Source organism: Cervus canadensis, chromosome 2 (genome assembly GCF_019320065.1).
Source record: "Cervus canadensis isolate Bull #8, Minnesota chromosome 2, ASM1932006v1, whole genome shotgun sequence".
Classification (NCBI taxonomy): Eukaryota; Metazoa; Chordata; class Mammalia; order Artiodactyla; family Cervidae; genus Cervus; species Cervus canadensis.
Genome location: NC_057387.1, coordinates 26255364 through 26384639, shown reverse-complemented (window position 1 = coordinate 26384639; position 129276 = coordinate 26255364). Strand labels below are relative to the sequence as shown.

Here is a 129276-nt window from a genome sequence, read left to right as displayed (position 1 = left end):
TAGATCTACATAATAGCTCATCGAGTTGTTATTAATCTAATTGAAAACAGATTAATAGGTAATTGCATTGACAGTTTTAAAAATGGACTGTTATATACATTTTTTAAGGTATAGTATGAAAATGATTCGGGAATGCAATGGAAAGCAGAAGTAAATGGGCCCAAAGAACTTACTTGGACAGAATTTATATCAACTTAAGCTGTGAGCTCATTGTGTCACTTTTATTATGTGACCCTCGCCCATCCCTAAGCAATGACTTTGGAGCTTCAGAGTAGAAGATGCTTCCTATTGAGTGGGCTCTGCTGAGATAGTATGATAAGATAGGATCCAACCTAGGAAATGATCCACTTAGCTTATCTGAAAAGTTAACTCCCAGGACTCAAGGTCTTTGAGTGTGAATGCTCCAGTGAAGCTCTGGGATTTTCCCTGTACTTGTGGAACTGATTAGACCACAGGGAGTCTCCAGGAAAGCCTGCAGTGATACACATGTCATCACAAGGCAAGGGATGGCTGGAGTCCTAGGTGCTGGATTTCATAAACTGCATTGGCCTTGGAGAGAAGGACCCTTGGCATTACTCTGGTCAGCTAGTGGTGGCAGGGGAAAGGGGTGCTGGGGTGGGGGTGTGAAGTCGTTCAGTCTTGTCCGACTCTTTGCCACCGCATGGACTGTAGCCTACCAGGCTCCTCTGTCCTTGGGATTTTCCAGGCAAGAGTACTGGAATAGGTTGCCATTTCCTTCTCCAGGGGATCTTCCCAACCCAGGGATCAAACCCAGGTCTCCCGCATTGTGGGCAGACGCTTTATCATCTGAGCCACCAGGGGTGGGGGTGTATTTATATACAGTTTAGGTTTTGTTTGTACAGCATACTGTGTCTTGTTATGACACGTCCTTGTCCTGCTTTACTTTTTGAGTTTTTTTACACAACATGCAGAGGCACTGATGTGGTCATGTCATTGTCACATGTCAAGAATGTAGACAGTGTTTCAGTACCAAAGTATAAGAAAAAGCAAACTCAAACTGTGAATTTTTTTAATAGGTGATATATTTGGATTCTTCTCAACTTTGAAACTATTTAGCACAGTTCCATTGCGTTATGTAAGAAGATGCTTTATCCAACAAGACTGGCTGAGCATTGAAAAGCTTTATGTCCCAGCTGACTTAACCAGCCATATTCAGCCAGAAGGGCCGTGCTCTGGCTCTGGGTATTTGGAGCCCATGACTAACCTTGTGCAGCCACTAGATTTTATCATGTTTTTAGAGAGACCTAGAGGGCACCCTGAAATATATCGGTAAGGGTTTTGATTCTCCTTGTGGTAGAAGACACCCCCACCCCCAACAGGAGGTTTTCTTTGAGTGGGCATCCATTCCCACCCACTGCATAATTCAGCAGAAACTAGAGTTGGGAGTATAGCTGTTGGAACTGACACTCTTCTCTCTACCTATAAGGAACTGGTTGGCAGCTAAGCCCTTAGGCAGCTTTGTGTAGAGATACACTGTAAACCCTTCATTGTTCTGTGGGGTCAGTGAGAACCTCTCCGTTAAACCTATTGAAATTAATCTGAATGATGTGATGGTCTGATTTAGGTATAATTAAGTTAGTGGGGGGCGAATCCAGCTGTACTAATTATTACCTGTAAACTGGAAACTGTTCACATCCTCTCATCAGCATGTGAGGTCTAAGGTGGGAATTCAGGATGAAAAGTACAATTTTAAGCTTCATAGGAAAGCATCTGGGTGTGTAAGGTGTTATTTCTGACCAGAGCCCTAATTCTGCAATATGACCAAAACCAAGGGACATAAATAACAATCAGGCTCTGAGGGAATAATAGGCAAGCTTTAGACAATCTGTTCATTTCTACATCAAAATTGGAGTGAATGTATGTATTCTACTTAAAAGTTAATAGAAGTGACTTCTACTTTCTGGGCTATCCCAGAATTGTCTTAAAATTGTTGTTTTGTTTTAATTTGAAACCCCATTTCAAATCATGCCAATGTTAGTTCAAAACCTCCAAAGAGATTGCTCTTAGAATTGGTGATTTGCTAAAATGGCAAATCCTTTCATTCGTATTAAAAAGAAAATATCCAAAAAGAGGGAGGGAGCCCTTTTGCCTCCAGAGAAACAGCCTTGGCATTTTCCATCTACATTATTAATGTAGAAATAATGTTCCTATGATGACATATTTTCAAAGAAACACTTTCTTATTTACTGCATGGTGTCAAATGTTGCTAAATGTTTTCTTTCATTATGATGTCACTGCTGAAAGTTATTTGCACTATAATAAAGGAATTTTCTACCCCTCCAAAAAAAAGGATGGGCCATGCAAACAGCTGTCATGGGAACCAGAAACTGGGAAACTGAGAGACTGAGCAATGCAGTCACAGAGCTGAAGGGAAAGGGAGGCTCTGATATCAAACTGATTTTAAAAATCCCACTAAAGCTAATGCTAAAAGGAGGTAAAGTCTGTGCTCTATAAAACAGAGGACATGAAAATTGGCTGGTGGAGAGAAGTAGATGGAGTATGGACAGAAAGACACAGAGATACTCAGAGACACAGAAGAAGAAAGTGGAAGGGCTGAGGGATGGAGGGGAGGAAAGCAGAGATGCTAAGAGAGACCCAGCCTTCGGATTTCCTGGGTTTTCTGAATTTCCCAGGAAACTTTGGTGAGTCTCTATTCCATACAACTACAAGATCCTGTTTGAAAACTCTTTCTCGTCAATCTTTAAAAAGGAAACTTTTGGGGGCTTCCCTGGTGGCTGAGTGACAAAGAATTTGCCTGCCAGGGCACTAACACAGGTTTGATCTCTGATCTGGGAACATCCCACATGCCACAGAGCAACTAAGGCCGTGGGCCATGAATACTGAGCCTGTGCTCTAAAGTCAGCAAGCTGCAACGACTGAGACCTGCATGCCCTAGAGCCCATGCTCCGCAACAAGAGAAGCCATCGCAATGTGAAGCCCATGCACTGCAACTAAGAAAAGCCTCCACTCACTGCAACTGGAGAAAAACCCATGCAGCAACGAATACCCAACACAGGCAAAAATAAATAAATTTTTTTTTTTAAAAAAGGAAATTTGTGAGTGAATTAGTCCTTCATCGTTTTAGTTTTAGGGGCTTCCCTGATAGCTCAGCTGGTAAAGAATCTACCTGCAATGTAGGAGACCGGGTTCAGTTCCTGGGTTGGGAAGATCCCCTGGAGAAGGGAATGGCTACCCACTCCAGTATCCCAGCCTGGAGAAATCCATGGACTGTATAGTCCATGAGTCGCTTATCCCGTTCTTCCTCTTGTGACCTAACTAATCCAAAGCCTAGAACCAAGAGAAAAGTGAAACGGGAAGCAAGACGTCAGGGTATTTCATAGACAGAAGACTCAGACTCTGAATGGTGGAACCTGATTACATTGTGCTGAGACTTGGGTTTTTATAACTGCTCTGCTCCCCTCTGTGGATAAAGGCAGAATTGAGAGTATTTTTCATCCTATAAACTGTAAAAGCAGAAGCAAAATGCAATTCTTTTTTTCCTCCTTCCATTTCAGGACTATGAACCAAACACATCAATCCACTTCGTTACAAAAGATCTTTTTTTTTTTTCTTTCTGATTTAACAATTTGCTCTACTTGCGTCTAAGGTATTCTAAACACCTGGACTCTTCTAAAATGCCAGGCAGGCGGTTCTAGTAGGAGAAGCCACAGTGAGCAGTCACTTCGCTATACGTGGTCTAAAAGACTGCCTCGTTTCTCCTTCACACTGATTTGCTTCAGACCAAAGCCATGTCAGTTAACAATGCCTGAGGGGCCCCTCTTCCTTTTTGAGCCCACAGCAATAGTCCGCTGAAACAGCCCAGCTGATAGAAGCACTAAGGATAGTTTCATGTTAGGCTGTTTGGCCATCAAACCTCTGTCAAACAATCCACAGAGAAGGGTCTCCCAGGCTCCCCGCTGAGTTCTTTCACCTCCTACATGTTGTAGTTCTACTTTGCTTGGCAGAGCAGGAGTTAGTAAAGAAGGCCCGTGGTGCAGTGCTGCTCCTGGACTCTAGACTCGAACTACTGGGCTTCCAATCTTGCCTGTGCCACTTAAAAATAGATAGCGCTCTCTGAACCTCAGTCTCCTCATCTGTGAGATGTGGATGATGAGATTTGTTTCCACTGTGGGACTGAGGGATTTAACATCTATAAAAGGTTCAGGATAGTCCCAGATACATGATGCACCATGTGCTTGCTAAATCGTTAAACAGACATGCTCCAAGGAAAGGAGATGACTCCTCCCTGACACAACAGCCAGGCTAGTGAAAACAGAGCTTGGCTTGAGAAGAATTGGATTGTGTTTCAGGTTTTAAAGTGATTTTTTTCCCCTCGCAGGAAATTTCCATTTGCTAATTCATCTCTATTAGATCACTGAACATTTTTAAAGTAAGACAGTGTTTCAAATTACAGGCAACTTGTTTTTAGGGGAAAAAAAGGAAATTAAACACAGAAATGCACCATTTAAAGAGAGGATAATTAACTGGCAATTTAGAGCGTGGAAATCAGCAACAGGGAAAAAGAATGGAGGACTCTGAGGTGGTTCTGCCAAAAGACCTGGGCTGCAAGCTTTTAACTGCTTGACCCTTGGCAAGACCCTTCCCCTTGCTTAACTTCAGTGTCTACATAATGGGGATACTTATCCCCGGCTGACAGGGTGGTCGTGAGGATGAAGTAAGAAACACAGCCTAGTGCAGGATATAGCGTGTGGCACATAATGACTGAAGCAGTGCTTGAACTTGAAAATAGTTTCCACTGAGCTCAGACACACAGCCCTTCAATGCTGGGCTCAGGACTTAATAACCTCTTCTTCAGGCAAAATTCAAACCAGGACACCAGACCTACAAAGGAAGAAACTCACTGGCAGGTGAGAAAGGAGATAGGGCTGAAAGAGATGATAAATACATAAAGAAGGAGAAAATAGAACATTTTATAAAAATAAGACAAAATGCCGAAGTTTAGTAGCCTGAGGTCTTTTACTGTACATAAAAATAGCTCTCCAGACCTAAGTTGCCTCTGAGGGATTCACTGTCTCATAGTCTCGTGTAATGATTAACATTGACATGTCTAAAGCCCCTTGGCAACACACAAAGAAACACAAAGAATATCTCTGAAATATCCTGTTAGGACTGCACGTGCCTGAACCCCAGGGGAAAGGGACGTGGAGGAGGGAATCGCTGTATTGTCTCAGGTAATTTGAAAATGAACCGCAAGACTAGGAAAGAGCCTGCCTGAGGTTCCAGCTCCTCATGACAGGACCTTAAAAGATTTGAAAAGCCTGGGAGGAAACCCTTTCGCTAACTGCATAAGGGAAGAATCATTCTGAGCTTAGTTAAGATATGCTCCCATCTCCTGTACAGGAAACAGTCAAAGAGGGAAAGAAGACCCTTGAGAGAACAGGCTGTCTGGGAAGGTGGGAATGGTCCCACCCCAGGGCAGGTCTCCAGTAGAGATGCACGGGACTGAAGGCAGGCAGCCCCTGGTCACAGGTGGCTCCGTACTTGGCTGCTGGAGCCAGGTGTCTGGGTTCCAACCCAGGTCACCCTCTTATTGCTTGCATGACCTCCTGCTTAATCTGACTTAAGCTGCTCTTTGTGAAATAAATATCTGACAGTACTGTTGTGAGAACAATTATGTGAAAGCACTTGAAAGACTGCCTGGCACACTGCAACAATTTAGCCAGTGTTAGCTACTATCAACGGAGAAGGCAATGGCACCCCACGCCAGCACTCTTGCCTGGAAAATCCCATGGACGGAGGAGCCTGGTAGGCTGCAGTCCATGGGGTTGCTAAGAGTCAGACACGACTGAGAAACTTGATTTTCACTTTTCACTTTCATGCATTGGAGAAGGAAATGACAACCCAGTCCAGTGTTCTTGCCTGGAGAATCCCAGGGACGGGAGAGCCTGGTGGGCTGCCTTCTATGGGGTTGCACAGAGTCGGACACGACTGAAGCTACTTAGCAGCAGCAGCAGCTACTGTCAAATGTAACTGGTATATGTTTTACTTTTCTGTACTTCTAACAATGAATGATTGGGTTGCCTCAGCTCCTCTTATCAAAAACAATGTTGTGATGAACACCTTCAGAGGTCTGCTCAATATACATTTATTGAATGCCTAAGGTATGATAGGCAATGCTTTTCTTTGGTCCTATGTAAACTAAACTCTGGGAAACTAACTCTTCTTATAGCCAGGAAGGAGTTACTTACCTAAATTCACTGAACGTTGGTCACCTGCTCACAAGTTCACACTGCCAGCACATGAGGGCTCTTGTGTTTTCTTTGTCAACATCCAGTGTCATCAGACTTTGAAAATTTTTGCCAACCTGATTGGCAAAAACAGTATTTTAATTTTCAATTCTGAAGAGAGTGAGATTGAGCACATACTTATTAGCTAATCCTATATCTTTTCTGAGAATTACCTATAGGTACATTTTGACTATTTTTGTATTGGGCATCCTATCTTCTTGTGGTTGATTTGAAGTTGTTTCTTATATATTTTAGAGATGTAGCATTTATTAATGTTGGATATTGGAAATATCTTCTCTCAATTCATCACCTTTTTATTACCTATGTTTAGATTTTCTTTATTGAACAGAAATCCTGTGGTATACTCAGCCCACTTCCTGACTAGACTGATTAACCCTCCATATCTATTGGCCTATTGACACAAATACTACCTATTCCAGTCTCACCTGTTTTTCTACACACAATGTCCAACATCCGATAAAAATGATAGGATATACATCAGAGAAAGACAAATACTGTATGATATCACTGATATGTGAAGTTTAACAAGTACAACAAACTAGTGAAAACAACAGAAACAAACCAGACTCATGGAGAATAAACTAATCATTGGGGTGAGAGGCAAATGGGGGAGGGGGTTTGAGATACAAACTATTGAATATGAGGTAGGCTCAAGGATGTATTGTTCAACATAGAGGGTGTATATTTGGTAATATTTTGTAATAACTGTAAATGGAATACAGTTATTCCATTTTGTAATAAGTGGAAAGTAACTTTAAAATGTCATATTCACATTAAAAAACTTTTTTTAAGTCGTAGAACTAAAAAGAAAAAATTATAGGGCATACAAAAATTAAGGGGGAGAAAAAACAGTGTCAAGACATAAGCAATCAAAGAATCTGACCCAGATATTCAAATTATCAGAAAGGGACTTTAAATAACTATCATTCATATGCTAAAGGATCTAATAAAAAAAAAAAAAAGAGGACAAGAAGCATGAGAGAATTTCAGCAGAGATTCTGAATCTCTGAATCAGAGACTGTAATAATGAGTCAAAAAGTTATACATTCTATTTTTATTCTCCTAGTTGTTTCACCAAATTATTAAGTATTTTTTCCTCTTAGTAACATGAAAGTCAGACATTATTTATTATGTCAATGGTCACTACCCTGAAATATTCAGATTCAGACCAGGTATTTTAATATGTACTGAGCTTCAGTTTTACTGCAATTTTTCCATAACTCCCATTTCCCTTCATTCATTGGTTCACAGTTTGATGTACTAGACTAGTTCTTTTAATATCCTAGCCACAAGGTAGGGATTGTGTATGTGTTCAGTCACTCGGTCATGTCTGACTCTTTGTACCCTATGGACTGTAGCCAACCAGGCTCCTCTGTCCTTGGGATTCTCCTGACAAGAATACTGGAATGGGTTACCATTTCCTCATCCTGGGGATTTTCCTGGCCCAGGAACCCTCGTCTCTTGCATCTCCTGCTTTGCAGGCGAAGTCTTTACCACTGAGCCTTTACCACTGGGAAAGGCCATGATAGGGATTATTTAGGGTTAAAAAGAGTTTTTTTCTGAAAGAAATGGACAGTGTTGCACATCAACCAGTTTTGCTCCATCACATTCCATCATTGGAAATAAAGAAAATTGGACCTGTGGAGACAGGACATTGAGATGCCTTCCTCTGGGCTACTTATCCATCAAGCACTGAAAGGATTCTACCTTCAGCTTCTGAGTTTTTTCTGGACTTTCAGAAGTGCTTGAGACCTGAAAAAAAAAAAATTCTCTCTCAAATACCAAAGGAAAATTGTGTGCTTGATATGCTATGAAGTAGGGTAGTGGGGCTCCAAAGGAAAAGTACTTAGAACATGTGCAAGTCCTAAGTCAGTCTTGAACCTCTTGGAAACGGACTTCCACCTACTTTGGTTTTAGTTTACAGCTTGTTGATTGAGACCACTGGCTGATAGAGCACAATGGAGAATAACAGAGAATTAGAATATTTAATGCTGAAAACTACAGAGGAGACCATCTATTCAGATTTTCAGATTTGCCTCAGATGCAAAAGAAAGGTTGAGAGAGTAGGGCTCTGATTCACCCTGATTTTGAACCTCCGTCTCCTACAACTCCCTGCCCTGACAGCCATCAGAGAAGCTCCACTTGGATCTGTTCAATGTACCAGGATTTGTAAAGTTTTGTTTGGAAAATGAGTTCACTGCTTAGTGTTAGAAAACCACTGATCTATTCTGACTCCCCCAGTTTACTAATGAGTGCTCCGAGACTCAGAGAATTTAAGTGTTTTCCAAGGTCTCCCAATAGTTAAGAAAGAGAAATGTCCAATCTCAACTCAGGGCTTTTTCTTTAAGCAGAGATTGAAGTGAGAAATGGAGTATTTCCTGCCATATCAGTAAGCAAGGATGCCATAGTCATCAGTGATTCCAGCCCTCCAAATGTGAATTTCTGAGCACTGAGGGCACCTGGGATGGAGAACAATACCTGCCATCTGGCAGCCACAAGGCTGCAGCCACTCCCTGTGGTAAACGCTGAGGAACTCAGGATGTGAAAAAATGTGAGATACTGGCCCCAGGCAGCTGAGATGCATATGAAAGGAATGATTACAGTGAGCCCAGACTCTTGCATCTTCCCGTACAAAGAAACTCAGGAGCTGAAACTCCAATACTTTGGCCACCTGATGCAAAGAACTGACTCATTGGAAAAGACCCTGATGCTGGGAAAGATTGAAGGCAGGAGAAGGGGACAACAGAGTATGACATGGTTGGATGGCATCACTGACTCGATGGACATGAGTCTGAGCAAGCTCTGGGAGCTGGTGATGGACAGGGAATCCTGGAGTGCTGCAGTCCATAGGCACACAAGGAGTCAGACTTGACTGAGTGACTGAACTGGATTCACAGGAAAGTGCTAAATTCCTTAACTTGAGATATCTGGATTTCTTCAGCTGACAATAATCTTTTGATGTTCAGACTACCTGCCCTTTGTTGTAAGACTTCTATAAAACCTAGCTCCTTCCCTCGGCTCCTTGGAGCAGTTCTCTAAAGGCGACTTGAGATGCTGTCTCCCAGGCTAAGTCCTAAAAGTTTCCACTGAGCAAAACTCTCAACTTTCAGGTTGCAACTGTTTTTTAAGTTGATAGAGGAATCCCAGATGTAACAAGTTTATTTCACAGTCTGGTCCTGACCTTGTGCTGAGAAGGTGTTACTGCCATCCTGGGAAGCACGAACGGTTTGCTAGAGCAGCTGTGATATGGCTCCATCACCATTTCCCATGTGCGTCTTTCAGACCAAGGTCACATTCTAAGTCTTGGAGGAGATATTTTGAAGGGCTCAGAGAGCATCTGTGAAGCTAACCAGGGAAATAAAAATCATTTTATCTCATTTTTACTACTTTTGAAAGGCACCTCCAGTGAAACCAAACTTAAATAAATATTTATCTGATCAAAGGTTTGTTTTAGACAGGACAAAAAAGAAAACTTCCAGAGATTTCTGTTAGGCAAAGTCCTGAGCAACATAGGGGTTATCCTATGGTTTATCCTCCGACTTTCATTAAGAAGTTCTTGATTCCCACTGGGGAAGAAAAAAAACACACAATTTTTTTTCTAATCTCTAGAAACAAAGGTTTGTTTTTTAAAAATAAAGATTTACAGCTAATAAGAAAACCAATAAGCAAAACTACAACAAAATCAGAGATGTATATAAAGGAGTAAAAGAGCACGTCATTGATGGCAAAGAGCCACTATTGACTTGTTTTATTGTTCAGTTGCTAAGTCGTGTCTGGCTCTTTGCCACTACATGGACTGTGACCTGCCAGGCTCCTCTGTCCATGGGATTTTCCAGGCAAGAATACTGGAGTGGGTTTCCATTTCCTTCTCCAGGGGATCTTCCAGACCCAGGGATCAAACTCATGTCTCCTGCATTGGTAGGTGGATTCTTCAGCAATGAGCCACCTGGGAAACCCAAAGTTTTGTTAGTCATCCAGAAAGACTATCTAACCCACATAGTAGCTGCTGAGCATATTGACTACTGAACACTTGAAACGGGGCTGGTTCAAACTGAGCTGCTTCAGAGGTGTGAAATATACACCAGAATCAAGACCTAATATGAAAACAAAAAAGTTAAAAGAATGTAAAATTTTGTAATAATTATTTATTTTATTGATTGGTATTAAAATGATATTTTGGTATGTTGGGTTAAGCAAACTGCATCATTAAAATTAATTTCACTTACTTTGTGCTGTTTTTAACATAGCTGCTAGAAAAATGTCAACTACATATTTAAATAGAATGTATTATATTTCTATTTGGACAGCACTGGGCTGGAAGTAACTAATTCATGTCCATGGCAACTGAGCTGAGAAGTTGCGTTCTTTCTAGGAATAGCTTACTGATCTAGGTCTGAAACTAAGGGCCTCCATCAGAGAGTAACTCCAGGCTCTGCATGCAGGCGCTCAAATTATGTGCCTTCAGGGAGCTATAATTAAAACTATTTCCATTAGAAACTTGACTTAACCTGGGGATATGTGGTTGAACAGGTATTCAGGGTTATGAGATAGTGGTCTAAAGGGTAAATTCCACTTAAGTTGCTTTTTAAGCACCACAACGGTGAAGTCAAAACAGAATAGCAAAAACGTCCCTACCATAAATTTCTCCATTTTAAATAGGTGGGACTAGATCTGTTAAGAGCAGAAACATTAAAACCTATGTTGCTCAGGACTTTGCCTAACAGAAATCTCTGGAAGTTTTCTTTTTTGTCCTGTCTAAAACAAACCTTTAATCAGATAAATATTTATTTAAGTGTAGTTTCACTGGAGGTGCCTTTCAAAAGAAATACCTGACAGAAAACAAAGCTGAAGTGTTTTGTTGGTTTCAGATATACTTCCTCTTTCTTATAAAAACAAAGTTTTGGTCTATGAGAAATGAAGAAAAGAACAATTATGAAGAGCCTGAGTTATAAAAATAAAGCAACTCAAACAAACAAATAAAGCACTTGTTTTTTTAAAGAGATAACATGATAAAAAATTCAAATTTGAAGTGGACCCAGGAGAGACTGGGCTTCCCAGGAGGCACTAGTAGTAAACAACCTGCCTGCCAATGCAGGAGATGTAAGAGATGCGAGTTTGATTCCTGGGTCGGGAAGATGCCCAGGAGGAGGGCATGACAACCCACTGCAGTGTTCTTGCCTGGAGAATCCCATGGACGGAGGAGCCTGGCAGGCCACAGTCCATAGGGTCACAAAGAGTCAGACACAACTAAAGCGACTGCGCACAAGCACACGTGATAGACTGAGTAATGGCCCTCAGAGATACAAGCATCCTATTCCCTGGAAGCTGGAAACACGGCCTTATATTGCGAGAGGGACTTTGCAGGTGTGAGTAAGTAAGGCTCCTGAGCTAGGGAGATGATTCTAGATTATTCAGACAGCACCTAATGTAGTCACAAGTGTCCTTATAAGAGATAAACAGGGAGATCTGATCACAAAAGAGAAAGTAATCTGACCACAGAAGCAGAGACCACAGTGATGTCAGCAGGGGACAGATGACCTAGGGATTCAAGGGTAATGGCAGACATAACTGGTCCCTTTTCTCCTGGTGAACAGCCAGGAAGTATCAGGAGATAGAAAGCCTCTAGCTAAGACATATGCCAGTGATGGAAACCTTACCAGTAGAGATACATTCCGTTAGGTTTGGAAATTTTGTCTGAAATCTTCCATCCTCCAGGAAGCATTTTTAAACCATTATCAATGAATTCTTCAGTTGTTTTTGTTGTTGTTCCATCACTAAGTTGTGTCTGAGCCTTTGCGACCCCATAGACTGCATCATGCCAGGCTTCCTTGTCCTTCATGATCTCCCAGAGTTTACTCAAATTCTTGTGCATTGAGTTGGTGGTGGGAATAAGTTTTCTGGACTTGTTTCTTTCATTCATTTCTTTCATTGCCTTCTTGTGCCAGACAGTTCTGCTTAGCGTGCTACGTGTGTGTGGAGGAAGGGGGAGAGCCTATCCCTGCTCTCTTGGAGCACAGTAGTGGTAAAGTGCTGTGAGGGAAAATCACAGGGAGCAAACAAGAGTGGTTCATAGGATTCCCCAGAATGATCTGGGCAAAAGAAGAAGGCTTTAGGGAGGAGGTGGCACTTAGGCAGGAAACTGAAGGAGAAATAGGAGTTGGCCAGTTAGTGTGTATATAGGGAGGAACTGAAGAGGTGTATTCCAGGTCTGTCTAGAGTCCTATGGAATTAGCATGCTAGAGGAACTACTAGAAGTTCAGTGCACAGAGGTTGAAAACGAGGATTGGTAACTTCCCTGGTAGTCCAGTGGCTAAGACTCTGAGCTCTGAATGCAGGGTCTTAGGTTTGATCCCTGGTCAGGGAACTAGGTCCCATAGTGTTATAACAAAGGGTTCACAGGTGCAATTAAAGATCCTGTATGCTGCAACTAAGACCTGGGAGCAGATATATATATATATATATATATATATATATATATATAAACATTTTTTTTTTTAAGTGAGGCTAAAGGAGAGAGGATCACATGGGTAGTCATCTTGGAGGCCCTGGTAAATGAATTTGGACTCTACCCTAAAAACAAAGAGAAGCTGTTAATGGGTCATAAGCAGAGGAGTCATAGGCTCAAGTTTGCATTTCAAAAAAATCATCCACGTTTTGGTGTAGAGAGAGGGATTGGAAGTAAATAAGAGTGAAAATGACAGAACACTCAGAAGGTGATTACTGGCCTTTAGGCAAGAAATGATAGTGGCTTGGATGAGGATGAAAATTTCATAATTGCAGAGCCTACTTAATCTTTGCATTTACACTTATTTATAATTTACATTAAATATCAAGTCTTTATCAATGAAGTTAGCCAGATACTGAGTAGAACTTTTATTCCTTTGCAAAGAAGTAGCATAATATTTTTATATAAGTGAAGTTAATTTCAGTTTCAAGCTGCATTCTTGTAGAATTTGTAAGTTTTACTTCAGTCGCTTTAGGGGGTCTTGCCATCTCTTCTTTGGTATGGATCTGAACATGGGGGGATGGTATGCTGAAATCTTGCACAGGTGAACAATCTTGTCCCCTTGACGGTGTTCTGCTCTGAGACCCACCGACACATCCTTGGTCTCATCTGACCTATGGTCAGAGGTTCACCCAGGCTTCTGCTGCACCCTCATGTCCGTATCACTTTGCAATGCTGTGTTGGTTTCTGCTATACAACATGAATCAGCCATAAGCACACTTATTTCCCTTCCTCTCGGGCCTCCCTCCCATCTTTGTCCCATACTGATACCTCCTTATGTCCACTGATTCTTACATGTGTCTAAACTATTCTCCAAGGGAAAATGTTCTGTTTCTTCCCAAACAATCTGGCTGTGGACCATACTCGGAGGCCATCTCGGCCCTGCTACATCAACATGCCACGTATCTCTCTTCTGCTCTAGAGTCATGCTTAGTGTCCAGGACCGATCGTTTCTGGTTAGCTATTGGGAACAGATTCGAAAGATATTTAGAAGGAAAAATGTTTGTACTTAATGATTTATATACGTTGAGAAAGAGGCTTCAAGAATGACTCCTAGATTTTTTTTTTTGCACGAGAAACCAGATGGTGCCTTTCAATGAGGCAGGAACCTTGGGAGAGAAGCAGGTGCAGAGCAATGGGCTGGAATCACACGGTCACTTTAGAACATGATATGTTTGAAATATTCAAGATAAGAAGTGATTGGTAGTGAGGAGTCTGGGAGTCTGGAGCTTGAAAAAATTCTGGGGTTGAGAAAATACACAGTTGACTCAGTGGTAAAGAATCCACCTGCCAATGCAGGAGACCTGGGTTCGATCCCTGGGTCAGGAAGACGCCCTGAAGAAGGGAATGGCAATTCACTCCAGTATTCTTGCCTGGAGAAGCCCATGGACAGAGAAGCCTGGTGGGCTACAGTCTGTGGGGTTGCAAAGAGTTGGATATGACTGAGTGACTGAGCCAGCCGGTCACTTGCTGGCAGGGCCAGAAGAAAGCTCCAGGACTAAATCCATCCTTACCTTCTATATCCAGCTTCAAATAAAACATATCCATCAGCACATCTTCTCTATGTGCAAATCACTTCACTGAACAGAAAACTTCTCTGCTTAAGCGATGTCTCATTATCAGCTTGTATTTTGATATCCAACAAACTAAAAACTAAAGTTTTCAGTCTGGTGCAATAACTTTCCATTATATGTTATTTCAAGAGACACCCGTCTCCTTTCGACAGAGTGTGTTTTTATATCACAAACATACACACAGCTGAAAAGAGCAATGATAAAAAATAAAAACTTAGGGACTTCCCTGGTGGTCCAGTGGTTAAGACTCTGCACTTATAATTCAGGAGGCACAGGTTTGATCCGTGGTCAGGGAACTAAGATCCCATATGCTGCACAACACAGCTTTTTTAATTAAAAAGCAACCCCCCCCCAAAAAAACCCCAAAAACATAAACACAAAACAACTCAGGTATTTTTTATCAAATATCTTTATTGTTCATTATATTATTTTATACCATAAAGACATGTTGCTCCTAAAATCTCTTCTTTCACTTACTTTAGTTCATCATTTAATCCTCAATGGCCATAACTCATGCCTCCACCCTGGGAAGAAGATAGTGAGGAGAAGGCAAGCTGGTCACTGGGATGCTGTAAATGGCAATGACACATCATTAGGAACACAGTCATGTAAAGACCAGGCAGAGAATACATCATTAAGAACCCAGACAGAAGATCATCATCTTTCATCATCACGTGAAATTAAAAAGTACCTCCAAAGGAACTGTTTACTGCTTTGTCTGCAAAAAGTGCTCCAGATAGTAAACCAAAGAGACAAAACATCCTTTAGCGGATTGTTAGAGCACTTAAGGAGGTGTAAATTGTAATTAGCCATATGCTAGACTTTCACAGCCCAATAAGAGAGATGCCTGATGGTGTAAGATCTCTGTGGCCCAGTTTTTCAGGTTAAAAGCAAAGTGGCTGTTGAGTAAGGAATAATCCACTAAGGAAAGTTACGGCGCTATTCCATTCTCTGGCTTCAAACACAACAGATGAGAACTCCTTTTGCACATGTTAGAGATTGCAATCACGTTGCTGAGTTATTATCTATGCCCAACTAGAGTGTCTGGCCTCGGAGACAGGGAGGGAGGGCCCTATTCAGTTAAAGCCCCAACCTTAAAATCATGGATCCGGGGACACATTTATTCTGTTTACAAAGGAATCAGAGTGCAAATGTGTTAACAAAGATAATATTGTTCTGTATTAACATTTCCAGGTAAGAAAAAAGTGGTTCTGAGACGGGACCTGTACCAGAGAACAGCTTCTGTGAATAAAAACAAACAAACAAAAAAACCAAAAAAAATAACCCACTAACTTTGGAGAACTTTGTTTCTTGTCCTGCTGTGCCAACTACGTGACTTTCAGTGCGTCCCTGAACCATCTTAAACCTATTATCTAACCTCCCACAGCCCTAATTTAACATTTTTATAACATGGGGAGTGGGCTCAGTGATTTCTAAAAAATGACTTTCAAAATCTGTGTGTGTGTGAGTATACCTTCTCCAGTACTCTCATTTTCCTGAGAAAAACCATTAATTTCATTGGGTTTGTACAAGGTCCTATGACTAAAAAAAAGGTAAAGGGAAAAGAAAAAAACAATGCTATTTGCAGCTACATGGATTGGCTCAGAGATTATCATACTAAGTAAAGTGAGTCAGAGAGAAAAAGACAAACACTGTGTGATATTGCTTATATGTGGAATCTAAAATATGACATAAATGAACGTATTTACAGAACGGAAACAGACTCACAGACATAGAGAACAAATGTATGGTTACCAAAGTGGAAAAGGTGCTGGGGAAAGATCAATTAGGAATTTGAGATTAATAGATATACACCACTAAATAGAAAACAGATAAACAACAAAGACTACTGTATAGCACAGGGAACTATATTTAATATCATATAACAGCCTATAATGGAAAAGAATCTGAAAAAGAATATATATATATGAGTCATTTTGCTGTACACCTCAAACTAACATAAAATTGTAAATAAATTATAATTCAATTTGAAAGTTTATTAAAAAAAGAAAGGTGAAGGGGGTTTCCTTAGTTGAAGAATCCACCTGCCAATGCAGAAGACACAGGTTTGATCCCTGATCCAGGAAGAGCCCACATGCTGCAGAGCAACTAAGCCCATTCGCCACAACTACTGAGCCTGTGCTCTACAACCCACGTGCCACAACCACAAAGCCTGCATGCTACAACTCCTGAAGCCTGTGTGCCTAGAGACTGTGCTCTGCAACGAGAGAAGCCAGGGCAATGAGAAACTCATGCACCGCAACTAGAGAGTAGCCCCTTCTCTCCACAACTAGGTAAAGCCTGTGCAGCAACAAAGACCCAGCTCAGCCAAACAAATAAAAAAATTTTCTTTTTTTTTAAAGGTGAAGGAAGAATCCCAGGGCTAGTGAGAGGGGCAAATAAAACTGACAATACTCAAAATCTTGTGCCGGAACAGATAATTAACAGGAGGATTTGATTTGCTCTGTTTGGCTGAGAATAATATACTCATCTCATTCAAATGAAAACTGATGAAGACTTATTCATATAATTTAAGATGCAATATGATCTCCTGGCTCAAATAGCTAGATGCCAGTAATTTAAGGATTCACTTAGTTCTGAAAATCATGTGAATTTATGCACTAATGTAACTTTCTAAGTGACTTTCACTACTGTAGGGAGATAATAAGATTTGGCTAATTCTTCTTAAGGCAGATAAACATAGGGAGAAGAGCCTTTAGACTGAAGAAGACATAATGAATGCCATCATTCTCTATAATCTATTTGGTTCACATTGTTATCTTTTGATTTGGAGTCCATCTCATGATCAGATAGTAAAGAAAGCAAGGATTCAATTTCCATAGACTACAATTCCTCCTCCTTACTCTCACCTCAACCATCCCATCCAGTACAGCAACCAAGAATAAAGTCTTCACCAGAAGGCAAGGGCCACTAGGGAGAGGGAGAGGCTTTGTTGGTTTCACACTGTATTCCTCACACCTTGAACAATGTGCCCAATACAGAGTGGTTGTTCAGAACGCATTAGTTGAATGAATTCTCATGCTTAACAATTTTCAGAATGGTTTCAGGATTGGTGACTTCTTTCTGAGACTGAGTAGATCCAGTGGATCAAACTTGATTCTCTGAAATCTACTTTGGCTTCCTACTTTTTGAAGACAACGTAAATTTCTGGTTTTAATTTAGAAAGCCCCGATGGGGGTTCAGACTGTTAATCTGCAGGTTACCATCATGTTTTTGTGATATTCAATCAACTCTAGTGTTTCAGGCAATTCCAATAGCATCCAGACTTCAATCCTGGGGAACTTTGGGGCAACTGGCAAATTTTTCTCCCTCCTACTGAATCATAGCCTCAGCTGATCGATCCCCAGGAGTATGGCAAATTCATCATTTCAGTCTGTATTGCCTTGCTGTAGAACTCGCCTATGTAAGTAGCAGAGCGACAATAACAGCAACAACAACCCCTGACATTTTCATTAGAGTTGGGCACTCAGGAATGAATCTGTTGAATTAAATGAATGTCCTATTATCTAAGCTCAGTGCCTCTTGGGACAGCATGTAAAATTAGACTCTTAGCAAGCAAAACACTCTACGATCTAAATTCAAACATAATTAATGGCTAATTTCCCTCATATTTCATCTTTCTCTGCTGTAACCTCCTGAATTTTAGTCCTAATTCTATTCATATTCTTTTATTGCTAAGGTTTGAGACATGGAAATGGCCAACCCCTCCATATTAAATTTAGATCTATTTTACTATACGCTTTCCCCCACTTATGGATGATTTTTGAATGATAGCTGTTGGTTTGGGAGGCCAGATGACAGAGACACGTCCATCTCACTGCTAATTCCGTTTTCTTTTTGCTTTTCCTCGCTTTGTCTTCTTGCTCCTTCCTCCTAGACAACTGCCCTCAAAATCTGGATTCCTTGTGATCTGGTCACTCCCATCACATTCGCTGTGTTTATACCAACTTAATGTTGACAGAGGTATTTGCCCTTTGGCTATCTTTATTAAGGAATGTTGCTGTGCAATACTAACATAGTTATCCAGCATGAAGGTCTATGTAAAAGGAAAAATGTTCTTCAGATTTTAAAAAAAGACTCATTCTGGGTACATTTAGGCTGGTAAACATTAGGCTGGCAACACTGATACCAAGGATTTGAAGCAACACTTAACACACCTGAAGCCTACTATCTTGCAAAGCAAATTTTAGTAGTCTTCTGGGACATCAAATTACCAAAGAAGCAAAAGCCATGACAAAAGCCATGGTTAAGTGTAAGAAAAGAAAGAAGATAATAATATCTGGGTATATTTGCTTCAAGGCTTTCTATAATTTACCAGATAAGTTACCTTTCTTCCTCACATCCCAACAAGTGTATATTTGATAGACACAGTATTTTAAACATTATTTTAATTTTTTATTATTCAAAAAACCCCAGATGTTCATTACTTCTGAGTTATAAAAGGAAATGCAGGTACTATATAAAATTATGGTAGAAAAGAACTTGAGAAAAAGAAAAATGAGTAAAGAATGGTCAGATGGGGAAAATACGCTCTCAAAATGGAACTCTTTGCTAAGAGCCACAGATGCAATACCTTGAGCCTCAGGAGAGCCTTAATTAGGCCAGCTCTTCCTTCAGCGCATGCTCAGAAGCTCTGGCACAGACTGTAAATTAGGGCAAGGAAATCCAGCAGGGGCCTTGGTGGGTTAACGCGGGGGAAGGGCAGGATCTTAAAGGGGCAATGGCCATTTAAACGAGCAATGCCTCTTGGCCCCACCATTTGCCTGAGGCCCTTAGACCTATCACCTCCGTCCAACTCCACCTTCTGTTTCCCCTACCTCAGTTAATAATACTACCTCCATTTTCCCAGTTATTGACTTCAAAAACATAAGAATCATTGATGATTCCTCTCTCACGAGTCTGCAAAATGAATATCAATTTTTGCAGATTTTACCTTAAGTTTGACTTCACTTCTCAATCACTATTATCACTGGGTCCTGCCTGGGCCTTTACTGCATGCGTGCTAAATGGCTTCAGTCGTGTCTGACTCATTGTGAGCCCACGGACTGTAGCCCGCCAGGCTCCTCTGTCCATGTGATTCTCCAGGCAAGACTACTGGAGTGGGTTGCCATGCCCTCCTCCAGGAGATCGTCCCAATCCAGCAATCGAACCCACATCTCCTGTGTCTCCTGCACTGCAGGAGGATTCTTTACCGCTGAGCCACCAGGCAAGTCCCTGGGCCATCACTACAGTAATGGTGTTCTGTGTTCCCCACTGGTGTTCTGTGCATTTTCCACTGCTGCCAATCATCTTTTAAAAGTCACACCACTCAACCTTAAAGAACACTTCAGTGGTGCCCATCACCTGTAGGAAAAAGTTAAAGCTCCTTAGCACTGCATACCTGGTCTCTATCAACCCACAGACCTCATTTCTGATGCTCCCTAGGTTGTATCTTCTTTCCTCACAATAACCAATTGCTTTTAGCATATATGTTCCAGTATAATGTGAATTAACACTGAATATATAGAAAAGTTTCTGACTCATTTAAAATATATAAAATTTAATTAAGATGAAATAACCCAATTTTTACTTAACAATTTAATTTAGCTATGTATCATAAATATTGCTTTATAATTTTTCATTTTCACACATCATAATCTCAAAGGAAAATTTCAAAAGTTAAAAATATGACTCTTGTACCTTCATAGAATGAACCCTTGTCAATGATTTTATTTTAATTGTTGAAAGAACAGGTAGGATGGTAAAGCTGGTTCCAAGAGCATTTGACAAACTGGTCATTTCTAGGGGAAAAAAAAAAATATCGCTAGGTTAGATATAAAACAAGTTAATGTTTTACATGGCAATGAAATAATAGATTATTATCTTTCCTATTAAACATAGTTATTTACATCTCTACCAAACAAAAATCTACAAATTTACATGTAACTGCACAGTATCTTGGAGAAGGAGATGGCAACCCACTCCAGTATTCTTGCCTGGTAAATCCCATGGACAGAGGAGCCTGGTGGGCTACAGTCCATGAGGTTACATAGAGTCAAATTCATAGCAAATAGCCAGGTCAAATACAGGTAAATTTTCCTACTGAATTAAATACTTAAATAATTCCGGGGGTGGGCTTGTCAAATAATGCTTCATTACTGCACTGAAGGGACATGCAGTTCTCTTCTTGCTTTCTTATTATTTCTGAATGCAGGATAATTTTCCTTAACAATAGCTTTTTTTAATTAAAATACAAACACTTCACATTAGTCTTCTTTATCAGTGTTTTGGCACCACAATAGTTACTTCTTGAGTCACCTAACAAAGTTTTCCAGAACATAACATTTTATGTCTCCTATGTTTTCTCAAATAAACCATTCTTGGAATCTCGGGTAGTTTAAAAAGAGAACAGATATATTAAACAACTATCGACATGGTAGAACAGTATTTCAGTCCTGTAGATGTTAAAATGTTGAGTAACTACGAAAATAATAACAATAACAGTGCAATCTGTAGCTCCCAAAAGTAGCAGAAAGAGAGAAGGATCATATAAAAATGTCTTTAAGACTCCAATAGATGGCCAGGAAGCAAAAAGAAAGAAGATGGTAAACATTAAACAGGAAATACTAGAAATGAGTCCAAATGTATCATTCACAATAAATATACATAGACTTTTAACTTACCTGTTAAAAGACAAAGATTACAAAATTGTATAAACAAATTGAAAAAGCTTTCCTTTCATAAACATGTCTAGAATATAAAACTGCAAATATGAAATAAATAAAAGGATTACAAGGTAAATAACAACAAAACCCTGATACAGCAATATTAACACTAAACAAAAAAGACAAAAAGCATTAAAAGTAAAAAGAGGTATTTTATTATGATTTAATAGGAATAATTCAATTGGTACTTTTATAAACTTTCACAAATAAAAAGACAACTTGATAAAAACTCAAAAATGATAATGTCTAGGTCACAAGAAAATTCAATTTCCAAGATTTCAGATCATCTTCATGGTTAAAAAAGAGCAACAACCTTTAACTGGAAACTAAAGAGGTATGAACTAACAAACAGCTCATTGGTTAGAGAGGACATTACAATGTCACGGAATATTTAAAACTAAAGACAATGAAAGCACCACATGACAAAGTTGTGGGATAGAGCAAAGTAGTACTGAGAGAGAAATGCTTAAGTCTTATGTATAATTATTCCTATAAAAGGAAAATTGAAGGCAAAAAGCTAAACTTTCAAGTCACATGGGTAGTAAAAGAATTATAGACTAGCAAAAATAAGTAACAAAAATAATTCATATAACCAATAAAACAGAAAACACATAAATTTTTAAAAATCACAAAATAAAAACTGGTTCTTCAGAAAATAATAAAGTAGACAAACTTCTAGCAAGACCCATAAGAAAAGGACAATAAAAACGACTAATAAAAAAACAGGGCATAAATACAGCTAGAGCATAATTAAAAACCCTATGAAAACAAGATGAACAAGTTTATTCCCAAAACAATAGAAAAGTAGATAAAACAGTAACACTTCTAGAAAAAACTAAAAGTGATTCAAAAACAAAAGTCCAAAACATATGTGACAAAAATCTCCTTATATCTTTATCCATCTCTGTAATAAAGAGGCTCCCCCTGCAAAACAAGCCAAGCCTAGATGGCTTGAAGAGTTTTACCAAACAGTTGCAACTCATTTTACTAGGCTACGATAATCTTCCAGCCAAACCTAGACAAGAACTGTAACAAGAAAATGATAGGCCTATCTCACTCTCTTATGTGTAAAATTCTAGATAAAGCATTAGCTAGTCACCTTTTCTGTTCAATATCGTATTGGGCGGCATGGCCTGCAGAGTGGAATACTATGCAGTTGTTAAAACCAACCTAGGGTGGTGGCGAAATGAGGGGACTTAAGCCAGGTGGCCAGTGTCTCCAGGTCCTGCTGCATTTTTCTCCATTGCCAGCCTTTCAAATCGCTGTTTATCCTTCAAACATTTTAGCAGCCATCACGTCCTGTCCCACAAATGAAGCTTTCATATTTTTAACCTCGTGCCTTTTTACATAACCAAGTTTATCTCAGGGTTTTGCAAGAATTTGGTTACCTGTGGCCTGACCACATAGCTAGCAGGGAGCAGGAGGAAAGAAATGTTAAACAGCATTCTTCTCCGAAGGATCTAGAACCCACTTCCACTTCCTGTATTTAAACGATTTGTACAAAAGGACAAATTTTACCAGCGGTCACCGGGTCTCCCAACTGTCATTGCGCCCCAGAGCCCCCAAGCGGGGGGCGGGCAGGCCGTGGCTTAGACGAGGAGGCCGCCCTTCGCCTTATTTCTCCATCAGAGAGGATGTCTACACCGGAACCCACTTCCTCTTTCCTCTCGTTTTAAGCCTCTTTAACCTCCGTTTTAACCCACCCTCTCAGAAGGAAATTAACAGATAGCTCCGAGGCCCGGGGAACCGGCGTCCCGCTCCAGACTCGCGAGCTAACGCGGCCCTCGGCCCCGCCCGCGCCAACGCGCCGCCCGCCCCGCCCTGCCCGCGCTCTCACGCCGCTCCTCGGGGCTCGCTGGCTGGGCCGAGCGGGTGCCTAGCGCACCGGGCCGGCCGGGGAGGGCCACGCCGGAGCCGGGCTGGCGGAGGGCGGGCCGGGGCCGCTGCCAGGATCCAGCTGGGTGCTGGGCCAGGGCCAAACGCTCGGCCCGCCATGGAGGTGGAGGAGGCGTTCCAGGCGGTGGGCGAGATGGGCATCTACCAGATGTACCTGTGCTTCCTGCTGGCCGTGCTGCTGCAGGTGAGTCTCCCGCAGCTCCCACCGCTCCCTCTTCCTGACCACCCAGCTTGGGGCGAGGCGTACCCCCCCGTCCCCGGATCCCCAAAGCCCGGCCCAGATGCCAAGGCTCTGCAAACCCCCAGGTGTGGCGAGCCTCCCCCGCCTCCACCTCCACCCCGCGCCAGGGCGGCGTTGGGCTAGACGCCACGCTTTGGCCTGCGCCCGGGAAAGCCAAGGTCGCTGGCCGGCCTGTCAAGCTTTGTCCCCGCCCAAGCCTCGGATCCTGGCCCCGTAGGCGCCCTGCTCCCCTCACCTGGAGCAGAGAAGGAATGTGTGGGGGAATGAATGCTTAATCTGGCGAGCTGGTTAGTAAGAGATGCAAAATACCCTTGTTAGCTGGAATACGCTGTGGTTACGGAAAGGGAATTTCTAACCTGTGGCGCTGTCCCCTTGAAATCTTGAACAGAGAGGGTGCCCTGATCACCCGCTGACCAAGGCCCATCCTCTAGCTTCTGGTGTCGACTTACTATCTTTTCCTAGATTTGAGCGGGCTTCCTGTTCCAGGGGCTTTCAATGCATTGGGTTTCTTTCTTTCTTTCTGGTTTAAGTTCTGCTGGGTCATTCTGCCCAGAGCCACTTTGGGCTTGACACTATTTTAAGTCCATAGTACCATCTACAAAGGGTGGTGTAAAAGGGAATCAGTTCTTCATGGTACAGATTTCTCCCAGACTGCCTGCACACCCCAGCCTAGAAATGTGAGTTCTGTATGCTCAAGGTCACTACAAATACACTTTGCCATGCATGAGTTACTCTTCTTTGCTTTCTTAAATGGCCCTTTTGACATTAATCACCACTTTTATTCTAGTGGCATTTTATTCATAGATCCTTTTTAGTATCTACTATGAGTTGGCCATTTTAGTTTTTCCTTCATTCAGCATATATTTAGTGAGTGCCTACTGTGTGCCTAGCAGGGGCTGCAATGTTTTATAAATTGAAGTCTCTTTCCTGTGAAGTTTGCATTCTTGTGGCAGTGGGGTGAAGCAGTGTGTGCTAAGTTGCTTCAGTCACGGCCCACTCTTTGCGACCCCATGAACTGTAGCCCGCCAGACACCTCTGTCCATGAGATTTTCCTGGCAAGAAGACTGGAGTGGGTTCCCATGCCCTCCTCCAGGGCATCTTCCCCACCCAGAGATTGAACCCTCTTCTTTCATGTCTCCCACAGAAGGCAGGCAGTTAAATAATTATAATTAACCTGTGATGGTTAATGGAATTAGTTATTCTGAGGTAAGGACAGGGTGGTCATGGATATAAGTACCAGTCCACCAGTTGCTTAAACCTTGCATAAGTCAACTGCTCAACAGGAAGATTGGGAGGGTTAGAGGTGAGGATTGACGAAGTGATTCTCTTTTCCATTAAAATGTTTGAAAGTTCAGTTGATTTCATCATCAGGCAGTAGAACCATCTAAATGATGCACTCATAAATTAAATCAGTTCTTTCTCTAGCAAAACAAGTTCTCAGTTCACAAATATGCAATTTTCTGAAGTTCCTTTAAGTGTGTTGTTTTAGCTTTAAATGCAGTTTACTGTGGAGAAAAAGTGTTTGTGCCAAATCATAAAAGAGTATTTAATGCCAAAAACAGAATTGTAAGCATGATGCCTGATGGGTGCTTACTGGGTTGACCAAAAAGCTTGTTCAGGTTTTTCTTAGCAACTTGTGGAAAAATCCAGTATAATATTTTCTCTTTGAGAAAATTCTTTTCCTATTCTAATCAGGAATTTCAGGAACATGACCTCCTCTCTGAGTAACCTTACCTCCCCATCCCTGCACTCTACCTCCTGTGTATTATCTTCTCACCTGACTAGCCAGGTATTCACTGACCTTGAATAACTTGTCTTGAGTGGAGTGTGACACTAAAAACGCCACTATTTTGTGTTCAGGACCTGTTAAATTTCCACCACTTACCTTTTTTGGGGGGATTCCCTGGTGGCTCAGACGGTAAAGAGTCTGCCTGCAATGCAGGAGACCTGGGTTCGATCCCTGGGTCTGGAAGATCCCCTGGAGAAGGAAATGGCAACCCACTCCAGTATTCTTGCCTGTAAAAACCCATAGACAGATGCACCTTGTAGGCTACAGTCCATGGGGGTTGCAGAGTCAGACATGACTGAGCAACTTCACTTTAACCTTTTTTTTAGTGGTTGACCCAGGTGGTTAGAGTTTGGTACCAGAGTGATCTAAGCCCATGACTGTTCATTGAACCCTACTTGTTGTGTGGTCAGCATTCATCATAGAAGAACTAGCTCTTAGAGTGTTAGACATGAGTACCTGTTTATCTTGTGGGTATGGGCTGGGAAGGTACCCTGTAGCTGTGCTGATCCCAAAGGACATTAGATGCCCATCCAAGCAAAAGTGAACTCTTCACAGCTGTTACCTGTTTGTGAGGACTTAACTACCCCATAGAGCTATATCATCCAAATGGTCCTAGGGTCACTCATAGCTATCCTGGATATGAGAGTGGAGCTTCCCAGAGCCCATTCTACCAAGTCTAGTTGGTAGGCTTGATGATTTGGGCTAGGGGAGCTGGCCTGCAGAGTGTGAGAACTGGAGAGCCCCATAACACAGTTGTAATGCGATGCTTTCATCATTCATGTGGGGGTCGCTGTCGCTACCAGAGGGAAAAGTAGCCATTTTTAGAGTTGATTGACTTTAATGGAAGGAGGCTGATGGCTTGTCTGCTTTTAAAACTGAAGCCCTTGTCTTCCAGTGCTCAGTGAGGGTACAGACCAATGGTTTAGCAGCCCTGCCCGAGACGGGGAGTCCTGCACATGAAGACTGCATATTGTGGACTGCCAGGGAGAGGGACTGGGGTGGGGTTGGGGAGAGGGCCACTGCCTCAGCAGGAGTCTTTTCTGTGTCTGTGGTTTGGTGATGACCAGCTCCATCCAAGAAACCCCAAGCTAGAGGGACAAAGATGGAAACCTTGCAGATCCCTTTGCATTTTCTTCTTTCTAGGATCATTTTTTTTTTTTTTTAAATGAACTCCCTGTACTTCAAACACATCCAAGTTAAAACTGAGAGGACAAAACCAAATTATAAACCACCTCTAAAGGTCTTTAGGTTAACTGTTTTCTTAGATTGTAGATACCATCATGTAATTCCTCAAACATTTTCTCAATATCCAATTTCCTTTGGCTGGGAGACCTACCTTCACTGGCTTTGCAAACACAATCTCTGGAATCCCCATAGTGGTCAACTATCCAATACATAGAGAATAAAAGCAGATTTTGTAGATTTCTTATCATCATGATGGGATCACATGCCCTGTCACAATAAGGATACTTGGTTTTAGTGTCTCCTGCATTGCAGATGGAATCTTTACCCTCTGAGCCATCGGGGAAGCCCACTTTTTCATAAGCAGAAATCTAGAGGAGAAAAATTGCTTTTTGTGAAATTAGTTGTGTTATAAACAAGCAATGAGATTTCTACTTTTTTAGCTAGAAAAATTCTTACCCACCCCCGAAATATACAAATCCTCCTTTGTGTGCGCTCAGTCGTGTCCAACTCCTTGTGACCCCATGGACTGTAACCCACCAGGCTCCTCTGTCCATGGGATTTTCCTGGCAAGAATACTGGAGTGGGTTGCTATTTCCTACTCCAGGGGCTCTTCCCAATCCAAGCTGCGTCTCTTACATCTCCTGTATTGGCAGCTGGATTCTTTACCACTGTGCCATGTAGGAAGCCTCGCCTTCCTTTGGGTAGGCGGTAAATATTTGTAATATTAAAATGAGTAATTCTATTTACTTTATTACCATTTCTATTTTCTAATCATGATTCAAAGTTGATGTTGTCATCACTGTTTTGTGTTTGTGTGTGCTTATTTGCCAGACCATTTAGAGGAAAGTTGGAATACAAATCTTTGCTTCTTGATCCTTTTGGACATAAAGTAGAAAAGGACCCTACTTCTTTGTTCTGAGTCAGAGATTTCAGCTCCCTCGTTTTGCTCAGGATTATGAATCATAGGTTGTGGTATAATTTGCACAGAATTTAAAACACCCATTAATCAACAGGAACATGTAACCTGTAATAAGCCTTCGTTTCACCTGCAGAATTGAGATGCTGCTGTGAACCTCAGCTTGAGATACAGTACTCTGGTGTTTTGGAGTGCATTATTTTTATATAAACTCTTGATAACCTCAACGATACTTTTCAGCTCCTAAAGCTGCCAGTATTTTCATATCATTCATGCAATAAATATCTTTTCATGGTGCTTTAGAAAGTGGAATGACTGAACAGATATTTTGCAGAAGAGGAAACTATAATAGTCAACACATAAAAAGATGTCTACCTTCATTGGTCATCTAGGACAGGCATATTAAAATAACTATAAAATATGATTTCACATTTATCAGGTTAGCAAATATTTAATAATCTAACAATGCAAGTGTGATGAAAATGAGAAGTAGAAAGTATCCCACTTAGAGAACAATTTGGCTCTGCTTAGTAAAATTACAACCAGCGTTGGACTCCTTGGTATATGTGTGATAATATCTCTTGAGCTTGTGCATTAGCAGATATGTGTAGGATGTTTATTGCAGCACTGTTTGTAATGATAAAAACTAGTAACCACCTAAGTGATTGGTGGCTCAGAGGGTAAAGCATCTGCCTGCAATGCGGGAGACCTGGGTTCAATCCCTTGGTCGGGAAGATCCCCTGGAGAAGGAAATGGCAACCCACTCCAGTATTCTTGCCTGGAGAATCCCATGGATGTAGGAGTCTGGTAGGCTATAGTCCATGGGGTCTCAAAGAGTTGGACACGACTGAGCGACTTCAAAAGGAACTGGATAATTAAAATGTGATTTAAATTTGATAGAATATAACAGGTAAAATGAACACACTAGGTCTACACATGGCCACATGGATGAATCTTTTATTTATTTGTTTTTTTGGATGAATCTTTTAAAGCACAATGTGAAATGAAAAAAAAAAACCAGTGTGATGTATACAATGTGAAACATACTCTCATAACAAATTTTTAAAAATTAGGAAACAATACTCTATGTGGCTTATGAATGTATATGAACAATGTAGAAGCATAAACATGAAGTAGAAAGATCAACACACAATTCCTTCCCTCTTGGGAAGGAAGGGAGGGGATGTGAGAAGGGATGGATACAAAGGAGATTTCCTCTGTATCTGTAATATTGTATTATTAGAATCTAAGACAAATATGATAAATTGCCACTAGTTAATTGTGGTGGTGGGTTCATGAATCATTTTTATTTGTTCCACTTTTCTGTGTCAAAAATTTTTTTAAAAAATTAAAATGGTAAAAGAAGATCTGCATATCTAGGAGAGGATGTTGCAATATGAGAATAACAATTCACTCTTTTATTGCTCTTCCTTTAACCCATTATGACTGTGAGTTGTGGTCATTTACTACTCAGGAGTGGGGCTTCCCCTGTGGCTCAGTGGTAAAAGAGTCTGCCTGCAGTGCAGGAGACCCGAGTTTGATCCCTGAGTCAAGAAGATCCTTTGGAGGAGGGCATGGCAACCCACTCTAGTATTCTTACCTAGAGAATCCCATGGACAGAGGAACCTGGTGGGCTGCAGTCTGTGGGGTCACAAAATAGTCTGATGTGACTAAAGCAACTGAGCAAAAAGTAAATACTCAGGAGGAAGAGTGGGTTTTGTTCAGGATGCTTTATTGAACTTTTGTGTAGAACATCATCCCATCTCATGGCTCCTACCTGCTAGTATTATCTTTATGTCCCTTCTCCCCAGGAGATTCATAGGAAGACTGCCTTTCCATGAGGTGTCACTGAGGTGGATAGCTTATGGTTCTAACCTCTCAACCATAAGTGAGTGATACAGTCCACGTCATAAACCTTAGGGAAGACCTTATTGGATTGCAATCACTAAAGACCATCCCTTAGGGCCCAAGGAATTCTCACCACCCCCTGGTGTTCAGCCATGATGAGAACCTGTGGCATTAGAGCTTTTGTCAGGACTCCTAAGACATGGGACCATCTACCAGAGATCTCTGCTAGTCTGAGCCAGTTTTATGCCACACTTACCCTCAAATTTAGTTCTGTCTGCCTTGAGACAATGGCTGAGAGCTTGGATGATAATCTAAGGAACTTTGCCTGGTGTTCCTTCCATCAGTTTAGGTGAATGGGTGATGGTAGGTCAAGGAGACCATAGTTACTCTTGTCCCCAGTATGAGTTCATGAAAACTTGTCTACAGACAGACACTGCCCCCTGGTGTAAAGCAGAGGAAGCTGCCGATTATCAGACCCTCCTGTTTCCATTTGGGGAGGATGTGGAGATACCAGGAGGCCTCCAGAAAGCGTGAAAGTGAAGGTCGCTCAACTGTGTCCACTCTTTGCTACCCCATGGACTATAAAGTCCATGGAATTCTCCAGACCAGAATACTGGAGTGGGCAACCTTTCCTTTCTCCAGGGTATCTTCCCAATCCAGGGATTGAAACCAGGTCTCCTGCATTGCAGGCGGATTCTTTACCAGCTGAGACACAAGGGAAACCCAAGAAGACTGGAGTGGGTAGCCTATCCCTTCTCCAGGGGAACTTCCCAAGGGAGCTCCTTAGAGCCTGGAGCATCTCAAGAGCTAGGATGCGCCTTGGGAAGCAACTGACATCATTGTAGCACCCAAGCCACCAGCAGCTTGCTGGCCAGGGCTACTTGCAGCTGATTGATAGACGCCCTGAGAGAAGGTGTTACACTCTAAGACAGCACAGAAAAGTCATTTAAACTATGAAGCCAGGCAGTGTGAATATGACAGTATAAACACTAGACTTAAAGGCTGTGACACTGCCGAGAGGTGGCTGAGCCAACTCATGCCGTTGACCCCTCAGCTCTCCTTGTGCTCTTGGAAATGGCTGGGTCATGAAAGTTTAATTCATTTGTTTTGCAAGGTCAGAACCTCTTAAAATTGCCCTCTGCCCATCAATTAGTTGGCTTTGTGTTAGTGTTGACTTTGGGATTGTCAGAACACTGGCTTGATTCATCCCCACAGCTAGAGGCTGCCTTAGAAGAAGTGAAGTGAAGTGAAGTAGCTTAGTCGTGTCCGACTCTTTGCGACCCCGTGGACTGTAGCCCACCAGGCTCCTCCGCCCATGGGACTCTCCAGGCAAGAATACCTGAGTGGGTTGCCATTTCCTTCTCCAGCCTTAGAAGAAGGAGCCATCAAATCCAAAGACACACACAGCTTAGAAATCTCCTTTCTTGTTTCCTTGACCAAACACTTAGCAGAACCTAACGTCTGCACTAACGGGAATTGTATGGTGCTCAACAAATAGTATATGGTGGCTGTAGAAAAAAGAGAAAATGTAGGAAAAAAATTACCAGAACTTCTGCCACCCAGAAGTAAAATATCCTTACCCTTTGGCATATAGATGAGCTTCCTGACTTTGTATTATATAAACATGTACATTTGTCTTTTGTGCAAAAAATTTTATCTGGACCTGATTTTGTCTCTCAATAATGTTGTGAATGTCTTACTGCACTCACAGATGAACAACCCCGTATTTTTTAATGGCTGCAGCATGGTGTCCCAATGTGTGGCCATGTCATAATTTGCTTATTCAGTTCTCTTTTGTTGCAAATGTAGATTGGTTGGTTTCCTTTTTCAGTGTTCTGAAACTCATGACTTTTGGGTCATCCTTTGACTCAGGCCTTCACTTCTTCCAGTCAGTTTTACCACTCTTTTTAAGCCCAAATTTCTGATGATTTGGTTCCTCTCATTTCCCCCAGATGTTCTTTGTCTCAGCTTGATGGATGAGATGGAGGTTACGGGTGTAAACTTCCTAAACATCCTTTCCTTTAACTTCAGAATTAATTTTTTATTCTTGTCTATGTTTCTCCACAGTGTCCAAGAGGGAAACATACCTCTGCCTTCTTTTCAGGGATATCCTCTCACTTCTGTTCTTGATTCTATATTACTCTACATCAGTTATTTTTTTTAGCATAGAATTATGTAGACTTTATTTTTTAGAGAAGTGTTAGGTTCACAGCAAAGTTGAGCAGAAGGTACAAAGGTTTCCCCTGTATCTCCAGGCAAGAATACTGGAGTGGGTTGCCATAGACATTCCCTTCTCTAGGGGTCTTCCCATCCGAGGGATTGAACTCAGGTCTCCTGCACTGCAGGCGGATTCCTTACAGTCTGAGCCACAAGGGAAGACCTGAATGTATACAGCCTTCTCCGTTATCAGCATCCCCCATCAGAGTGGTACATTTGTTACAACTGCTGAAACTAAACTGATACATCCTCACCCAGTATTTCCAGTTTACTTTAGGTTTCCCCCTTGGTGTTGTACATTTTATGAGCTTGGACAAATTTATAACGACATGTATCTACTATTATAGTATCATATTTAGTCTTTCTACTACCTTAAAAATCCTTTGTGCTCTGCCTATTTCTCCTTCCTAAGCCCTGGCAACCACTGTATCATTTATTTCTGATCTTCCAGCTTTCTGCCTTCTCTGACATCCCAAGGAATGGACTGCATGGTAGATTTAGGTGGTATATGGAAATATTATTAAATAGCATTAATGCATAAAATAAGAGGGTTACTCCCTTTTGAATCCTTGAATCCTTTTGTTTATTTAAGAATAAAGTGGTAGCACTTCTCAAAACATTAGCAAATACCTCTTTTAACAAAGGGACTGAACCAGAATTAAGAAATGTTCAGACTTTGTATAAAAACATTACCTAGTTAGGATTGTAGAGCATTATTCTGTTTTTATTGCATTTATTATTCATTTTCTTTTTTTGTTTTTGGCTATGCCATGTGGCTTGCAGGATCTCAGTTTCCCATCAGGTATTGAACCCAGGCCACAGCAGTGAAAGCCTAGGATCTTAGCCACTAGGCAACCTGGGAACTCTCCTATTACTCATTTTTTGTAAAAAAAAAAAAAAAAAATTTAAAAATTATGAAACATTTCAAATGGAATACAGAGAATAATATCACGAACACACGTATACTTACTTCCAGGTTTAGTAAATGCCTGTATTTTGCCATGTTTGTCTAAGGTTGTGTTGGTCATAGTTCAACCAGAGAAACAGGAAACAGGACTCCTAAATAGGGATATATGTTTGTATATATGCGTGTATCTGTGTTGTATATATGTATACGGTTATATATGTATCGGTGAATAATTCGTTCTGAGGATTTGACCGTATACCATTGTGGGAGCTGATTTGGCAGTCTCTGTAAGGCTGTTGTCTCTGTGTTTGAAGCTGGAGCTTGAAGTCTGCAGGGAAGGCAGCCTGGAGCCCATCAGAATTGATTGGAATCAGTGTCATTCTCACGGCCTGCAACCTTGATGAAGCAAATGCTATCATGGAACGAAACACACGTCTGGCCCAGGAATCAGAGCAGCTGAAGGAGGGTCCAGGGGAGTATAGATCAGAAGCAGGTCCAGATGAGGCAAAGACGTGACAGTGGATGTGAGGCACAAAAGCACTGACCCCAACCTTCTGAGCATGAAAACCAACGGCCGCTCCTTTGCCTTCACCCCTCCCTGGCAACACTTGCCCCCAAATATCTCTTGTGTCCTACCTTAAATAAAAATATACTAGCTAACACTTACATTGTAACAGGGTGTTTATAGTTACGTCTGGATGGTTATATTTGTATTGATATGCAATTTTATTTCTCTGTGAGTTTACTTAAGTTAAAAAATTTGAGTCACTTTAAAAACAGACCCTTAAGTAAATAATAAAAAACAGAAATGGTCAGGTAGCACTCTTGCAGCTGGGGTTCCTCAGATGACTGAAGTTTGGCAAAAGCTGAGCCTGCCCTGTACTACTTCTTCAAAGAACACTAAGAATATGTTCTTTATTTTCCTGGCTCTGATTGGACTTCTTCTTTGGCTTAAGGATTATTTTCCTGGTTTCTAAAAAGTAATTTTATTTTTCATTTTGGCTGTGCTGGGTCCTCACTGCTGCTCGGGCTCTTCTCTAGTTTCGGCACATGGGCTTATGAGTTGTCGCTCCCAGGCTCTGGAGCGCAGGCTCAGGAGCTGTGGCCCTTGGTCTCAGCTGCTCTGAGGCATGTCGGATCTTCCGGGATCAAGGATAGAACCTGTGTCTCCTGCATTGGCAGGTGGATTCTCTACCACTGAGCCACCAGGGAATCCTTCTTCCTTGATTTTTTTTTTTTTTTACCATCTTAACCATTTTAATTTAGTTTTTGTTTATTTATTTTTTGGCTGTGCTGTTTGGTTTGTGGGATCTTAGTTGCCTGACCAGGAATTGAACCTGTGCCCTCAGGAGTGAGAGCACAGAGTCCTAACTACTGGATTGCCAGGGAATTCCCATCTTAACCATTTTTAAATGTACAGTTAAGTATATTTGCATTGTTGAACAAGAGGTATCTGTTGCTGCTGCTGCTAAGTCGCTTCAGTCGTGTCCGACTCTGTGCGACCCCATAGACGGCAGCCCACCAGGCTCCCCCATCCCTGGGATTCTCCAGGCAAGAACACTGGAGTGGGTTGCCATTTCCTTCTCCAATGCATGAAAGTGAAAAGTGAAAGGGAAGCCTCTCGGTCGTGTCTGACTTGCAGCGACCCCAGGGACTGCAGCCTACCAGGCTCCTCTGTCCATGGGATTTTCCAGGCAAGAGTACTGGAGTGGGTTGCCATTGCCTTCTCCCTCTTCCTTGATTTTTGTTTTGACTAAACCCCTCCCAGTCTTTCCCTGCCTAGCTCGGATGTCACATTTGCAACCTTTCTCTTATTCCCTGAGTTAGAATTCACATCTGCTTTCTTTGTGCTCTCATTAATTTCATTTCTACTCTAGCTAATAGAGCATTTGCTAGATGTGCCTTGTATTTATATTTTTGGGCATGTTTGTTGTCCTCACCTGAATGTATGTGCTCAGAAGAAAACAACTGTTTCTTATTCATCATTGTGATCACCCAAGGCTCATGGTACACTGTGTTGTGAAGTGTTGGTGCTCACTAACATTCTTTTAAAAAGTAAACTAAAGTAACAGAAGGGAGTTGGTCAGGTGGTGGCATTTCCATTTAATTTGGGAGATTGAGAGTGAAGCAGATGCATATCAAATATGTGTCCAAAATCTTAATTAGTGGCTGGTCTCAGAATTACTGGTTTTTAACCCACTGTCATTTTCTATGCCACATTATGCAAGGATTTCATTAGCAAAATATATCTTAGACTGTTACACACACAGTAGTGTGTTGGTTTTTGTTTTCTTTTTTTTGTGTGTGTTGGTTTTCTTAAAAGGATATAGAAGTACAAGTCAGGGTTCCTTTTCTTCAGAAGATGATCAATCATTAGCAAAGGGAAAGGTAACTAACTATACTGTTTTTAAATAATGATGCAAAATAATATTTTCCCAGTAACTAATAGAGCCATTGAATGCTTTAGACATTAAAAAAAGAAGGGGACATATGTATACCTGTGACTAATTCACATTGATGTTTGGCAGAAAACAACACAATTCTATAAAGCAATTATCCTTCAATTAAAAAATAAATTAATTAAAAAAAAGACATCAGTGTGGTCCAGAGTGATTTGTTGAAACTTCAGGAGACTGAGCTCAAGCTAAACTTTGAAGGTTGGGTTTAGAGAGAAGCAGGAAGGTCATTACAGGTGGGAAGACATAGCTTTGGAGAAAGTATAGAAGAGGGCATACCCTAGACCCTAGACCCCTAGACCACCTACACAAGGTGTGGCCCAAGCCATCAACACTGATGTCACCAGAGCTTGTTAGAAAAACAGAATCTCAGGTTCTTTCCTGGCCTACAGAATCAGTCTCTGCAAGGTAGAGTTTGGGAGGCTCTGATAGGTGCTATTTGGATGGAGCTATATGATTTACTCTACATTGTTGGCTAAAGAAATATCCCCTTTGACCTTCAGAATAGGCTAGCTAGATATGAATGAGTTAGATAAAGATGTACTGCCAGTGTCCAGTCTTACCAGAAGGAAACATGAAGTTTAGAAAGGTTTTGATTTGCTGGAAATTTACGAGAGCTGCAGTTCAGACTCAAGTGTACAGATTCCATATACTTTTCACAGCACACCGTGAAAAGTCCTGTTTGGGGAATTCAACAGGCTAGTTCAGAAAGCTCGAATGTGGGCAAGGTAGCAATTGTGCAAAGTGGTGGAGATCTGGATGCTCGGACATCTATTATTTATCCATTAATATGATTTAACCAGAAGAGTTTCATGAAGACTGTGTCAAGGAGACCAATCTGATGGCATTATGTAGATAAGCGTTGGGGAAGAAATGGGACTTAGAGACACCAGTTATTTAGAGCATAATTAAAATTTGTAAACACAAAAAATAGTGTCAGTGGGACTTCCCTAGTGGTGTAGTGGTTAAGAATCTGCCTGCCATTGTAGGGGACACAGGTTCCACCCCTGGCCCGGGAGGACCCCATATTCCTCAGGGCAGCTAAACAGGTGCACCACGACTCCTGAGCCCGCGCTCTAGGGCCCACACTCTGCAGCAAGAGAAGCCCCCGTAATGAGAAGCACTCATGCAGCAATGAAGACCCAGTGCTGCCAAAAAATAAAATAAACATTTTAAAAAATAGTATTAGGAAATTCCCTGGTGGTCCATTGTTTATGACTCTCTGCTTCCAGTGCAGGGGGTACTGTTTTGATCCTTGGTTGGGGAACTAAGATCCCACAAAGCTGTGTGATGTGACCAAAAAAAGTATTATCAGTAAGCCACCCCACAGATGTTTATTGAACACCTACTTTGTGCTGGGCCATGGGCATTTAGTGCTGCCTTCGTGATGTGGTCATGCTCGTATAATGCTTTTGGTGGAGTCAATTAGATAACTGAGTACTAAGTGCATAAAATATTAACAGTGATGACCACCATGAAGTCACCTTTGTTTCCCCTCTCCCAACTTTTTCTCTGAAAAAAGTTCTGGCCTCAAAGTTGGGTGGCTCCCAGTCTCATCATGGTTTTGCCATTAGTGTGTTACATAATCGTCCTGTGGCTCATCTTTCCTACTTAGAACATAAACATCACATTTACCATGACATCACAGCACAAGATATTGTGATGAGATAATTTATGGGAGACATTTTTTGTTTCCTGAGCATGATAAAAGCTTATAATGCTGTTAGTATAAAATTACTTCTAAAACGTTCACTTTTTGAAACTTTTAAAATTTCAATCCCCCAGTGCATCTTAGTCACTTTTCTAATTATAATTATACTGAGAGGGAAACAACAATCCTGCCATCTGTGGCACTTGTTTTCCTTCCCTGGAGGTAGCACTAGTGAGGATAATGATTTATTTGAGATGTTGTTAGTCCCACTCCGAGGGAGAGTGGATGGTGGTTTTTCATCATGGCCTTAAGGCCCATCTGTAGATGGGTGTGATTCTCTAGACAAGGCTATATGGTGAATGTGCACCGTGTCACAGCAGAGGGAAGACAGGAGAGTGTTTGTCCCCTGGGGAAGAAGCAGGATGAGAGCTCTGGGACACTGTCACAGCTGAAGAAGGCAAACCGAGGAAAACCACTCTGTGTTCTTGTGTAGGTGGCACATCCCTCTGAATAGCTAAGGGCTAAACCATCGTTGACTTCATAGGACCATGTGTCCCATGTCTGTGGCTCTCGTGTAAAGGACCTAACAGTAATCTACATGCAGAGTTTAGGCATCTCCACTTTTACCTAACCCTTGTATCCCTGTCACCTTTCATAGTTAGCATGCGTCATGCAGTGTCGTAGCTGCCAGGCTACTCGGTCTCTTTTACTCAGCAAAGCCAGGTGGCCATCTGTGTCAAAGACAGAAAGGCTGATACCGTGTTATACATAAGTATAACGCAGTGAAGCAAATGATACGGGTTCTAAGAAGGGCCTAGATGCATCTTTAGCGGGTGAGCAGAAGCAGGAGGGGGCTTCTGGAGGAACTGGAGCGGAGAGAAGGTGGTAGGAGGTGGGGTGGAGGAAGTGGCACCGGAGGAAGAGCTGCGTGTTTCTGACCCTCTGGTGACACAGAGCCGTGGCCCTGTGTGTTCCCTGAGGGGGGGTGTGTGTGCGCGTGTGGGGGTGACGAAAACATTGTGGAGAGGTAGAAGGAGGGCAGAGAGAGTGAGAAAGGGGGAAGTATTTCATCAACCTGCAGAATGATAAGAATGATACAGATAATACCAGTTAACCAGGTTTTACTGCCCCCTGTGTTACATCCCTGTGTCACGTATCCGCTCCACCTCTTTTGTTTTTTAAGTCTTTTCTGCACATTGTAGTTTCTTCCAGGAATGATAGCCTCCACAGTGAAATGTGCCTCAGATTAGAGGACCCTTTGGAGGATTTCCTCCTTTACCTGGAACATTACTTACCCTAGAATAATCTGGATAAAAATAAGATGCATTAATGTATTTTCAACAAGCACTTAGAATGGTGCCTGTTATATAGTTAGAGAAGTGCTTGCTGCTATTATTAGTGTTCCCATTCTGGTCATTCATTCATCCATTGACTTGTTGAATGTGTGATATCATCTATTTGGGCCCTTAGTTTCTTGCTTCAGGAGCCTGAAGGTGAATCTGATGTAGACCCTGCCCTCAGAGAGTGTATTTCAATAGAAGAAACTAAAGCAAATACATAAATATATAGTGCAGTGAAGAAAATGATATGGGTTCTAAGAAAGGTCTCGATCGAGTTTTCAGGGTGAGTGGAAACAGGAGAAGGCTTCTAGGGGATTGGAGGGAAGGTGGTAGGAGGTGGGGTGGAGGAGGGGTATCTGAGTTACATCTCAGAGGTGGGGAAAGATTCAGACATTGACAGCAGGAGAAACTGCTTTCCAGGAAAAGTCATTGGTACAAATCAAAGCAGAAAAGAGCATATTTAGAGAGAAAATACCATTAGTTAGCTTTGCTGGATTGGAGGCTGTGCATTACCAGAACATGTGTTTTGCCTCATCTCCTGAGTTCCCTTTGCTGTATTTTTTTCATTTCTTTACCCATGAATTAAGTTTCAGCAGGTTGTAATCAGGAAGGGCAGTTACTAAAACGGGTGCAAGTGGCTTTGTAATTATAGCTGCTGCTAAATGCGTAATCTGTCTGTTCTTGCAATTATTAAGGTTTTCATTTTTGTAAGCTGATTGCCTCCTGTTCTGAAAACTTCCTTAATAATATGCAAATAGGGGCCAAGAAGCAATATAAGTCTAGAAACGTGTTTTCCTCTGCATTTACAGTAAGTCACACACAGGCTGACCTGTGGCGGCTTTGTGCATCTCCAGAGGCCCACAGCCATTGGACTCACGATAGGTTGGGACTGCTTGCACCCTCGTAGCCTTGGCAGGCAGGGGAGAAATCACATCTTGGGTTTTAGCTTTCTGTTATGACACACACACTGTCATGACTTCTTTTCTCTTTCCTTGACAGTAATTCCATCATCTGCTTGTGATAAATTACTCTGCCTTTGGTGCTTCAGCTTATCCACTTAACAGCTGAATATGCCCCTCCAGAATGGTGTGGAAGGAGCTGGGAGTTCCCTGGCAGTGGAGATAAATCTGTGAGCAAGTCTCTCCACCTTTGTATGCCTCGGTCAACTCATCCATCCAGTTAGGGGTTACTGTGTGCTATACAGAAATCACACGCTTTTGTTTTTTAAACACTTAATCTGTTTAAAGGTATTTTAAGACTTTAAGTTCTAAGTTAATAGCAGTAATTTTTTAGCTTAAACTTTTTTTTAAGTAGTGATAATTACTACTTATTCTAGTAGTATTCTACTAGAATAAGATTGTTTCACAGTGGAACAGACTTCCTGTATTTTCCTAATAAAATTTAAACTTGAAACAATCATCACAAGAGTAATATAAAATGGATCTATAGTAAGTCAGGTAGAGAAGGAGAAATATAAGACAATCCTTATATGCAGAATTTGAAAAGAAATGATACAAATGAGCTTATTTACAAAACAGAAAGAGACTCATAGAGAATGAACTTATGGTTGCCAGGGGGAAGGACTGGGGGGAAGGAACAGGGAGTTTGGGATGGACATGTACATGCTGCGATATTTAAAATGGGTAACTAACAAGGTCCTACTGTATAGCACAGGAACTCTGCTCCATGTTATGTGGTCTCCTGGATAGGGGGACGTTTGGGGGATAATGGATAGATGAATATGTATGACTGCGTCTCATCCCTGTCCACCTGAAACTATTACAAGACTGTTCATCAGTTATACTCCAATATAAAATAAAAAGTTGTTAAATGGAAAAAAAAAATGGATCTATAGCATAAAAAGGTTGCACAGGGCTAAACAGCTTACAGACCCAATATGGCTTTCTGAATACCCATAAAGCCCAAAACATTCAGTGACAAATCTCATATATGCTCAGTAAATAATCATTGATTGAAGGAATGAAATATTTTTTCTTTAGAGGGAAGCTATGTTTAGATTAAACAACAATTACAGCTAAAAGCCTGGGTGAGTACCTAGGATTTTGAGTTGTTTACATCTTGTAAGTTGTGTAGGATACTTTAGTACCTACTCAAGTGCATATAATGCGTCCCTGCTTTAATCGAGCATGTGTCCTTCTCCCCCATGTGTGTGTATGTGTATACACACACACACAGACAATGGCTTATGGTGAACGGTGATCAGTGCTGCCAGATTCGTGGTCTCCCACGGAGAAGATTTAACGCCGGGACCAAAGGCAGTCTCAATCACTCAGAGCTTTGTGCAGATTTTATTAAAGTAACAGGGATAGAGAAAGATTCCAGTAAGAGGCCCTGGAAGTGGGCAGGACAGGACCCGCCTCACTAGTTTAAGCGGAGCCTTCTGTACTTTTCTGGTAGCTGCTGAGAATAGGAAAAAAGTACCTTAAGGCTGTGAAAATTTTGCCCAGACCTTCTCTCATAGCGTATATCCAAAGCTCAAAAAAGGGCATGTCCTTGAACAAGAGATACTGCTGCCCATGAGGCCTACTTGTCTAAGGCAAAAGAATGTTTGCGTCCTCCTTAAAGGGGCCTTAGACTTGGACTTCTTATCAACCTGCCTGAGTTAACTCTCTCATGTATATATATACATGGCCTGGAGCCACTGTGTGGTCTTTTTGATTTGTATATATGTACACACACGTACAGTTTTTGGAAACATTAACTATGCCACAACATGTTTTCTTGTTTAGATCATGAATCCAAGACCAGGACACTCCTGTGCCCTGGTAACTGCTTATCTGAACTAATGTGTGCTGTTGAGGAGAAAATAACTAGAATGTTAGTCTAAGTCAGAGCAGGTAATATCCCTCCTCCCCTCCTCCCTGTGAGTGTGGAACCATCCTATGCTGTGTCCTCACATCTGATGTATCTCAAATGCAGGAAAAAACCCTTGGAGGAGGTACAGGGTGCTTTACAGATGGAATAGCTGACGGTTTCGTTTGTAGTAGATCAGGAAGTTTCCTTCCATTTTCTCCTTTCTTTCTAAAGTGTCTCATTTCTGTAGCTCCTATAGACACAGAAGCAAGACTGCTCATTCAAGGTTTGTAAGCTTGCTAATTGCATTTTCAGCCTAGATGGTTCTGTGTGTTTCCTCTTTCAGCTCTACGTGGCCACGGAAGCCATCCTCATTGCGCTGGTCGGGGCCACACCGTCGTACCACTGGGACCTGGCGGAGCTCCTGCCCAACCAGAGTCACAGCAACCAGTCGGCTGGTGAAGACCAGGCCCTTGGGGCCTGGCTCCTGACGGCCAACGGCAGCGAGATGCACAAGCATGTGCACTTCAGTAGCAGCTTTACCTCCATCGCCTCCGAGGTAACTGCAGGAGGTGGGAACAGGCCCTTGTGACCACTGGATGGTCCACCAGGAGCCACTGTGTGGTCTGGTTGATTTAAATTTTAGCCCATCTTCAACTCGCTTTCTAGTGAATTGGAGAGTTAAAGAACATCCTTTGAAAACACGTTCTTCTTCCTTCTTACTACAAATGGGGAAAGTGTGAGTCCTAACCAAACTAGTTAGATTAAGTAAGACATGAACAGAAGGGGCCTACCAGGTGGCACTGCTGGTGGTGAAGAACCCAGCTGCCAATGCAGGAGACATAAGAGATGTGGGTTTGATCCCCTGGAGGAGGGCATGGCAGCCCACCCCGGTGTGCTTGCCTGGAGAATCCCCATGGACAGAGGAGCCTGGCAGGCTACAGTCCATAGGGTCACAAAGAGTCGGATATGACTGAAGTGACTGAATACACACGCATGAACTCTAGAAGAACCCCATTTTGACTAGCGTGTCTTTTAAAAAAAAGTGAATTAAAACTTTCATTTCTTTTTCTTACATCAACAAAAATCAACAGAGTAAAGAGAGAAGTGTAATGATTCACCTTCAATATCAACAGTTCATGTTTAAGTGCAGTCCTGTGTGTGCAACACCTGGGGCTCCTTGACTGTACAACAAACAAAAATAGATATGGTACCACCCAGTGTGGGCAGGAAGCCTTATCTTCAAGGGGATTTTGATAGCGAGGAGGTTCTGGTAACAAAAGCGCCGTCTGGGCCAGCCTGAGGTAAATAAGCTGAGTCTACATAGTTGGGTGAGGGCTTCCCTGGTGGTGCTAAGTGGTAAAGAATCACCCAGCCAATGCAGGAGATGCAAGAGATATGGAGAAGGAAATGACAGCCCACTCTAGTATTCTTGCATGGAGAATCCCCATGGACAGAGGAGCCTGGTGGGCTACAGTCCATGAGGCGCGAAGAGTCGGACATGCCTGAGCAACTGAGCCCACAGTCTGGTGCAGAGAAACTTTGGAATAAGAGGCGCAGGGCCAGGACACAGCTGGTTGTTAAAATGTTGAAATCCTCAGTGTCCTTTGCCTGGTCCCACAAGCTATCCATTTGCCTACTGACACTCTGGCCCAGTGGGGTGTTCATGACAACAGTCCAGCACCCCTTATCCCAAAACCTCCAGTGGTTCTCCCACCACACACAGTGAAACCTTATATGTTGCATTCAGGGCCTTTAACCTCCCCAGCTTAATGCTGAGTATACTTTCCGGCCGCATTCTGTATTTCCCTCCGCCTCCCCTGCTTGTCACACATGCCCCAAGCTCTCAGACTGCACCTCTTACCTCGGTTAGGACAACCCCACCATTCACGGGCTCCTCTGCCCGGTGACATCTTGACTTACCCTCTCCCGCTCACATGCCATCACCTTCCCTGGTGAGTCTTTTCTGACCAACTGCTCAGAAGTAAATGCATTTTTGTTTCTGTTCCAGTAACATTTTGTTTGCACTTACATGACACACTCTAGTTTATGGTTCAACTCTATATTTTTAAGTCCTCTGAGCTCAGAAGCCTTATTTTGGTCACCTTTGTGTCTCCATGGCTTACTCGCCACCACAGCAATGACTGCCATCACCACGCATATCACCGCTACTCACCTATAACAATAGCAAGTAGCCTTGTGCAGTGACAACAATGGGCCAGGCATTGTAACATTTTACAGCCCTTGTTTCATCTAACTCTCAGTTTATGAAGTAAGCATTATTTCCCCCATTTTATAGGTGAAGAAATTGAGACATCTTGAGGTCAGCTAGTAAGGGGAGAGCTAGGATTTCAACCCAAATTTGTCTTAACCCAGAAGCCTATGCTCTTAATATTGTGCTTTTTAGGGGCCTGTCCAATCTAAATCACTGCAGATGGTGACTGCAGCCATGAAATTAAAAGACGCTTTCTCCTTGGAAGAAAAGTTATGACCAACCTCGACAGCATATTAAAAAGCAGAGACATTACTTTGCCAATAAAGATCCAGCTAGTCAAAGCTACGGTTTTTCCAGTAGTCATGTATGGATGTGAGAGTTGGACTATAAAGAAAGCTGAGTGCTGAAGAACCGATGCTTTTGAATTGTGGTGTTGAAGCAGACTCTTGAGAGTCCCTTGGACTGCAAGGAGATCCAACCAGTCCATCGTAAAGGAAATCAGTCCTGAATATTCATTGGAAGGACTGATACTGAAGCTGAAAATCCAGTACTTTGGCCACCTGATGTGAAGAGCTGACTCATTGGAAAAGACCCTGATGCTGGGCAAGATTGAAGGTGGGAGGAGAGGGGGATGACAGAGGATGAGATGGTTGGATGGCATCACTGATCCGATGGACATGGGTTTGAGCAAGCTCCGGGAGTTGGTGATGGACAGGGAAGCCTGGTGTGCTGTGGTTCATGGGATCGCAAAGAGCCAGACACGACTGAGTGACTAAACTGACTGATTCAATCTAAATTAGTATCCACATCTTACTTCTTTTTGATTGGTTAACAAAAGCTGAAGGACTTTAAAATTATTTTATGTGGAAATAATTTCAAAATGACAGAAATTGCAAGAATAGTTTAAAGACTACTCTTATATCCTTTAGTTTCCTCTGTTGTTAGTTGGTGTTGATAGCACCAATTTTACCTCATTGGTGCTATCTGCTTTTCTTAATTTTTAAAAGCTACTTGAAAGCTGCATGCATTGGTGTTTTTTTACAACCAAATGCTTCAGTATGTGGGCTTCCCAGGTGGCTCAGTGATGAAGAATCTGTCAGCCAGTGCAGGAGACACAGGTTCAATCCCTGGAGAGGGAAATGACAACCCCCTCCAGTATTCTTGCCTGGAAAATCCCTTGGACAGAGGAGCCTGGTGGGCTTCAGTCCACGGGGTCATACAGGAGTCGGATATCGGATACAACTTAGCAATTAAACAACAACAACTTCAGTGTGTATTTCCTAAAAATAAGGACATTCTCTTTCAAAGCCGTAGTACACTTATCAACTTCAAGAAGTTTAACATAGACGCTGATGTTTTATCAAATCTACTATCTAGACGCTGATGTTTTATCAAATCTGCTATCCATCCCCAGTTTTCCCATTTGACCCAGTAATATCCTTGATAGTACTAGTTTTCCCCTCTTCCACTGAATTCAGTTTAGGATCACATACTACATTTAGTTGTCATAGCTGTTTAGTATCTTTTTATCTTTAGCCCTTCTTTCAGTTTTATGATATTGATACTTTTGAAGAATACATGATACCTTCCTTTTAAATAGAGTGTTCTTCATTTTCAAACTGTCTGATGATTCCTCATTCAGGGTATGCATCCACAGTTAGAAAAGCACATAAGTAATGTTGTGTCCACAGGGGATCACGTATAGAGATACACAATATTCATCTGCCCTTTTGGGGTGATGTTTGACCATCCATGCCAGATATTACCTGATTTCTCCCCTGTACAGTTACTGTTTTTTTGTTTTGTTTTGTTTTTAATTTCAAGAAGTAAGCAATCTATGGGGAGTTGAGTCACTAAGATTACGCTAATTTACTATTGTGTATCAGAACCCCCTCCATCCAATTTAGCCTCCGTTGATCGAGCTTCATAAACCAAGCTAGACTGTGATGGTTACAAAATTAACTCTAGTGCTTCTTCCATCTTTGCCACTTGTTTTTTTTTTTTTTTTTAATTGAGGTACAGTTGACATTTAACATTATATTAGTTTCAAGTGTACAACATAATGATTCACTATTTCTATCATTGTGAGATCACCATAAATCTAGTTAACATTCCTCACCATACATGGTTACAGAAAAATTTTTTTTTTCTTGTGATGAGAACTTTTAAGATCTATTCTCTTTGGAACTTTCAAATGCACAATAGGGTATTAACTGTGATCACCATGCTATATGTAACATCATTGTGACATAATTATTTTATAATCAGAAGCTTATACCTTTTGACCCCTTGTCTCATTTCATGTGTCCCCTCACCTCCCACCTCTGGCAACCACCAGTCTCTTCTCTGTATCTAGGAGCTTGGGTTTGTTTCTTGTTTTTCATCTTTTTGGATTCTACTGTAAATAAGAGCCATTCTCTTCTTCCTTGTCCATCTGTCTGCTTGTCTATCTCCATTTTTCTCTCTTTCTCTCTATCATTAGTATATACTAATGGCTTCCTGAAAGAAAGGGAAAGTGATAGTCACTCAGTCATGTCTAACTCTTTGCAATCCCATGGAGTCTTTTCAACTATTTATAATTTATTATAGCCTTCAATTATTTTGGTGCTCAAATTATTCCCAGTTTACCAGTAGGAACCTCTTTGAGTTGGCTCTTTAGTAATTACAATTTTTGTTTTGAGATAATTGTAGATTTACATGAAGTTGCAGTAAATAATAGGGAGAAATTCCATGAATGCTTTACCCAGTTTTTCTCAATGGTAGCATCTTTTAAAATCATAATATAATATCACAACCAGGATAATGATGTTGATATGGCTAAGACACAGAACATGTCTATCACCGCAAGAGTCTGTTGCCGTGTATATTTATATATAGACATACCCACTTTCCGCCTTCCCAAACGCTATCCAATTTCCCTGGTAACCACTGATCTATTCTCCTATACTTTAATGTCCTCATTTCAAGAATATTATAAAAATGCAATCATGCATGTGGCCTTTCAGGATTGGCTGTTTTTCACTCAGCTTACTTCTCTGCAGACTCACTAGGTTTAGTTATATTACTTTAGTTATGTGATAAGTCTTTTATGCAGATAGATTGGTTTCTCTCACTTTATTCTTTTTCAAGATTGCTTTAGCTATTTTAGTTCCTTTGGCTTTCCATGTAAATTGTAGGATAACTTTTTTTCTGTACCTGCAGAAAATCTTGCAATTTTGATAGGAGCTGCATTAAACCTATATATCAGTTTGAGGAGAAATGGCATCTTTACTCTGTTACATCTTCCAATACATGAACACTGTATGTATTATTTAGGGATTCTTTGATTTCAGTGTTTCGTAGACTTTAGCTTTTAAGTCCTGTACATGTTTTGTTAGATTTATCCTAAATGCTTCTTTTTTTGTTGTTGAGCGATTGTAAGTGGTATTGTATATTAAATTTTGGTGTTCGTATGTTCATTGCTGGTTTGTAGAAATACAGTTGATTTTTGCATGTTTAATCTATGTAGTTATGAACTCATTAATTCTAGGAATATTTTGAAGATTCTTTGGAAATTTCTAGATAATTTTATAAAAAATAAGGACAGTTTTATTTTTCCCTTTGTAGGCGGCATGGCTTTTGTGTTTTGTTTTGTTGCTTTATTGCTCTGCCAGAACTTCTAGCACTCTGTTGGAAATATGGCATCCGTGCATTGTTCCCAGTCTTTCAGGGAGGCTGCAGCCTTTTATCATTAAGTTTAATGTTAGCTGTTCATGTTTGTAGATATTTTTTTATTATGTTGAAACCCCTTCATTCCAATATTATATTAGTTTTTATCATGAACATGTATTGAATTTTGTCAAATATACCACTTTGTAATATTCTACATAAGTTGTGGTGATCATGTGGTTTTCCTTCTTCACCTTGTAACGTGGTGGGTTGCACTGTTTGATTTTCAAATACTGAACCAGCCTTACATCTCTGCGTGGTAGGTACTTCTTTTTGTGTATTGCTGAATTTTAACTGCTAGTAATTTGTTAAGGATTTTTGCTTCTGTATTCATTAGGGATATTGGTCTCTAGCTTTCTCTTGTTTTATACTTTGTCTGGTGTTGCTATCAGGATAATACAAGCTTCATAAAATGAATTGAAACACATTCTCTCCTTGTTTGTTTTCTGGAAGTGAGTGTGTAGAATTAGTGGTAGTCCTTAAAGCATTCGGAAGAATTCTTCAGTGAAATTATCTGGGTATTTAGTTTTTTTTGGGGGGAGTTTTAAAATTATGAATTCAGTTTTCTCAAAAGATATAAGACTAATTAAATGATCTACATTGTATTGTGAGTTGGGGCAGTCTGTGATTTTCAGAGAATTGATCCATTTCATCTAAGTTTTCAAATTTATGTGTATTGTATTACTTTATTATCCTTTTGATGTCTGCAGAGTCTGAAATGATATCCTCTTTTGTTATAGTATTGGTAACAAAATACCAGTACTGGTGATTTCTGTCCTTTCTTAATTACTTGTCATGATAGGATTTTGTCAATTTTATTGATCTTTTTAAAGAACCAACATTTTGTTTTATTGATTATTTTTTTCTGTTTTCACTTTTATTAATGTATATTCTTTTGTTTGCTTTGAGTTTCTCTTTTTTCGGTTCTAAAGGTTGTAGTCTATTGATGAGAGTCTTCCTCTTTGCAAATATAGGCAATTAGTAAAGGAAATTTCCCTCTCAGGTCTGCTTTAGCTACGCCCCACAAATTTTGATATTGTATTTTCATTTTTATTTAGATCAATGTGTTTTTTTTTTTCTTCTTGAGATTTCTTCTTTGACCCAATGATTATTTAGAAGTATGCTCTTTAGTTTCCTAAATGTTTGGAGATTTTTTTGTTAGCTTTCTTTTTTTGATTTCTAGTTTGATTCCTTTATAGTCAGAGGACACTCTCTGGATAATTTCTGTTCTTTTAAATTTGTTGAGTTTTCTTTTATAGCCTGGGATTTGGTCTCTCTCTGGTGTATGTTCCATTGGCACATGAACCAAATGTATATTCTGCTGCTTTGGGGTGGAGTACTTTATAAATATTATTGAGATCCCGTTGGTTGATGGTATTGTTGAGTTCTTATGTATCCCTGCTGATTTTCTGTTCTGTTTTTCTATAAACTGTCAAGAGAGGAGTGTTTATGTCTTCAATTATAATTATGGATGTGCTGAGTTCTCCTTTTACTACTCTCAGTTTTTGCTTCATATATTTTATAGTTCTGTTGTTTGTTGTATGTATGTGGATTTATGATTGCTATGTCTTCTTGAATCCTGACCTGAACGATTGACCTTTTTATTATTTTATAATTCCCCTGATCATTTTCTTGTTCTGAAATGTGGTTTATTTGATATTATTATAGCCACTCCTGCTTTCTTTGATTAGTTTTGGTATGATATATATTTTTTCCTCCTTTTACTTTCAATTTGCCTATATCATGATATATAAAATTGGTTTCTTATAGATAGCATATAACTGGATCAAGTTTTAAAATCCAGGCTGTCAATCTCTGTCTTTATTTGTGTATTTAAATAATTTACATTTAACGCAATTCTTTGTATGTTAGGGCTTACCTCTTTCACTTTATTATTATTTTGTTCTCTGAGTTTTTGTTTATTTTTCTCTTTTATTTTCCCTGCCTTCTGGTAGATTACTTGAACATTTTTTAGAATTCTGGCGACTTATCTATAGTGTTTTTTACTGTATCTCTTTGGCTAGCTATTTTAGTGATTGCTGTTTGCATTACATTGTGTGTGTGTGTGTGTGTATGTGTGTGTGTATAAAAAATTATCACAGTCTACTAATGTCAAATCACCAGTATGAGTAACAAACAGAAACTTCACCTCATCTTATGTCCCTTTTCCCTCCCGTTTATAATTGTCTTAAATATTTTTCTATATATTTTTAGAACCATATTATAGTTTATAATTTTTGCTTCAACCATGAAACATAATTTAGAAAACTCAAGATGAGAAGAAAAGTCTGTTATATTTATCCCCATTTTTTGTTACGTTTTTCTTTCTTCCTGATGTTTCAGAATCCCTTCTTTTCTGTTTTTTTTTTTTCCTTTCTAGAAAATTTCCATTAGCCATTGTTTTAGTGTAGTTCTGATGGTGACAGATTTTTTTTTTTTTTTAGTTTTTCTTTATCCAATACTATCTTTTTAAAAAAATTTATTATTTTTAATTGAAGGATGATTGCTTTACAATATTGTGTTGGTTTCTGCCGTACATCAACATGAGTCAGCCATAGGTATACATCTGTACGCACCCCCCCGCCCCCCGCCACCTTTGAACCTCCTTCCCATTCCCACCCACTCCTACCCCTCTATGTTGTCACAGAGCCCTGGTTTGAGTTCCCTGAGTCATATAACAAATTCCTACTGGCTATCTATTTTATGTATGTTAGTGTAAATGTTTCCATTCTACTCTTATTCAAGACTATCTTGATTTCTTCTTCATATCGTATTTTCACTGATTAGAAAACTCTTGGTTTAGAATCTTTTTCTTTGGCATTTAAAATTTCCTGTTCCACTTCCTTCTAGCCTTTATGGTTTGTGATGAAAAATATGGTATTATTTGAATTATTTTTTTCACTCCTGTATTCAGTTCAGTTCAGTTGTTCAGTCGTGTCTGGCTCTTTGCAACCCCATGGACCACAGCACGCCAGGCCACCCTGTCCATCACCAACTCCCAGAGTTTACCCAAACTCATGTCCATTGAGTTGGTGATGCCATCCAACCATCTCATCCTCTATTGTCCCCTTCTCCTCCTGCCTTCACTCTTTCCCAGCATCAGTCTTTTCAAATGAGTCAGCTCTTCTCATCAGGTGGCCAAAGTATTGGAGTTTCAGCTTCAGCATCAGTCCTTCCAATGAACACCCAGGACTTGCAGTCCAAGGGACTCTCAAGAGTCTGGGTTTATCTTGCATCTTCCTACTCTAACTGTGGGACTAGGCATTTCTCTAAAAAGCTCTGGTTCTATTTATTGCCCCCATAGGATTTTGAAATGGGTGAAAGCCATAAGTCTGCTCTCCAGCAAATCCATTAACCACATTATAGTGAAAGTAGATTTCAGACCAGATTCCACCACAAGTATAAGTGAACTTATTAACTTATTAACTCAATTCTTATTCTCAGAGAAGTTCAAAATAATCTTTCAGGCTTTAGAAGTCTAAACTCTGGTTTTATAAGTGTTCTGTACATTGCTTACATGGCAGGTCACTACAGGCAAACCCCCATTTTCTATAGTCAGGGTACAGATACCTACCTTCCCACAGCTTCAAACACAGAGAACTTTCCAGAGTTCATATTGGCTCAAGACCAAAGAGGGCTTTTAACCTAGGGCATCTCCTCTATAGAGTACAAAACATACTGGGTTATCTGAAAAATTTATGGAAGCTGTGAGTATCTTTCAAATATGTTGAGCTAATCTGTGTATCTTGACTGTCTAATTTCACTAGGGATGGCCCATTTTTTTATATTCATCATTGCTAGTCAGCAGGCCACTATTTTAATCAAGAATAAGCAAAGCATCCTTTGTTGATAGAGACAATGATGGAGAATGGGCTTTCAGAAGAGAAGGCCAGCTGACCACCACTGGACAATGCAACCTTGATGAGAATGCTTGTGGTACCAGGGCGAAGGCTTGACCTAAGTAATACTGATGCATAACGTCCCACTGGATGTGCTTAATACTTTAAAGTGAATTAGATAACACAGTGACGCCATGCTTCAGCATCGTAGACACACAACAAATTTCAGTGGGATTGAATTAAATTAATACTTCGGAAATCTTTAATAGGAGCCCTTTTAGATATCACTTGAGGGACACCACTCTTAGCAAATGTCATTGAGCAACCACTGCATGCCTGATGCCAGAGGAAGCCTTGATACAAAGAAGGAGAGTACTGTTAGACCTGTCCTCTGAGACAGCAGCAGTGGGCACTTGGTCAACAGCTGGTCCCCTGTGGCTGGCACCTTGGTTCTTGGGAAGCTCGCCTATAGCACAGCTTGACTAGAGACTGAATAAGAAGGGAAGGGACCCCAGAGGGCTGCTATTCCCAAAATAGAGAGTTGGTAGATGCAGGAGAAATGGAATTAAATATCTTCCCTAGCAAGTGCTGAAGGTCTTTAGAGCAGCTTGGAGAAAGAGGAGATAAAGAGCTGACTGAGATGGCCCTTTACCTCACCTTCCGGTGATAGTAGCCTCAGATCCCTCTTCTTATCACTGCTTGTGTCTGTGAGTCACTCTCTCTCCTGCCATCTGTCTTTGTCACACTGTAACTCTGTCTGCTTCCTGCTTCCCTTCCTTCCCTTCTCCTTTTCTTTCTCCTGTGTCCTGTATCCCTCTGTCTCTGTCATTTGGTCTTTCTGAGTCTCTATCCCCGCCTTTCCCATCTCAGTTTCTGTCTCTCTGTATTTATACCATTTCTTCATCTCTGCGTCTGTCTGCGTCTCTGTCTCACGGGCTGTCTCTAACTTGTCTTTCAGTCTCTTTCTCTGCTGTCTCTGTGTGTATCTCCATGTGTCTTCCCCTTTTTCTCTCTTTCTTCCCTGCCCTCTCTCCCTCTCCCTGGTTACTCACCTGTCCTCTTTCCCATTCCCACCTGTGTAACTACACTGAGATGTACATACTTGCATATACCATTATCCATCCTGATTATACATATATCATTGTAGATTTATAGACACACAATACTTTCCCCCATGGTATAGAGGCATATATTTGTTCCCATGCTCTTGCCAAGCCGTCAGAAGCTCAGAACAGCTCTCCACCTCAGAAATGTGTCTCAAGGACAAACATCCCCTGTGCAGAAAGTCACCTTCAGCCTCCACCTGGTGGTCCAGAACTACTGGGGGGTGGGGCAGGAGATCTAGGCAGCTGCGCAGCTTGTTGATACCAATATACCGCTCCGTGTGATTCCCAGGGGGTGTTCCGTGGAGACAGTGGGGTCATGGTTTAGGATGAGTTCTCTGAGAGCATCTCAGATGCTCAACCTATGCTCCTAGCCTGTGTGAGTTTGTGATGCTCTCAAGGGTGGCTGTGGCCTGCCCGCCCTGCTGATGGAGGGCCACACGTGGCATCTCTGGCTGCACAGTGAGACAGAAGTCCACGCTCCCCACAGGCTCCTCAGCTGCAGCAAGACTGTTCATGCTTTGCAGGGAGTTTGTGGGTGAGATGACGAGTCTTACAAGGTTTAGTCGGTAGAGGGGAGTCACGAGGCAGATGACCCCGACTGCTTCCCGGCGGGTCCTCAGAGAGGCTCTCCCCCAGGAGCCTTCCCTGTGTGCTGCCTGCTTACTCCTGCCAGCAGCCCCACGCTGTGTGCATTCAACAACTGACTTGAAGAGAGTTTTTTAAATTAGCCCTTTTTAATAAGCCATTGATCTGGGACTCAGTGAGCCAGCCCATGTTCTTCCCATTGTACCAGTGGTCTTCAGACTCCTTTTTTTTTTTTTCTTACAAAACAGAAGGCTTTTGTTTTGAATGGCATCTCGGTTGACATTTCAATATTGAAAAGAGCCGGGTGCTGTGCTGTTGCATTGCAGAGGAGCAGAGTCCAGGGCCCAACGCTCTGCCGCCGCCAGCCAGCCCCGCCAGTGCCACAGCAGTGGGAACAGGGCAGGAGCTTGGCTCTGTCTGGGAGGAGGCGTGGGAGTGTGGGTGTGTGGGGCGGGAGAGAGAAGATGCGTGGGGGGACCGTGGGTGCACACGTGTTGGACTGAAAGCAACATAGATTCTCATCTTCCCCAGCTGCCAGTCGCCTGCTTGAAATTGCTTCTGACAGAGTAAATTCTAGGGGAGAGAGCAAACAATTGTAATGTTTGTATTGTGGCTGGCAAATTAAAAATGTAAGAGTGCACAGGTTCAGAGTAGCAGGACGACTTGGTGTCACAGTGGCGAGTGGAGGTGTGTGGCCGCTGATTTCCGTGGTCTTTCTCCAGTGGCATGTGACAGAGGCAGGGAGTCAGCCCACTTCGGAATCTGTCCTGGTCCGTCTTCTCTAAAGTGATGTGGCTATCAGGATATTTGTATCTAGTTCATGAGGAGCCTGGCAAGTGGTCCCACACAAACAAATCACACAAGTACTACAGAAGTAGTAATGATTCCATTCAGCCTTCATAATTGTCCAGCCCCAATAAACTTACAGGTGTCCTGATCTAACAAAAAATCACGAAGAATCAACTGAAATGAGCAATAACTCCCGTGCCGCTCCGCCGTTCACCTGCATACTCAGAACTCAGCGCCTGCTGCCCTGGTGTTCACAGGGTCACCCCATCTCTTTGCATGTGTCCATAGAGTACCAAGATGGGGCATGTCTGCTGTGTATTTTTAGTGCAGAATCTCCTATTTTCCCTGAAGTCATTTATTTCGAGGTCCAAAGAAAATGTCCCCCATGCACCCTCATCTCCAGCATTCAGAGTGTGTGAGTTCCATGTGGGTTCACAGGCTCCACTTCTGCCTTGGGCCCCGGAGCCCAGGTCGGGGGATGTTCCAAGTTTTGGAACAGGAGCAGGTGGTATGGGTGGCGTCCAGTTTTGTTGCTGCCTCTACCAGCGTGACGAGAGTTAGCGGAGCAACAGCAGCAGGGGCAGAATGATGAGATGATGATCAGGGGGCAGTGGTGCCAGGAGGGATGGTGGTGGTGGCCACTCTTCAGCCAGTATCCTTTAGAAACTGCTGCTCTGCACTCACTCCGAGGTTCATCCACAGTTACAGTGGTGGAGTGCAACCCCAGCCAAGCGTTCCACATAAAGGCTTAAGATTCCTTTTTTTTCTTGACTGCCGCTTGGCATGTGGGATCTTAGTCCCCCTCTTTAACTCTTTAGTTACTTTAGTTTTGATTACTACTCTGGTTTTTCAGTTATTCTTCCCAAACTCCAAAGTGATAATAGTAAAAGCAGCACCCAAACTTTGCCAGTAAGTCGGTAAATATCCTTGGTATACAGTCTGTGTTTGTAGACAATATATAGTACATATTGAAATTATTTGATATAAAATGAGAGTTAAAAAAGCAAGTAGAGGGACTTCTCTGGTGGCTAAGTCCAGTGGCTAAGACTCTGGGCTTCCAATGCAGGGTCCCCCGCAGTTCAATCCCTGGTCCTAGACCCCACATGCCGCAGCTAACGATCCTGTATGCTGCAACAAAGATCAAACATCCCGTGTGCCTCAACTGATACCTAGCTCAGCCAAATAAATAAATAAATGTAAAAAAGCAAGTATAAAGTCTTTTTGTCTTCTCATGTAAAATACTTGAAAATAAATATCAAGGCAGAGTCTGCAGAACTCGAGTTTAAGGAGATTGTCTTAAAAACACGCACTTGAAGACTCCTACCCTTATTACATTCAGGTCAGGCTTTGCAGAAGTTATTCATGGAGGGTTTTGAGGAAGGGTGAATAAAAGGTTATGTAGATGTGATTAACTTGGTATTAATGCAAAAAAAAAACCCCTCTAATCTAGGAGTCTTGACTACTTTAAAATGAGCTAATAGCCATTGGGGTGAATTTATGTAGCAAATTGCTGTCTGCTGTATTCAAATTATTCCCCGAGCTCTGACTCATTCAGAAAGCACCAAATATCACGGAGACACACAATTATCATGCTTAATTAATGTTTGCCACCAAAAAGAGTAAGGTTGGAATCTTTAATATCATTGTGGATATTGAAGAACTGAAATTGACTGATTATTATCTGGAGATTAATATATTTTCCCCAAGCCATACCCTGGGGTCAAAAGACAGAGTGTTAAAACTTATTGGAAAAATTCACTGCAATAATTGCTTTAGGGGCTAATTTTTTTTTAATGTCTTGCTTCCTTACGCCTGTACTACTGATTGTTATCGGCTACACACTTCACCCATTAAGTGGTAATTCAGAGTGACAACTACATTGAAATGAAGCAAGTTAGTTAATCACCATGAAACTGTTCCTGAACTACCCTGTCCAAGCACTCCCTAATCACAGGAGGCCCCTGAGGACCTGACTTTCTACTGAAGGGAGATTTTCCTGTGTACAAAGCCGTAAGTATTATATTTTTGTGGGATATACAGGACGGCGGAGGGCTGAAGTTTGGTTGGAATTGTTACCAGAACCGTTCAGAATTTTTCTCAGCATAGTACCCAGCACACCAGTTGTGCCGAGCCCTGGGGACGTGCTGTAGTGGTGTAGGGGAAGCCACTGTCTGATTCAGCCCCAGAGCCTGGAGGTACTGACAAGTGAGGAGCCAGTCTGGGTGGGGCTATGGTGCTGGTAATCTGACTTCTTTGTTGCTGTTGTTCAGTTGCTAGGCTGTGTCCAACTCTTTATGACCCCATGGACTGCTCCACACCAGACTTCCCTGTCCTTCACTATCTCCCAGAGTTTGCTCAAACTCATGTCCATTGAGTCAGCAATGCCATCCAATCATCTCATCCTCTGTTGCTCCCTTCTCCTCCTGCCTTCAGTCTTTCCCAGCATCAGAGTCTTTTCCAGTGAGTCAGCTCTTTGCATCAGGTGGCCAAAGTGTTGGAGCTTCAGCTTCAGCATCAGTCCTTCCAATGAATATTCAGGGTTGATTCCCTTTAGAATTGACTGGTTTGATCTCCTTGTAGGGACTCTGAAGAGTCTTCTCCAGCACCACAGTTCAACAAATCAGTTCCTCGGTGCTCTTCTTTATGATCCATCTCTCACATCCATACATGACTACTGGAAGAAACATAGCTTTGATTCTATGGACCTTTGTCAGCGAAGTGATGTCTCTGCTTTTTAATACGATGTCTTTTCACCAAAGCAGGACTTTGGGTGACAGGAGCTTAATCAGTAACACATGCCCAGTCTTGTTTGGCCACCCAGTCAGCCCATGGAAGCTGCTTTAGTCTTAGTTTTTCTTTATGGTCAGGCAGGCTGTGTCCCCAAGTAGCCATGGGTTCATTTTCCTTTCTGGGGAAGGCTACATTGGATTAGTGATCTCCTCTAGGCCAGTGAGTGAGTGTGCCTTTTGAAAGGGACACAGCAGGTGGGGGGCTTGAGTGCCTCTCTCTGTCCTGCTGAGGCCCCTGCCTGGCGTGTGGGCTCGTTGACATTCTGTGTATTATATTCGGCACTGTCCTTACGGCTGTGTGATCCTTGTGCTTCTCTCAGGGGGTATCTGTGGACAAGGGAAGGTGCTTTCAGGGCCATACTGCTTCAGTCACTGGGGCATTGGGAAGTAGATGTTTCAGTGGCAGATTTTGCCTTGACAGCTTTTTCAGCCAGGTTTCCAGTACGCTACCATACTTACATTTCTTCTTAGCTTTCTTTCTCATTGATGTAGGACTAAGCTGGAACCAGAATGTTCCATGTGTTAAACTGGTGCTAGGAGAAAAGAAAACCCCTCAAATCCCAAATCTCTCTCATACATCAAATCTTTTCTCATACAAGAAAGCCATTCAGTGGCTCCAAGGAAATGATGACAAGCTAGGTGGTTCCCTGCCTGTCCATCAACTTACAACTTGATGCTTGAAGTCATGACTTTGAGATAGTGTATATGAAGATGGCTGTAAGACTATAACATTTCATGAGATAGTGTATATAAACTCCTATTATATAGATAATTCATCAGATACTTAATTTGTGCTGGTACTGTCAGTTAAGCACTTGGGATATAAATATGCGCTTAGGAGACTCACAGCATCATAGGGGAGAGACAAGTAAGCCAGTAACTCACCATACATCCATCACATGCTAAGTTGCTTCAGTCATGTATGACTCTTTGCGACCCTATGGAACAGAAGCAAAAATAGGAAAGAGATGGCAGAAGGACTAGAGTGGTCATCCCTGCTCCTACAAGTCAGGCAGGACTTCCCAGGAGAGGAGGAGAGATGAATAGGAGCCCACCAGGGGACCAGGTGGGGTTGGGGGTGGGTATGCCAGGCTGGGGCACAGCCCGCCCTAACCCGCCCTAAGGGTAGTCAGTTTCTCTAAGGTGGCAGGCTTCTCGGCAACAGTGGAGTGAGTAATGTTTGTTTTCCTTTGGGGAGCTCACCTGCAAGGCTCGGTCCTACATTATTCATGTGTGGCTAATGCAGAGTCATTCACCCACCGATGGCAAAAGCAAGGAGGACCAGAAGGTCACAGCCTCCTCGGGGAGGTACATGACCCACGCTCCAGAAAGCTTAGGAGAAAGGGCTTTTGTTTACCGTGCACCACCCCTTCCATTAGAGTGGTCTGTGGCTACAGCACGTTTCTCAACCCTTGTTTCATGAAATGTCACCATTCATGAGTGGGGAGAAGGGGGCAGCTCAGGTCACAGGAGGAAACTGAAGCAGAGGCGGACAGACTCGTGACGTTGACAGCCAATGAGAAGTCGCTCAGAGCAGGGGCTGGTTGTGTGTCTGAAGATCCTTCTTGCTCTAAAGAAGTCTTCCTAATATGTGTAACCAATTTAAGAAATATCTCTTATAATCGCATTCTAGGCCAGTGAGGAAGGTTAAGGCAGCACAGCCCTATTCACAGGAAGGAAGACAAGAAAGCAACCTGGGGATGGTTTGTTTGTATCCATGTGGCTATACCAGGGTGTCAGACAGTGTGTAAAGGATAAAAGTTCAGTTAAAAGTTAGAAATTTTATTAAGTATCTGTATTTAAAACATGCACTATAGAACGAGCTAAATCTACTCTTAAAAAAATAAATGAATAAACAAAACCAACTTGGAAGTTGACTTTCAAATGAATTATTCCTATCTCCTCACCCCCAGCCTTCTTCTCATTTCCCAAGTAGCCAGGCCACAGAACCTCCACTCCAAATCTGACATGCCATCTTCCTTTTCTACCTTTTCCCTCTCCTTTCTGCCAACCCCTGGTGCTGTTACCCTAAGCCACAAGGACCTGCTTATTTCTAGTATTCCTTCTAATGATCAGTTAATTTTTTCCCATAGTTTCCTGAATGGAACACATGCTAAAAAATAGCCTTCACCCAGCATGTTGTAGTCTCTGTGCTTGTCGTTTAACACACTCAAATATACCGTTTTATCACTAGTTAGCTCCAGAATTCTAAAACTTTTAAATAATTTGAGCATATAATGCTCAAGGAAGATTTTGAGGCAGATGTCTTGGCATTAGGACCGTAATCCACTGCCCTCTCTAATGAGATTGTGTCTGAGCTGCAGTTGGGTCATCTATAAATTGGAAATAGCCAATACCTATTTTGAAAGGTGGTTATTTGAGATTAGAGGAGAATATTATATAAAAGTTGGATGGTTACTCATTATCTGGTTCTAAGCAGCATACCTCCATTTGATACATCTTTTTTTAATTGAGCTATAATTGACATTCAACACCATAGTAGTTTCAAGTGTACAACGTAATAATTCAATATTTGTGCAATAATATTGTGAAAATACAACCACAGTAAGTCTAGCTTGCATCCCTCACCATATATAGTTATAAAAATTTTTTTTCTTGTGGTGAGAATTTTTAAGATCTAGTCTCAGCAACTTTCAAACGTGCTGTCTAGCATTAACTATAGACATCATGCTATATATTACAATCCCATGACTTATCTATATTATAACTGGAAGTTTGAGCTTTTTGACTCCCTTCACCCATTTACCCCCCCTCCTCTGCCCTCTCTGCAACCACTAATTTGATCTCTGTATCTATGAGCTTTTTTTATTTTTTAGAGTCTGCATATAAATGAGATCATGCAATATTTGTCTGTCTGTCTTTCTCTGTCTGACTTACTTCACTTAGCATAACACCTTCAGGTCCCATCCATGTTGTTGCAAATAGCAGAATTTCCTTCTTTCTCATAACTTAAATAATATTCACACACACACACACATATATAAGATTTCCTTTATCTGTTCATCTATTGATGAATTTTAGGTTGTTTCTGTATGTTAGCTATTATAAATAATGCTACAGTGAATTTGGGGGTGCATGTGTCGTTTCTAGTTGGTGGTGGTTTAGTCACTAAGTCGTGTCTGACTCTTGTGACCCCATGGACCGTAGCCTGCCAGGCTCCCCTGTCCATGGGATTTCTCGTTAGCGTTTTCATTTTCTTCAGAAAGATACTTAGAATTACTGGGTCATATAGTAGTTCTGATTTTAATTCTTTGAAGAACCACCACACTGTTCTCCCCAGTGACTGTACCAGTTATATTCCCACCAAGAGTGCATAAGGTTTCCCTTCTCTTCACATCCTCACCAACACTTGTTTCCTGATAACAACCATTCCAGCAGGTATGAGATGATAGCTCATTGCGGCTTTGATTTGCATTTCTAGCACCTTTTAATATACCTATTGGCTATCTGTCTGTCTTCTTTGGAAATTTGGCAGATTGTCTGCCCAATTTTTAATTGGATTGTTTGGGGGTTTTGCTATTAGTTTGTATGAGTTATTTATATATTCTGGATATTAACCCTTTATCAAATATATGCTTTGCAAATAATTTCTCCTGTCTAGTGCATTCCTTTTTCATTTTGTTGATTGTTTCCTTTGCTATGCAGAAATTTTTTGACTTGATATAGTCCAACTTATTTATTTTTACTTTGGTTACTTTTTTTTGGTGTCAAATCCAAAAAATTATCACCAAGACCAATGTCCAGGAGCTTAACAACACTGTTTTCTTCTAAGAGTTCTATGGTTTCAGGTCTTATGTTCAAGTCTTTAATCTGTTTTGATTTTTTAAAAGATCTTTGTATATGTTGTAAGATAGAGGTCCAGTTTCATTCTTTTGTATCTGGTTTTCTCAACAACATTTATTGAAGAGCCTGTCCTTTCCCCATCATGCATTCTTGGTTCCTTTCGTAAATTACCTGACCATATACATGTGGATTTATTTCTGGGCTGTCATTCTGTTCTGTTGATCTGTATGTCTGTGACATAGCTTTGATATATATTTTTATTACTCAGGTATTAATTTTGTTTTTAGGATTATATAAGCATGCAATCCATTTTAAAGCAATTATTTTTTCAAATTATATTGCTGCCATGTCAAAAAAAAACGATTGATTTGATTTGTAATGGTCCCTTAAGACATAAGGTTTGATGATATCAAGGGAATTTCTTAAAACATATTTTGTTACCACCTTTAAAACTTATCTCTAGTTCCTTTCAATTTGAGGTTGGTCTCATCCATACTAATGGTATCAGATAATACTTGTTCATGGATGAGTCAGCCTAAGTATTTCCAGCTTGAATCTGTTCTCTTCTCTGAGGTCTCCACCTTGTCCAGACTGGCCTGGACCACTGCAATGACCTTGACAGGTCTTTCCATACCCATGCTTACTATCACTCTTCCATTCTTTGGATTGCAGCTAAATCAACTTTAAAAAAAAATTATTTTCTTGAAGTATAGTTTATTTACAAAGTTGTGTTAATTTCAGCTGTACAGCAAAAGTGATTCAATATGAAGGAGAACATGCATATTCTCCTTTATATTCTCTTCCATTATGGTTTTTCAGAGGATACTGAATATAGTTCCCTGTGCCATATATAGTAGGACCTTGCTATTTATCCATTCTGTATGTAAATAGTAGTTCAACTTTTCTTGACATACAGCAATACTTTATCCCTTTTTGAAAGGTGCCATTCTCAGTGTCTAATCAGTGAGAATCCTAATATTAAACAGAAACCTCCCAGCCGCTTCCTTAATACCCAGTCAGTGGTTCTGTCTCAGCTCTTCACTTCTGTGTACCTGCCTCTTTACCCTCTTTGAGAGCTTGGAGGCCTCGCCTGCCACCTGGCCCTGCACTCAATCTCTTATTTACCGTATTTTTGTTCCTTTCAAGATGCCTGCTTTTGGGGTCTGTTCCCAGGTGTGTCCAGTTTTCTCTCAGGTCTGCCCTCTCTAGAAGAGTGAATGATCGTACCAGTGCTGTTAATGCCAGGCCCCTTAAATCCTTTCTGAAAATGCAGTGTTATTAGCTTAAGAACACAGTATTATTAACTTAAGAACTCAATACAGTGATTGTGGTAAGCATATGAATAGAAATACAGATGTTGGTTATGAAATGAAAATAGATAGGTCAAACTGATGAACTGAAAATATGTTAATTTTACATTCTTTTCTGTATGAGAAAAGTAGATTTCCTGCCTTTTCAATTTGCAAGTGATTTTTCAATTTGAAATGAATTAGTATAGAAAGGAATATTCTGTAGCTTTAGAATTTGGCTTGTCATTAAAAATGAGAGGAGAGTCATCACTTATAATCTCTAGCCAATTAAGGGTTTGAGTGACTTATAAATTTATGACTTTTAAAATTTAAAGCCTCATAAAGAACACATTTTTCAAGACTGTCACAGTCATCATATTTAGGTTTCTTAGCATTTAATTTCTGATACCCTGGTTTGGGTTTTGCCTTGGTGCTAAGTATTGGCCAAAGGGCAAGAAAATTATTTAGTAATTTAGTCTAACTTGGTGGGTAATTTAGTCTAACTTGGTGGGTGACCTCTTTCTAAAACTGTAAGGGCTTCTTTTGTGGCTCAGTGGTAAAGAATCCACCTGCCAGTGTAGGAAACACGGGTTCCATCCCTGATCTGGGAAGATCCTGCATGCCATAGAGCGGCTAAGCCCATCTGCCACAGTCCTGAGCCCGTGCCCTAGAGCCCAGGAGCCACAACTCCCGGGGCACCGCCGCAGCTGCTGAAGCCCGGGCATGCCGGAGCCGCTGCTCCACTGGGGCAGCCAGCACAGTGAGAAACCCGAGCATCGCAACTGAAAAGCGCCCCCGCCCTCCACAGCTGGAGAGAGACGGCACGGCAGCAAAGACCCGGCACAGCCAAAAGCAAGTAAATAAACAAAACTGTGAAAATAGGTCATCTCCTGATAAATTTTCTCAAATACTGTGGGGATCACTCTCCCAGTGTATTGTGTCTGCGCTTTGACAAAATAAAACTCTTTAGATTATATAGTAGGTATGTGATAAGCATGTAAACTATATTTGGAAAGTTTTTAATATTGAAAACAGGACAAAACATTCAAACCAAAATTGCATAAGTTCAGGGGACAGGGAATGTGGAAAACTGACTTGTAAACACATTTTCCTAAGCACTTGACTTGGTATTCCTGAGTCAGCCATCCCTAGTTCCCCTAGATTTGTCAGTGGGGTCTCCCAGGTTCCAGTTGTCACATTCTCTAATTTGCTTTTTAAAAATCTGGCAGTGCTTTTCAATTTTTCTATCAGTTCTTAACTGTTTTCCAGAGATGTAGGAAGATGCATTAGCCCAGCTGGCACTGACCTGAAGAAAAATTACAAGAAATTACTTTGACACTTAGAACTAGCAGCCTGAGAATTAGAATTTGAAATTTGCTGGTGAAACATCCCTTGGGCCATGTCTTCCTAAAACTGCCATCCAATCTGATAGCTGTCCAGTGGCTGGAAGGTTAGTATTACAGCCTTTTTGATGAGTTTGAGAAGTTCTGCAAATGTGGTTCACAGGATAGTTGGTGATGGAGCAGCCATGTTGGTCTCTCCTTACTGATTAAACGCAAAACTGATCAATGCAAGTCTGAACCTCTTGGCCATGTAAACAGAACAGCAGAATTGAAGTGCAGGATAATCAAAGCTAAACTTGCAGGCCAGATTTTAAAGGCGTGAGAGCACCAAAACAAACATCGAGCATATGAAAGACATAAAAGCATGTGTTTGAACTCCGGGGTGTTAACAAGACCTGATTGCACTTGTTTTCTATTGTCCATTGTAAGAGAAGGGATATAGCCCTGTGACAGATACAGCCCTTTCTTCTCTAATAAACCAACCTGATATTTAATATTCGATTCATTTTTCAACCTGAAAATTGTCCCCCTATGCATTCCTTGTAAGTTGAGAACTATCCATACATTGAAAATAAATTAATTTTTCACAAAACAGAATTTCTCCTTCAAATTCCAAAACTTGTAATCTATTTTATGTGAAGTTTAAAATGTACTTACTCATTCCTTACAGATCCTTAAATCAGTTTCTTAGCATCACTTAATTTTTTTGACCACTCAGGCCATGCTTCCTGAAGTATCTGGTTAACTGGAGGTCTTGAAGAGGTTGAATAATATTTGGAGTAGGAGCCCTGGAGGAAGTGGGTGGGAGTCTGGGGAAAGGTGGTCTGAGAGTGGAATGTGCATAATCAAGATTTTAGAGGTGATGCTGTAGTTGAGGATGACATGGTCCAGAGGAGGGGGTTAGGGTATTCTTAACCTATTCTTGCCTGTGAGAATCATCTGGAGAACTTAAAAACATGCGGTGCCTGGGCTCTACTGCAGTGTGGTCAGGGATTCAGCCTTTGACTTTACCATCACTCACATGCGACCCTCTTCATCATGGACTCAGGTAGAGCCCCAGCTTTCCTTTCTTTTTCTTCTTTTTTAACATAGACACATTACCTTTTCTATCTTTAATTTTTTAATTATAGTTGATTTACACTGTTGTGTTAGTTTCAGGAATATACCGCACAGTGATTCAGTTTTATATATACACATATATATATGGGCTTTCTAGGTGGTGCTAGTGGTAAAGAACCCCCTGCCAATGTAGGAGGCGTAAGAGACATGGATTTGATCTCCGGGTGAGGAAGAACATTTTTAGATTACTTTCCCTTATAGTTATAACAAAATAACTATCATATATATAAGCATCCCCTGTGTCATACAGCGGATCCTTGGTTATCTGTTCCATATACAGTAGTGTATATATGTTAGTCCCATCTTCCTAATTTATCCCTCCCCCTTCCCTGGCAGCTCAAACAGTAAAGAATCTGCCTACAATGTGGGAGACCTGGGTTTTATCCATGGATCAGAAAGATCCCCTGGAAAGGGGCATAGCAACCTACTCCAGTATTTTTGCCTGGAAAATCCCATGGACAGAGGAGCCTGGCAGGCTGCAATCCATGGAGTTGCAAAGAGTTGGGCACGACTGAGCAACTAATGCTTTCTTCTTCCCCTTTGGTTACCATAAGTTTGTTTTCTATGTCTGTGAATCTATTTCTGTTTTGTAAATAAATTCATTTGTATCTCTTTTTTTTCTTTCAGATTCCACATATAAATGACATCATATGGTATTTGTCTTTGTTGACTTACTTCACTTGGTATGATAATCTCTGGGCCCATCCATGTTGCTGCAAATGACATTACTTCATTCTTTTTTATGGTTGAGTAATATTCCATTGTATTTATATAACACGTCTCCTTTATCTATTCATCTGTCAATGGACATTTAGGTTGCTTCCCTGTCTTGGTTACTGTAAATAGTGCTGCAGTGAACACTGCGGTACACGTGTCTTTTCAAATTATGGTTTTCTCCAGATATATACCCACGAGTGGGATTGTGGGATAATATGATAACCCTACATTTGTTTTTTTAGAGATCTAGCTTTCAAATGACATTCTAAGTAGATTAGTGGAAATAAAGAAGGGAGAGAGGACAGATCAGCCATCTCTTGAGACCGTTTCCTGGACACAGCCGCGTGATGCTTCCAATTATGTTCATTGTGCAGAACTTGATAGTGTGGCCATCCTGATTGTCAGGGAGATTGGGAAATTTAGCCTTTATTCTGGGGAGCCATATGCCCAGCTAAGCATTCTATTTCTATGAGAGAAAGGAAGAGTGGCTGTTTCAAAGCAGGCTAGATTTTCTGCCCCAGAAAGCTAGTAGGTTACAGTCTAATGATGTGGTCTTCAGACAAGCTGATAATTTTGGAGTTTGGTTATCTGCTCGCATCTCAGGTTCTCAGGTCCTTGGATAAAAAGGAAAAGCAGCTTCCAGTTGAGAGGGACCTGGTTCAGTGAGTGAATTTCCTCTGTGCACAGTCAAAGTTCAGTAAGAGCGAGAATGGAAAGTTCAGAGGAGTTAAAGAAGTAGGGGATTTCCTGCAGGTGGGACATTGTTTCACCACCCACCATCCCCCTATGCCTTCCTTTTCTCAGCATCGATTTTGTTATTATAGTAAACACTCCTTTGCAAATGCCCACAACTTCCTGGTGCCTCCTTCCCTATGTAGTACTCCTGGGAAACCCCTGACTCCTCCCCACCTTCTCTGCACAGAGTGAGTAAGTACAGAACTCAAGTGTGCAGTCACCGTGCCCTGTGACATTTCCTTTGAATGGGCCATGTCCCCTTTTGAGAAGGGCCTGTCTTCTTCCTCCTTAAACTTTAAGCTCCCCTTCCGCTCACACTCCCTTCAACCATCAACCTCACTTGAGATTTCAGTGAAGAACTGAAGCAATCCAGCAAGGTCCCTTTACTGCCTGCTTCTGAATCCACGTTCTGTCTTCCTCCCATTTCCACGGAAGTCCCTCACGTCTGTGAGAGGCTCCCTTCTCTACTTTGTGCACTCAGGACCCTTCCTTTTGCTTCTCCAGGTTTGTTTCTCCTGAAGGTGGCGCCAGTGGGAAAGAACCTGCCTGCCAGTGCAGGAGACATGAAGAGATGTGGGTTCCATCCCTGGGTCTGGAAGATCCCTGGAGGAGGGCATGGCAACCCACTCCAGTTTTCATGCCTGGAGCATCTCACGGACAGAGGACCTTGTGGGCTATAGTCCATGGGGTCACAAAGAGTCAGACATGACTGAGCATACCCTCTCTACTTTGCACCTTCAAGCCCCTTCCTTCTTGCTTTTCCAAGTACTTTCCTACAAGGATATCTTCTCTACTGTCTCTCATTAATACGCACACATGTCAGTTATCTCTGACCCCCACCTCCCTGTCCAAATACTGTCCTGTTTCCTTACTCTTCTTCACAGCAAAACTTATGGAACCCATTCTGTGTACATCTGTTGCCTGCAGTTCCTTAAGCTTGTCCAGTTCTTCAACCTTCTCTAACCCAGCTGCCATTAGCACTCTACTGAAATTGCTGTTTTTTAAGTGTCCATTTTGTTTCCAAATATAACTGTACACCTCTGTCCTCATCTTAACTTGACCTCTAAAGCATAATTGGATATACTTGATTACCCGCTTCCTCCTTCAATCACATCTCTTCTTGTAGTGATTGTGACACCACCCTCCCCTCTGTTTCTTGCTCTCTCTGACCCCCTGCTGCTGCTGCTAAGTCGCTTCAGTCGTGTCCGACTCTGTGTGACCCCATAGACGGCAGCCCACCAGGCTCCACCGTCCCTGAGATTTTCCAGGCAAGAACACTGAAGTGGGTTGCCATTTCCTTCTCCAATGCATGAAAGTGAAAAGTGAATGTGAAGTTGCTCAGTCGTGTCCGACTCTTTGCAACCCCATGGACTGCAGCCCACCAGGCTCCTCTGTCCATGGGATTTTCCAGGCAAGAGTACTGGAGTGGGGTGCCATTGCCTTCTCCGCTGATCCCCTACCAGTAGTGAGTTTTCTGTGGTAGTTCTCTTCTACTCAGCCACCAAACGTGGACGTGTACTGGGCTCCTGTCCTGCGCCTCCTCCTTCATCTCTGTTTTCATAAGCTCTCATTTCCTCTCCCTTGAGCTCAAGACACATCCAAATGCTTGATGAGCATTTCAGTATGAATGTTTTTATAGGCACCTCAATCTCCATCTCATCCTCAAAATGTGTCTAAACAGAGCTCTTACTTTCCCACTATGTACCTGATAACCCTTTTGCAGCTTCCTCTACCACACAATGTCACCACCACATATATACAATGGAATATTACTCAGCCACAAAAGAAATGAATTGGGTCATTTAATAGTGATGTAGATGAACCTAGACTCTGTTATACAGAGTGAAGTAAGTCAGAGAAAAACAAATACTGTATATTAACACATATACATGGTACTGATGAACCTATTTGCAGGACAGGAGAAGAGGCACAGATGTAGAGAACGGACTTGTGGACATAGTGGGGGAAGGAGAAGGTGGGACGAACTGAGAGAGTCGCATTGACATGTATACACTGCCGTGTGCAAAACACAGCTAGTGGGAAGGTGCTCTGTAACACAGGGAGCTCAGCTCGGCGCTCTGTAGGACCTCGGGTGGGATGGGAGTGGAGGGAGGCTCAAGAGAGAGGGGATGTATGTATACTTACAGCTGATTCGCATTGCGGTACAGTAGAAACTAACCCAGCTCTGTAAAGCAGTTGTCCTCCAATTTAAAAAATATATATCCTCAATATAAAAAAATAAAAATTTAAAAAATGTCACCACCGTCTACTGAATGGCTACAGTTAACAGCCTGGGTTAAATCCTTCACTCTCCCTTTCTCTCCTCCCCGCTCCGCATCTCATTCATCAGCAAGTCCTGCCAGTTCTGCCTTCAAGATCCCGCCCATGTCCTTGTGATTCATGTAGATCCATCACTCTTGCTTCCATCCAAGCCCACATCATCTCCTGGACTGTTGTAGAAGGTTCCCTGCTCCCACTTTTCCCTGTTGTGTTACATTCTTGAAGTGTGAATGCTGAGCTTTAGAAACGTAAATCCAGGAATGGAATGTCTTCCCTGTGCACGGGACTGAAATCCCAGCTCCTTACTGTGACTCAAGGGTCTGCATGACCTGATGCCTGCCCAGCTCTCTGGTCTCATTACATCCCACCCTGCAAAAGGCACTCTGGCATGTCTTCAAGGACCTTATGGCCATTGCACTTATCCTCATGTTCCCCAAACAGCTTTTTGGTGTTGATCACTTCCTCATCATTCAGGTCACAAATGTCACCTCTCCAGAGAAGCCTTCCTGGATACCTTATTTAAAGAGATTTTTCTTCCAGTCTGTCCCTATATGTTTACTTGTTTAATGTCTCACTCTATTAGAACTTACACTCCATGGGGGCAGGGACAAGTCTAGCTCATTTGCATCTGTATTCCCAGTGTTTGAAGGGAAGTGAAGTGAAGCCGCTCAGTTGTGTCCGACTCTTTGTGACCCCATGGATGGTAGCCACCGGGCTCTGCGGTCCATGGGATTTTCTAGGCAAGAATACTGGAGTGGGCTGCCATTTCCTTCTCCAGGCAATCTTCCCAACCCAGGGATCGAACCCCAGTCTCCTGCATTGCAGACAGACGCTTTACCATCTGAGCCACTAGGGAAACTATTCCCAGTGTTTAGAATAATTTTATTAACCTTTAGTAGAAACTAATCAAATACTTATTAAATACTGAGATGGAAAAAAACCTGGCATATAGTTCAGTTTTTGGTCATAGAGCTTCCATCACTCTCTAACTTAAATTACGACTGCCACCGAGAGCAGTAACTGCCTGATTACTATTTTTAAGGGCAGTAGCACCCTAGGCTATTGTTTCTAATCCATGAAGGGCTAGGAAAATAGTTAATTAATCTTGTTAAGAACTGCATGTGAAGGATAGAAGAACTCAGAAGTAGTAAAGCGCAGCATTAGTGAGGGGCTTCATCCTTGTTTATTTTCCAGTGCCTAAATGTTTGTGTGTGTTGTTGTTGCCTAAAGATGTCTTGTCAAGATCTTTATCCGTCTGGTCTTGCAGGAAATACAAGAGAAGGAGAGAAGTTAGATATACTTTGGGCCATAACGACGGGTTGTCAAAGCATGGGATAGGAGCAGTTTGAAGGATAGATAAGGGACAAGTAAGGGGTGTCTCCATGCGAGTTTTCGAAAAGGGTCTTTCTTAAACTTGTCTTTGCTGAGCCCAGGAAAGGGGCTATGGAGGGGAGAGATGAGCAGTCTCTTGGTTCTGAGGTCACATCTGAGATACAGGTTGGCTTTCATCTCTGTAAGCAAATGTCACTGTAACAGGTCACTAGCTAGGTCTAAAGATAATGGCATTTTAAGTAGAAGGTGATTACTTTCTCTTTGAGCTTGTAAGTTTCCCTAATGGTAAAGAATCTGCCTGCAATGCAGGAGACCCAGGTTCAATCCCTGGGTTGGGAAGATCCCTTGGAGAAGGAAATGGCAACCCACTCCAGTATTCTTGCCTGGGAAATCCCATGGACCGAGGAGCCTGGGGGGCTACAGTCCATAGGTAACAAAGAATCAGACACAACTGAACAACTAACACACACACTACTCCAGGGATTATTTTTTTTATTGTGATAAAACATACATAGCATAAAGGGTCATTTTAAAGGGTACAGTACAGGCACATTAAATACATTCACATCCTTGTGCAAACATCACCACTATCCACCTCAACAACTCTGTCATTATCCCAAACTAATAGGTAACTCCTCATTCTCCCAGCCCCTGGTAACCACTGTGCTACTTTGTCTCTGGGGATTTGACTAGGCGAAGGAAAAACACTCCTCCAGTGTCTCCTCTGCTGGCAGCTGCTTCCCTTCAGACACTTCTGCCAACAGATATGTGTGGGTGGGAGTTGGGGGCAGGGCGGGGCTCACATCAGGCTGTTCTGCCATACCAGCATGGTGTACTACAGTTTGGTTCAGGTCTGATACCGTCTACCTGAGTTGACATCAGGTCCCACAGGTCAAGGTTTCATCCCACAGGACTGCCCCCACTGTCCCCTTCAGACACCAGTCACAAGTTCAGGCTGTTTCCTGTGCTTCTGATAAGCTGATTGTAAATCAGAGGGTCCTCTGACCTCCTCCTTTGGATTAATTTGCTAGGGAGTTTCACGGAACTCAAGCGTTTTATTTACTAGATTACTGATTTATTATAAAAAGCTGTAACTCCAGAGCAGCCAGGTGGAAGAGGTGCACAGGGCAAGGTGTAGATGGATGGAAGGGAACAGAGCTTCCATGCCCTCAGAGCTCAACTGCCCTCCTAGTACCAGCACAGGTTCAGTGACCTGGACGCTCTCCAAACCACATCTTTTTGGATTTTTTGGCAGCTTCATTATGAAGGCATGATTGATTAAGCCTTTGGCAGTTGATTCAACCTCCAATCGCTCTCCCCTGCCCAGAGGCCTGGAGGGAGGGGCTGAAAGTTTCAACCCTCTGTGTACATGATTGGCTCCCCTGACAACCAGCCCCCATCTGTGCTGCTGCTGCCAAGTTGCTTTAGTCGTGTCCGACTCTGTGCGACCCCATAGACGGCAGCCCACCAGGCTCCCCCGTCCCTGGGACTCTCCAGGCAAGAACACTGGAGTGGGTTGCCATTTCCTTCTCCAGTGCATGAAAGTAAAAAGTGAAAGGGAAGTTGCTCGTTCGTGTCTGACTCTTTGCGACCCCATGGACTGCAGCCCACCAGGCTCCTCCGTCCATGGGATTCTCCAGGCAAGAGTACTGGAGTGGGGTGCCATTGCCTTCTCCACCCCATCTATGAGGCTTTCCAAAAGTCACCTCATTAACATAATAAGCTCAGTGTCATTGAAAGGGGCTTGTTATAAATAATAAAAGACACCTGTTTTAGCTTTATTGCTCTGAAGCTTTTTCAGGAACTGTAAAAATAAATCTTATAAGAAAATATACCCCCTGAGGGGAAAGTTAGGGAGTTTGGGATGGACGTGTGCACACGGCTATGTTTAAAATGGGTAACCAACAGGAACCTACTGTACCGCACGTGGAGCTGTTAGGTGTTACATGACAGCCTGGACGGGAGGGGAATAGGTACATGTACATACGTGACTGAGTCCCTTCGCTGTTCACTTGAAACTAACACAACATTGGTAATTGGCTCTACCCCAATATAGTATACAAAGTCTTCTTTTTTTAAAAGATACCCCTGTAATTCTTACATAGGAAATTACAAGGGCTTCAAGAGCTATGTTATAGGAACAATGGTTGAAAACCAAATATATATTTCTTATTATAAATTGCAGTATCACACTCATAAATGAAATCATACTATATTTTTTCTTTTTGTCTGTTTGTTTCACTTAGCATAAGGTCAGAGTTCATCCATGTTGTAGCTTGCTAGCATTTCATTCCTTTTTAAGGCTGCATAATATTCCATTGGATGTATATACCACATTTTGTTTATCTGTTCATCTGTGAATGGACATTAGGGTTCATTCCCCCTTTTGGGTGTTGTAACTAATGCTGCTATGAACTTTAGCACACAAATACCTGTTTGAATCCCTGCTTTCAGTTCTTTTGTGTTTATACTCAGAATCACTGTATCATATGGTTTGTTTTTATTTAATTGCGAAGTCATGTCCAACTCTGGGGAATCTTTCTGACCTAGGGATCAAACTCAAGTCTTCTGCACTGCAGGATTCCTTAGCACTGAGCCACCTGTGAAGCCCAATCAAATTGTTATTGTGTGTATAGTTTTTCAAGGAAAATACTCAAGGGATTTAAAATCCATTAATTTATTGGAGAAAAGGGCCGTTCATTTTTGGCCTCATATATGTCATATAGTATGTTAGGTGTCAGAGAAATGGAAACTAATGGCATACAGCTCTTCCTGTCTGGAAATGCAGGGACTTGGAGTGAAGGCCATAGTCAACAGATGGGTGAGTAATTAGCTGTTACATACTGTACTGTGTTCAGGGCTGTAACAGGGTGTTTGTAGACTACTGTGGGAGCACATTGCAGTAACAATTTCTGGGGTTTCTGAAGACAGAATCTCCTTGGGTGTTGTCCTGGATGGATGTTCTGTTGAATTCTGGTTAGCAATGGTAATGCAGTGGAGAAATTCTAGTATACAAGTTTCTGTTGTACATTTGCTTTTTTTAAATAGCTAACTCCATCCATCCATCTTTTCTGTGACTTAAATGTCTCCCCTTTGTTTTTTTCTTCCTCTAGTGGTTTTTAATTGCCAACAGATCTTACAAAGTGAGCGCAGCAAGCTCTTTTTTCTTCAGTGGTGTGTTTGTGGGAGTTATCACTTTTGGTCAACTCTCTGATCGCTTCGGAAGGAAAAAAGTCTATCTCACAGGTAATCTGTTAGTATTCATGAACTGAATAAGAGAAGTTATTTTCCTAAGGTTCCCAGAGAAATAGTAAGGAGACCATTTCCTTAAGTTTCTCAGGGAATTGTCGTGTGGACCCAGAACTGATTTTTATTTCACTGGTGAGAGGCCAAGTGCTTCTGGCCAAGCATTTTAAAACATACCTGAGGAAGGCCAGGTATTTGCATTATAAGCATTTCCTAGTGGTGCCTTCTACAATCTGTGAATTTTAATTCATGCCATGTTTCTGAGGAGAACAAAGATTGAGGCAGTTTGCTAGATCCATTTCCTTATATCCTTTTACTTATATCTTGTTTGTTGATTCATTTCAGATGAGCTCCATAGGACTCAGCATCGTCCATTTGACAAGCTGAGTACAAGCTAGGATTTTTCAATTTTCAGCATTATTGGAAATAGTTGAAAACTGCACATGAGGACAGAAATCAACTTGTAACAAAGAAAACCTCGGTTTTTCTTGATAATCTTTAAGAGAAACTGATTTTTAAAAAAAACAAACCATAGCTTAAGAAAATTTAAATTCACAAAGATTTTTCTTTACAAATTAACACATATATTACATTCATCAAGTGTGTTTTGCCTCTGGACTATTGCATACTGTTCTTCTCTTTCTAGGTTTTGCTCTTGACATCTTGTTTGCTATTGCAAATGGCTTTTCCCCCTCCTATGAGTTCTTTGCAATAACTCGCTTCCTGGTGGGCATGATGAACGGAGGGATGTCGCTGGTGGCCTTTGTCCTGCTGAACGAGTGTGTGGGCACCGCCTACTGGGCACTCGCAGGTACTGCTTCAATCCCCGCAGACTTGGAGATGGGGAGGGGCTCCAGAGATCTCTGCCGGAACCAGCTAGACTGGAGGTGCTCTATCCAAATACTAGATTTGCTTGCTTTCTTTCTGGCCTTCTTTTTTTTTTTTTAATTTTTTGACCACATGAGCTCTTAGTTCCCTGAGCAGGGATCCAACCTGCACCCCCTGCCTTGGAAGCATAGTCTTCATCATGGGACTGCCACGGAAATCCCTAGATTTCCTTTCCTGAGTTCTGTGTGGCCTTGAATGAGTTGTTAGTCATTTTATTTCTATTCCCCTATTGGTAGTCTCCCCTGGGGCCTACAGATAGTGACCTTGTCCCTAAACTCACAGATTGCCTGAAGGTATTCGTTAACTGCTTTTTATCATAAAGTGAAAAATAGTGCAGAGGAAATACTAGAAACTCTTTTCTCAGTGCCTTGGTATTGTATTTTATTAAATCTTTGTCTCATAGACCTTTTTAATGTTCTCTTCAAATCAGCGGGTAGTACTCTTGTAGTATTTCTTTAGTGATGTTTAAGTTTCCAAATGGAGGCCATGTTCTGTATTATTTTTAACCATCCCATCATCTTCTCAAGAACTATAAATGATTTTAAAAGCATCTTTGACTTAATGTCTTGGGAGGGCGATTGCACAAAGATTCTACTTTGTGGACTATAGGTTTGCAGTGAGAACTTTGTTTTGCTTTCCATTCATTTAAAAGTTATTGAGTACTATAGATGTTCTTGTACTAATGTGGGAACAAGTTGATTGTACAACTGTAGAAATGTGTCTGCATGAGGATGTAGGTGAGAGAGTGCCAGCTACCATTTGCTGAGCATCTGTTATGTACCGGCAACCAAGCTTCGCATCTGGCCCATGCCTCTAATCTTCCCAGAACCTACAAGTTAAGAATTTCTACCTTCATTTTACAAATGAGGACGCTTCACCACTGAAAATGTTGCAGGAAGGGGAGCCCTTCTAGAACCGGAGAACGGGCTCTTGTCTAACACTCAGAAGTGAACTGTCGGAGGAGACACATATGCTAACAAAGCTAGAGACTTCACTGGGAAGGGGTGCCCGGGTGGAGAGCAGCAGAGTCAGGGAATCCAGGAGAGCTACTCTACCACGTGGCTCGCAGTCTCGGTTTTATGGTGATGGGACTAGTTTCCGGGTTGTCTTTGGCCGGTCATTCTGACTCGGGGTCCTTCCTAGTGGCACGTGCGTTGCTCAGCCAAGATGGATGCCAGTGGGAAGAATTCTGGGAGGTGGTCAGACACCAGGTGTCTCCTTTCGACCTTTCCCAAATTCTTCTGGTTGGCGGTGGCTTGTTAGTTCCGTGTTCCTTACTGGAGCTCGTGTCATAAAATACTGCAGATGGTTACTGGTGCCTGGCCAGAGTGGGTGGTTTTGGTCAGTGTGTTCCACCTAACAAAAGGAGAGGTTGTGTGCCTGTTTTCACACAGCTCATGACCGACAGGGCCAGGATGATGCCAGGCCCATGCCATCCCACTTTTCCCTGAGGACTCCCCTCTTGTAGCTTCCATTTGTTGTTTAGTCACCCAGTCGTGTCCGACTCTTGTGATCCCATGGACTGCAGCATGCCAGGCTTCCCTGTCCTTCACCATCTCTCAGAGTTTGCTCAAACTCATGTCCCTTGAGTCTGTGATGCCATCCAAGCATCTCATCACCTGTCGCTCCCTTCTCCTCCTGCCTTCAGTCTTTCCCAGTATCAGGATCTTTTCTAATGAGTCAGCTGTTCACATCAGGTAGTCAAAGTACTAGAGCTTCAGCTTCACCATCGGTCCTTCCGGTTAATATTCAGGGTGGATTTCCTTCAGGACTGACTGGTTTGATTTCCTCGCAGTCCAAGGGACTCTCAAGAGTCTTCTCCAACACCACAGTTCAAAAGCATCAGTTCTTCAGCACTCAGCCTTCTTTATGATCCAGCTCTCATATCCATACATGACTACTAGGAAAATCATAGCTTTGACTAGACGGACCTTTGTTGGCAAAGTGATGTCTCTGCCTTTTAATATGCTGTCTGGTTTGTCATAGCCTTTCTTCCAAGAAGCAAGCGTTTTTAATTTCATGGCTGCAGTCATCATCCGCAGTGATTTTGGAGCCCAAGAAAATAAAAACTGTCACTGTTTCCATTGTTTCCCCATTTATCTGCCATGAAGTGATGGGACTGGATCCCATGATCTTAGTTTTTTTGAATGTTTAGTTTTAAGCAAGCTTTTTCACTCTCCTCGTTCACCTTCATCAAGTGGCACTTTAGTTCTTCTTTGCTCTTTGCCATTAGGGTGTTGTCATGGGTCACCTCATATGAATACTGGTTGCTTGGCCTTTTTTTGTCACTGGTCGTGTCTCCGGAGTTGGTAAAGGGCCCAGAGACAGGGGAGCCTGGTGGGCTGCTGTCTCTGGGGTCGCACAGAGTCGGACACGACTGAAGCGACTTAACAGCAGCAGCAGCAATGTATTGAATTGGAAGACAGAGGCAAAATAAGCTCTGCTGTATTCATATGTCCACCAAGCTGAAGGACACAGAGGGTTGGACAAGTTATAACTAAACTGGGGAGGAGGAGACCCCAGCTCCATCCTTGCAGGATAGACTTCTTGCCTGCCTCTTACACATCATGCTTCATAATTCACTTTGTCTATAATAGCTTTCAGAAAAGCCTTTAGAGATGGGCTTGTTTTCCCCCCTAGCCCAGGTCCTAAGTTAGGATCAGTGAGAAAACATCCTTTGAGTCTTCAGTTTGCATTGAAACTTTTAAAGTCATTTTTGCAAGTAGTGGGTTCAGACTTGCTCAGACTTTGCCAGAAATGAGTGATGATGGTGTTCATGACCGCTCACATTATCCAGGGGAAGACACAAAAGCACCCTCTCCTGGGGTTTTGGTTTCCCTGAGTCCAAAATCTTGCTCATGCAAAGCATCATGAGTACATGTTTTTCATGTTCCTGGCACATTCCTCTATTAAAATATTCACATTTGACTCTAGTTGCTCCATGAAGAAGATGCTTTCTTACAAGACATGTATATTTCCCCCATCCTACCAAGTTCTTTAGGATGATTCCTGTCCTGTTGCATAACTTCAGCAAAAAGGAAGACCTCTTAGTCTCTTGCTCCCTTTCCAGTTGCCTGAAGCCAGTGGAAAGATTTCAGTTAAAGCACTTTCTCCTTCTGTTCTTGTCCTTGAGGCTGAGTTAAAGTAAGGCTATTAAAATTTTTATAGCAAAGGGAAAAGGGAGATAGGGGAAAAAAAAAACCCTGCAACAGTGGTACCAGATGGTTTCCAAATTCAATGTGAAATTCAAAAGGAGCTTGAGAGAGTTCCTGGAAGGCCAGTGCACTTGACCTGCACCCAGGACAGAAATAAGTTTCTGCTGCTCCTAAAACTCTTTTGTGAGAAGCTTCCTCCTTCCCTCTCCCATGAGTAGTCTTCCCGAAAGTTTTGTCCTTGACCTTTCTTTCCAGGCTGTTCTCTGCAGCACAATTAAAAAAAACAAAACACTTTTTTATTTTGTTTTGAGGTATAGCTGATGAACAGTGTTGTGATAATTTCAAGTGAACAGCAGAGTCTCAGCCATACATTTACATGTATCCATTCTCCCCCAAACTCCCCTCCCATCCAGGCTGCCACATAACATTGAGCGGTGTTCCATATGCTATATGGTACATCCCTGTTGGTTTTCTGTTTTAAATGTAGCAGTGTGTACTTGTCCATCCTAAACTCCCTAACTATCCCTCCCCCGCCAGCAGTCAGACATTTGTTCTGTAAGTCTGTGAGTCTCTTTATGTTTTGTAAGTAAGTTCATTTGTATCATTTCTTTTTAGATTCCACATATAAAGGATGTCATAAGATCTTTCTCCTCTACCTGACTGACTTCAGTCAGTATGATACTCTCTAGGTACATCCATGTTGCTCTCCACAAATCGATTTTTTATACTCCCATAACTTCAGATACGCTCAGACTGAAAGAAATTGAGGGGGAAAAACCTAAATGGTTAGCAATAGGGGATTAATTGGAGGAATCCCATGGACAGAGGAGCCTGGCGGGTTATACAGTCTACGGGTTGCAAAGAGTCGGACACTACTAAAGTGTCTTAGCACAGCACAGCACCCTGATTGTTTAGCAGTAAAAAAAAAATTTTTTTTGAAAAATTGTGCCTGATTACAAATAAAATTTGCAGTATGTATAAGATACTAAATAAAGTATATATAACAAAATATACGTGCAAACTGAAAACATCCATTTTTAACCAGTTGCAGTGTAGTGCTTAACAAGAATAAGTATAATTGATTGAAAATTATTGAGAGTAGAAAAGATAAAATACTAAAGCTAGGAAAAATGTCATATTAATATATTTATTTTTAATTTTATTATATAAATACCTTATATCAAAAGTTATTGATGTTCATTGTAAAAAGAAATAAAGAAGCATATAGACGTGAAACATAAAGAACACATAATAGTCCTGCTCACCCAAAGACCACAGCTGTAAACAGAGTGCTGTGTGTCCTTCCAGAGCTTCTCCTTTGCATATCTGTTCTGCAACATTCATTTATTAAACAGACCTTGCCGTGGACCAGACACACTGCTTTTTAAAAAACGTTTCATGGAAATATAGTTGATTTACAATGTTGTGTTAGTTTTAGGTGGACAGCAAAGTCAATCAGTTATATGTGTTCATATATCCACTCCTTTTTTAGGTTCTTTTCCCATTAGGCCATTGCAGAGGACTGAGTCAAGTTCCCTGAGTCAAGGACACAGTAGGTCCTTGTTAGTTAGCTGTTGTCTGTCAATCCCAATCTCTTAAGTTGGCCTTTCCCATTTATTATTTTTTTATTGGAATATAATTACTTTATGATGTTGTGTTAGTTTCTGTTATACAACTGAGTCAGCTGCATGTATAGATACATCCCCGCCCTCCCCCCACCTCCCACCCCACCTCTCTAGGTCATCACAGAGCACCCAGATGAGCTCTCTGTGCTATATAGCAGCTTCCCACTAGCTATCTATTTTACACATGGTTGTGTATGTATATATGTTAATGTTATCCAGATACTGCTTTTATAGACAGACACTTGGGATAAAAGAGTGAACACGCCAGGCCTGGGGGTGGGGAAGGTCCTTGCTCTTAAGGAACTTATGTTTTAATCAGGAGAGGCATAACCAATATGAAGTAATTTCTGAAAACTCTTAAGTGCAGTGAGGAAAATTAAACAGGATAATAGAGTAGGCAGTAAGTGCAGGGGACAGTTACATTAAATAGGATAGTTAGAGAAAATTTTGATGTAGGTATTTAATCAAAGATGTGAATGATGCAGAAGACTTAGGGGGTGTGATTTTCTGAGCAAACATTCCAGGCAGATGGAGTGGCAAGAACCAGGCCCCTGAGGGCAGGAATGAGCTTCTCTGAGCACCTTAAAAGATGCAGTGTGGAAAGGCAGGAGGAGGCTGGGCTGAGATCAGACTGGACGGGCTGAGTGATGTAGGGTGCATGATGGGCCAGATTAGGGATTTTTTTTTTTTAAACTCAAAATGCAGTGAGTAGCCAGTGACTGAATTAAAGAGAGGAGCCATAGAATCTTACAGAAAGATTACTCTGGTAGGTGTATGCAGGATGGATCGTAGAGAAGCAAGAGCAGAAATTGAGGGGCCATTCAGGATGCTGGTGCGGTTACCCCTGTGGAACCTGCAGATGTTTTACACCAGGTGGGAGTAGTGGAACGGGAGGAAAGAGCATGCGTGGTGACCTGCTGAAGAATCAGCAGAGAAGGCAAGAGAAAAAGGAATCAAGGGGGCTTCGTGGCCTTCTGCTTGAAAGCTGGATGGATCATTGGTGCTACTTATAAAAATGAAGTCATCACTGTACATCATATTCTCACCTGCTGAAATTTGACTTTTACTAGTGCAAACTGACCAAGGGTTGTAGACTTGAAATTAATTAAAGATAAGCAGAAAAGAAATCTGAAAAATAGACATAAATAACCAAAGACCATGGGTGTGTGTGTGTGTGCTCAGTTGTGTCTGACCCCATGGACTCTGCCAGGCTCCTCTGTCCATGGGATTTCCCAGGCAAGAAAACTGGAGTGGGTTGCCATTTCCTCCTCCAGGAGATCTTCCCGACCCAGGGATGGAACCCGAGTCTCCTGAGTCTCTTGCATTGTCAGGCAGAGGTGATTTGAAATGTTCATTTTTTTAAATTAAATTTTTTAACCAAATAGCCTAGAGCATCTTTATCTCCTCACCTTATTCCTGTTGTCATTTCCGGGTATATGTGTGCAACTTCTGGCTGGGTATCACATACAGATGTCTGTTGACCCCTCAAATTAAAGGTATTGCTTTTTTTTTACCTAAAATCTACATCCTTTTCTGGGACTTCTATCTATGGCCATGTCATCATGGTATTTAAGTCATGAAGCTAGAAACTTTGAAGTCTTTCCTCCTGTTTACCATATCCAGCTGATACCAGGTCTTTCTGTGACAGAGATTCAACTGTGATGAGCTTAGATACAAAGGGAAGTCATTTGGTTAACACAACCAAACCAAGAAGAGCCAGGCCTTGGCAATGCTTAGAACCAGGAAGTTAGATGCATCTCATTTCTGTTTCCCGTTGTCTCTGAGAAATTTCCCCTGCTCAGTCAGGGATGAAGCCCAGCAGGTCATTGGTTTCACGGCCAAGTTCAGTATTTGAAAATCCTGAAATACTGGTAGGAGCTCTGATTGTCTCAGCTGGGGTCAACATGGGGGAACCACGATTGACATCTCCCCCTTGAACTGCAGGGATGAAATATGGGGAGGTCATCTTTCCAAAAAAAGGAAAGGATTCTTGGAGTTAGAAAGGAGTGCTAAGTAGGCAATATTTTATAAGAGACACTCACCAGAGGAGGCTTCCAGATGGCATTTGTGGGGAGGTTAGTAGATAAAGGGGCTATACCCTTTTTACAGTAGGACCATATAGCTAATGTTTGTACAGCATGCATTGTTTCATTTGAAACTAATGACTATACTTTTTGAGGTTGGTATTATTATTTCCCTTTCATTTATGAGGAAACAGAGACTCAGATATTTAGTGATCTTCCCAAAATCACATGGCAGTGTATAGAAGAACTGGGGTCTGAACTTGGTCCCGCTGAAGTGGTCCCATCCTGTGGCCCTTTGTCTTTTTACCCACGTTGTTGTCAATGGATACCGAGTACTCGGAACAGTTCTGAGCAATGACAGAAAGCCTTGTTCTTGGAAACCAGGTGCCATTTGGTGCACTGTAATGAATCTGTAATAGCTATTGATTATCTAAGTTTCCAGGGAAATCATAGGGAATGGAAATCCCATTCCCTTACTTACCAGACCACATGCCCTGACTGGTTTTCTGTTGGTGCTGAACTTACTGTCACATTAGCCTTCCCTTCTGCATCCCCCCTTTTCCTCACTAGGGCAGACAGCAAACAAGTCATTGTGTTTTGTTATAGGTTGATAATCTGTGGACAGCAATAAGAGAAATGTTTGTCTTGCAGAATTGTTGTAGAAAATTCCTGTAACAAAGTCGTGTTTCTGTGGGATGCCCACAGGAGCCCACCTTTCCCTAGAAGGGTGACGGGGACAGGAACGGTACTGAGTGCAGGCTGTCCAGTCAGACCGGGGGACAGCGCCTCCTGATTGGGCCACAGGCAGCCCCATGTCTTAGACCACAGCACCTAACTTTCTCTGAGCTATTTCCTTCCTTTGTAGATAGCTAACAGTGGTACTGGCTTTATAGGGCAATGTTTATAAAGTCTAATACTTAACAGATAGTATCTATTATATAGGTAAATAGTGATAGACTTACTTTGCTACTAATAGTAGCAGTTATAGAAAGCATGTCAGAGGTACAGAATTTGCAAGTATACTGGGCAGCACAGTGGGTTTGTACTCATTCGTTATTTATTTCAAAAATCACAGGATCCTTAACAACCCCATGGTTAATGTTTTTACTGTCAGTGTGCTGACAACAATTCATGCTTTGTGGAACTTACATTCTACTTGGAAGAGAAAGACAAGAAACAAATATAAAATGTCAGGTATCTGGTGGTGATAAATGGGGAAGGACAGTATGGAGAACTGGGGAGCAGGCTGTGATTCAGGATAAGGATTCCAGGGACAGCCTCTGTGATGGAGATGCAGCCCCACCACTGCCATAGTCTCAGGACCTAAACACCTCCCACCACGCAGCAAGCAATATTTCCAAACCTCAGCCACAAGTTCAGGCAGATGTCAGTGTAACATCAATGCAGAAAGCACTTGGGCAGCCCTTAAAATTTATCTTGACCACGTGTGGTTTGTATTTTTCATTCGTCCGTCCTTCTTTCCCACTGATTTCCTGGCCTCTCTTCTGGTTTTCTCATCTGATCCTCGATGATATCTGTGTAGGTTTTTCTTTCTGCTGACATCTCACAAAGAAAGAATTGGTTCCATGACCTGGGTTGGAAATGGGGTTGCAGATGGTTCTTTCTCCAGTAACAAGTCTCTTTTCCTGAATTAGGGTCAATTGGTGGCCTCTTCTTCGCAGTCGGCATCGCCCAATATGCCCTGTTGGGATACTTCATCCGTTCCTGGAGGACCCTAGCCATACTGGTTAACCTGCAGGGAACAGTGGTCTTTCTCTTATCTTTGTAAGTAGTTTTTCCTCTTAGACTTTTAATTTAATAAGCAGAAGGAATGTCTTAAGAGGATGCGGGTCAATGAGCAGCATTATTCCCTTTCAGGAGTTTGCCTGAACTGACTTTGGTGAAGAACTAAATTCCGCAAGTGCTCCAATGCTTGGCAGCTCCTGGGAAGAGAGATGCTTAATTAATTCAGAATGCAGGTATCCCTTGTTTAAAGTAACCTCTAAACCTCTGCATTTTAACCTTCAAATTCTCAAGGGAGGGTACCAGTTTCTTTTTTAACCTAATGCCTTAAGCTTAAACATCTTCAGGCTGGATCAGATAACGTACTAGGGGTGTGACCGAAGTCTAATATTATAGACCAGTCTATGCACATTGAATATGTAGTGATACCTCCTCATTCCACAGATGACTGTCATCTCAGGGCCTCTAAAGGTGGACATAGGAAGATGCTCAGATATGGGAGAAATCCTTAGAGTGCATGGATTCAAAGCAGTACAAGGATGATGCCCTGATCACAGCAAGATAGCACACCATGCTCCTGTTACGGCTATAAGATGAGCCGCCAACTTAGGCCTGTTTCCCCAGAAGTTTTACTGTGCTTATGAAAGGTTTTCTCCCCCCAAATAACAGACCTTTAATCCTAAACATCAAAATCTTTGGGATAAATAAAATTTTCAGCCAGTGGTGCCAGCTTTCTTCTGTACTGTAAAGTGAGATACCTGTAATAGTATTTTCATTGAGGTAGCAATTCGATTTAGTAATTCTTCATATAAGTTCTACTAATTGAGATTTGGTGGGGATTGAGCTGAAATCTGTTTTCATTCTGTCTTTGAAATTAGGAGAATTGTTAAGTGCAGAAATGAATATAGTAGAAATAGTTAACCTATATTTATTGATGTTGTTGTTTAGTCTCTAAGTCATATCTGATTCTTTTGCAACCTCATGAACTGTAGCCCGCCAGGCTTCTCTGTCCATGGGATTTCCCAGGCAAGAATGCTAGAGTGGGTTGCCATTTCCTTCTCCAGGGAATCTTCCCTACCCAGGGATCGAACCCATGTCTCCTGCTTAACAGGCAGATTCTTTACCACTGAGCCTCCAGGGAAGCCTCCAACCTATATTAGAAAGGTAAAATTTATGAAATGCATTCAGTTATGTGAACTAGAGTGAGATAATTTTATTAGAAAAGAAAGCTAGCCGTATTTTATTATACTGTATATTGTAAATTTTTGGAAAAAAGCGAATTCCTTGAAGTAATAAGCATTCTTGTTCATATTAGTAAATAAATGAATTTTATTTTTAGATATTTAATAAGCTGCATACTTCTTAGAGCTTTCCATGTGGCACAGTTGGTAAAGAATCTGCCTGCCAGTGCAGGAGATGCAGAGACCATGGGGTCGCAGAGTCAAACACCACTGAGTAAATGAGCATGCAGGCATCCTTTTTAATCCAGGCTGGTTCTCACCCACTCTTCTATAGTAGAGTGACTTCACTGGTTGATCTGAGGCATTCTTGTAGTTTTCAGAATGTATATTCTGTTTGTTACTGCTTAGTGCTCGGTGGGGACTTTGACCTGATGAGAGATTAATCCTGGTCGTGAAAAATGGGAAACAGAAGAAGGCACGTAAAATCACACTGTGTGTTCCATCAAGCCTGGAAAGCGAGGCTTGCTGCAGTCAGCCTCCAGTTTATCTCCTGTCCCATCTTGTGTTCCCATCAGCATACTAAGCTGCTCACTGTCAGTTTACCCCTTAGGTTGGTCTGCCTCAGCGCCTCCTGCTCAGTGCTGTGGCCAGCTCCTTCAGGGCCCTTCTCACATTTCTCTTATTTATTAGTAGCCTTCCCAGTGTGCTTAAATGCCACCCGCTCCAAGCTTTTCCTGGTCAGATACCCAGTCATTCACTTTCTTGTCTGAATCCTGCAGTACTTACCTGGCGCCCTTCCAGTGGTCCCTTATTTCTGCCTCACACGGAGCCTAACCTCTTTCTAAAACGAGCTCTGAACAGCCCCGACTCTTTGCTCAGCTGCACTTCCCAGCACCAAAGCCCTGGGCCCTTCCATAGACCAGATGCCTCCTGTCCATTGGATAGATGTTGGCACAAAAACCTTTAGAATTAGCCTTCATTAACCATCAGCAGCATCAGAAACAGTCATGTCATTTTAGAGACATACCTTGTTTGTTTTACTAGAGACCTTGTTACTTAGCTCAAAAATTCCTCGTTTTCACAATACTTGAATTAGAACAGTTTTATTTTAGAAATCCGTGCCCCCTTAATTTAAAAAGGTTTTCCATCTTGAAAGAAATTCACAGGACATTTTTGAGCAGAGGCCTCAGTGTTAAATTAGCAACATAGCTTCTAAAAGTGATCAGGACACTGTAGAGGGCAGCATATTCAAGGGCCCCCTTTTCCTTTTAGAAACATGCCCTGCCGTTTTGTGGGAATAATCAGCTTGCGTTAGAACTCGTATTCCTAAATCTGTCCATTGGCAACTGGGTGGGGCTTCATTGTTGAGAAGCTTATTGGCTTCTCAAAATGTGGAGAAATATCAGGTCCTAAATTTAAGTCATCCAAATAAATCCAAGTGGAAATAGTTTTATTGACACAGAATCAAATTTCTAAAACCTGAGTATCTCTCAAATACCATCTTTAAACATGATTTATAAGGTTTAAAAAGTGACTTTATTGCTTGTAAACAATTCTGAAAGCACAGAGAACCTTAATAGGAAGGAGGGAAATAAATTAGTCAAAGGTATAATAACAGTGACTACTAATATGTTGACTATTTCCTTGTTGGTCCTTTTCTACTCCTTTAGTCCTCCTCAATTTTAATTTTTACTATAATAGATTTCCTGTTATTTCAGTCATATTTCTATCCCACGTATACTCTCCATATTCACCGCCCCCCCCCCCCCCTTATGTTCTTTTTATTTGTATTTAGGCTTGAACAGATAGTTTTACATTGTACCTCATACATGGCCCTGGGGATAGGACCGGTTGATCTGATGATAATCATCGACTGGCCTAACTTCCAACAAAATGGCATTTTACTTGATTATTTACTTGTGTATTAGTAACAGTAATCAGACAGCAGTGAAAAAGTGGATAAAGGAATTTTTTCAGGAGGTTATAGAGGCCTTTGTTCCTGCTTTTGTTGTTAACCGAATGTTGTGCCTGAATAGTCTCTCCCCCAGAGCAGAACTCCTGGGAAAATGCCTGCCTTTTTTTGTTTCCATTGTCTTTCCTCTCAGCGCCTATTACATTGCTCATGCAAAAATGAACCTGCTCAAATGGTTATTGAGGAACTGGCTCTCCATGAAGTTACAAATTGTGTGGGGTTTGTTGCCCTTCACTCTGCTTACTGAAAGGCGTGGAGAGTTCTAAAAGGCACTTTAAATATCCTTCAATTAAAAACAAGTAAATCAAAGAAAAGGAAATGCATACAAGTTTCATTTTAGTCAAATAATATCAAATTAGATCAAAAGGTTTGATGCTGTGTTTTATAAACAAGATGTCCATGTTCCTGCCCCCATTTGGTTTTTGAAAGGTCCCCTAAAAATATGCAGAGCTATGAAGAGGAGAAAAGATGCATAATACCTGTCTTGAAACTGATGAGAGAGAGCTGTGGCAATAGAAATGTTCGATACTTTTATAGCTACAGTAAGAAATAACTATTGTTTTTTGGAAATGAAAGTTAACCAGAAAGTAAGCTTTGATTCTTGAAGGACTTGGGAGATCAGGAAATATCCTCAGGACATGTTAAAGTACATGTGTCAGCTGACTGGAGAATATTAAAGCTTTAAAAGCTCTAAAGCTGCTAAAATGTGATCACTTCTTTTTCATTTTTATATGTAGTCTTAAAATAATCTCTACCTTTTAAATAGCATCACTATGTTAAAAACACTTTAAAAATTCTTTTCTGATGTATAATAGAGATTTTAATCTTTGTGAGTCTTTTTAAGAACTTTAAAAACTCTGTATTATGTTTATTAATATTATTCTAACAATACTTGACCATGATTTGGAGCCTCATCTCTGATGCATGTTTTATGACGAATTACTCAGTATTGTATTGCTATTTATATATTACTTATATAATTTATAAATTATAAATTGCTATTTATATATTAAAATTTGATGAAAAGTAAATGCATCATGTTGATGTTTGGTAGTAACCAACACAATACTGTAAAGCAATTATCCTTCAATTAAAAATAAGTAAAAGAAAGTAAATGCATAGTCTGCTTTTTTGGCTACAGCTTTGGAAGCATGGTTTTGGTTTCCATTCATAAAAGAGGCCATTATTAATGTTGGCAGCTGTTGACAACTGCCCTGTGTAGCCCTCTCTCTCTTCCACGTGTCATTGGGAGAATCAAGCTTTAAACCTAACATGGAATCCACTTGTGGTTTGGGGACCATGTACTGCGTGGGGGATCTGTCTCCTTCTGGCGCATATGTACCTATACGAATATACAGCCTTTGATGACGTCTCTTTCAGATTCATTCCTGAATCACCTCGTTGGTTATACTCCCAGGGTCGACTGCGTGAGGCTGAAGCCGCTCTGTACCTCATCGCCAAGAGGAACCGCCAGCTCAAGTGCACCTTCTCACTAACACACCCGGCCAACAGGAGCTGCAAGGAGACCGGCAGCTTCCTGGACCTGTTCCGTTACCGGGTCCTCTTGGGGCACACTCTGACCCTGATGTTCATCTGGTAATTCTCTCTAAGGGCTCTTCTATTGATCTGCAACCCAGGTTATTGATAATCTCTTCTTTCTTCAGGGTTACAGAAAATTTCACTCTTTCGTTCAGCATGAGATTGTTTTTCAAAAAAACAAGCCTCCCCTGCCTCCCTTAGGCATTGTACTCACCTGAGCTTTCTCAGCATCCTCCCTTTCAAGGAGGAAATAATGGTGCCTGCCAGGAGGTTTACTGAACTTATAGATGTCAGAAACACATCTTTGCTTATGAAGTATCTAATGTAAATTTTAAATCCCCCAGTTCAGTTGCTCAGTCGTGTCTGACTCTTTGCGACCCCATGAACCACAGCACGCCAGGCCTCCCTGTCCATCACAAACTCCAGAGTTTACCCAAACTCATGTCCATTGAGTCAGGATGCCATCCAACCATCCCATCCTCGGTGGTCCCCTTCTCCTCCTGCCCTCAATCTTTCCCAGCATCAGGGTCTTTTCCAGTGAGTCAGCTCTTCGCATCAGGTGGCCAAAGTATTAGAGTTTCAGCTTCAACATCAGTCCTTCCAATGAACACCCAGGAGTGATCTCCTTTAGGATGGACTGGTTGGATCTTCTTGCAGTCCAAGAACTCTGAAGAGTCTTCTCCAACACCACAGTTCAAAAGCATCAATTCTTCTGCACTCAGCTTTCTTTATAATCCAACTCTCGCATCCATACATGACCACTGGAAAAACCATAGCCTTGACTAGACAGACCTAAGTCCCCAAACCCTCCTCCAAAAAAGAAGGAAAGCAGCAGGCACACCAAGGACAAGAGTTTCTAAGGAGGACTCTGAAGCACCTCCCCTTGGTTTTGGCTGCAGGCAGGTAGCACATTCTAATTGAACATTTCCACTCACTGACTCAGCAAGTGAGCTGACTGTTGTCCCTCCTATGAATGAGATCCTTGGGCTGTCCTGGTGCCACATGGCAGCCTCAAAAAAGCCTCAAAGCCCGGGTGCCAGTCAGTGAGTGAATGGGTTAGCACTTTCCAAACCTGATTTTCTAGTTTGGCTGAGTCTGACCTGCCCTCAGAATGTTCTTAGCATTAATGTAGATTGCACTGAATGGTTCAGAATGGTTCCATTGAAAGAATAAAATTGTGGAAAAGGGAGAAATGGATAATCCATACGTAGAATTTGTAGAGTACCCATGTGTTTTAATATTGTTCATTCCATTAAAGTGCCATAAGTGTAATTTGGTCTAGGATTGGACACGAACATCATATCTACTGCCCTAAAGGATGATTGTGCCGTGGTTTGCACGTATTTGGCAAGAAGGCTACATAGATGGGGAGGGAGGTGGGAGTGGGGTTCAGGATGGGGAGCACATGTAAATCCACGGCTGATTCATGTCAATGTATGGCAAAAACCATTACAATATTGTAAAGTAATTATTCTCCAACTAATAAAAATAAATGAAAAAAAAAGATATGAAAATAAGTAAATAAACAAAAAAATAAACAACAAAAAAAAGGCTACATAGAAACTTGTATTTTTCACATGGGAAGTAGAGGTGAGTCATTTTATATGAAGTTAATCATATATATATAAAGCTAAAAAGAATAGTAGATTGAGAATAAGAAGCTGCAAAGATAGTTTTCTATAGCATGATTCTCTTTTCCCACCCAATCAAACCCTGGCTACCACCTCTGTGGTTATGGGCCAGGTCACACCAGCTCACTGAGCCAGTTTGCTGCTGGAATATCATGGATCCGTGAGAAATGTTGAATGAAGGACACAAGCGTGGAGGCGTGGGGATTAAGGGAGTAAGGGAACCTGTTTTTTAAATAATCAGTTGATTAATTACTGTTACATTTTTCTTGGTATACAGTTGGTCTACACTGTCGTGTTAGCTTCAGGCGTGCAGCAAAGTGAATCAGCCATGCTTATACATACATCCTTTTTTTTTAGATTCGTTTCCCATATAGGCCATTGTAGAGTTTTGAGCAGAGTTCCCTGTGCTATACAGTAGCACAGAGAAGGACTGTTAGTTATCTATTTTATATGTAGTAGGGTATGTATGGGGGCTTCCCAGGTGGTGGTAGTGGTATAGAACCTGCCTGCCAATGCAGGAGACATCAGTTCGATCCCTGGGTTGGGAAGATCTCCTGAAGGAGATCCCATGGCAATCCACTCCAGTGTTCTTGCCTGGAAAATCCCGCCGACAGAGGGACCTGGAGGGCTACAGTACATAGGGTCACAGAGAGTCAGACATGACTTAGCAAATGAGTTTGAGCACACACTGCACCCTCCCCCCACCTACACACACACACACACACACACACAGCGTGTATCTACCAATCCCAGTCTCTCAATTTGTCTCACCCCCTTACGCATGATAACTGTGTTCGTTCTACATCTGTAACCCTCTGTTTTGTAGATAAGTTTATTTGTACCCTTTTTTTGATTCCACACATAAGCAACATCACATGATATTTATCTTTCTCTGTCTGACTCACTTCACTCAGTGTGCCAATTTCTATGTCCTTCCCTGGGAGCTACTAATTTGAGGTTCTATCAGTTGTAAAGGAAATACTTAAAAAGTATGTTCAGGTACTTAAGGCTCCATAAAACTGCATTTGCATGTCATGTAGATAGTCAGTCAAACCCTCTGCCTTGAAGGAAGCATCTACTTTCTTAGGAGTTACTTACTTACAGTTTTTAAGGTTTTTTCCCAGAATATTAACTTTGGGGTTCTGGACTTCAGGGGATTAAAAAAAAAAGACAAACTAGACCCAGAGTCAGGGAGAATATTCCTGTTTCATTTTATGTTTTACACAGCCAGAGGAGCTCTTCTCAAATAAACTTCTTGCCCCAGGGCTCAGAATGTTAAAATACATGATAACAGAGACAGTGTCATTCCACATAGTGCCATTCTTTTTGAAGATGCTATAAAATTCTAAAATCTTTTCTGTGCATCTGTCATTGAAGAAAGCCTTAACTGGGGAATGAAATTATACCTCTGTGTTTAACATCTGTTCCTTTGGTTATTTCCCACAGTAGTGCCTTTTAAAATAATTCCTTGGTGCCCTAAGTATACTGTTAAATATTATGCAAGCATTTAAAATTTTTGTTTGCGTCCCATAAAGAGGATTGAAATGATTTTAATAGCTGTAATTATGCATCCAAATGACCAACTCTTCCATCAAGGAAATTTGTAGGCGGAGTACCCGTCTCTGGACCAGAGGCCTTGCTTGCCTGTTCTCCCCGTTTTGTCTTACCACCAGCTGGTAACTAAGCTCCTCTAGTGTCTTGAACTGGCTTTGTTTGTTTGTGCCCTTCTTACTACCTTCACAGCCTGAATTAAATATGCATGTGTATTTCTGTGTCTGGAATACTTCACTAGGATTTCTATTTTAAATGCAGAATAGATACATACCGACACATACAATAAATACATTAGGAATAGCATTAAGTAAGAGGGTCTCTACTGCAGATGGAAAGGATTTTTAAAATATTTTAGGAAGGGGATTCCCCTGGCAGTCCAGCGGTTAAAACCCTGTGCTTCTGATACAGGAGGCACAGGTTCAATCCCTGGTTGAGGAACTGAGATCCCACAGGCTGTGTGGGGTGCAGAAAAAAAAATTAGGAAAATATTTCAGTTTGCATAGCTTGCTGCTCACAGCAAAGTACTAGTGGGCAGGGAAAACAGACAATTCACTGTTGCCTTGCATCCTTACCCGTGATGTCCCAGCTCATCATCCATAGTTTATGAATGACAGCTCCACCTAGGACGAAGTAATGGGAAGTAGCTGCTGCCGGACCTCATTTGCCAGAGAGGGATGACTCACTAAGCAGGCCATCTTCAGGGACCTCTCTTCCCGCGCCTGCTCTCTCCTTGGTTCCTGTGGCCCATTCTTAATAATAACCTAGGGCACTTGGCCCCCCTTACTTTTTTGGCAGAGATGGAAAGAAAGCTTTGCCTTTCCTGTTGATCTCTTCATAGTTGTAGCTTATTGGACGTTTTCTAAGGAAAAGGTATGCAAGTGGGAGTTTCCTCGTAATTAACACTTGTCAAAATGAACTGTATAAACATAAAAACTAATGAATTTCCAAAACCCAAGTGTTTTACTGTTGTACAGAAATTTTTGGTTTACAAAATGCATTCATGTTTAACAAAGCCTAGTTTCAGGGTTTATTTATGTTCTGTTCTAGTTCTTTTTATTTTTAATAATGCAGTTTCCTAGGCACAAAAGGTTTTGTTTTCTGTGGCTTCAATTACCTGAGGTCAACTGCAGTCTGAAAATATTAAATGAAAAATTCCAGAAAGTAAGTTTAAATTGCATGACATTCTAAGTAGTATGATGAAATCTCATACCCTCCCACTCCATCCCACCTAAGACATGAATCATCTCTTTGTCCAGCACATCCTGCTTGTTAGTCACTTAGTCACTGTCTTACTTATCAGATCGACTGTCCGCATCCCAGTGCTTGTGTTCACATCACCCTTATTTTACTTAATTATGACCCCAAAGCATAAGAGTAGTAATGCCAGCAATTCAGATGTTCTCTTACTGGGCCTAATTTAGAAATTAAACCTTATCATAGGGGTGGATGTCTAGGGCAAAAAATAGTGTATAAAGGGTTTGATACTATGGATGGTTTCAGGCATCCACTGGGAGTCTTGGAACGTAGCCCCTGTGGATAAGCAGAGAGTGCTATATTCCCTTCACTCTGGAAGAAGTTCCTATTACTCCCCAGTTTGGAGTTTCAAGATGGCCCTTTCTCCTGCGTAGCTTCAGGGCTGTTAGACATAGGCTCCATGCCCGGCACAATATCTGCCACGCAAGGGGTGCTGCCTCGATGTTTCGGCAATGCTGCGCAGAAATCAGTGCCGGGCTTTGATAGTCCTAGAGGAGCCTGCCTCTGCCATGGCCTCATTTTCTCTTCCCTGTTCTGGCTGTCTGCAGCATATGCACCTGCTGAATGCCACGAGGGGTTAAGACTCTGGCCTGGTATTAGAGTCCCTGTCACTCTGGCCTGCAGGCCACCCACTGGCAACTCAGGCACTTATTAGCATGTGTTCTCAACACCATCCCCTGTTGGCTTGCTCCCTAGGGTTTCTTTTCTAGAGTCATTTTCATAATATCACAATGACTGCTTAGGGCAAGTGTTTATAAATAGTTGAATTAAATAAATTTAAAATAGAGTCTTTGTCTTCTAATAAATGCAGAAGTGTGTAATGAGGGCACTAACGACACGACATCTCCTCTGCCAGGACCTGGCCACTCGTTTGCTTTATAGAGCATCTAGACGTAGCTCACATCATTTCCGGGAGGAGGAAATGGCAACCCACTCCAGTACTCTTGCCTGGAGAATCCTGTAGACAGAGGAGCTCCGAGGGCTGCTGTCCATAGGGTCACACAGAGTCGGACACGACTGAAGCAACTTAGCAGCAGCAGCAGCACATCATTTCCAAGCCCCCCCCCCTTTTTTTTTTAATTTTGTCCTAGTATAGAAATTATATTAGGATAGAAAGCCTAATGAGAGAGTCACACTTACTCTTTGAGACAGAGGGCATTATTTGAACCAGTGTTTTAACTTTTCTGGCAAATTCTTATGGACTTTTCCGTTGTCTGTCTTGTCTTTCACCCCCAATTGCAGGTTTGTGTGCAGCCTGGTGTATTATGGCCTCACCCTGAGTGCAGGTGATCTAGGTGGAAACATTTATGCCAACTTAGCCCTGTCTGGCCTCATAGAGATTCCATCTTACCCTGTCTGCATCTACTTGATTAACCAAAGATGGTGAGTATGGGTGGATATGAAATGTACTGTGTGGAGGACACATACACTAACATGCATGAATACCTAAATATTACTGTCTTTGTCCATATGCAGTATCTGCTAAGTGTTCCATGGTGATTAGAATTCTTTTCAGACCAAACACAGTGAGAATTCATTTTTCAGTGTGTTATTCCTTGCGTTTCAAGTTTATGAGTTATTGTGTAGATTTTTTTTTAATTGAAGTATACTTGATTTACAGTGTTGTGTTAGTTTTTGGTGTATATCAAAGCCACTCAGTTATACATAAATATATATATTCTTTTCATAACTTTTTCCATTATAGCTTATTACAAGATATCGAATATAGTTTCATGTGCTATACAGTAGTGAAAGGTTGTTGCTGAGCCATGAAAGACACCAGGATTCTTGGCCTCTGGAGGAGAGGAATTCAATATGGGGCCAGTGACGAGGCTTGATCACTCAGAGCTTTTGTGTGATAAAGTTTTATTAAAGTATAAAAGAGATAAGACAGAGCTTCTGACATAGACATCAGAAGGGGGCAGAAAGAGTGCCCCACCTGCTAGCCTTTAGCAGTGTAGTGTGTTATATACCGATCAGCAGGCTGCTAATTAGAGAAAGGAAATGTCTCAAAACTCAGAGTGGCACCAGGTCCCTCACCCACAACATACATTTTGAAATAACATTGGCACAAAGTGAGTCAGTTCAGTTCAGTCCCTCAGTCGTGTCTGACTCTTTGCGACCCCATGGACTGCAGCATGCCAGGCTTCCCTGTCCATCACCAACTCCCAGAGCTTACTCACACTCATGTCCGTTGAGTCAGTGATGCCATCCAACTATCTCATCCTCTGTTGTCCCCTTCTCCTCCTGCCTTCAATCTTGCCCAGTGTCAGGGTCTTTTCTAGTGAGTCAGTTCTTTGCATCAGGTGGTCAAAGTATTGGAGTTTCAGCTTCAGCATCAGTCCTTCCAATGAATATTCAGGACTGATTTCCTTTAGGATTGATTGGTTTGATCTCCTTGCAGTCCAAGGGACTCTCAAGAGTCTTCTCCAACACCACAGTTCAAAAGCATCAATTCTTTGGCACTCAGCTTTCTTTATAGTCCAACTTTTCACATCCATACATGACTACTGGAAAAACCATAGCTTTGACTACATGGACCTTCGTTGGCAAAGTAATGTCTCTGCTTTTTAATATGCTGCCTAGCTGGTCATAACTTTTCTTCCAAGGAGCAAGTGTCTTTTAATTTCATGGCTGCAGTCACCATCTGCAGTGATTTTGGAGCCCAGAAAAATAAAGTCTGTCACTGTTTCCATTGTTTCCCCATCTATTTGCCATGAAGTGATGGGACCAGATGCCATGCTCTTAGTTTTCTAAATGTTGAATTTTAAGCCAGCATTTTCACTGACATCTTTCAGTTTCATCAAGAGGCTCTTTAGTTCTTCTTTGCTTTCTGCCATAAAGGGTGGGGCCATCTGCATATCTGAGATTATTGATATTTCTCCCGGCAGTCTTGATTCCAGCTTGTGCTTCATCTAGCCTGGCATTTCGCCTGATGTATTCTGCCTATAAGTTAAATAAGCAGGCTGACAATATACAGCCTTGATGTACTCCTTTTCCGGTTTGGAACCAGTCTGTTCCATGTCCAGATCTAACTGTTGCTTCTCAACCTGCATACAGATTTCTGAGGAGGCAGGTCAGGTGGTCTGGTGTTCCCATATCTTTAAGAATTTTCCACAGTTTGTTGTGATCCACATAGTCAAAGGCTTTGTTATAGTCAATAAAGCAGAAGTAGATGTTTTTCTGAAACACTGAAAGATGAACTCCTCAGGTCGGTAGGTGTCCAATATGCTCCTGGAGATCGTGCAGAAGTAACTCCAGAAAGAATGAAGAGATGGAGCCAAAGCAAAAACAGCACCCAGTTGTGGATGTGACTGGTGATGGAAGTAAAGTCTGATGCTGTAAAGAGAAATATTGCATAGGAACCTGGAATGTTAGGTCCATGAATCAAGGCAAATTGGAAGTGATCAAACAGGAGATGGCAAGAGTGGACATTGACATTTTAGGAATTGGTGAACTAAAATGGACTGGCATGGGGGAATTTAACTCAGATGACCATTATATCTACTACTGTGAGCAAGAATCCCTTGGAAGAAATGAGGTAGCCATCATGGTCAACAAAAGAGTCCAAAATGCAGTACTTGGAGGCAATCTCAAAAATGACAGAATGAGCTCTGTTCGTTTCCAAGGCAAACCATTCAATATCACAGTAATCCAAGTCTATGCCCCGACCAGTAATGCTTAAGAAGCTGAAGCTGAACGGTTCTATGAAGACCTACAAGACCTTTTAGAACTAACACCCCCAAAAGATGTCCTTTCATTATAGGGGACTGGAATGCAAAAGTAGGAAGTCAAGAAACACCTGGAGTAACAGGCAAATTTGGCCTTGGAGTACAAAATGAAGCAGGTCAAAGGCTAACAGAGTTTTGCCAACAGAACACGCTGGTCATAGCAACACCCTCTTCCAACAACACAAGAGAAGACTCTACACGTGGACATCAGATGGTCAGTACCGAAATCAGATTGAGTATATTCTTTGCAGCCAAAGATGGAGAAACTCTCTACAGTCAGCAAAAACAAGACCGGGTGCTGACTGTGGCTCAGACCATGAACTCCTTATTGCCAAATTCAGACTGAAATTGAAGAGAGTAGGGAAAACCACTAGACCATTCAGGTATGATCTAAATCAAAGCCCTTACGATCATACAGTGGAAATGACAAGTATATTCAAGGAATTAGATCTGATAAAGTGCCTGAAGAACTGTGGACAGAGGTTCGTGACATTGTACGGGAGACAGGGAGCAAGACCATCCCCAAGAAAAAGAAATGCAAAAAGGCAAAATGGTTGTCTGAGGAGGCCTTACAAATAGCTGAGAAAAAAAGAGAAGCTAAAGGCAAAAGAGGAGAGGAAAGATATACCCATTTGAACATAGAATTCCAGAGAATAGCAAGGAAACATAAGAAAGCTTTCCTTAGTGATAAGTGCAAAGAAATAGAGGAAAACAATAGAATAGGAAAGACTAGAGATCTCTTCAAGAAAATTAGAGATACCAAGGGAACATTTCATGCAAAGATGGGCACAATAAAGGACAGAAATGGTATGAAGCTAACAGAAGCAGAAGATATTAAGAAGAGGTGGCGACAATACACAGAAGAACTATACAAAAAAGATCTTAATGACCCAGATAACCACGATGGTGTGATCACTCTCCTAGAGCCAGACATCCTGGAATGTGAAGTCGAGTGGGCCTTAGGAATCATCACTATGAACAAGCTAGTGGAGGTGATGGAATTCCTGTTGAGCTCTTTCAAATCCTAAAAGATGATGCTGTGAAAGTGCTGCACTCAATATGCCAGCAAATTTGGAAAACTTAGCAGTGGCCACAGGACTGGAAAAGGTCAGTTTCATCACAGTTCCAAAGAAGGGCAATGCCAAAGAATGTTTAAACTACTGCACAATTGTACTCATCTCACACACTAGCAAAGTAATGCTTAAAATTCTCCAAGCCAGGCTTCAACAACATGTGAACCATGAACTTCAAGCTGGATTTAGAAAAGGTAGAGGAACCAGAGATCAAATTGCCAACATCCACTGGATCATTGAAAAAGCAAGAGAGTTCCAGAAAACCATCTACTTCTGCTTTATTGACTACACCAAGGTGAATCATCCCATGCCATAAAATGATTGATATGAATCTTGAAGAAAGGCAGGTTTCCAAGCAAATATATAGTTTCATTAACATAGATTAGGAGAATAATTGTATGAGTCAAACATACTGGTTTGTTGAGCTCTTATCTGTTCTGAGTCTTAAGTAGAACTGACTTGAAGAAAGACAGAGTCTAGGGTAAATATGTAGTTCATTAACATAGCTTAAGAAAAACATTTACATAAGAAAAACGCATAGGTTAGCTCAAGGTTTGAGAAATGTTAAGTTCAGGTGGAACCAGGTGTCATCATGGCAACACAGAATTTTTTTTTTGTTTTAATTTTTTTATTAGTTGGAGGCTAATCACTTCACAACATTTCAGTGGGTTTTGTCATACATTGACATGAATCAGCCATAGATCTACACTTATTCCCCATCCCAATCCCCCCTCCCACCTCCCTCTCCACCCGATTCCTCTGGGTCTTCCCAGTGTACCAGGCCCGAGCACTTGTCTCATGCATCCCACCTGGGCTGGTGATCTGTTTCACCATAGATAGTATATACATGCTGTTCTTTTGAACATCCCACCCTCACCTCTCCCGCAGAGTTCAAAAAGTCTGTTCTGTATTCTGTGTCCTTTTTCTGTTTTGCATATAGGGTTATTACCATCTTTCTAAATTCCATATATATGTGTTAGTATGCTGTAATGTTCTTTATCTTTCTGGCTTACTTCACTCTGTATAAGGGGCTCCAGTTTCATCCATCTCATTAGGACTGATTCAAATGAATTCTTTTTGACGGCTGAGTAATATTCCATGGTGTATATGTACCACAGCTTCCTTATCCATTCATCTGCTGATGGGCATCTAGGTTGCTTCCATGTCCTGGCTATTATAAACAGTGCTGCGATGAACATTGGGGTGCACGTGTCTCTTTCAGATCTGGTTTCCTCAGTGTGTATGCCCAGAAGTGGGATTGCTGGGTCATATGGCAGTTCTATTTCCAGTTTTTTTAAGGAATCTCCACACTGTTTTCCATAGTGGCTGTACTAGTTTGCATTCCCACCAACAGTGTAAGAGGGTTCCCTTTTCTCCACACCCTCTCCAGCATTTATTGCTTGTAGACTTTTGGATAGCAGCCATCCTGACTGGTGTGTAATGGTACCTCATTGGGCAACACAGAATTTTAAGAGAAACCTCCTTTTAATTTTGTATAGAGAAGGGAAAAAAATCTGAGACTTGTAGTTTGTTTCCTCCTGACACTTAAGAGAGAGATAAAACATGTCTGACACTTGCAGCCTATTTCCTCCATTTGGAGACCCCTAGCCTTGGTGCCCAGAGAAGGCGATGGCAATCCACTCCAGTACTCTTGCCTGGAAAATCCTATGGACGGAGGAGCCTGGTAGGCTGCAGCCCATGGGGTCGCTAAGAGTCGGACACGACTGAGCGACTTCACTTTCGCTTTTCACTTGCATGCATTGGAGAAGGGAATGGCAACCCACTCCAGTGTTCTTGCCTGGAGAATCCCAGGGACGGGGGAGCCTGGTGGGCTGCTGTCTGTGGGGTCGCACAGAGTCGGACACGACTGAAGCGACTTAGCAGCAGCAGCAGCCTTCGTGCCTGTTACTGTCTCAGTAGGACCTTGTTGTTGATCTATTTTATATGTAGTAGTTTGTGTCTGCCAGTCTCAAACTCCTCTAATTTATCTCTCCCCACCCTTCCTCTTTGGTAACCGTAAGTTTGTCCTCTATGTCTGTGTTTTGTGGATAAATTCATTTGTGTCATATTTTAAATTCCACATGTAAGTAATATCATGATATTTGTCTTTCTCTAAGTAACTGGCTTCACGTACTATGACAATATCTAGGTTCACATTTTATAAATATGTTCTTTGGATCATATTTTAGATTACACATATAAGTGATATCATATTTGCCTTTCTCTAAGTGACTTTACTTCACTTAGTATGATAATGTCTAGGTTCATCCATGTTGCTGCAAATGGCATTATTTCATTCTTTTTTATGCCCGAGTAGCATTCCATTGTATTTATGTACCACATCTTTATCCATTCATCTGTTGATGGACATTTAGGTTCCTTCCATGTCTTACCTATTGTAAATGGTGCTTCTGTGAACATTGGAGTGCAGGCTATCTTTTCTGTTTTTCTCCAGATATATGCCCAGGATTGCTGAATCATATGGTATCTCTATTTTTACCTTTTTAAGGAACCTCTATGCTGTTCTCCATAGCAGCTTATACTAATTTACATTCCCACCAATAGTGTGGAGGGTTCCCTTTTTTTCACATCCTCTCCAACATTTATTGTTTGTTGAGTTTAAATGATGCACATTCTGGCTGGTGGGAGGTGATATCTTGTTGTTTTTATTTGCACTTCTCTAATAATTAGCAATGTTGAGCATCTTTTCCTATGCTGATTGGCCATCCGCACGTCTTCTTTGGAGAAATGTCTATTTAGGTCTTCTTAGATTTTTAATCCAATATTAAAAGACGTTACCACCCGACTGTTTTTGAGCAGGCTGTGTGTAATTCATTCATCCCAACACCTGGGAATATCAGCTCGACCTATATAGAACTCCACGACCCAATCAGAATTTCATGACCCTGTCATGGTCATTTAGAAACTCTCACACAAGACAAAGAACTGGAGGAACAAGAAAGACTTTTCTTTCAAGTCCCACCGGACTTTGTTGACGGGAAGAATAGATCCTCCTTTTGCCAATCATAGTCAGTGAGCACAGTTTTGAAATATTGTTTAATAGAGCACTCATTCCTTGGCTTTCTCAGATTCCTTCTAATACTGAACCCCTGACCAGGTCAGTTGGAAATTGTGAGCTCGGAATCAATTGGCTTATACCATTTCTCATTTTCTAGAAGTCATCATTTTTATTAAAAAAACAGCATTCCTTTAGCATGCACTGGATGCTGTCATCGTCGGTCAGCTTAGTTTAAAGGGCAGTTTTAGATTCCATTCAGTTGATGGGCTTTTCTCTGGGGATTGGTCCCAGATGCCTCTGCTGACCCCTCTCTTCATGACTGTACTCACATCATGGTCCAAGGGCTGAGTGAGGCAACGTATTCAGAAATCTGTCCCAACATCCTCAGGGGGCCAGGCACCCCTCAGGTGTTCTTCCTGTTGTTAGCTTCCTGTGCCCCCCTCTGACGCCCATGTAAAGTGTCACAAGGACATAGTCCATGGGGTGTCCTGTATGTCTTTGAATCCCTAATGCCTGCCTTGAATGATGCCTGTCATTTGAGGGACATTGGATACTGACTGTTAAATTAAGCACAGTAACCTGGAGAGTAGCATCCTTCCCTGTCCCCCAGCCACCACCACTGGAGTCAGGATTAAACCTGAAGCAGAGGGAAGGAGCACCGCATTGGGGGTCAGGCAGACCTGTCCTAGCCACGTGTTAATTTAATGACTTTGAGAAGTTAACGTTCCTCAATGTATTTATCTTTAAGCAGGGATTATGAAAGTCCCCTGGAAAAATTATCATAAAAGTACCAAGTAACATTGAAGCTCCTCACAGAAGACCTAGCACATTGCCTAGTAAAGGAAGGCTTATGAATGTTCATATCTTTCTTTCAAGTCTAGAGCTCTTATTTGAAAATTATTTCCCTTGAGAAAGTGTGCAATGAATTTTACTTAATTCTGATACACTAACAAGAAATTTCCTTCTGTTTGTCTTTTTAAGAGAGAAAAAGGTATATAAAATTTTGACTGCTTAAGATGCAAATAACCAGAAAATGAATAAGTGAGCTAAAATTCTCCGTGTTTCAGTTTTCTTCTCTAGAAGATGGAGAACCTTTAAGCACATGTCTTAAAGGTTGATTATTAGCATTAAGTAAGATGATAAAGACAGAAAGCATTTCCAATAGTGCCTAGAACATAGTAAGCACTCACAAAAGTAGATGGGAAGATTCTCTGTTCTTGTCCCACACACACCATTTAATCCTGCTGGTTTTCCTTTGCTTTGTGATGGTTACTTAAGTCATGTCTTAGTCAGTCACACTTACTACCCACTCCTTAAGAAAAGATGAACATGTAATAAAAGTGGGGACATTTAAAAAGGAAGGTTAGGGGGATGGAGGAAATGAATGTGTAAGTTTCTCGAGAGAAACATGAAGTTCTTTGTTTTATTTAGGTTTGGTCGGAAGAGGACATTGGCAGCATTTCTATGCCTCGGAGGATTGGCTTGTCTCATTGTCATGTTTCTTCCAGAAAAGAAAGGTATGCCTTTCCAATTTCTACATGAGGGTTTTGAACAGCACTTTTATTACAATGAATCTCAATATAGTGGAGAGATTACCATATGCCATGCTTCATTTCTGTGATTGCATATTATTTAGCAATTGTATGGGGTATAATGGGCCAGATTCTTTCCATTGCCTAAACTATTCTCTGGGTGAATAATGTGCTTAGAGGTGCACTATTAATTCTTTCAGGCGATTAAGCTACCATCTGGGGTGTCTGGACTGCAGTACTGGTGTTGTTAGAGTTGTTTATTTGATGATGATGAGGGCCATTTAGTTTTGCACAGAAGGAAACTCTGTCCAAGGCTGCAGATTACCCGCCTCGGTCCAGCCAATCACAAGACTGGAGATGAGAGGCACTGGTCCTCCACGGTGGTTTTGGCACCCCTCAGCGTCTCCATCAGTACTTCCAAGGCACCCTGATAATAGCAAGAGCAGAATAAGAATAATATTGGTGATGATTGACCTTTTCTCAGTCTTCTGTAAAGTGTGAATAAAACATCCTTAGGAAATGTCGCTATTTTTATATTTGTCACATTGTTATGTAAACACAGCTTTAAAGAAAAGTCCCTTTGGCATTCATTTCTAACATGATTTCTACTCTTCTGTAGAAATTCTATTGATAATGCTGTTTCTCAACTTCTTTTCTGCAGTAGCACACCTGAGGCATGCCCTCTATTGCATCAAAAACTGTGGTTTTAGCAGTGATTTTCGAAGATAAGAAATGGGTCATAATGAACTCTCTGTTTCTGGGGCATAGGGTACAATGAAAACCCTGTTTTAGAGGCTTTTGGATTTTGTTAGGACTCCATCATGGAGCTTGTTCTTTAGGTGAGAATCACTGTGAAGTAAGTGGTTTAACATAAATGTTTTTAAGGGGGTGCTAAGCTGGACAGCTTATAGGGTCTTAGTTCCCCAACCTGGGAATGAACTCAGGCCCAGCAGGTTGGGCTTTCCCCGTGGTTCAGCGGTAAGAATCTGCTGCAGTGCAGGAGTCACAGGAGACACGAGTTTGATCCCTGGGTCAGGAAGATCCCCTGAGGAAGGGCATGGCATCCCACTCCAGTATTTCCTGGAGAATCCTATGGACAGAAGAGCCTGGAGGGCTCCAGTCCATAGGGTTGCAAAGAGTCGGACACGAGCCACTTGGTATACAAGCACCAACAGTGAAAGCTCTGAGTCCTAACCACTGGACTGCCAGGGAACTCTCTAACCTAAACTTTTTTGTGTGTGATTATTGCTTGAAAGTAATTTTATTTTCTTTTTTAAAACTTTTTTATTTTATATTGGAGTATAACTAACTGACAAAGTTGTGATAGTTTCAGGTGGACGGCAAAGGGACTCAGCCATACATACATATACATGTATCCATTCTCCCCAAACTCCCCTCCCATCCAGGCTCACCCTAACACAAAGTTTTGATAACTGCTAGAAATGCAGCTGAAGTATTCATTTCCTGTCAGAGCATATCATGTATTAAGTGCTGCTTTGGTGATGGCTTGTCTTCAAGGGTCACTGAAGTCCTAGTTCTGTAGCCTCCGGTACACCTGCTGTGCTGTTGGCTGTTGCCTGAGGTTCTGTGCCTTAAAACCAGAGCACTGTTGGTTCTAGCTAGGATTTTACTCAGTGTTTAGAACAGCCTTATAGTGATTTTCATGGAATTCAGTAAGTTTGCCTACTTCTCACCTCTAAGAAAGTTGTCACCTGTGCTACTGCTAGCAAAAGGAGAAACTTCTCTACCGTTGCCCTGCCTTGAGCTTGGAGAACTAAGTGCCCAGTTCTGTTTGTCTGGAATGAGACACTGATGGGCTTCAAATCATTGCAGTTTTCAGTTCAACAGATTCTGTTTCTCATAGACAACCCGGAAATTCAGGTGTTTTCTACCTGTAATCATCTCTTATAGAGAGAAACTTTTCCTTGTTACTCTAAATGCATCTATAAACTGTCACACCTTTGGCAAGCCTGGCCACTTCATGTCTTTCCTCGCTCCCACATATCTGAATTCCAGGTAGCCCACACGGTGGGACTCTACACACAGCCCTTTCTACACAGAGCCAAAGGGAATGCAGGTTTGTGGTCTCCGGGTTAGACTGGTCGTCACTGTCTGCTCACTGCCTGTCTGTCCTAAGAGAGCAGCTGAGCCCCTCATGGATCGTGCCCTTGGTGGACGCTGAGTAACAAACATAGCAGAGTCTCACACACCCACAGATGTGCCTCGGGAATAGGATTCCTCTGACATACTTAGAAAAGTGGATGCTGTCTATTTTTGAAGATTTCCAGAGAAAGACATTCCATAATGTTCCTTAGCAAATTGTCTCTATTTTTAATAGCCATTACAGTGTTAGAATGAGCCTCTTCCACTACAACTGAGCCCATTTCCTTTCATTTTATTCATCACTAGAGATAGTGAACATATGGTCACCCCTTTTTTGCATAATCCTTTCTGTCTTTGCAGGGAGTCATCTAAGCTATTCCTGAGTCTTCTCTACTTTGAGCTAAAAATATTTGTTCTTTAAACTTTCTTTGAACCTTTCATATTTACTCTTTAAAATATTCTGATGGCTTTCTTATAAAGCTCAGTTTTTTTCAAAGGGCCGAGGTTTAGGCTACCTGTTAAGAAAGTTCCAGTAAACGTATATGAAGAAAGAGACCTGGCTGTTCAAAAACTTGTGTTAACATCTTATGCGTGAGCTTGGTGACCGCTCACTGTCTTACTGCTTTTATGCTCATTTGCCCTCACTTTTCCTTATCAGGCATACATTCACTCTTTCCTTTCTGCCAACTTAGGTGGCCCTCTACCTCCCAGCTCTTTTTTAGCATCTGCGTATGATCGTGGTGCTCAGTGTCTGAGGCACGGACATAGGTATGCCTGTAGAAGAGACAGCCAGTAAGCTAGAAAATAGATTGCTTGGCATTCCTTAGCCTGTGGTTGATCATCATTAGACAGAAGTGTCTGTTCAGTACCTATTTGCACCCTGGTTGGCCTCTAAGTAGATGTTCTCCTCTGGGGGCAGTGTTAGCAAGTAGTTACTAATTTCTTCCACAGATTGGTCGTCATACATTTTACTGGGTCTCCATCCTTGATTAAGGGTTTCCCTGGTGGCTCAGACAGTAAAGAATCTGCCTGCCAAGCAGGAGCCAAATTGAGAAGATGGGTAGTAAAGCTTGGAAGGCCAATATAGCTGGAATTCTCTGGGCAAAATCCTGGAGAGGAGTAAGATCTATTTAGGGAGAACCCCAGAGATCTGCAGAAGATCTCTGAGCCCTTGGCTGCTTTCTGGTCTGGGATGCATTCGAGGAAGCACCTGAGGCTGGAACAGAACGGACAAGTAGAACAAATCTTGGAACATAGGGCCGTGCCTGGTTTGTGTTCTCTTTAGCCAAATGTGGAGCATTGGGTAGAGACTTCCTGGGTCAAAGCAGGCCAACATTATAGGCTATTCTGCTGTAGTAGAGCCTGATCTAAAAGTACTTAAAACACTCAGAGTATAAGGTGATTCCAAGTCACTTAACTGCATTCTAAGAAGAAGAGCATCAGTATGTAAAGGAATATGATACAATCTAGCACTTAACAGTGTAACATTCATAACCTATGGCATTAGTCCGTGTTTACCAGGTGTGCAAATAAGCAGGAAAGTATCTCCCACAACCAGGGGAAATGTCAATAGAAACAGAACCAAAAATGGCACAGATAATAGAATGAGGAGGCAGGAACCTTTAAACAGCCATTATAAGTGTATGCCATGTGTTTACAAAGACAGAAGAAAGCATGATCATAATAGGCAGAGAAATAGAAGACAGAAAAAGAGGCGCACGTTACATCTAGAGATGAAACATACATTATATAAAAATAAAAGCAGTGACTGAGATGAAAAACAGAAAAAAGATGAATGACGAGGGGACTTCCCTGGTGGTCCAGCAGTCAGGAGTCTGCCAGTGCAGGGGAAATAGGTTCAACCCCTGGTCTGGGAAGTTCCCGCATGCTGCAGAACAACTAAGCCCATATACCACAGCCACTGAGCCCATGAGCTGCAACTGCTGAAGCCCACACACCTAGAGCCCGTGCTCTGCAGCCAGAGAAGCCACCACGATGAGAAGCCTGTCACCACAACTAGAGAGAGCCCAAGTATCGCAATGATGACCCAGTGCAGCCGAAAATAAACTAATTAAATTTTTAAAAACATCAGTGAGGAAGTCATAGCAAAACACACTCCACAATGAAATAAAAGTTACAGGACAACACCAAACCCAACATGTAAGCAATTGGAACCTAAGAAGGAGAAAGTTAGAAAAAAAGAAGAAGAGATACTTGCAAAAATTATGGTCGACTACCTTCCAGATTTGATGAGAACTATAAATGCTTAGTGGAAAAAGTGGTCAGTTCATCAGAAAGATGTTACAGTCCTGATTGTGTGTGCATCTGATAACAGAATCAAAGTTCAGGAAGCAAAATGGACAGAACTGGGAGGAGAAATAGACAAATCCAACATTACAATGGGATATTTGTAATGACTCAGTGACTGATAGAAAAAGTAGACAGAAAAGAATTAGGATATGGAGACTTAAACAGCCAACATGAGCTAATTGACATTTGTCAAACACACATCCCTAAAACGGCAGAACATGCGTTCTGTCTGAAGTGCGCCCAGAACAAGTACCGAGAGAGACTACGTTCTGGGCCATGAAACAAGTTTCAGTAAATTTAAAAGGATTGAACTCTTACAAAAATGAGTTCTTTGACCAAAGGGGAATTAAACTAGAAGTCAGCAGTAGAAAGATATCAGGAAATCCTCAAATCCCTGGATTTTAAAAACTATTCTTCAAAAAAAATGGGTCAAAGAAGAAATCGCAAAGGAAATTAGAAAATGTTTTAAAATAAACAATCAAAGTACAGTGTATCGAGTTTGTGGGGTGCAGTAAAGCAGTGTTTGGAGGGAAATTAGTGTAGTTAAAAAATGTATCAGAGCGGACTTCCCTCATGGTGCAGTGGTTAAGATTCTGCCTGCCAATGCAGAAGTCATGGGATCAGTCACTGGTTTAAGAGGATCCCACATACCGCGGGGGTACTAAGCCCGTGTGCCACAACTAGCTAAAGCTTGGCGTGCCTACGGCCCAGGCTCCAGCCAAGAGTTATCCCGGCTCACTGCAAGTAGGGAAAGCGCACATGAGCAGTGAAGACCCAGCACAGCCAAAAATAATAAATTTTTTAAAAGGAAGTTTTCAAATCAGTTATCTAAGCATCTCCCTTAAGAAAATAGCAGGCAAGTTAAAAAAAACAAAAAAAGACTGAAAAATTAAACACAAAGAAAGCAAAAGGAAAGAAATAATAAATATAAAAGTAAAAATCAATGAAATATAAACAGGAGAATAATAGAGAAAAACCAATGAAACCAAAAGCTGTTTTTTTGAGATAAATAAAATCAATAAACCTTTAGCTAAACATCTATTTCTGCTTTATTGACTGTGCCAAAGCCTTTGACTGCATAGATCACAATAAACTGTGGAAAATTCTGAAAGAGATGGGAATACCAGACCACCTGACCTGCCTCTTGAGAAACCTGTGTGCAGGTCAGGAAGAAACAGTTAGAACTGAACATGGAACAACAGACTGGTTCCAAATAGGAAAAGGAGTACGTCAAGGCTGTATATTGTCACCCTGCTTATTTAACTTATATGCAGAGTACATCATGAGAAACACTGGGCTGGAGGAAGCACAAGCTGGAATCAAGATTGCCAGGAGAAATATCAATAACCTCAGATATGCAGATGACACCACCCTTTAAACTACCAATTAGATATCTTTACTGGATAAAGTAGCTATTCAGCTTATCTTTGTTTCTGTATAATTTGGTAGTTTGCATCTTTCAAGGAATTTATCCATTTTGCCTAAGTTGAACTTATTGGCAGAAAGTAAAGAGGAACTAAAGAGCCTCTTGATGAAAGTGAAAGAGGAGAATGAAAATGTTGGCTTAAAGCTCAACATTCAGAAAACTAAGATCATGGCATCTGGTCCCATCACTTCATGGCAGATAGATGGGGAAACAGTGGAAACAGTGGCTGACTTTATTTTTCTGGGCTCCAAAATCATTGCAGATGGTGATTGCAGCCATGAAATTAAAAGACGCTTACTGCTTGGAAGGAAAGTTATGACCGACCTAGACAGCATATTAAAAAGCAGAGACATTACTTTGCCAACAAAGGTCCATCTAGTCAAGGCTACGGTTTTTCCAGTGGTCATGTATGGATGTGAGAGTTGGACTATAAAGAAAGCTGAGTGCCGAAGAATTGATGCTTTTGAACTGTGGTGATGGAGAAGACTCTTGAGAGTCCCTTGGACTGCAAGGAGATCCAACCAGTCCATCCTAAAGGAGATCAGTCCTGGGTGTTCATTGGAAGGACTGATGTTGAAGTTGAAACTCCAATAATTTGGCCACCTGATGCGAAGAGCTGACTCATTGGAAAAGACCCTGATGCTGGGAAAGATTGAAGGAAGGAGGAGAAGGGGACGACGGAGGATGAGATGGTTGGATGGCATCACCAACTTGATGGACATGGGTTTGGCTGGACTCCGGGAGTTGGTGATGGACAGGGAGGCCTGGCATGCTGTGGTTCATGGGGTCGCAAAGAGTCGGACATGACTGAGTGACTGAACTGAACTGAAACTAATAAAGGAAAAAGAAAGAGGACACAAATTACCAATATCAGGAATGAAAGAGGAACATCACTATAGAAATTGTAGGCTTTTATAAGGAGATATTATAAACATTTTATGCCAATAAGTTCAACTTAGGCAAAATGGATAAATTCCTTGAAAGATGCAAACTACCAAATTATACAGAAACAAAGATAAGCTGAATAGCTACTTTATCCAGTAAAGATATCTAATTGGTAGTTTAAAACATTTCCACAAAGAGAATTCCAGGCCCAGATGGCTGGAATTATGAAACACATAAACACTGGTAAATTATGAAACACATAAGGAAGAGATAATATAATTCTACACATTCTTTCAGAAAATAAAAAAAAGAATACTCTTCCAGCCCAGTGTGTGAGGCCAGCAATTACCCTAATACTAAAACCAAAGACGTAAGAAAACTACAGATCAATATCTCTCATTAATGTAGATACAAGAATCATTACCTAAATATTGGCAAATTCAATTCAGCAATAAATAAAAAGGGTTATGCATTATGATCAAGTAGGACTTATCCCACAAATGCAATGTTGGCTTAACATTCAAAAGCTCATCAGTGTTATTCACCATATTAAAAGACCAAAAGGAAAAACAAACCATATGATCCTTTCAATGCAAGTAGGAAAAGCACTTGTCAGACTTCAACACCCATTCTTTACAATATGGAAATAAAAACAAAAACAAACAAATGGGACCTACTTAAACATAAAAGCCTTTGTACAACAAAGCAAACCATAAACAAGATGAAAAGACAGCTCTCAGAATGGGAAAAGATAATTGCAAATGAAGCAACTGACAAAGGATTAATCTCCAAAATGTACAAGCAGCTCATGCAGCTTAATATCAGAAAAACAAACAACCCAATCAAAAAATGGGCAGAAGACCTAAACAGACATTTCTCCAAAGTCATACAGATGGCTCATAAATACATTAAAAAAATGCTCAACATCATTTATTATTAGAGAAATGCAAATCAGAACTACAATGAGGTATCACCTCACACTGGTCAAAATGGCCATCATCAAAAAAATCTATAAACAATGAATACTGGAGAGGATGTGGACAAATGAAACCCTCTTGAATAGTTGGTGGGAATGTTAATTGATAAACCCACAATGGAGAACAGTATGGAGATTTCTTTAAAAAACTAGGAATAAAACTACTGTATGACCCAGCAATCCCACTGCTGGACATACACCCTGAAAAAAACACAATTCTAAAAGACACATGTACCCCACTGTTCAGTTCAGTTCAGTCCAGTCGCTCAGTCATGTCTAACTCTTTGCGACCCCATGAACCACAGCACACCAGGCCTCCCTGTCCATCACCAACTCCCAGAGTCCACCCAAACCCATGTCCATCAAGCCGGTGATGCCATCCAACAATCTCATCCTCCATCATCCCCTTCTCCTCCTGCCCTCAATCTTTCCCAGCATCAGGGTCTTTTCCAATGAGTCAGCTCTTCGCATCAGGTGACCAAAGTTTTGGAGTTTCAACTTCAACATCAGTCCTTCCAATGAACACCCAGGACTGATCTCCTTTAGGATGGACTGGTTGGATCTCCTTGCAGTCCAAGGGACTCTCAAGAGTCTTCTCCAACACCACAGTTCACCAACTCTCACATCCATACATGACCACTGGAAAAACCATAGCCTTGACTAGATGGACCTTTGTTGGCAAAGTAATGTCTCTGCTTTTTAATATGCTGTCTAGGTTGGTCATAACTTTCCTTCCAAGCAGTAAGCGTCTTTTAATTTCATGGCTGCAGTCACCATCTGCAGTGATTTTGGAGCCCAGAAAAATAAAGTCAGCCACTGTTTCCACTGTTTCCCCATCTATCTGCCATGAAGTGATGGGACCGGATGCCATGATCTTAGTTTTCTGAATGTTGAGCTTTAAGCCAACTTTTTCACTCCCCTCTTTCACTTTCATCAAGAGGCTCTTTAGTTCTTCCTCACTTTCTGCCATAAGGGTGGTGTCATCTGCATATCTGAGGTTATTGATATTTCTCCTGGCAATCTTGATTCCAGCTTGTGCTTCCTCCAGGCCCAGTGTTCACTGCAGCACTATTTACAATAGCCAGGACATGAAAGCAACCTAGATGTCCATCAACAAATGAATGGATAAAGAAGTTGTGGTACATATATACAATGTAATATTACTCAGCCATAAGATGGGACAAATTTGAGTCAGCTCTAGCGAGGTGGATATAACTAGATCCTGTCATACAGAATAAAGTAAGTCAAAAAGAGAAAAAAAATCATATATTAATGCTTATATGTGGAATCTAGAAAAAATGGTACTGATGAACCTATTTGAGGGCAGCAATAGAGACACAAACATAGAGAACAGACTTGTGGACATAGCAGGGGAAAGAGAGGGTGGCACATACTGAGAGGGTAGCATTGACATGTAGACATTACCACATGTAAAAAGGTGCCGTGCTTTGCTTAGGTGCTCAGTCGTGTCCGACTCTTTGCCACCCCATGGATTGTAGCCTGCCAGGCTCCACTGTCCTTGGGGATTCTCCAGACAGGAGTACTGGAGTGGAAATTTGCCATATGAGGCAGGGAGCTCAACATGGTGCTCTGTGGCAATCAACCTAGAAGGGTGGGATGGGGTGGGATGGGGGCGTGGGAGAGAGGCTCAGGAGGGAAGGGACATATGTATACTATGGCTGATTTATGTTGATGTAAGACAGAAACCAACACAGCATTGTAAAGCAATTATCCTCCAATTAAAGATTTTAAAACATGAATAAAAAGACAATAGTATGGTGCAAATACAAGGGAAAAAACACAGAAACTAGAAGCTTCCTTAGCCTGATAAAAGAAAACCTATAGCTAACATCACACTTAATGGTAAAAGGCTAAATTATTGTTCCCTAAGGTCAGGGAACAGGCAAGGATTGCCACTTCTTTGGAGCATTTTACTGAAATTACGGAAATTGCTAGTGAATACAGTGAGGCAATTAAAAAGAAATTAGGGGGATTCAAATTGAAAAGAAAGAAGTAAAATTGTCTTTATTCATAAGACTACATGATTGTCTTCATAGAAAATCCTAGAAAAAAAATCTTATTAGAATAAATAAATGAATTTAGCAGTCTTTGGTGCAGTTTTATTTCTGTATATTAGCAGTAAACACGGAGAAGGCACTGGCACCCCACTCCAGTACTCTTGCCTGGAAAATCCCATGGACGGAGGAGCCTGGTAGGCTGCAGTCCATGAGGTTGCTAAGAGTCGGACACGACTGAGTGACTTCACTTTCACTTTTCACTTTCATGCATTGGAGAAGGAAATGGCAACCCACTCCAGTGTTCTTGCCTGGAGAATCCCAGGGACGGGGGAGCCTGGTAGGCTGCCATCTATGGGGTCGCAGAGTCGGACACGACTGAAGCAACTTAGCAGCAGCAATAAAAAAAAAAATTGAAACAAAAACAATGCCATTTTGAAAAAATAAAAATATTAAATATTTAGAAATAAAATTTTTAAAATTTGTATAAGACCTATATAAAACTATAAAATATAAAACATTGAGAGAAATTAAAGAAGACTAAACAAATGAATTGCTGGTAATGGTAATAATAAAATAAATGAAGAGTTTACTGTACTCAAGGATCAGGAAATACTGTGTAAGATGTCAAGTTCTCCCTACATCAATCTATCTTTAGCAGAATCCGAGTAAAATTTTTATCAGGCTTCTTTTTGTTGGTACATATTGACAAGTTAATACTAAAGTTGCTATGGAAATGCAAATTATATCCAAAATAATTTTTTATCAAGAAAAATTAAGTTGGAGGATTTTATCCTACCTGATTTTGAAACTTATTACAAATTTGTATTAATCAAGACAACATGGGGGATTCCCTGGTGGTCCAGTGGTTAAGATTTAGCGCTTTCTCTTCAGTAGCCAGGGTTCAACCCCTGGTTGGGGAACTAAGATCCCACAAACCACAGAGTGTGGCCTAAAAACAAGAAAAAGAAAAAAAAAAATACTAAGTATGGTATTGGCATAAGAGTGTATGTATAGGACTTCCTATATACTCAGTAGAAGCAGAAGCATAGATCCACGAAAGGACTTTGATTAAAATGTTCATAGTCTGTAATAGTTCCCAAATGCGCCCCAGCTGAGGAATGGGTAAACCAATTGTGTTATATCCATACAATGAATTACTCACCAACAACAAAGGAGGAAACTACAGCCTTCTGATACATGCAGGGTCGTGGATGAATCTCAGAAGCATTGGCGCTCTCTGATAGATTTTTAATATATTCACAAAATAGATTTTTAGCATATTCACAAATAGTAGAAATTTACTGTAATCACCCAGTGAATGAAGTGGATGATAAAGTTGAACTCTTACTGTTTGGGTCAGTGCAATGTGACTATAATATGCCAGATATGTATTCTGGTGACCCCAACAGACTCTGAGAAAACTTCAGATAACTAGTTCTGAAAATGACATCCTTAGTAGCTACATCATTGGAATCAACTTAAAGCCTTTTAAGTTCATTACTTTGAAGGATATAAATGTTTTGAAAATTCTGGTTTTTCCCCTCACAAAGATAATTGAGCTTAATTTTTCCTTTTAAAACACCCTTTTTTCTCAACAGTCACATTCATAAATAGCCAATAATGTATGATTTCATTTTCGGATAAAGAGCCAAGGTCAGAAATCCGGGGAACCAGCCCAGTGGCTGCAAAGCCTACCTCATCATTGACTTATGATGACCAATAGCCCAGCAGCTCCACAGGGAAAAGTCTACGAAATCATTTTGTAGTAATCAGAGCTGTCTCAAATTGACATGGGCTACCTTGGGGAAAGTGAGCTTCCCCACACTCAAGTGGCCACTGCAGACTCCATTGGCAGGAACATAGCGGGGAAGTTTCAAGCAGCAGATGAGGTGTCAGGCTGATGGGAGCACTCTGTGGGTATGTGGCTGGAGCCGGGCTCCCCAGATGGACCATGGCTGAAAGTGTCTTGAACCTTGCCAGGGAGACGTCGTCCAGCTTGGGATCTTGTGGGTATTTAGATGTCGCCTTCTGCAACAGACATATTTTTTGAATTTAATTTTCAGGATGACAATTCCCTAACCTGTTTTAAAGATGTTGTAGGGTGTCTCCAGCACTGTTCTGAAAGATGCCATCCTGTGTGGGTTGAAAACAGTCCCAAAGATCATTTGCAATCAAGCAAATGTGCACATTTCTGTTTGCTTCAGTGCCACTCAAGACCACTTCCTGACTCGCCCGGTTTCCTGAAAAATTACCGATGAATTTAATTTGCCCTCATTATTGGTTTACTTGAATTTTTTAGATATCACAGTCCAGTCCTGTACCTTGAACATGATTCTTTTTCCAGAAGCAAGCACCTCATGGCTTGAAATAATATATTCAGTACTTAAAATCGCTGACATAGTCTTCCAAATAGCCTGGCAGAAGAGAAGCAGGCCCCAGATGGTCGAGTTTGGCAGTGTCTGGGCCACTGCATTCAGAACATCATCTTTAGAACGCCATCTTTAAAGTAGATGAAGATTTATTTCATAGTCAAACTGGGAATGTGAAACTTGTATTTTGGAATGGGGTATATTATGTGCCTCCCTCTTCAGATATTGAGAGAGCATGAACACAGATGCTCTTCACTTAAATTAATCCCTGTCATAGTCTTTACACTTATCCATTTATTAAATATTTAGTGAGCACCTCTGTGCATCAGACTATGGGAGGTGCCATGAGAGTAACAGATACAAACGAAGCCTTAGCCTCAGAGAAGTCAAAATATATTTGGGGCAGGCAAAATGGAAAAGTAAGCAACTACAAGAGTGTCTGAAACACGCCAGTTGTGTGGGTTGGGGAATAGGGACCATGAAAGTCAAGGGCAGGAGAGGATATTGCGTTTGAGTTATTTAAGGGAAGAGCTGTTTTGATGAGCCACGTATGCAGTCCCAAGGAAGGGACAGGCATGTTCTATTACGCAGAAATGTCAAGGAGAATGAGAAGCAATTACTTTGGTGATCAGGACATTGCTGCTGACCTTCAAGAATAGGAGTTTCAGGAGAGGATGGTATTAGAAGGCACACTGTAGTGGGTCACAGGCAGATGCATTTAAGGAAAGGGAAGGTCAGTCATTCATTGGAGATGTTTGATTGTGAAGTGAGCAAAAGTGCAGTGGAGCCAATGAGAATTTTTGGTATTTTTGTAGAAGGAGAAAAGTGTTATTTTGAAGGTGGAGGCTAGTGGGTTGCTGAAGGAAAGAGGTTAAATATTTTTGAGGAATAATTACATTGTAAGATCCCAGAGAAGATAGTATTAATAAAAAGAAAGAACCACTGAACAATTGATAGCATTTTTGATAGGGAAATGAACTGGCATAAAGTGTATTTTTGCATTCTGTGTTTAAAAAAAAAAAGTTACATTAGGAAACTCAAATATCATTATTGATTAGTAATCCAAGTAAGAAGTTGGGGAGGAGGAAGAATGAAAAGTAGTTCCATATTTAGAATCTTGTTCTTTAAGGAACGTTAATGTATATCTTCTGGTAATAGTTTAGTGGGATTATTCCTTACCTTTGCAGTGGAACACCAAGGAATACAAACTGAAGATAGGAGTTTGGGGGAACTTACTCCTCTCATGTATCAGGGCTTGTCATGCTGATCAGCCTTTTACATCACTGATTGCTGAATAAGGTTGGGAAGAAAGGAGAGGCAGGTAATACCTGTACATAGGTGGAACTTACGACTTCTGTGAAGCTTACTCGACTCCAGTACAGACATTTTCAGGGAGCTCTGTCGTTCAGGAGTGAGTGCAGTTTTTTTTTTATTTAATTAACATATAGTTGATTTACAATGTGTTAATTTCTGCTGTATAGCAAAGTGACTCAGTTATACATATATATTCTTTTTCATATTCTTTTCCATTATGGTTTATCACAGAATATTGAATATAGGTCCCTGTGCTATAGAGTAGGACCTTGTTGTTTATCCATCCTCTATATAATTGTCTGCATCTGCTAATCCCTAACACAGCTGAGAGACTGAGCACATACGCAATCCCAAACTCCCAATTTTTCCCTCCCCCCAACCCCATGCTTGGAAACCACACGTCTGTTCTGTATATATGTGAGTCTGTTTTTCTTTCGTAGGTATGTTCATTTGTGTCATATTTTAGATTCCACATATAAGTGACATCATATGGTATTTGTCTTTGTCTGACTTAGTATGATTGTCTCTAGGCCCACCCATATTGCTGCAAAGGCATTTTTTTTACAACAAAGTAATATTCCATTGTATATGTAAATACACACACACACATATATATCTTCTTTATCTATTCATCTGTCAATGGACATTTAGGTTGTACAGGTTTAATCACCCATCATGATAGCCACTGTGAAAGATTTCCTGGGGCTGGCCAAAATGCTGAGAAATTTTGTGTGTGCTGTTTGTGATGACTGAACCTTTTGCATGTGTGTCCAGTTATACGACCTCTTTGCTGCTTGAGATCACCAGGAATGTCTCTTACTCCTTCAGAATTAAGTGTGTCGTTCAGAGAGATTCAGGGTCCTCCACTGAGGACCTCACAGGTATGGCCCTTGTCTTCCTCAGACACAGGTGTGTTTGCCGTGGTGAACAGCCATTCCTTGTCCCTGCTGGGAAAGCTGACCATCAGCGCTGCCTTCAACATTGTGTATATCTACACCTCGGAGCTATACCCCACAGTCATCAGGTATGCCTTGCACTCAGCCTCCTCCTTCCCATTTCCTGCATTTTGTTGTAGATTTTTGCATTGACAGAGGCGTGGTCCTCACTTCTAGAGCACAGCCAGTGTGGGCCAGCAGCAACACAGTAAGCAATCATGAACCCAGGGCCTGTGGAGCCTCAGTCTTGCCCTATTAGCTGAGGAAAATGTTGCTTTATCTTTGGCTGAATCCCCTGTCCATCTTGTGAGAGAATGACTCTGCACTAAGGGTATCCCATTGCCCAAATGGTGCTCATATGTTGCTTTTATTTCAGTCTGAGTTACTCAGACACCCCTCCCTCCTGTATCAGGCACGCAGTGGACCAGAGAACAAGGTCCCTGTTAGCATAGAGTCTGTATTTCGGCACAAAATATACATGTTTCAAAAAAGATAATCCTTTATAGTTATAAGTGAACATTATACTTACGTGTTAAAAGTAATTTTTAATGAGAAGGGCGTGCTTATATCAAAAATAACATATTCAAAAACAAACCGAGAAAAGCCTCAGCATATTTCTTTCCAAGTTTCCCCTCATAAAATAAGTTTAGAAACAAGAAACCAAACCTAATTTGAAGGGAAGAGATGCAGCTTAGTCTTTGCAGAACTGGCTCTGTGTGCTGGGTCTTGGTTCCCCATTTAGCATTTTCCCAGTCTTTTTTGAGGATCATTCCAAATGGATCCTTCTGTTTCATTCATCCCTGCAAGAAGCCCAATGGTTCTGTCTATCTTTTTCCCAGTAAGAGATCAGATCGTCCGCAATTGGCTTGTCATTCGCTGGTTATTCCCAGAAACTGCTTTCTCTGGCTATTGCCTATAAAACTAGGATGGCCATTTGGTTCCAAACTGGGATACTTTTTAGAGTGAAAGTGGACTTATTAACAATTCAGCTGGGATAACAGGGTGCTGTATGATTACGCTACTTATAATCATTATCATTTTCATTTCCTCCCCTCTCCTTGATACACACACTCCCAAAAAGGTAACCAAGGTGTTCTTGGTTTCCTGAGAATATATGTTCAGCCAATTCCTATTTATATACCTGATCCTTCTGTAGCTAATTAGTTGAGTTTAAAAGAATGGACAGACTTTTCAGACCATAAAGCCCTGGCTTTTCTTTGACTATTTGAACTAATAGGAGACCTAAAACATGAGAACATTTAACAATAAATATTCACATGCTTACTTTTTCACCAGCCTCTATAGCTGCACTGTCCAATCTTGCATGTGGCTATGTACGTTTAAATTAATTAAAAGTTCGGTTCCTCATTCTTACTCACATTGGGCATCCAGTAGCTGCATGTGTCTGGGGGCTTCCATGTTGGACAGGGAACTTACAGGACATTTTCAGCATCATAGAAAGTTCTAATGGGCAGTATTGCTTATAGTATCCTGTACTTCCAGTTTGGCATTTGTTATTCTGAGCCCACTATCTCTTAGAGCCTTAAAATTGTCCCCCTAGAACTGATTTTTCTTTTTTTCTTATACCTTCCAGGAATGTTGGGCTTGGAACTTGCTCCATGTTCTCCCGAGTTGGTGGGATCATTGCTCCCTTCATCCCCTCACTGGTTGGTTTGTACCCCCTAGTTTTGTTTTTCTTGATTCTCTGCTTTGTCAATGTTTGTGCTCTTGTGTAGAAAGACACTTGTGTAGACAGACAGCTGCCGTTGAAGATTAGCCTGATGCAGATGTGAACCCTGTGCCTTTTAGATTAAGGGTCTGTCAGTGCAGATGGACCCTTCCCAGGGATTGACTGTGTTCATTGCAGTCAGCTAATGCCAGCCTGAACCTTCCTGTCCCTATTTGTAAGTTAGCAGATTAGCGAGCATTTCCTAAGTTTCTGTTGTGTGCTGGGCTCTGGGCTAAGCCTCCTACATACATCATCTCATGCAGTCTTCACCATAACCTTATGTGCTAGGCATTGGTACCCTGTATTGAATAATGAGGAGAACACAGCATACCACTTGGAAAAGCAGGTTACAAGAGAAATGTGTGAAAGGGAGATATGAATAGTGTAAATTCCATCCCATCTTCAAATGTGCATGTTCTGCGAAAGATCCCATGGAGCCCCCCGGGCACGTCTCTGTTGGTCTCCTCTAGGACTTTCCCAGCCAAGACTTGCGGAAACGTGACTAGGTTTGACGTGAGGCTGTGAGCCTGTTCTACAGACAGCCACTCATCACTCAGGCTACGATTCACCCTAGATGCCATCACTCACCCTACGGTTCATTCACAATGCCCTAGAATAGGATATTTCTGAAGCGCCATTGTGGCCTTTTCTTTTCTTGAGGAAGCAGGATACACTTCCTTTTTCTGAGTATCTCTGTTACTGAGTCCAAGCTCTCTCTGCTTGCTGAGTGACAGGCCAATTAACCACTAATGTCTCAATAGAACCATCTTGTCAGGGTCTGAATGCTAGGTTCTTTCATGGAACACAGAGTCGGGGGAGACGAAGAAATAAAATAAAAAGGCCATTAATCTTGCAAATATCTCCCAGAATGGCCAGCCTGGAGATGGGATATGCTAATCTCTTCTTTCTTGCAGCAGTTCACAGGTGGGCAGGGTCTGATTATCTTTCTGTGAGTTGAGTGAAGGCATTTTCACCCTCGGGCAAGGTTCTTTGTGTGCTGCATGCATGCTAAGTCGCTTCAGTCCTGTCTGACTCTTTGCAACCCTGTGGACCGTAGCCCGCCAGGCTTCTCTGTCCTTAGATTTCTCCAGGCTAGAACACTGGAGTGAGTAGCCATTTCCTTCTCCAGGGGATCTCCCCGACTCAGGGATTGAACCTGTGTCTCTTACATCTCCTGCATTGGAAGGCAGGTTCCTTAAGGCTAGCGCCACCTGAGAAGCCCAAGGTTCTCTGAGGCAGGCCATTATGTATGATTACAATGACAAAAGCAATGAAAAGCAAGTCAAAGAAACAGATCCAACATGAAGTAAGAATTAAGTCTTCCCTGAAACATCTCTCCATGTTTCACACTCAATTTTAGATCACAAGACCCTTCTTACGGGTCTTACTAGTTCCATTCTGCAAAATGTGTCCAACATTAGGTGTTTATCATTAAAGACGCCCAATTTTGGATGGCTGTCCTAGAATGTTATAAAACCCAACATGGTGTTTCCCCTGAGTCCCGCTAAGTTGAGAAGAGGCGAGTGTTCCCCTTGGTTCAGTCACTCATGTTAGCATGCAGAGGGCTGGAGTACCCCTCTTCTCCTCCCCATGCCTCCCTCTCCTCCCGCATTATGTCATCACCTTTGAAAAATCAGGAAAAGATGACCAGAGCAGACATTCTAACTAGCCACAGAATTTGGAAGCCCAAACCAGAGATGACAAAACTAGGTGGTTCCCATGCAGGAATTCAGGAATGATAATCAGTTCAGGATGATAATCAGTTCCTGGCGCCAAGTCCTGCAAGGAGCATGATGTTATCTTTGAAATGATATGTTTGTATATAAATTTTCCTGAGAATGTCTTTTGGATCAGCCTGCTAGCATATCGAAACCATCTGCGTAGGTTTCTCTAGGCTTTTCTCTTCCTTTTCAGGGTGTTCAGTTCAGTTCAGACTCTCAGTCGTGTCCGACTCTTTGCGACTGCATGGACTGGAGCATGCCGGGCTTCCCTGTCCGTCCCCAACTCCCGGAGTTTACTCAAACTCTTGTCCATTGAACAGCAGGGAGATCCAACCAGTCCATCCTAAAGGAAATCAGTCCTGAATATTTAAGGGTGTTTACACCTTTGACCCCTGAGCCTCTCAGTTCTGGTGCTTAGGGAATCAGCACTCGTGTATGAGACTGTTTGGCCAGTTCCAGGGTTGGGAACTTTAAAAGTTCATTTGCGGTGTTGCCTGCACGTGGAGATCCCCCCGTGTCACAGGCCACTCGCCTGAAGTGGAAGCTGAGTGTCTGGCTCAGCATGCGCCCTGGCCATGTGTCTGCGTTGCCCCCACCCCACAGCCCCCACCCTGAGCATAAGACCCTCTGCTGCTTCTGCTGGACACCAGAAGTCCTTTTTGTCTGCCCGGTTGCGTCTCTGTGCCTGAGGACTGGCTCTAGTTTCCCCCGGCAATTCTCTGTGGGAAGAGGAGGGCTGCGTGGTATATTCTAGTGGGAAAGCAGGGCCTGGACAGTAAACGGGGCAGGTCCTCAGTCATGAGACTGCTGATGTCATCTGCTAGGAAACTAACAGTTTTTGTTTGTTTTCATTCCACTCCCTGCCCCCATAGAAGTATGTGCAGTGGTCTTTACCCTTCATTGTCTTTGGAGCCACAGGGCTGACCTCAGGCCTCCTGAGTTTATTATTGCCAGAAACCCTTAACAGCCCATTGCTGGAGACATTTTCTGACCTTCAGGTATACTCATATCGGAGGCTGGGGGAGGAAGCATTATCTTTGCAGACCTTGGATCCCCCTCAGGTATGACACAATTGTTCTTAATCATTCTGGTTTACTACATGATGACAGTTTTGGGGGGAATAAAAAGAAAGAATGTCTGGTTAGAGTAATGTGTGTGTGCTCAGTCACACAGACTTTGCAGCTCCACGGGCTGTAGCCCGCCAGGCTCCTCTGTTTCTCAGGCAAGAATACTGGGATTTCTCAGGCAAGAATACTGGAGTTGGTTGCCATTTCCTTCTCCAGGGGATTTTCCCAACCCAGGGATCCAAGCTGCATCTCCTACATTGGCAGGCGAATTCTTTACCACTGAGCCACCTGGAAAGCCACCTGGTTAGAGTAATGGAACTGAGCAAAAATGCTGGAAAACAAAGGTGGAATCTAATTGCAGCTGATTTTCGGGGAAATAAAGATGATTCATTAGCTTTCTTAGAACACTTTAGGGACTAATTCTTAGGGGAATAAGTGTCATCAGAGTACCTTTGTCAGTTGAATGCTAGACAGTAATTTATTTTAGAAATGTCATGACACCATTTCCCTGCCCTTTTCTTCTCTCCTGCTTTAGTCTGTGGACAAGGAGAGCCCTTTAGGGAGCGAGAGTGACGAAGAGGAAGAGTTTTATGATGCGGATGAAGAGACTCAGATGATCAAGTGAGGAACCCCCAGGTTCCTCCTCAGAAGCAGAGGATCATTTTCTGTGCCTCTGTCTAGGGCAGGTGCTCCTGGGAAATTGCAGAGAGCTGTGGAAAGAAAGGCTTGAACAAACAGAAGGTACTCTGTGTGGCCTGATGTTTTATAGGCACCAAGGAAGTTGGAGAAGAGATTTCCATGAACCGGACATCACTGCCTTGAGTAAAAAGCTATTATTTGCCTACAATTGAGGTATAGTGCAGAATCATGACCTTTGGCCAGATTGCTCAATTCTGCATGCCAGAGTGGTAAGCTCAGTTGTTTCTAGAAGTTTGATTATGTTGCCTTTCAACTTCATTGTGACCTAAAGGCAAATATGTAAAATTTCTTCTCACCATTAAGATGGAATCTGTGTACCAGAGTTGACATCTGCCCCTCTAGCGGTTGCTCCTCACTAGGAATCTTTGGAGGCAAGTTGATGTTAGCATTGCATTCATTTTTGTGCCAGAAGAAAAGCATTGAGAAATCATTTGTATGACCTGAGGCCCTCCAGCTTCAGCCCAGGAGATGAAATCTGGGCCCTCAACTTGGTCCCTGGTCCAGTGATTGGTTCCAACTCCTTGTGTTAGTCTGACAGATGACCCACTAGAAAAATCCAGCTGCACCAAAGTAACGTTCAGAGTCCGAGGTGTGGCTGCACCCCCTCCAACCCCCCAGCAGCTCCCTCTGATACTCAAATTTCCGTCTCAGATTCTAGTACCAGCAAAACTTCCAGACATGCCCAGTAAATGATGACATTTTTATAAAGGGGAAGGGCAGTTAAAAAGTGACATGTCGAGCCCTTCTTTTGAGCCCTTGGATGCTTAAAGGGGAGAAAAAAGATGTCGTTTTTAATAAGGAAGAAAAGAAAATAATCTTTCACAATGTTATGTTTGTTTTGTCTTTAGTGTTGTGCAAGGAGGGACTTGGGCAACCTTTAAGGGCTTGAACTCCTTTAGTCCTAGGTCAGCCCCAGCCTATTGAGTTTAGCTAGAATGGAAGGCACAGGAATTTCCTATGAAATGTTGGTTTTCGTTAAGTACTACCAGCTTTCAAATAAAATCTGTCGTACTCTGTTTCCTTAAATCATGTGCTGGAAGTGTTTCCTGTGAAACTCGAGTGTTATCTCAAAAAGAAGTGTTATCTTGGAGTCAACAAGCTTAGACAGCGTTGCTTTAGGTCAGTTTCCCAACTGGGACCGTTTCTGTGTTTTCAGAATTTCCATTTCTGCTAATCTCTTGGAGAAAAAGAAATTTCATTAGAAATAGAAGTCATCACTGTGTCTGTTTCTGGAAATCTTGGAGGACTCACCTCGAATTGGCTCCAACCCTCTCCTGTCTTCTTCCATTTACCTCTTGGTTTGTACTATACTAGCCTGAACCTATGTATTTGTTAAAGTGTTTTATATCCTTCATGCCCTTATGTATGGGGTTCTTTATAAATAAGAAGCATCTCTACTGCTGTTTATTTCTCTCCGCTGTGCCCAGAACACAATATGTATTGCTGTTTCTAGCCGTCAAGGAAGTTGTAGAACTCCTGTAGTATCGTTTTTGTCCATCACAGGCGAACCTGACCCAAACCCCCAAGCTGTGGAATCTTGGCATCTTTCTCTGGGAGATGGAGACCCTGCCCACCATCAAGAGAAGAAGAAAGGAAGAACTTACAAGGACACTTAGAAGCTCTTTGTTGTGAAGTTAAACGTAAAACAACAAGCTAACATATAGGTGATTCTTGGCTGGTTGTCAGCCTCTTTGCATTATAAGAGTAATAACCCCATTATCAAAAAATGTGGAAATTAGAGGTTAAAGGATGTATTACTCATAGACTCAATACCCAGAGACAGCCGGTGCTGTGGCTTTGTTCTCTTTGAAGACTAACTGGTAATCCATCTTTTTTGTTGGCACTGGGGTTCCCTCTGCCTCTGACTAGATAAATAAGGACTCCATTAGTTCTGTCCCTGGGTATTCTCTTCTTCCAACTCTAGGATAGAAGAAGGGAGGGAAGGAAATACAGTTTGAATACATGTTGCTAAGGCTGGACTACCAGCTGCTCATGTCAGATGTGTCGCTAAATTTCTTTAGTGTTTCTTTCTTGATGATCTCTTGGCAAAGTTTAATAATTTGCCTTTTGTAAAAACAAATTTTGTTTCCTTTTGCTGTTAACTGGAAAAATAGTGATTGTGGAGATTGTGCACATGAGTACATTTGTGTTGATTAAATTATTGGAAAACTTAATTTATAGGTAACATATGTTGTTTGCTCAGATGATTTGTAAAAGGTTTTCTTTTAAATGTCTTTATTGTATTCAAAAGTAAATTTCTTTTCTCCAAAAAAGCAACAAGAAAAATGTAAGACACATGAGAAATCCCAGGGCTTCCAGGATCTAAGGTCTTATCAACAGCTTGTCCAGAACTTAAGCACCACACAGATGTCTTGAAAGAAACTGTGCTATAGTTTTTTGATCAGTGAATTAAAAACCACTGCCCATTGAAAATGCAGTATTTGTCATTTGGCTGATTTCAAGTGATAACAGACATTCTTTAGTATCTAAAAATAAAGAAATAAACACAAATACAATAAGTAAGAAGCAAATAAATTTTCCTGGGACACTGCCCAAGTAAATGTGATCTGGACAAGTATTTTTGTAGAGGTCAAATTGATAAAGATACTTCTCATAGATTTATATTCTTAACAAAAACATTGCAATAATTCTCTCTACTAAACCAGAATTAAAATGCGGCTTTCTAATAGAAGTGACTCCTCCATTACAATTTTTTATTATATCATTAGTTCTTAAATTGGATATCTAGAAAGGATTTTTTTTTTCAGTACATAAAATGCAGCTTTTTTGGCTTCTTGTGAATATGATAGAGAATTGTAAAACATAGGCTTTTTCTTATGTTCTTACAGAATATGTCAGAGTGTATATAGTAGCATCTTTGACAAATTGAGCAAATATAGAATATGTTAGAAACTATGGGTGGTTTGTGGGACAGGGGCTATAGCAAGTTTAGGGAGTTGGTGGATGCAGAAGATAACTATAAAAATATATCTAGAAGGAGAAAAAGGCAAAGATAGGGCATGGTTAGAAAATTTATCTGTGTAGTATGTTAGAGGGAAAGGCCTTATGGTTATCTCAGTGGATGTGCTTAGTTGCTCAGTTGTGTCCGACTCCTTGCGACCCCATGGACTGAAGCCCGCCAGGCTCCTCTGTCCATGGGATTCTCCAGGCACGAATACTGGAGTGGGTTGCCATGTCCTCCTCCAGGGAATTTTCCCATCCCAGGGATCGAACCCAGGTCTCCCACATTGCAGGCAGATTCCTTACCATCTGAGCCACCAGGGAAGCCCATCTCAATAGATACATGAAGATTACCTGACAAAATTCAACACCTATTTAAAATAAAAGCTACTAGCAGACAAGTAATAAAAGGGAACTTCCTTCACAGGATAAGGGGTATTGTAGTACATAAGGTTAATTGGGACATAAGATCTTGTCACTTTCCCAGAACTTTGGCCTTCAGACTTTATTGATAATGACCACAATAAGAAATGGATTCTTTCTCGTCCTTCTTCTTCCACCTCTTTCTAATCTCTGTTTCTATTTCTCTTTCTTCTTGCCTTACAAATACCTACTAGATGAAAATGTTTAAAATACTTTAAAATATGTATATAAAACTTTCATGAAACATGTTTGTTCTTAAGATAGTTTATATTCTGTCCCATTTTGTTTTTTAAAATGCCATTTGTGATCCACTAAACCAATGTCATGACCTACTAGAATATAAAAATCCATGGTTCTTCTCTGTCTTCGTGTACTGCAGAGGCTTTAAAGCTAAGATGTACATTTCCCAAACACCCTTTGCAGCTAGGCTTCTAGGTGCAATGAAGTTTCCGTCACTCAGATTCAGATGGAATTGGGAATGTGGGAGTGGGCTGGAGACTGTACTTGTGGTGGATTATTTTTTCCTACTGGGGTCTACAAAGATGGAGGCATTTGGTTTTGCTGAGGCAGTTTCAGCAGAGATGTTGACAGTCAGGGGCAACACATATTAGAACCTTAATAAGATTTTATTTTATTTTTTAACACAGAACCTGGAAAAATAACTCTGGTTAAGGAAAAATAAAGATTCAAAAATACTCAACAATCCCAAAAACATAAGACAAGCAAGAGACTTGGCTTCCCAGATATTAAAACTTTTTGAAGCTATGGTATGAGTGTAACAATAGATAAGCAGATCAGTAAAACATAATAGAAATCTCAGAACAAGGGAAAGGATATATAACGGGTTTGGCATTTTTTGAAGATGGTATAACAACTCAGTGGGGAAAAAACTGAACAATTATTGTTGTGGCAACTATTGGGTTTCCATATCAAAAAATAAAATAAAATTATACCCTTTCTACAACCATAAAAAAAGTTCCAAATGTGTTGAAGAACTTAATGGAAAAAGGCAAAACTTTAAAAAAAATTATAAAATGATATAGGAGAATGTTCTTATGACCTTGAGGGACAGATGGATTTTTCAGACAGTAAAAATCACAAATCATTTTTAAGAAGATGGGTTGATATGTTTCACTACATCTAAATTTAAAACTTCTTTCTATATGACTAGACACACCACAAAATTAAAAGCAAAGCAATAGATTAGGAAAAGAATATTGGCAACTTCTGTAAAAGACAAAGATCAGTATCCAGAATGTAGAAAGAATTAGTGACGATCAGAAAGAAAAATAAGGAGGAAGCTTATAAAATATATTTTTAGGTAATTTACAGCCTCACTAGAGGATCAGAGAAATGCAAATTGAAACAATGTTAAGTTATTCAAAATCCATTAGATTGGAAGAAAAGAGTTCTAAAACAACATTTTAAAGATACAAAGAAGAAGGAGTTTCTCTACATTCTGATAGAAGTATAAATTTACTTATCAACTAGATTGTCAATAGCCAGTGAGGCTGAAAAATGTAAACGTTCTGTGACACAGAAATTCTACTTCTATATCTATTAATGTGTCATAGAAGAGTTTTCAGATATTTTGAAGAAAACTGTTTCACACCGTGCCACACATAGTACACAAACCTACATATCCATATCCATATGTACATATATATCACCAATAATTTTTTATACAATAATAGCATTACTAGATGCATTGCATTGTATTTTATATGCTATTATATTTTACTTTAAAATGAATATTGGTGAAGACACACAAAAATGATTTCACAATTCATAAGCAAATAAAAGCATGCAGTTGCAAGAAGTGAAACATAATACCTTTCATATTTACCTTAGTACTTGCCTAGTGTGCTTGTCTGCAAGTAGACATGTACAGAGATGTCCATTATAGTTGTAATGAAACAATGGAATTAAATACCTTCAGTAGGGAAATGTATGGATACCATTTTATATTCAGGAAATGGAATTAAACCTGGGACTTCCATGCACAGTGGTGGATGGATGTTCAATGTTGAATCAAATGTTAGCTAATCTTTTCTAGACCAAAGTTATTTCATGGTTAAATTCTTTAGTGAGTGACAGGAGAATTTGCCAGTTAAAGAGATCCAAATGCTTTTTAGGCCATACTTTACAGTCAAGACTGTTGTTGTTCTGTTGCAGAAATACAAGTCTCACCATTATCCCTACCCAAATGAAGAGTTATCCCCCTTCCCTCTACGTCTGAATTTCTCTTGGAAAAGAGCTTCGCATCTCTGAAAACATTTAGACCACTTCTCAACCGAGACCCTAGAGCTCTGTAATATAAATCTTAGAAGAGATTAGTTATTTATTGAAAAACATCAGGGGCAGATGTAGCCAAATGAATATTAAAATAACTTCAGTCTGGACCTTGCAGAACAATTGATTTTGAATAGACTAGATTCTGATGGAATTGCTTTGCTTCAAAATATAACTGGGTGAAATGATTGTGTAAGATAGGTAAAGATGCACACTCAACTTGGAGGTGAATTTAATAATAAATGAATGATTTACCAGTATGTGGGCAGAGTTTCCAGAAACCACAGAAGAGAAGGCAGTATGCAGAAGGAAGCCCATTGATACAGTCTGCACAGGTCAGCCTCCTAGGCCCAGCACAGGTTGAGGACTGGATCCACGGAGGTAAACTAACTGTTCAGCACTGGGAAACATTTGAGAGTTGGTAAATATTTGTCACCCCAGATTATGGTTTTTAAATTGTAGAAGCTACGATATGCTTGCTGGTGATGATACAATAGATTCATTTGCTTCCGAGAGCCACTTTAACTATTATAGGTACATTTTACCATGTATAGGATGTTTGCTTTCCTATTTGCTATAGCAGGTGGCATGCATCCATTTAGTTGTGTGGCAGGATCCAGTTATGTGTGTGTGAATGTAACAGAGGAGGGACTGTAAAGCAGTGATTCACTTTCAAATAAAATTATTCCCATACTGTGTATTATCATTATGTTTTCCACTGTAGTTTTCTCTGAATGTGTACTATAACCAAGAGGGAAGACAAAGAGTATTTTGCTTCTACAGGTAGAATAGCAGCAGAATACACTGGTGGTTAGGAGATGTCGATCAAACTAACTTTTCCATAAAGATTCCCAAGACTCCTTTAAAAAATTTTATTTATTTATTTATTTGTCTGTGCTGGGTCTTTGTCACTGCACGGACTTTTCTCTGGTTGTGGCAAGCAGGTGCTACATTCTAGCTGCAATGCCCGAGCCTCTCATTGTAGTGGCTTCTCTTGATGGGGAGTGCAGGGTCTCGGGCACACAGGCTTCGTAGTGGCAGCACATAGCCTCAGTAGTTACGGCTCCCCAACTCTAGAGGACAGGCTCAGTAGTTGTGGCCCACGGGCTAGTCGGCTCCATGGCATGTGGAATCTTCCCAGATCAGGGATGGAACTGGTATCTCCTGCATTGGCCAGCAGATTCTTGACCACTGAGCCAGCAGGGAAGCCCCCAAGATCCTTTTTAGTTTACATAAGTAATTGGATGCTGTATTAGTTTCCGATTGCTGCTGTAACAAAATATCACAAACTTTAGACAACACAGATTTGTTCTATTAGATGTTTGGGAGTCAGACGACAGAGTGAGTTTTAAGGGGTTAAAATGAAGATGTCAGCAGGGCTGTTTTTCCCCCTGAGTCTTCAGGGGGAAATCCGTTCCTTTGTCTCCTGCAACTTCTAGACAGTGCAGCATCCCTTAGGCCTGGCCACAGCACCCCAGCCTCTGCTCCTGTTGTCTAACATGGCCTTCTACTTGCTCTGATCTGCCCCCTTCTTATTAGTACCTCTGTGGCTACATCAGGCCCTCCCAGATGATTCCAACTCATCTCTCCATTTCAAGATCCTTATCTGCAAAGTCCCTTTTGCCGTAAAAGGTAACATTCACAGGTTCTGATTAGCATGTGAATATCTTTGGGGGCCAGCAGTCAGCTTATTACGGGTGTCTTAAGTGCATGTCACTGAAGTTTTCTAAGTGGACAGGACCTGCTGGCATCATCAGTGTATACTTGTAAGTTTTATGGGAAAACCTAGTCATCATCAAGATAAGCTGGACTCAGACCATGGGCAACAGCCGCAAATCTACATTTATTAATGAGTTTATAGACACAGTTGGCGAAACCTAAAGTCTCCCAGTTATTGTTTAAAAGAATAAAGTGCTTACAAAAGAATTTAAGCCTACTAAGACTTTGTCTCTGAGTTTTATTTGTTGCTGTCTTAACTTCCAGTAGTTTTCTTATCAAAAACAGTTGTTATCTCTACCTTTGTTGTATATTCTTAAGCATCTTGTACTTTTCCATAATTATAGTATTTATTGAGTAATCTAATAAATGATGATGTCTTCCCTATTAAGCCATGAGCTGTATGAAAACAGGGTACATGTCTGTCTTTTTTCCTACTAAATGTCCGTCCGTAGCACTGGACCCAGTGTTATTAGGCATTCGGGTACTTTTTTTTTATATTGGAGTATAGCCGATTATAGCCCAGGTGGCAATAGTGGTAAAGAACCTGCCTGCCAGCACAGGAGATGTAAGAGATGTGGGTTTGATCCCTGGGTTGGGAAGATCTGGAGGAAGGCATGGCAACCCTCTCAGTATTCTTGCCTGGAGAACTCCATGGGCAGAGGAGCCTGGTGGGTTATGGTCCGTAGGGTCACAAAGAGTTGGATATGGCTGAAGCGACTTAGCACACATAGCGGATTAACAATGTTGTGATAGTTTCAGGTGAATAGCAGAGGGACTCAGCCATATATATACATGTATCCCTTCTCCCCCAAACTCCACTCCCATCCAGGCTGCCACATAACATCGAACAGATTTCATGTGCCATATACTTAGTCCTTGTTGGTTATCCATTTTGATAATAGCAATTTGTACATGTCCATCCCAAACAGTCTGGTATTTTTGAAGAAATACATGGATTCCTCACCACTCTTTACTATGAGCTCTGCACTACATTGAACTCATAAGCAACCAAAGAGGCTGTATCTTACTCATCTTAGTACCTCTAAGAACTATCACAGTATTGGGGACATGGTAGGCATTCATTAAATTTTTAAATGAGTGAATACCTAGACACAAGGGATTCAAGACTGGCTTAACTGACCTATCAGCTAATGTTCTCAAACAGGATATTCTTCCCCAAGGTCAGTTTGAAAAGAAGGTCTGTAGAGTGTTTAGCTCTGAGAAAGCTACTTATAGGTTACTTTAAAAAACAAACAAACAAACATTCCACATTAACCTTCCTATTACCTAAATCACCATTGTGAGCAAAGTTAAAGTTGGGATTAGAGTATGTTCAAGAGAGAAATTATCCCTTTTAAACAAGGTCTAAAATGTCTACCCTGAAAATAGAAGTAAGCAAAGAAGGATTAATTATTAAATAATGATCTTATCCATGTATTTATTTATTGGAATATAATTGCTTTACCATATTGTATTAGTTTCTGCTTTACAACAACATGAATCCTGTGTAACTATACATATACCCGCTCCCTCTTAGGCCTCCTTCCCACCCCGACCATGTATTTATATACCTGTTACTAAAACACCATTCATCCTACTGAGTTGTAGGATAAATCAATTTAGTGATTCTTTTCTTCTCACTGAGGCCTCTCCCAGAGGATATTCTTTGGGGAAGTTTTTGGTATAACCATCAATGTATAATGTTCAGCTCTCCTAATATAACTCATCTAATGGAAACAAGGTGTAAAAGTTTCAGAAATGCTGTCAATTCGATTCCAGGCATTTGAGGGCTCAGCCCATTAAGAAAAAAGTTATTAGGAATTGGGTCAATGTCTTGATTTGCCTGTTTGCTAGGTGATTCAGAAGCTGGCTCTCAGGTGTTGTCTATGTTTCCCTTAATTTATCAGAGGAATGCAAAAATACCTGAAAACATCTCAGAGTAAAGCCCTAGGGGAAAGCTGGGTAGTTAGGCTAGTTGTATTTACTTCTCCATTCTGCCATGTGCAGAAACTATTTATTATTGGTAAGTAGGTTCCAAACTATCTTGAATTCAAGGCCAGAAAATGCAATCAGATGCTGTTGAGCTATAGAATTCTATAATGATTGATTTGCCAATATCAAAAGTCAGAACATAGCAGATGCATTTCCAACAGTAAAAGAATTTATTATCTTCCCAATCCAGTCCATCAGGAGAGAGATGAGGCTTGATAAAGATTTAACTGATTAAGATTGACTAGGTAAAAAGTTGAAGACCTGGACAACAGGAGAGAATTTGGGGGAAAAAAACAGAACAAAGGTAGTGGTGTTTTGTCTTGTGGAACAAAATGCCCAAGTTAAGCAGAGGTATAGAATCATTAACAAGTTTTGTTGACAAAGGTGTCATAAAATGACATCCAGTGAAGAGTGACCATCTAGGCTTTGCATGTTTACATTCAAACCACCCCAGATAGCTTCAAGATTACCGTAGGAAGATGTGCACAAAATATCAAAAGATTTCCTTAACTAGTTTCTTATATTCAAGAGGAAAAGTAACAGGGGAAAATAATTTATTCCTAAAATATTTAGAGTGCCTACTGTGTGCTGTGTCCTTATTCTTGGTGCTGGGTTAAAAGAGAACATGTATTGAGCATTATTCTAAACAGTTTATATTTCTTGGTATATACAATCTTCAGAGGAAAACTACGAAATGTACACTGTGGATCCCATTTTATAGATGAGAAAACTGAGGCCCTAGTTAAGGACCCCAGGTCAGACAACTAATTGTTGGCAAAACCTGGATTATCTGACTGCAGAAGTCACTTCTTAAGTGACTAATCTATACTGCTACAATTCTAAAGGGGTTCTTAAATTTTAGCAGACCTTGTATTTTCCATGTACTGTTTGATGATAACGATGGTGGTGTTTATAACTACTATACACTGACTACCATACATCATGTCACCGTGTCTATGCAGTCTATGATTATGTCTTAAAATTCTCACAACAATTCTATTAGGTAGGTGTATACTTCTTGCTCTGTTGATGACAACAACAAAGTTTAGGGGCATTATGTAACTTTCTCAAGGTCACAGCTGGTAAGAGGCACTGTTAGGTCTAGATTGCATTTTGCCAAGGCCCAGACATTTTTATTAGGCTCTTTGAGGAGGCAGAATATTTAA

At 41.4% G+C, this 129276-nt stretch overlaps 1 protein-coding gene and 1 long non-coding RNA gene across 6 annotated transcripts; one reads left to right on the top strand and one right to left on the bottom strand.

The window, feature by feature from the left end:
* Window positions 1–14815: 14815 nt before the first annotated feature.
* Window positions 14816–23265, bottom strand: LOC122435781. Of its 2 annotated transcripts, none has more exons than XR_006267702.1 (3): window positions 23145–23265; window positions 20070–20170; window positions 14816–14938 (listed from the first exon to the last, which is right to left on the bottom strand). It is a non-coding gene; the product is annotated as an uncharacterized LOC122435781 (long non-coding RNA). The 2 variants fall into 2 exon arrangements; XR_006267701.1 differs by lacking the exon at window positions 23145–23265 and adding an exon at window positions 22265–22472.
* On the top strand, window positions 22514–120897 carry SLC22A15 (solute carrier family 22 member 15). Of its 4 annotated transcripts, XR_006267699.1 has the most exons (13): window positions 22516–23174; window positions 40701–40913; window positions 71118–71250; window positions 71897–72061; window positions 80598–80727; window positions 85219–85434; window positions 91059–91199; window positions 99071–99156; window positions 113476–113596; window positions 115102–115174; window positions 117830–118018; window positions 118560–119842; window positions 120227–120387. XR_006267699.1 is itself a non-coding variant. In XM_043459855.1 (12 exons), exons 1-12 carry the CDS (start codon window positions 23088–23090, stop codon window positions 118647–118649), a joined length of 1644 nt encoding a protein of 547 aa, XP_043315790.1. In that variant the 5' UTR covers window positions 22516–23087; the 3' UTR covers window positions 118650–120897. The 4 variants fall into 4 exon arrangements, 2 of the variants coding, with proteins under 2 accessions (XP_043315793.1, XP_043315790.1); XR_006267700.1 differs by having other exon boundaries at window positions 22514–23174; window positions 115102–115178; window positions 118560–120897; XM_043459855.1 differs by having other exon boundaries at window positions 118560–120897.
* The last annotated feature ends 8379 nt before the right edge of the window (window positions 120898–129276 follow it).

Excerpts from the sequence above, each read along its gene's own strand:
- SLC22A15 (XM_043459855.1), top strand. The coding sequence starts at position 23,088 with ATGGAGGTGGAGGAGGCGTTCCAGGCGGTGGGCGAGATGGGCATCTAC. Across the intron at positions 40,914-71,117 it reads TTACCTCCATCGCCTCCGAG|TGGTTTTTAATTGCCAACAG; the intron begins GTAACTGCAGGA and ends TTCTTCCTCTAG. Across the intron at positions 91,200-99,070 it reads TACTTGATTAACCAAAGATG|GTTTGGTCGGAAGAGGACAT; the intron begins GTGAGTATGGGT and ends TGTTTTATTTAG.